This window comes from Ranitomeya imitator, chromosome 2, assembly GCF_032444005.1.
Source record: "Ranitomeya imitator isolate aRanImi1 chromosome 2, aRanImi1.pri, whole genome shotgun sequence".
NCBI classification, from domain to species: Eukaryota; Metazoa; Chordata; class Amphibia; order Anura; family Dendrobatidae; genus Ranitomeya; species Ranitomeya imitator.
The window spans coordinates 47894716-48038894 of NC_091283.1; the positions used below are offsets into that span (position 1 = coordinate 47894716).

General features: G+C 46.2%; 2 protein-coding genes across 2 annotated transcripts in view; both read left to right on the forward strand.

Moving 5' to 3' along the window:
* LOC138661756 (cytochrome P450 2H2-like) overlaps window positions 1–21335 on the forward strand; it is a 34310-nt gene extending 12975 nt beyond the window's left edge. The window contains exons 3-9 of the mRNA XM_069746653.1: window positions 1400–1549; window positions 1637–1797; window positions 15170–15346; window positions 16431–16572; window positions 17051–17238; window positions 17320–17461; window positions 19275–21335. Of these exons, the coding sequence (XP_069602754.1) occupies window positions 1400–1549; window positions 1637–1797; window positions 15170–15346; window positions 16431–16572; window positions 17051–17238; window positions 17320–17461; window positions 19275–19456 (1142 nt within the window). The 3' untranslated portion in view covers window positions 19457–21335. The remainder of the gene's footprint in view (window positions 1–1399; window positions 1550–1636; window positions 1798–15169; window positions 15347–16430; window positions 16573–17050; window positions 17239–17319; window positions 17462–19274) is intronic.
* Window positions 21336–38528: 17193 nt separating this feature from the next.
* Window positions 38529–93870, forward strand: LOC138661758 (cytochrome P450 2H2-like). Its single transcript, XM_069746654.1, has 9 exons — window positions 38529–38823; window positions 72368–72530; window positions 74619–74768; window positions 74854–75014; window positions 77349–77525; window positions 91192–91333; window positions 91799–91986; window positions 92068–92209; window positions 93457–93870. Exons 1-9 carry the CDS (start codon window positions 38644–38646, stop codon window positions 93636–93638), a joined length of 1485 nt encoding a protein of 494 aa, XP_069602755.1. The 5' UTR covers window positions 38529–38643; the 3' UTR covers window positions 93639–93870.
* Window positions 93871–144179: the final 50309 nt, after the last annotated feature.

The window sequence follows — 144179 nt, forward strand, 5'->3', positions numbered from 1 at the left end:
AGGAAATGTAAAAAAAAAACAAAAAAACCCATAGACTTACATTGGGTTTCGAGTTTCGGCCGATCCCCGACCCCGACTTTTCAATAGGATCGGCCGATTTCACTCGACCCGACTTTTGAGAAAGTCCGGTTTCGTGAAACCCGACTCGACCCTGAAAAACTAAAAGTCGCTCAACCCTACACACCACTTCAGTGACACCCCCCAAAGAATTATCCCCTCCAAAAAAATAAGACTATTCCATCCCTGCTAGTCTATAACTGTAATAACACTCACAGATGGCTCACATGCTGCTTCAGGCTTTTCTCAGTAAAACATAACAGAAAATATACACAAGCTGCACCATCTGACAATTCATGAAAATTGGCATTTGGTGTTCGGCCACAGGTATATGAATTTTGGATCCAATATTCTTTGATGAAAATCTATGCACAGATAACTGATCATGTACGGCTCTCTTTTTGTGGTCCATCCTGCATAACATACATATAAAAGAGGGAATGGGTAACAGGAGAAGCCAGCTCACCATTTGCAGTCTCTTACCAAGAATAAGTTCCACGCATGAAGCCGCCTGGGCTTGGGTGTGCAAGTTCCAAAGAATGAAGAAAAAAAGGTACTCTAGTGTAGAAAAAGAGTGTCGAAACGCGTCAGTTGGTTGCTCTCTGGGATCTATATGTTGTCCGCATTGTGCCTGTTTTTATGAAGTTTTATATTTTTCTAAGCTTTTTTTTCCTTCATACTGTATAACAGTTAGGAATTATTCAGGTATTGGACACAGAAGATGCCCTCTTAGAAATGTATGTTTAAATTGACAAAAAGGTGTTACAAATTGGGATGTGTCCCTACGCACTCTGAAAATGTTGGACGGTGATGACAGATAATGAAGGGGCAAGAAATGTTTTCATTTATTTGCAAATGTATAGAAGGAATAACAGCGAAAAGGCACAATGAAAAGGTCTAAGAAAATGTTATCGAAAGTACTTATTTCACCGAAAATTCATGTACCGGTAGTTATTTTCTAATACATACATGACAGAAGCAGAAACGTGATCCTTTTAGGATTCGGGGTAGGACAATTAGGTGCCATAAGTAGTGGTCCTTTGATAAAGACCCCTCTATTAGAAAAGAGACAATCAATGTTTGCCACTGCTGATAAAATTCTCCAGCAATAGATAACTGGAACATCTTATTACTACACCTTGTAGCATAATTGTAGATCGTAGCTTGGCCACTCAATATGTTCCTGTAATATTTTGGCATGCAGTTAGGACTCGAGATATTTGCTATTTTTTCGACAAAACAAAACATTTGTCTCCAAAATATAAAGCTAATTAGGAACTAGCCAAAAGCTAGTGCTGATTCTGTGAGTTCTGGGTCTTGATCTTTCTCTACCATCTTCTAGGGATTGTTATGAGCAATGGTGAGAGGTGGAAAGTGATGAGACGATTCTCTCTGATGACCTTGAGAAATTTAGGAATGGGCAAGAGGAGTGTTGAAACGAGGATCCAAGAGGAGGCCCAGTGTCTTACAGAAAGGATTATGCAAAACAATGGTGAGTAAAAACTAAAGTCATGTTTTTACATTCACAATCAACTTTTTGTGATACGCTGTAAGCTTTTGTTAATTACTTTAATTGCAGATACGTCATTTAACCCAACATATATTCTTGGACTTGCTGTTTCTAATGTTATATGTTCTATTGTGTTTGGTGAGCGATATGACTATGAGGACAAGAAATTTCTGAAGCTTTTATCTTATAACAGAGAAATCTTCAAACGGCTGAATTCTTTCGCTGGCCAGGTACATATTGTTTATGATTCTCAATGACCCACCTTTTTGGATAATATTGCAAGACATCTTCACCACCACAAAAAGAGCAAAACACTTAGTTTCTGTTGTCGGATTATTGCAGACTTAATTATTTTGCTATTTATTTTTAAGATAAAAAGACATTTGGACAGTACCCAAGGATCCTTTACCACAAGGGGTCCATAGGTTCTACACAATTTAGTGCACTCATGAAAGTTTCCACAAGGATGCCGTAAATTGTTGACCATTTAGAGCACTTGCAAAAGTTAAAGTGATGGACCTGCTAAAAAAAATAAAAAAAAATTAATGATGGTTTTAGGCCAATCATGGCTGTATTGGTTAGTAAGAGAATGATGATCTTTGTAATCCTGGGGATAAGATCACTTTCAGTCTCCACATTTTTTCTGAAAAGACAAACCAAATAGATAAGCAAAAACCAGACAGCTAAATGGGAGGAGCAGGATTCATGTAGAACAACCACAAAACACAATTTGGGTCTTGAACCAATATTTATATTGTTTGTCCAATCTTTCTATATAACCATCTTGGCAAAGATTAAAACCACATGTACCATAATCTAAAAAGGTTTTATTTTAAATATTTTTTCTATAAAATTGTTTTTATTGTGTAAAAGTGCCAAAACATAAAAAACAAATATAAATGAGGTATATCTGTAATCGTACTAACCTGACCAATAAAGCTGACTTATCATTTTTACTACTTGCAGAACGGCATAACAAAGAAAAAAACACAAAACATTATTCCTTAATTGCTTGTTTTTTTTTTTAATTCTGCGTATTGAAAATTGGAATAGAAATCGATCAAAAAATATGATATGCCAAAGTGGTACCTATAAAAACATCAACTCATTCCTCAAAATACAAGCCTCCACATGACTATGTCCGCAAAAATATGGAAAACATATAGCTCACATCAAAACAAAGTGATGTGTTAGGTGTCGAGGTCCTACCGCTGCACAGGGGGAATCTCAAACCATGTTCACTGTGGTCTCCCATTCTTCTCCAGCCACAGTGGAGCCTGCTCAGCAGAGACGTCAGTCCCAGCGTCTGGCTCAGGCAGATACTGTGCACTTGGTTACTGCTGCCCTTCCAGGTCCAGCCATTGTAACCAACACTGATCAGCGGCAAGCAGACACTCCTGGGACTAAGTCCTGCTTTTCCTCTACTGAGCATGCCTTTAAGGGATGACCTCTCACTAGAGGTCGAGGCTCACATGCTCAGGTCCTGTAGCAGCTCCTATTGGATCACTAAGAAGGTCCTGGAGAGCTTCTGCTATAAAAGGTTCACATGGCCGCACGGCCATGCGCTAGTATAAATCAGTAATTGTGTGTGTGGATGTATGCCTGTTCTGGTGAAAGCTCCGAATCATTCCCATCCCTAGAGTTGATGAATGTTCATGAATGTTGGAGCTGTCTAGCACCAGATAGTGCCATCCAGCACCAGGCACAATCTATACTGCGTCTAACCTGCAGTGACAGCCAGTGCTGTCTGTACGCACTCTGTGTGGCTATCTCTAACTTCTCCTGATTATCCGTCAGTGTAAGGTGGGAACTCCCGCTTAATCCCAGCATCTGACTCAGGGCTGCGAACGCACCTTTACTATCATCATATTTACTCGGTACATTTTGCCATCCCCAACAATGTCTTTTTGCAATAAAAAACGTCTTATAGTGTGTGACAGCAGCCAAACATAAAACAAGATATAAATCTGTTATCGCTGTAATCGCACCAACCCCAAGAATATAGCAATATAATCACTTATACCGCATGAGGAATGGCGTAAAAAAAAAACACAATTCTTTACTTGCTGTTGATTTGTTAATTCTGCCTCCCAAAGATCACAGTAAGGCTCGGCGAACAATTATCCTGTGCTCTGTTTTGAAAGCTTACCCCGGGTTTTACATGTAACTCTCTGAAACACATTATTCAGATACAACCCCCAAGGGAATATTTCCTATAATAAGGCAGATGGAGACACTGTGGATGACTTCTGGCCGCCTATGATACAGTGATGTCTGTCTTTTTAGGTTTGCATAAAAGCAGTCTACTATAGTTTTGTGCACCTCTGAAAAGAAGGCCATTGCTGATCAATGGCCAGATGGAGTCCAGAGTAACTGCTGCCCCATTATAGTGAATGGATCCCTTGGGGACTCATCTGAATCACGTCACTTTGAAATTTAAATATAAATGCCTATGTACTGTAAGTGCTCAGCGCAGAAAGCCGGATATATGTGGTCACAAATATTATGTAAAATGATCCATTCAAAAGCTTCAAATCAATCCACAAAAAAAGCAAGTCCCCACTCAGGTTCATCATCTGTTAATGGAAATATTGGGGGCTTCCATGTTACTGGTAGCAAAAAAGCTCTGGAAAAACACTATGACTCCTCGCCCCCAAAACAAAATTCACAAAATTCTGTGTTCCCACAAACAAATTCCCCTTCCTTCTGAGCCCCACGGTGTGCCTAAATCACATTTAGTGTTCACATGTTTGGCATTTCAGAAATGATGACAGCCCGAGTAATTTATGGGTGCATATCTCCAGAAGTATGAGCTGGGCACCACAAAGTACTGGGGACTACTACGTATGGGCATCTCAATGACAGTTTGCAATTTTCACTCAAAAACATGCACTGATGCTTTTTTCTGGAAAACACCCGCTGTTAGGGCTAGCGGAACGCACCTAATAATAAGACAGGTAGAGTATGGTGCGTTCGCAGCCCGGGGTCCACCGTGCAGAGATGGAACCTGCTGCCAAGTAATGACGGACTATATGGCGGTACTCATAAGTATACACACGTGGGTTAAACTTCACCCAGCGTGAAGGAAGCGATCCTGTTGCGTCACAGGATCGCGGTACCGCACATAGAGCGCGAGCAAGTAGTCAGTGAACTCAACCCCAACTAGGATTGAAGTCCGATTAGACCCTTGCTGGCACAACACCGCAACTGGGTGTGTAAGGAAGCCAAATAACAATATTAGGGCACAAGAGTGCATGCGGTGCCGCACTGACGAACGCCACTAACCACCCAGGCTTGGGTAAGGAAAGCACAGAGGAAGTGCACGGCGCCGTACTGGCGGTCACAGCAACTGGAAGCTGTAATGTGTGATTAGTGCTGTAGGATAAGTCGGGCGCTAAAGCAACCATACACCTTCCGCAAACAGACATTTAATAGGGAAGGGGTATCCAAGGACGACTTGCACTCACAACAAACACACGTAAGCAAATGTACACTAGCGCATGGCCGTGCGGTCATGCGCAGTTTATATAGTTGCAGCACAGGAACTGGCCACAGAAACTTTGCCCTTCCAAGACCTGCCAAGAGGACCAATGGAATGTGCTGCAGAGCCTGAGCACATGACACTCGATCTCCAACGGGAGATCTTGCCCTGGACATGCTCAGTGTGTGCAGACAAGGACTTAGTCCCAGAGAAGTCCGCTCGCTGCTGACCAGCACTGGCTTTAAAGGCAGAAGCTGAAGAAGCAGCAGTAACTCTCTGTACAGAGTGAGACTGAGCCATACGCTGGGACCGACGTCCCTGCTGAGCAGACTCCACTGCGGCTGGATAAGAATGGGAGACCGCAGCGGAGATGGCTCGAGATTCCCCCTGTGCAGAAGTGGGAACTCGAGACCTAACATTACCCCCCCTCCTAGGGCCCCCCCTCCTTGGGCCTCGCTACGCTCGAAGGCAGCAATGAGCTGTGGGGCCCGAATGTTTTCAGCAGGCTCCCATGACCTGTCTTCTGGGCTCTAACCCTTCCAATCCACCAGATAGAACTTTTTGCCGCGTACCACCTTGCACCCCAAAATAGCGTTCACCTCGTAATCGTCCGTAGACGAACCCGATGTCCTGGCAGATGACTCGGAAAACCGGGACATGTATACGGGTTTCAAGAGAGACACATGAAAGGTGTCGGTGATACCCAAGCGTGGAGGAAGAGCCAAACGGTAGACCACAGGATTAAGCTGTTCGAGAACCTTGAAGGGACCCAAGTAGCGAGGAGCAAACTTAGTGGACTCAACTCGCAGCCTGATGTTACGGGCGGAGAGCCACACCAAGTCGCCAGGAGCAAAGGTCGGAGCGGGGCGCCGATGAACATCGGCGGAGGACCTCATTCTCTCCTTGGATCCTGCGTGCGGTCCCAAATGTCCCGTGCCCCCACAGCCCAGTCTGCCACCCTGGAGTCAGCAGAAGACACAGGCATGGGCACAGGAACACGCGGATGCTGGCCGTAATTTAGGAGGAATGGAGTCTGACCGGTGGAGTCGGCTACCGCATTGTTAAGTGCAAACTCTGCCCACGGTAGCAAGGATGCCCAGTCCTCCTGCCTGGCAGTAACAAAATGTCGTAAATATGTGACCAAGGTCTGGTTGGCCCTCTCTACCAACCCATTCGTCTCGGGATGATATGCCGAAGAGAGATTCAACTCAATACTGAGTAGACGACAAAGCTCTCTCCAGAATCGAGACGCAAACTGGGGACCCCGGTCACTAACAATTTTGTCTGGCATACCGTGAAGGTGAAAGATATGCTTGACGAACAAGACAGCCAATGCCCGTGCAGAAGGTAGCCGTGGAAGAGGCACCAAGTGCACCATTTTGGAAAAATGGTCGGTGATCACCCAGATAATGGTGCAGTTACAAGACTTGGGTAAGCCCACCACAAAGTCCATCCCGACCATCTCCCAGGGCCTGTCCGCCACCGGCAGAGGATAAACCAAACCAGCTGGCCGTTGCCGAGGAGTCTTGTTCTTGGCGCAAGAGACACACGCCCGAACATACTCTGCGACATCACGAGCCATATGCGGCCACCAGTACGTCCTCGCCAGTAACTCAGATGTCCTTTTGGCACCAAAATGTCCACCCACCCTGGACGAGTGTGCCCAAGAGAGAACCTCCGGTCGCAAATTGGATGGAACAAAAGTCTTGCCCGGGGGCACAGACTCTAGCGAAACCGGGGCCACAGTTCTCAAGCTCTCGGTGGGGACAATAAGCCGAGGCTCCTCCTCCTCCTCCACAGATGACACAACGGAGCGAGAGAGAGCGTCGGCCCGAATGTTCTTCTCCCCAGAAAGAAAATGGAGGGTGAAATAAAACCGGGAGAAGAATAAGGACCATCTGGCCTGGCGAGAATTTAACCGCTGGGGTGTCTGCAGGTACACCAAATTTTTATGGTCTGTGAAGACTTGGAAGGGAAAACGTGCTCCCTCCAAGAAATGTCTCCACTCCGAGAAAGCCAACTTCATGGCTAGCAACTCCCTGTCCCCGATGGAATAATTCCTCTCTGCTGGTGAGAAGGTCTTGGAGAAAAAGAAACAAGGATGCTTCCGACCTTGAGCATCCTTTTGGAAGAGGACTGCTCCAGCACCCACAGAAGAGGCATCCACCTCCATGATAAATGGCTTATCAACATCGGGGCGATGTAGGATGGGAGCGCTAGCGAAGTGTGACTTTATAGAGTTAAAGGCCTTGGAGACCTCCTCAGACCACAATTTGGGATTCGCCCCCTTCTTGGTGAGGGCAACCAAGGGAGCTACCAAAGTTGAGAAGTGCGGAATGAACTGGCGATAATAATTAATGAACCCCAAAAAGCACTGCACCGCTTTAAGAGAATGGGGTTCCTGCCAGTCCATCACAGCCTGTAGTTTGGCAGGATCCATAGCCAATCCCTGGGCAGAGATGATGTAGCCTAGAAAAGGTAAGGACTCCTGCTCAAACATACACTTCTCCAACTTGGCATAGAGGGAGTTTGCCCGTAGGAGGTCGAAGACTTTGCAAACATCTCTCCGGTGGGAGTCAATATCTGGAGAGTAGATGAGAATATCATATATAATAATAATAATAATAATAATTTTATTTATATAGCGCCAACATATTCCGCAGCGCTTTACAAATTATAGAGGGGACTTGTACAGACAATAGACATTACAGCATAACAGAAATACAGTTCAAAACAGATACCAGGAGGAGTGAGGGCCCTGCTCGCAAGCTTACAAACTATGAGGAAAAGGGGAGACACGAGAGGTGGATGGTAACAATTGCTTTAGTTATTCGGACCAGCTATAGTGTAAGGCTCAGGTGTTCATGTAAAGCTGCATGAACCAGTTACCTGCCTAAGTATGTAGCAGTACAGACACAGAGGGCTAATACTGCATAAAGTGTATGAGAACATGATGCGAGGAACCTTTTTTTTTTTTTTTTTTTTTTTTATTATAAATAGGCCACACAGGGATCGTTAGGTTAATGCATTGAGGCGGTAGGCCAGTCTGAACAAATGAGTTTTTAGGGCACGCTTAAAACTGTGGGGATTGGGGATTAATCGTATTAACCTAGGTAGTGCATTCCAAAGAATCGGCGCAGCACGTGTAAAGTCTTGGAGACGGGAGTGGGAGGTTCTGATTATTGAGGATGCTAACCTGAGGTCATTAGCGGAGCGGAGGGCACGGGTAGGGTGGTAGACTGATAACAGGGAGGAGATGTAGGGTGGTGCTGAGCCATGGAGTGCTTTGTGGATGAGGGTAGTAGTTTTGTACTGGATTCTGGAGTGGATGGGTAGCCAGTGTAATGACTGGCACAGGGTAGAGGCATCGGTGTAACGGTTGGTGAGGAATATGATCCTGGCAGCAGCATTCAGGACAGATTGGAGCGGGGAGAGTTTTGCAAGAGGGAGACCGATTAGTAGAGAGTTACAATAGTCCAGACGAGAATGAATAAGTGAAACAGTCAGAGTTTTTGCAGAGTCGAAATTAAGAAAAGGGCGAATTCTAGAAATGTTTTTGAGATGCAGGTAAGAAGAGCGAGCCAGTGATCGGATGTAGGGGGTGAATGAAAGGTCAGAATCAAGGATGACCCCAAGGCAGCGGGCATGTTGCTTTGGAGTAATGGTGGAACCGCACACGGAGATGGCAATGTCAGGCAAAGGTAGGTTAGTAGAGGGAGAGAACACGAGGAGTTCAGTTTTTGACAGGTTTAGTTTCAGATAGAGGGAGGACATGATGTTAGAGACAGCGGTAAGACAATCACTGGTGTTTTCTAAAAAGGTCGGTGTGATATCGGGAGCAGAAGTGTATAATTGGGTGTCGTCAGCATAGAGATGGTACTGGAAACCAAATCTACTGATTGTTTGTCCAATAGGGGCAGTATACAACGAGAAGAGTAGGGGGCCTAGGACTGATCCTTGAGGAACCCCAACAGTAAGGGGAAGGTGAGAGGAGGAGGAACCAGCAAAACATACAGTGAAGGATCGGTCAGAGAGATAGGAGGAGAACCAGGAGAGAACGGTGTCCTTGAGGCCGATGGAGCGGAGCATAGTGAGGAGGAGCTGATGATCCACAGTGTCGAATGCTGCAGAGAGATCCAAGAGAATGAGCATGGAGTAGTGACCATTAGATTTAGCTGTTAGTAGGTCATTAGAGACTTTAATGAGGGCAGTTTCAGTAGAGTGTAAAGAGCGGAAGCCAGATTGAAGAGGGTCGAGAAGAGAATTATCTGAGAGATAGCGGGTAAGACGGGAGTGGACCAGGCGTTCGAGGAGTTTAGAGATGAAGGGAAGATTAGAGACAGGTCTATAATTAGCGGCACAGTTTTGATCGAGGGATGGTTTTTTAAGTAATGGATGTATGATGGCATGCTTAAATGAGGAGGGAAAAATACCGGAAGTGAGGGAAAGGTTGAATATTTTTGTTAGGTGAGAGGTGATAGCCGGGGAAAGGGACTGGAGGAGATGTGACGGAATGGGGTCACTGGTGCAAGTGGTCGGGCGAGAAGATGCAAGGAGCCTGCTTACTTCTTCTTCTGTAACTGCTTCAAAGTCATCCAGATAGACTACGACCGAGGTGGAAAGCATATCCCGGAAGATATCGTTCACAAAGTCTTGGAAAACGGCTGGGGCATTACAGAGCCCGAAGGGCATCACCAGATATTCATAGTGCCCATCCCTGGTGTTAAAAGCCGTCTTCCATTCGTCCCCCTCACGGATGCGAATCAGGTTGTAAGCACCCCGCAGATGTAGTTTAGTAAATACCCTTGCTCCCCGAAGCCTATCGAAGAGCTCAGATATCAAGGGCAAAGGATACTTATTCTTAACGGTGATGGCATTAAGACCCCTGTAGTCTATGCATGGACGCAATTCCACATTCTTCTTCTGCACGAAGAAGAACCCTGCCCCAGCAGGTGACACTGACTTCCTGATGAATCCTCTTGCCAGATTTTCCTGGATGTACTGTGACATTGCCTCCGTCTCCGGGAGAGATAGCGGATAGACTCGACCCCGGGGAGGCTCAGCACCAGGCAAGAGATCAATAGGACAGTCATAGGGGCGATGGGGCGGAAGGATCTCCGCCGCCTTTTTGGAGAACACGTCTGCATAAGACCAATACTGCTTGGGGAGAGAGGAAAGATCTGCGGGTACCTCTGTAGTAGCAACCTGAACGCACTCCCTCTGACACCTACCCCCACAAGATTCACCCCATCCCAGGATTCTGCCAGAGGACCACTCGATATGAGGAGAGTGGTACCGTAGCCAAGATATTCCCAATAGGACCTCATCAATTCCCTCAGGAATGATGAGCAGAGATATAATCTCCTGATGAGATGGCGACATGGACAGAGTAAAAGGGATGGTCTGGTGTGTTTTCTGTGAGGGCAGTGTCGACCCATTCACCACTCGTACCGTTACTGGTTGAGCTAGCATAACCAGGGGTATTGCGTGACGTGGGGCGAAGGCAGAAGACATAGAATTGCCCTCCGCCCCAGAATCCACGCAGAGCTCTACCGAGTGGGCGAATGAGCCTATAGTAATTGTCCCCTTAAAGGACAATTTAGAGGCAAACGTCGCCGTGTCTAGTGTATCTCCACCTACTACCACTAGACGCTGACGTTTCCTCGACCGCTGAGAACATCTGGTGGCTAGATGTCCTGACTACTGGCAAACATGACAGACCTTGAGTGCACAAGCGGTTCGGGACTTAGATCCCGCTTGTGACACTTCCCTGGCCTCATGTGACTCAGGAACCAGGACCGGAGATTCTAGAGGTTTGGCGAAGGTAGGAGCCAGCCGAAACCTCTGCCTACACTGGGCTCGCTCTAACCTGCGCTCGTTAAAATGGAGGTCAATTCGAGTGGAGACAGTTATTAACTCCTCCAGTGTGGCAGGAATCTCCCTAGTGGCCAGAGCGTCCTTAACGTGGTCAGCCAGGCCCCTCCAAAATATGGGGATAAGAGCTTTATCCGACCAATCCAGCTCAGAAGCTAAAGTGCGGAATTGGACGGCAAAATGACTGACCACGGACTCACCCTGAGTTAATGCCAGCAGTTGGAGCGCAGTATCATGGGTGACTTGAGGTCCTAAAAAGACCTGTTTCAGAGTGCTCAGAAACAGCGGAGCACTCTGCACCACATGATCACCACGCTCCCACAGCGGCGTAGCCCATTCCAACGCCCTGTCCGACAAGAGAGACACTATAAATCCCACCTTAGCCCGCTCTGTGGGAAAACGTGCAGCCAGGAGCTCGAGGTGAATAGAGCACTGACTCACAAATCCCCTACAAAACTTACTATCACCAGAAAATGTTTCTGGCAGCGGGAGGCGAGAAAATGTCGGAGCAGGGGTGGCAATGGACAGGGTTGCTGCAGCCACGCTAGCAGCCTGTACAGCAACTGCGGTAACATACACAGCTGAGGTTGCGCTCTCAAGAGCCGCCAACCTACCCTCCAGCTGCTGGATATACCGGAAGGATTGCTGTTTGTCCGTCATTACTAGCCAGACCCTGGCACTAGTGTAATGTTAGGGCTAGCGGAACGCACCTAATAATAAGACAGGTAGAGTATGATGCGTTCGCAGCCCGGGGTCCACCGTGCAGAGATGGAACCTGCTGCCAAGTAATGACGGACTATATGGCGGTACTCATAAGTATACACACGTGGGTTATACTTCACCCAGCGTGAAGGAAGCGATCCTGTTGCGTCACAGGATCGCGGTACCGCACATAGAGCGCGAGCAAGTAGTCAGCGAACTCAACTCCAACTAGGATTGAAGTCCGATTAGACCCTTGCTGGCACAACACCGCAACTGGGTGTGTAAGGAAGCCAAATAACAATATTAGGGCACAAGAGTGCATGCGGTGCCGCACTGACGAACGCCACTAACCACCCAGGCTTGGGTAAGGAAAGCACAGAGGAAGTGCACGGCGCCGTACTGGCGGTCACAGCAACTGGACGCTGTAATGTGTGATTAGTGCTGTAGGATAAGTCGGGCGCTAAAGCAACCATACACCTTCCGCGAACAGACATTCAATAGGGAAGGGGTATCCAAGGACGACTTGCACTCACAACAAACACACGTAAGCAAATGTACACTAGCGCATGGCCGTGCGGTCATGCGCAGTTTATATAGTTGCAGCACAGGAAGTGGCCACAGAAACTTTGCCCTTCCAAGACCTGCCAAGAGGACCAATGGAATGTGCTGCAGAGCCTGAGCACATGACCCTCGATCTCCAACGGGAGATCTTGCCCTGGGCATGCTCAGTGTGTGCAGACAAGGACTTAGTCCCAGAGAAGTCCGCTCGCTGCTGACCAGCACTGGCTTTAAAGGCAGAAGCTGAAGAAGCAGCAGTAACTCTCTGTACAGAGTGAGACTGAGCCAGACGCTGGGACCGACGTCCCTGCTGAGCAGACTCCACTGCGGCTGGATAAGAATGGGAGACTGCAGCGGAGATGGCTCGAGATTCCCCCTGTGCAGAAGCGGGAACTCGAGACCTAACACCCGCAGAGTCAAAATCGTCATCACTAAACGTGTAGATAAATTCCCAAGGGAGCATAATTTTCAAAATAAGGCCACTTGAGGAAAAATTCTCCTCTTCTAGAACTTAGGTACTCTGTATATGGAGTCTACAATCTATTCTAGCAAAATCTGTGCTCTGGGAGAAAAAATGACCTACGTTCCTTCTGAGTCTCACCATACAAATACGTAATACTGTACAGCCACATATAGTGAACTCAGGAGAAATTGCACAAGAAAGCTTTGGTTCCATTTTCCCCTGTTAACCGTGTGAAAATAAAAAAACAATTGGGGCTAAAATAATGTTTTTGTGGGAAAAAGTGTGATTTTTTTTTAAATTTTATTTTCATGGCTCAACATTATTAACTTCTGTGAAGCACATGAGGGTTCAAGGTGCTCACCACACATCTAAATAAATTACATAAGGGGTCTAGTTTCCAAAATGGGGTCAATTGTGGGAGTTTTCCACTGTTTAGGCACATCAGAGGTCCTCCAAAAGCAACATGACACCTGCAGAACATTCCATCAAAATCTGAGTTCTACTCCTTCTCTTCTGAGCCTTTCTGTGAACATAAAGTGTAGTTTTCCTCCACTTTTTGGGTATCTGCCAACTCAAAAAAAAAATTGCACAATAAATTGTATGGTGTATATTCTCCTGTTACCATTGTGAAAATTAAAAATTGGGGCTAAAAGAACATTTTTGTGGGAAAAATTTGATTTTTAATGCTCAACAATAAACTTCTGTAAAGCACATGGGGTTGAAAGTGCTCACCACACATCTAGACAAGTTACCCGAGGGGTTTATTGTCCAAAATGGGGTCACTTGTAAGGGTTTTACTGTTTAGGCACATCAGGGCTCTCCAAACGCGACATAGCATCTGCTAATGATTCCGGAAAATTTTTCAATCAAAAAGTCAAATATTGCTCCTTCCTTTCTGAGCCATGCTTTGTGCCAAAACAGTAGTTTTCCTCCACATATAGGGTATTGTCATACTCAGGAGAAATTTCACAGCAAATTGTATGTTGCAATTTCTACTGTTACCCTTGTGAAAGTGCAAATTTTTGAGATAAAAATATGTATGAAAAATGTGTTGTTTTTTTGTTTTTTTTAATTTTCATGGCTCAACGTTCTAAAATTCTGTGAAGCACGTGGGCTTCATGGTGCTCACCACACATCTAGATAAATTCCCTGAAGGGTCCAGTCTCTAAAACGGTGTCACTTCTGATTGGTTTCCCCTGTTTAGGCACATCTGGGGCTCTCCAAATGCAACATCGAGTCCACTAATTATTTCAGGATATTTTACTTTCAAAAAGTCAAATGGCACTCGTTACCGTCTGAGCCCTGCCATGCTCTAAAATAGTGGTTTTCCCCCACATATGGGGTATCGGCGCACTCAGGAACAATTTCACAACAAATTTTACAGTGCAATTTCTCCTGTTAGCCTTGTAAAAATGTTTGGGGTTAAAAATATTTTTCTGTGAAAAATATGATTTTTTTTTAGTTTCATGTCTCAACGTTATAAGCTTCTGTGAAGCAGTTGGGGGGTTGAGGGTGCTCACCACACATCTATATAAGTCCTCTGAGGGGTCTAATTTCTAAAATAATGTCACTTGTGAGCATTTTCCACTGTTAAAGCATATCAAGGGCTGTCCAAACGCGACATGGCATCCACTAATTATTCCAGCAAATTTAAGTTAAATGGCACTCATTTCCTTCTTAGCTTAGCTTAGCTCTGCCGTGTGTCCAAACAGTGGTTCTCTCCCACTTATGGTCTACCGGCATACTCATGAAAAATTGCATAACGAATTTTAGGGTAATTTTTTTCCTGTTATCCTTGCAAAAAAATGGTTCTAAATTTTTGTGAAAAAAGTTAAATGTTACTTTTTTCCTTCCACATTGCATTAATTCCTGTGCAGCACCTGAAGGGTTAATAAACTTCTTGCATGTGATTTTGAACACAGTGAGGGGTGCAGTTTTTAGAATGGTTTCACTTTTGTTTTTTTCTATCATATAGGCCCCTCAAAGTCACTTCAAATGTGATGTGGTCCTTAGAACATGTTTTTTTTTTATTTTGTTGAAAAAATGGGAAATTGCTGGTAAGTTTTGAATCCTTATAACTTCCTAACACAAAAATCATGCTTCAAAAATTGTGCTGATGAAAAAAACACATATGGGAAATGATATTTGCTATTTTTGTGACATTTCTCTCTTATTTAAGGGCATAAAAAAATTTAAAAATTGCAAAATTTTCCTAATTTTAGCCAATTTTCAGCTTTTTTCACAAATAAATGAAAGTCATATCGAACAAATTTTACCACTGCCATGAAGTACAATATGCTGCTTGAAAAAATTATCAATCAGTGAGATCTGTTAATTAATGCATTCTAGAGTTATAACCCATAAAGTGACACTAGTCAAAATTGAAAAAATTGGGCCAGGTCAGGAAGGTGAAAACAGGCTTTGGTGTGAAGGAGTTAAAGATATGTTTTTTTTTAAGAAGATGAAGATGTTTCTTTTCCATATTAAATCCATAATAGGAGATGATTAATATTTCATTTTACAGCTTCTTGGAATGTTTCCACGCTTGATGAAATGTCTTCCTGGGCCACACCAGAAGATCTTATCAAATAATATCAAGATGAAAAAGTTTGTCAAGGAAATGATAAAAGCACACAAAGACACCTTTGATGAGAGTTGCCCACGGGATCTCATTGACTTCTTCCTCCTGAAAATAGAAGAGGTAGGCTAGAACATGTTGACTATTTCTAGAGGGGTCTCCAAAAGAGAGAATGTGCCCTCAGTACTAAGTGAGGTCATCTGCTTGGCCAAAGTATAAAGTTTAGATGGCTTAGGTATAAGGTTCTGATACTTAAGCCATACAAAACTCTACTGGGAATTTTCTTCCTGGTCGATGGAAAACTAAGCCACAGATTTGCTTAACACAAGATGACTTGTCATACCACTGATGAATGATATATGGTTTAAACAGTTGTGCAACAAGAATCTGATAGTCATTTTGATTAGAAGTAGTCTAATCTTGGAATGTGAAGGCCAATAATGATCTCAACCAATTTATATTATCTAATCACATTGCATTTGAACAAAATATCTAAAATACGTGTCACTGTCACGCCGATTACGGCGATAAGGGCAGGACGGCGTTCTGGGACCCGCACCTGTCCCTGCCACTATAAGGGGCCCTGGCTTTCCCTTATCTCAGGGGTACCTATGATGGTTAGGAGGCCTGAGCCGCCAGCGTATCCCTGTCTCCTGTGCAGGCCCTATCAGTGGCCCCTTCTCCCCCCCAGGGAGGAGGACTGCACCAGTGTATAAATACAACAATAAACAGGGTATACAGACAAGGTAACAAAAAGTCTCAAACTCACCAAATGCTCACACAGCCACAGAGGAAACACAGAGAAGGGAAGAGAAGGAAAAAACTAGGAAGGAAAACAGGTTTAACATGCAACCAAAACAGCAGACACCAATCTCTGTAAATTAACCTCCAAGCTCCTAATATAATGCTCCTTCAACCTCCAAGCCAGGCAGCAGAACTGATCACTGACAATAGCTGTAGTCAAGGCTGGGTCTATATAGAGGAGGGGATTACAAAATCCACTTCAGCTGAGAGACCCAGCTCACAGCAACTCAGCAGCAAGGTTAACTCCTGCACTGCTGGCACAAAGCAGCCAGTTCAGAATACAGGAGAGCTTCTGTTCACTGTGTGTGAACGAGGCCCAGAGCGCTGCGGTTCTCTGGAACCTCTCTGTTGCGGTAGTCCCGTGACAGTCACATAATAATTTCTGTTCAAATTGTTTTTACAGGAAAAAAATAATCCAGAAACTGAGTTCTGTGATGATAACTTAGTGGGGACCGTAATTGATTTGTTTTTTGCTGGAACTGAGACTACAACTATGACATTGAGATACAGCTTCCTAATACTTCTTAAACATCCAGAGGTACAAGGTAAAATGTGTCTACTCTCTACTTAAATAACGTTTTTTATTAAACTACAGTATGTTTCTCTCATTATTCTTTTTCTGTAATGTAACAATTGTGGATGTGGACTCATTGGATCATTTATGGATTTTGCATAACACCAAGTCAAAGAGTGAATTTCCAGGGATTATTAGTTCTTCACCATAATCCCCTGTGTTGATTTTTGGATTTATTCAAAGGCAGGTCACCACCCCACAATAGACTCTTCAAATCTCTTCTACTCATAGTGCTGAGATCAACAAGCATATGGTGAATTCTAGCATGAGAACTTTAGACGTAAGAGCGTATGTGCTCTCACACCAATGCTACTTTAATGCAGTATTTAGAGAGTGAAATAAATGCACATACATTTAAGCACATGTAAATAATGTGAGGCTTCAGAAAACCTCTTGGATTTTCTCCAATTGGTGATTGCAATTTACCTTTGTTCATTTATACTCTACAGAGAAGATTCATGAAGAGATTGACCGCGTAGTTGGCCAAAACCGATGTCCATCAGCAGAGGACCGGGCACAAATGCCGTATACAGATGCGGTCATCCATGAAATTCAGCGATTTGCAGATATTTTTCCTATGGGGCTTATGCGTGCAGCACAGGAAGACACAACTTTAAAGGGATATCACATACCGAAGGTAAAATGCCAATACCAGAACAATATGACATACTTCCACGTCTTCTGTATTCAGCAACTGAATTGATATGTATTCCACAAGGGAATGATGATAGTTCCGATGATAACATCCGTTTTGAAGGACCCAAATCATTTTAAGAATCCGGAAGAGTTTGATCCTGGACACTTCCTTGATGAGAATGGTGGCTTCAAGAAGAGTGAAGCCTTTATGGTATTTTCTGCAGGTAAATATCCCTTCAAGGGTTTCTCAGCTTTTTAATAAAACATGATATCATAAATTTTAGTGAAGCCATTACTGTACATTATTTTCCACATCTGATCCACTTTTAAAAGGAATACTGCAGGAAATCATGTATTTTGTCTAATGCAAGGTCTGAAGAAGTGGAACATGACTTTTATCTCTTAAGCATACTCCAACCCCACAGGTTCTGTACTAAGCAATGGACCATATATCAGTTCTTCCTCTTGGTGTGCTTCTTTTTAAGTGGTTCTAATACTCATAAAAGATTTAAAATATTTAAATGTCTATCCACCATGTACATCCCAAGGGTATACATACTATAGAAGCAGGCAACAGGCTTGCTAATGGGACTTTGAAAACAGGGGCACAACAAGTTCGCACGTAATTTGCTATTGCACCTGGCAAGGTTGCTGACATGATTTTTTTTTTCCTGGGCAGCTTCTTGAAAAATAATGAACAGCCAATATTTTTTTTACGGACACATTATAAAACTACAATAAATCACTAACATTCAAAGTGACCTATAAATCACTAATATTCTAAGTGACCTATGTCTACAGCCAAATTTTTTTATATAAAGACATTTGCTGCTTCACTATGAACTGTAAAATTATATTACAGTCATAATAATCTGTGCAAGCTTCTCCAGTTTGAGGGCAAAAAAATCATGGACACATAAAAAATTTTCATGGACAGGGGAAAAAGTGCCTTATTTTTACTGACTGTAATTTCCTGACGATTGGCAACCCTGGTACTTGACCAGTTATCTTTCCATTGAGGAATCACATAAACCTGGCCAACCTATGGAAATTAGAAAATTTCATTTCGAAAAAAAAAAACACTTCCAAAATTGAATTCTGGTTTCTGATGCCTCCAGTTGATAACTAGGCAACAATAATTTGATAAATAGAAGATTTTCCTTCTCGGCGCTTCCGGAGGACCAGGATGGTTTGAAGTAAAGACAGTTTGCTCTGTAACGAATTTATTAGGACATTTAGATAAGAACAAAACAACGTGTTTCAGCCTGCAACGGCCTTCATCAGGTGTAATATGTGCTTTCCAAAATAATAATTATTATTATTTATATAGCACCATTGATTCCATGGTGCTGCATATGAGAAAGGGTTATATACAAATTACAGATATCACTTACAGTAAGCAAACTAACAATTACAGACTGATAAAGAGGGGTGAGGACCCAGTCCTTGCGGGCTTACATTCTACAGGATGGTGGGGAAGGAGACAATAGGTTGAGGGTTGCAGGAGCTCCGGTGTTGGTGAGGCGGTAGCTTCGGTAGTGGTGAGGAGGCAGCGGGGTCAGTGCAGGCTGTACGCTTTCCTGAAGAGGTGGGTTTTCAGGTTCCGTCTGAAGGATCCAAATGTGGTTGATAGTCGAATGTGTTGGTGCATAAATAGTGCCATCAAGTAAAAAATTAAACAGGGACTATAGGCAGTAGTGGTGCTTGTTGCAGTGATGCTTCATCTATATGAGTGTAATGCTCGTTAGACGAAGCAACCATGATAAGACCAGCATCACAGAGTAATACCAAGGAATTCACTTGCTCATGGTCTAGAAGACATATAATACAATCTTGCTTAGGTTCTCAAAATCAGTTCCCTCTCAGTTTATGGCAGCAGAATTCTGGAGAAGGTTCAAAACCAGGATGGTCATTTTTTCAAAATTGTTGGTCAAGAGTTTTGGAACAACTTCACTAGTAGATTATTTAGAAGCTGACACAGATGGTCCCCGAGGACCATTATACACCGTCTAACACATGATGTCTTTCTTCCTCCAGGCAAACGGATGTGCATGGGCATGACCCTGGCTCGCATGGAAATCTTCTTATTCATCACAAATTTACTGCAGAAGTTCACTTTGAAGCCTACTATGGACAGAGAACTCATTGACATCAGACCAGTACCCAACACCAATGGTTCTCAACCTCATGACTATGAGATGTTTGCTGTCCCTCGCTGAATACTCTTCACGTGCTGCTGTCAGTAACCATATATAGCACATATGATTATATAGTGGCAGATACAATGTAATGAACAGAGATGTGGAGGTCAATCTTTGATGATCACTTTGCCGAAATTTGAACAAAGCACTTTGCTTGTATTTCACTAGGAAATTTGGATTAGGAAATTTGCTCTATTTTGGCCCAAAAATTTATTTTTTATGCTAAAATTATCTAGCGTCTCTTAAGGCCCAGGGGTATAATAAACATAAAGAAAAATTAAAATAAATTATACTCACATTACCCTTACCAGTCCAGCCCCAATCCAGTTCAGTTGTCCTCTTCTGTCCAGTCACCGATGTGGTGCTCACTTGGTCATTTTCAGCATCTTTGCATCCTTGGCATCTCCTGTGCTGAGTAGTCTGCAACGTTATGACTAGTGATGAGCGAATTTTGTTCTAAATATTATCGCCAAACATAAATTCAGCACATATATGGTATATTTGGATTCATGATCAGAAAGATGAGAAAAATGTTATAAAATCATGAAAAATCAGAAACATTCAGTAAAAAGTGTTGGAAAATATTTGTGTTGCCAATAAAGTATTTTCAGCACGTTTGCTACAATAATGGTACTGTATGATGAGCGTAGGGCACGTGTTTGATGAGGGTAGGGTGCTTGCACAGCTCCAAGGCACAGCGTGTTTGTAAACTGCAATTTTTTTTTTTTACTTTATGTGTGAACATTGCGGCTGGCCAATCAGTGCGCAGGAAACACCCACAATGTCCTGAAAAAAATGGCTTGTGTCATTGGCTGCTGAAATCACATGTCCCTCTCCATATGAAGAGAGGACATCTTGTTTTAGCACCATTTTGATACTGTAACAGCGCACAGAGACTGCTCCTGATGCTGGCACTGTTAACAGCAAGATTTTACCTAGCTAGTTAGGTGGTTGTATATCAGTCAGATATTGTAACTAGATAGTGTCCAGTGGCTGCTAAATTTACCTTCCAGCATTTTTTTTTTGCCGTTACTGAGGTCCACAGACAAAGCCATCAGGGCACATGTCCTACAAGTGTGTTTTGCACTGCCTCTATTGTGCTCCATGCACGAGTATATCATTCTAAATAATATTTTTTCACTAGCTAAATGTGAAACAGCCCGCTGCATCCCACCTTGTCATTTAGTGCTGTTGTGATATGAACCTTTCTGCAGACTTAACGCGCATTAAAAAAAATATTGGTGAAGTGTGATATATTGGTTGTACGATCTGCAAGCTAAAAAAAAGTATAGCAGAACATATGTCTAACGTTAATAGCATGAATAGCTCCTATTCATGAGCATCTAAGCATTTTGTAAATGTTCATAAAGGTGACTTGACACATTTTGCATTTTTGACTTGAAAAAAGTTTCCTGCCCTGAACAAGGCGGAAACCAACATAAACACATCACTATTAGGGAAGCTTTTTGAATCCTGAAATTGGATACCAAATTCTCTAAAGGAATGAACTTTAGAAATGATTTATTTTACATTTATTAAGTTCATCATACATCTTTTTTTTTTCATTTTTCCTTTTTTTGTTGTTTCATTACATTTCTTTGTTTATGCTTTCTATTTCTTATTTTCTTATTCATTGGTTTCTATTCCTGCTTGCTTTTTTCACAGATTTCATTTTACATCAGTGTGTCTTAACACATGGTGCATAGAGAATGTTTTTATAATTTGTCCTTGTTGATTTGTCAGCATTTGCTATATATACTTGTCCATTTGCTTTCCTTGATATACCTATAACTAAGGGCGCAGTATCGCGCCAGAAACATATCAGGTTTTTTTAATTCACTGTCCTGTTTTTAGCTGTACTTTATGTCTGAATAAAAGAATAATTATTTTCACCAGCCTCGTTGGAGTACCTGAGAAATCCTTTCCTTCTCTAACTGTTCATGGCTGAGTTCACCTGCTAATGTTTTTGCTAATGTTTTTGCATTGACAACTGAACATTTTGGTGGTTGAAAGGCTATCACTGTGATGCAAACTGTGTGCCTCACTTCTGTGTTGGGGAAAACAGCAGGTTTTATTACTGCAGCATGGGCGCGTCCCTTTCCAGGGGGGAAAGCAACTGGCAAAATTTACTTTTAATGTTACGGGGTTAACTTCTGTTGACAAGGGATTGGTTTATGCTCGGACCCAACTTCGTCCGGCCATGGATCAAACTGAGAAAAATTTTGGTAATCGCTGCAGATGATTTCCTCCTCTTGACTCTGTAAATCTTTAGAGTACCCTTCCTACACCCATGGCATACAATGTGTGAAGAGATCTGCAGATTCAGCCATCTGTGGTTCACAACAGTCAGTTGGGCGCTTGGAGAGTTGTGATGTGGGGAAAAAAGGGTAATTGGGGTGCCACCGCTGATGACTGTACTGTGTGTGATGTTAAGGTGGAGGAAGAGGAGCAGAGGCCACTTGATGCAGCGCTTGCCATCCACTGGAGCACATGGTCTTTCTGGTCCTCATCTACAAAGCTTACCGCTGTATGGCTGCCAAAGAAAGGGAGCAGAGTTGCCCGTCCAGTAACAGAAGTTGTAAAAATGCTGCACAATTTCTCCCTGCAGCAAAACAAACCATCTTCTCATCTCTCATATCATACCTGTCTCACAACCCTAAACAGCTATTCAGTACTTTCAATTCTGTCCTGCATCCACCAACACCCCTTTTCTCTCCTCTCATCTGAAGACTTTGCCTCATCATCTGTGAACTTGACCCATTAACATCCCACCTTAATCCAAACGCTACCAGTCTTCATCACAAGGTGACTGAGCTACGTTGTTAGTTTTCCTTGCATGCTTGCTACTTGACAGGGTACCCAGGTTCACCTGTCTGCTTGTCAACCCTGTACCCATCTGCTCTTACCTGTGTGTGCACACCTGCTCGTACCTGTCTGTGCCTTTCTGTACATCCGCCAGTCCAGATCGCACCTGCCAGCACCCATCTGTCTAACACCCAGTCCATCCTGCACCTGCAAATGATTTTCTGTTCCTCAGCTGGTCCCATCAGCACCGGTGGTTCCCTACAGTGCCTGCCTGCATTTTTCATCCCCCCTTCGGGCCATAGCAGCTGTAGGTGGTCAGCTGCCACCTTCTGTAGGTGAGTCATGGAGTAGCACCTGGTGCCACCTTTTTGTCCCTCCTTGGGTCACAGTTTTCACCTGCTGCCAATTGTCCAAGTAGGGATTTGGTAGGTCACCTAGTTACGCCCCTTTCAGGCTTTCTGAGGGATAGGGAACAGTGATTCCATCACCTTGTCTGTTGCAGTCTCCATCTGCTGGGTTAGCTGTAGTGGAAGAGGTGTCGATCCCCACTATACTAGTTCTACTCTATTGCAATTGATGCCACTTTGTTGGTGTCTGTCACTAATTTTTGTTAATGTGTAGACTCCTGGTTGGATCTCGTCCATGTGTGTTGCCTGTAGCAGCAGGCCTTCAAGACCCTCAGGCTTCCACTTCCTTGGAGTCAGTATTCATGTTACTATCCTTAGATTTTTCTAATAGTAGTCTACAAAATTTTTATGATATTTGTGCCACCTGAGTGTGGCTGAGTATGAAAGCAGGATTGAGCTGTTGCATGTGGTATCAGGGCTCCCAGCACAGGAGGCCTACACCGATCCCTCACCCACCTTGTCTTACTGTGATGTTCAATTGAAAGCTGTAAATGCTGTTCCAGACCCCAATACCTCATGCCTGGCTGATTGCTGCAGTGCCATGCTACAATTTGCACTGTGGGAGAATTAAGGCCACTTCCCTGGTGTCTGTTCCTCACTTCATGTGTTTTGGCAGTATTTGGGGCCATTATAAGGTGTAGTGTAAGCGTTTATTTTTCCCTCCCATTGAAATGAAGGGCATTCGGCTATGTTCGGCGAATATTTGCCAAATGAATCGGTGAATATTGCAAATTTGGTGATCGTAATCTGAACGGAACATTGAAATATTCGCTCATCTCTAGTTACCAGTATAAAAGACACCTGTCCACAAAACTCAATCAATCACATTACAAGCTCTCCACCGTGGCCAAGACAAAAGAGCTGTCTAGGGATACCTGAGACAAAATTGATTGTAGGCTGGGATAGGCTACAAGAACAAAAGGCAAGCAGCTTGGTGAGAAGGCAACAACTGTTGGCACAGTTATTATGAAATGGAGAGTGCTGCTTTGTTTTCTTTTTCTATATAATGTAGCTTGTACCTGTTCACACTTAGGAGATACTGGTAATTTTCTATCTATCTATCTATCTATCTATCTATCTATCTATCTATCTATCTATCTATCATCATAGAATGGTGGATCTATAAATTACCGTATATACTCGAGTATAAGCCGAGATTTTCAGCCCAAATTTTTGGGCTGAAAGTGCCCCTCTCGGCTTATACTCGAGTCAATGTGGGTGGCAGGGTCGGCGGGTGAGGGGGTGAGGGCGCTGAGGTATACTTACCTAGTCCCAGCGATCCTCGCGCTGTCCCTGCCTTCCTCCCCGTCTTCTGTGCTGCAGCTTCTTCCCCTCTTCAGCAGTCACGTGGGACCGCTCATTAGAGATATGAATAAGCGGCTCCACCTCCCATAGGGGCGGAGCCGCCTATTCATTCCTCTAATCGGCGGTGCCGGTGACCGCTGACAGGAAGAGCTGCGGCACCGAAGACCAGGCAGAGGGACAGCGCGAGGATCGCCAGGACTAGGTGAGTATGTCATATTCACCTGTCCTCGTTCCAGCCGCCGGGCGTCGCTCCATCTTCCCGGCCGGCGCCTCCATCTTCCCGGCGTCTCTGCTCTCTGACTGTTCAGGCAGAGGGCGCGATGACGCATATAGTGTGCGCGGCGCCCTCTGCCTGATCAGTCAGAGCAGAGACGCCGGGAAGATGGAGGCGCCGGAACGAGACGCCGGGAGCTGCAATCAAGGGAGGTGAGTATGTGTTTTTTTTTTTATTGCAGCAGCGGCGGCGGTGGGAGAGATTTCTATGGGGCACAATGAACGGTGCAGGGAGCAGAGCTGTGTATATATGTGGGACATGCAGGGAGCAGAGCTGTGTATATATGTGGGACATGCAGGGAGCAGAGCTGTGTATATATGTGGGACATGCAGGGAGCAGAGCTGTGTATATATGTGGGACATGCAGGGAGCAGAGCTGTGTATATATGTGGGACATGCAGGGAGCAGAGCTGTGTATATATGTGGGACATGCAGGGAGCAGAGCTGTGTATATATGTGGGACATGCAGGGAGCAGAGCTGTGTATATATGAGGGACAGGCAGGCGGCAGAGCTGTGTATATATGTGAGACATGCAGGCGGCAGAGCTGTGTATATATGTGGGACATGCAGGGAGCATATGGCACCGTATATGGCACAGCAATGGGGCACAATGAACGGTGCAGAGCACCGTATATGGCACAGCAATGGGGCACAATGAACGGTGCAGAGCACCGTATATGGCACAGCAATGGGGCACAATGAACGGTGCAGAGCACCGTATATGGCACAGCAATGGGGCACAATGAACGGTGCAGAGCACCGTATATGGCACAGCAATGGGGCACAATGAACGGTGCAGAGCACTATATGGGGCACAGCTATGGGGAAATAATGAACGGTGCAGAGCACTATATGGCACAGCTATGGGGAAATAATGATCTATTTTTATTTTTGAAATTCACCGGTAAATGCTGCATTTCCACCCTAGGCTTATACTCGAGTCAATAAGTTTTCCCAGTTTTTTGTGGCAAAATTAGGGGGGTCGGCTTATACTCGGGTCGGCTTATACTCGAGTATATACGGTAATCCAGAAGTGAATCAGAAGGGAACTGAAGATAACTTGATAGTCACTGTAAACAATGTTTCTGTTTGTTTTCACTCTCACCCATATAATCCTTTGTGGTGCACTCTGTGCACATCTCCCCATCCATCCTCCAACTGGCTGTCATTTACCACCCCCCAGGGCCAGCCGCCACCTTCTTCGATCTTCCACCATCTTCACCCGCCTTTGCTCCCTATCTAACTGCTCCCTCTTTCTTACCACAACCTACTTACATTCTCTTCCCTCTTCTCTCCTTGTCCACAATCCCCACTCCACAAACTTGCACACCCTCGCAGAAATCTAAGACAAATCGATCCACACTCACTTTCTGACTCCCTCCTCCCTCTTACAGACATAAGTTCCTTACACAATGTAGATGCTGCTGCTTTACATAACACCACAACAGCTGTAGCTTTGGAATCAGTCCCCCTCTCACACATACCAAAGCTTGCAAAATCAACAGACAACTCTGGCACACCAGCCTGACCAAAGAACTGAGGTGGGTTTCTAGGGTTGCTGTGCAGAAATACATAGTAACATAGTAACATAGTTAGTAAGGCCGAAAAAAGACATTTGTCCATCCAGTTCAGCCTATATTCCATCATAATAAATCCCCAGATCTACGTCCTTCTACAGAACCTAATAATTGTATGATACAATATTGTTCTGCTCCAGGAAGACATCCAGGCCTCTCTTGAACCCCTCGACTGAGTTCGCCATCACCACCTCCTCAGGCAAGCAATTCCAGATTCTCACTGCCCTAACAGTAAAGAATCCTCTTCTATGTTGGTGGAAAAACCTTCTCTCCTCCAGACGCAAAGAATGCCCCCTTGCGCCCGTCACCTTCCTTGGTATAAACAGATCCTCAGCGAGATATTTGTATTGTCCCCTTATATACTTATACATGGTTATTAGATCGCCCCTCAGTCGTCTTTTTTCTAGACTAAATAATCCTAATTTCGCTAATCTATCTGGGTATTGTAGTTCTCCCATCCCCTTTATTAATTTTGTTGCCCTCCTTTGTACTCTCTCTAGTTCCATTATATCCTTCCTGAGCACCGGTGCCCAAAACTGGACACAGTACTCCATGTGCGGTCTAACTAGGGATTTGTACAGAGGCAGTATAATGCTCTCATCATGTGTATCCAGACCTCTTTTAATGCACCCCATGATCCTGTTTACCTTGGCAGCTGCTGCCTGGCACTGGCTGCTCCAGGTAAGTTTATCATTAACTAGGGTCCCCAAGTCCTTCTCCCTGTCAGATTTACCCAATGGTTTCCCGTTCAGTGTGTAATGGTGATATTGATTCATTCTTCCCATGTGTATAACCTTACATTTATCATTGTTAAACCTCATCTGCCACCTTTCAGCCCAAGTTTCCAACTTATCCAGATCCATCTGTAGCAGAATACTATCTTCTCTTGTATTAACTGCTTTACATAGTTTTGTATCATCTGCAAATATCGATATTTTACTGTGTAAACCTTCTACCAGATCATTAATGAATATGTTGAAGAGAACAGGTCCCAATACTTACCCCTGCGGTACCCCACTGGTCACAGCAACCCAGTTAGAGACTATACCATTTATAACCACCCTCTGCTTTCTATCACTAAGCCAGTTACTAACCCATTTACACACATTTTCATCCAGACCAAGCATTCTCATTTTGTGTACCAACCTCTTGTGCGGCACGGTATCAAACGCTTTGGAAAAATCGAGATATACCACGTCCAATGACTCACCGTGGTCCAGCCTATAGCTTACCTCTTCATAAAAACTGATTAGATTGGTTTGACAGGAGCGATTTCTCATAAACCCATGCTGATATGGAGTTAAGCAGTTATTCTCATTGAGATAATCCAGAATAACATCCCTCAGAAACCCTTCAAATATTTTACCAACAATAGAGGTTAGACTTACTGGCCTATAATTTCCAGGTTGACTTTTAGAGCCCTTTTTGAATATTGGCACCACATTTGCTATGCGCCAGTCCTGCGGAACAGACCCTGTCGCTATAGAGTCCCTAAAAATAAGAAATAATGGTTTATCTATTACATTACTTAGTTCTCTTAGTACTCGTGGGTGTATGCCATCCGGACCCGGAGATTTATCTATTTTAATCTTATTTAGCCGCTTCCGCACCTCTTCTTGGGTTAGATTGGTGACCCTTAATATAGGGTTTTCATTGTTTCTTGGGATTTCACCTAGCATTTCATTTTCCACCGTGAATACCGTGGAGAAGAAGGTGTTTACTATGTTAGCTTTTTCCTCGTCATCTACAACCATTCTTTCCTCACTATTTTTTAAGGGGCCTACATTTTCAGTTTTTATTCTTTTACTATTGATATAGTTGAAGAACAGTTTGGGATTAGTTTTACTCTCCTTAGCAATGTGCTTCTCTGTTTCCTTTTTGGCAGCTTTAATTAGTTTTTTAGATAAAGTATTTTTCTCCCTATAGTTTTTTAGAGCTTCAATGGTGCCATCCTGCTTTAGTAGTGCAAATGCTTTCTTTTTACTGTTAATTGCCTGTCTTACTTCTTTGTTTAGCCACATTGGGTTTTTCCTATTTCTAGTCCTTTTATTCCCACAAGGTATAAACCGCTTACACTGCCTATTTAGGATGTTCTTAAACATTTCCCATTTATTATCTGTATTCTTATTTCTGAGGATATTGTCCCAGTCTACCAGATTAAGGGCATCTCTAAGCTGGTCAAACTTTGCCTTCCTAAAGTTCAGTGTTTTTGTGACTCCCTGACAAGTCCCCCTAGTGAAAGACAGGTGAAACTGTACAATATTGTGGTCGCTATTTCCTAGATGCCCGACCACCTGCAGATTTGTTATTCTGTCAGGTCTATTAGATAGTATTAGGTCTAAAAGTGCTGCTCCTCTGGTTGGATTCTGCACCAATCGTGAAAGATAATTTTTCTTGGTTATTGGCAGAAACCTGTTGCCTTTATGGGTTTCACAGGTTTCTGTTTCCCAGTTAATATCCGGGTAGTCCCCCATAACCAAGACCTCATTATGGGTTGCAGCTTCATCTATCTGCTTTAGAAGTAGACTTTCCATGGTTTCTGTTATATTTGGAGGTTTGTAACAGACCCCAATGAGAATTTTGTTACCATTTTTCCCTCCATGAATTTCGACCCATATGGACTCGACATCCTCATTTCCTTCGCTAATATCCTCCCTTAAAGTGGACTTTAGACAAGACTTTACATAGAGACAAACCCCTCCTCCTCTCCGATTTTTACGATCCTTTCTAAACAGACTGTAACCCTGTAAGTTAACTGCCCAGTCATAGCTTTCATCTAACCATGTCTCGGTTATTCCCACTATGTCAAAGTTACCTGTAGATATTTCTGCTTCTAGTTCTTCCATCTTGTTTGTCAGGCTTCTGGCGTTTGCGAGCATGCAGTTTAGAGGATTCTGTTTGGTTCCAATCTCCTCGCTGTGGATTGTTTTAGAAATGTTCTTACCTCCCTTCTGAGTATGTTTTCCTGGGTCTTCTTTGTTCAAATCTAATGTTTTTCTTCCCGTCCCCTCTTCTTCTGGTTTAACGCCCTCCTGATGAGTGTAGCGAGTCTTCTGGCGAATGTGTGTTTCCCAGGTTTGTTGAGGTGTAGTCCGTCTCTGGCGAGGAGTCCATCGTACAAGTAATTCACACCGTGGTCCAGGAATTCGAATCCTTGTTGTCTGCACCATCGTCTTAGCCAGTTGTTTGCATCAAGGATCCTGTTCCGTCTCCTGGTGCCATGCCCGTCTACTGGAAGGATAGAAGAAAAAACTACCTGTGCATCCAGTTCCTTTACTTTCTTTCTGGGAACGATCCCACTCCGATGAGCACTTCATCGCATTCAAACAGTACCCTCACTACTATCAAGGTCACATTCGCTGCAGCCAAACAAACCTACTTCTCATCTCTCATATCCTCCCAGTCTCCCAACCCTAAACAGCTATTCAACACTTTCAATTCTCTCCTCCATCCCCAGCATCTCCTTCCTCTCCACTCATCTCAGCTGAAGACTTTGTCTCATTCTTCAAGCAGAAGATTGATAACATCAGCAAAAACTTTGTCCTACAACCTCCAGAGCCCCTCCTCCTAACCATTCAGCCCTCCTTCTCCAAAACCAACTTCTCCAACATTACAGAAGATCGAATTTCACTCTACTCTCAAGATCACTTCTCACCACCTGTGCACTTGACCTGATCCCATCTTACTTCATCCCAAACCTCACCACAGTCTTCAGCCCAACCCTAATCCATCTCTTGAACCTATCATTAAGAATTGGTGTTTTCCCCTCATGCTTCAAACATGCTTCAATCACATCCATCCTCAAAAAGCCCTTTAATGACCAATCCTCTGTATCTAGCCATCACCCCATATCACTTATCCCCTATGTCTCAAAACTACTGAGACATCAAGCCCATTTTAAACTGTCCTCCCATCTTTCTTCCTGCTCTCTCTTCGACTGCTTACAATCTGGCTTCTGACCGCATCACTCCACAGAAACTGCCCTAACTAAAGTCATCAATGACCTACTAGCCACTAAAGCCAAGCGACGCAACTCTGTTCTCCGACTCCTGTACCTGTCCTCTGCCTTTGACACAGTGGACCATTCCCTATTACTACATACCCTCTAATCTCTTGGCATCACAGACTTGGCCCTCATATCTGTCGGAGTCCCGCAAGGTTCAGTCCTAGGGCCCCTGCTCTTCTCAATTTACACCTTCGGTCTTGGACAGCTCATAGAATCTCACAGTTTTCAGTATCACCTCTATGCTGATTACACACAAATCTATCTCTTTGGACCATATATCACCTCCCTACTAACCAGAATCCCACAATGTCTGTCCACTATTTCATCCTTCTTCTCCACTGGATTTCTAAAACTTAACCCCTTCATGCTGCACAATTTTTTCATTTTTGAGGGTTTTTTTCACTCCCCTTTTCTTCCCAGTGCCATACATTTTTTATTTTTTCATTAACGTGGCTATATGAGGACTTGTTTTTTGTGGGACAAGTTGCACTTTTGAACGAAACCATTGGTTTTACCATATCGTGAACTCAAAAACAGGAAATAAACTCCAAGTGCTGTGAAATTGCAAAAAACTGCAATTCCACAAATGTTTTTTGGATTTTTTTACCACGTTCATCAAATGCTAAAACAGACCTGCCATTATGATTCTACAGATTATTACGAGTTTGTAGACGCTAAACGTGTAACATGTATAGCTTGTTTTTTTTTTTTAAATGGTAAAAATATTGGATAATTTTCCGAGACCCATAGTGTCTCCATTTTTCATGATCTGGAGCTGGATGAGGGTTTATTTTTTGCGTGCCAAGCTAATGTTTTTAATGTTACCAGTTTGGTGTTGATGTGATCTTTTGATCACCCGTTATTGCATTTTAATGCAATGTTGCGGTGACCAAAAAAACATAATTCTAGAACTTTGACTTTTTTTTGCTACACTGTTTACCGATCTGATTAGTTCTTTTTATTGCTTGATAGATCGGGCGATTCTGAACGCGGCTATCCCAAATATGTCTGACATCCGACATTTAATTGTTTTATTTTGAAAGGCGGGTGATTTGAACTTTTAAATTTTTTAATTTTTTTTATATTTTTATAAACATTGTTACTTTTTACATGCTTTAATAGTCTCCATGGGAGACTAGAAGCTGCAGTTGTCTGACCGCCTCTGCTACACACAGGCGATGATCAGATTGCCTGTATGTACTAGAAATGCCACTTGCTATGAGCGCTGACCACTGGGTGGTGCTCATAGCAATCCGGTAATGACAACCACAGGGATCTCCTGCAGACTTCGGGGTCATGCCAACCGATCGGCGACTCACGGTCATGTGACACAGGCGTCGATGGCAGGATTAGTGACACGCTTCTGGCACGATGACATTAAATGCTGCTATCAGAGAATGACTGCGGCATTTGATGGGCCAACAGCTGTGGGTGGATCGCAATTCCTCCCTCGGCTGTTAGGAGCACATGTCACTTGTTCAAAACATCTGACATGTGCTGGGGAAGATGTGGACTCAGTTCCAGAGCCCACATCAAATACCTGTACGGCGCATGTCATGAAGTGGTTAATATGGACAAAACAGAATTCTTCTTTCCCCCATCTCATTCACCCCCACAATGGATCTATCCATTAATGTAAATGGCTGCTCACTCTCCCCAGTCCCACAAGCTTGCTGCCTTGGGGTATTCCTTGACTCTGATCTCTCCTTCAAACCATATATCCAAGCCCTTTCCACCTCCTGCCGACTTCGACTCAAAAAATATTTCCTGGATCTGTACATTTCTCAACCAAGAATCTGCAAAAACCGTAGTCCACGCATTCATCATTTCCCGCCTTGACCACTGCAACCTCCTGCTCTGTGGCCTCCCCCTCTAACACTCTCACACCCCTCCAATCTATTCTAAACTCTGCTGCCAACTAATCCACCTGTTACCCCACTATTCTCCTGCTTCTCTCCTCTCTCAATCTCTGCACTGGTTCCCCTGTTGTGAATTCTGTGGTCAAGCTCCCTCCTGTGGTCATGAGTGGTACTTCGGCTGGTTCTGTCTATGAGCTTCCTCTGGTGGATGTGAGTGGGGCTGCGGCTTCTGAGTTTCCTTCCTCAGGTGACGAGGTTAAGTCGTTAGGTGCTGATCTATTTAACTCCACCTAGTTCTTTGTTTCTTGCCTCCAGTCAATGTTCCAGTATTGGTCTTGCTCTCTCCTGGATCGTCCTTGTGGCCTGACTTCACTGCATAAGCTAAGTTCTGCTTGTGTTTCTTGGTTTGCTATTTTTTCTGTCCAGCTTGCTATTTTGGTTTGTCTTGCTTGCTGGAAGCTCTGGGATGCAGAGGAAGCACCTCCGTACCGTTAGTCGGTGCGGAGGGTCTTTTTGCGCCCTCTGCGTGGTTGTTTGTAGGTTTTTGTGCTGACCGCAAAGCTATCTTCCCTATCCTCGGTCTATTCAGTAAGTTGGGCCTCACTTTGCTAAAATCTATTTCATCTCTGTGTTTGTATTTTCATCTTCACTCACAGTCATTATATGTGGGGGGCTGCCTTTTCCTTTGGGGAATTTCTCTGAGGCAAGGTAGGCTTATTTTTCTATCTTCAGGGCTATCTAGTTTCTCAGGCTGTGCCCGAGGTGCCTAGGTCTGGTCAGGAGCGCTCCACGGCTACCTCTAGTGTGGTGTGATAGGATTAGGGATTGCGGTCAGCAGAGTTCCCACGTCTCAGAGCTCGTCCTATGTTATTGGTAACTATCAGGTCACTTTGTGTGCTCTTAACCACCAGGTCCATTGTGTTTCTGAACCACCAGTTCATAACAGTACTGGAGGCCCAAAGTACTAATGCTTCTCAATAGAGGGAAAAGAGAAGTTCTGAGACCATTTTTTTTTCTCTGCACTGTGTTTTGTCTTTCTTTTCCCCTAGACATTTGGGTGGTTCAGGACACAGGTGTAGTGATGGACATTAAAGGTCTGTTTTCTTGTGTGGATCATCTCACTGCAAGAGTACAAAATATTCAAGACATTGTGGTTCAGAAATCTATGTTAGAACCTAGAATTCCTATTCCTGACTTATTTTCTGGAGATAGAGCTAAGTTTCTGAATTTCAAAAATAATTGTAAACTGTTTCTGGCTTTGAAACCCCGCTCCTCTGGTGACCCAGTTCAACAAGTTAAGATCATTATTTCTTTATTACGTGGCGACCCTCAAGACTGGGCATTTTCCCTTGCCCCTGGAGATCCTGCATTATGCGATATTGATGCGTTTTTTCTGGCGCTCGGATTGCTGTATGATGAACCTAATTCAGTGGATCAGGCAGAGAAAAATTTGCTGGCTCTGTGTCAGGGTCAGGATGAGGTAGAGATATATTGTCAGAAGTTTAGGAAGTGGTCTGTGCTCACTCAATGGAATGAATATGCGCTGGCAGCAATTTTCAGAAAGGGTCTCTCTGAAGCCCTTAAGGATGTCATGGTGGGATTTCCTATGCCTGCTGGTCTGAATGAGTCTATGTCTTTGGCCATTCAGATCGATCGACGCTTACGTGAGCGTAAAGATGTGCACCATTTGGCGGTATTATCTGAGCATAAACCTGAGCCTATGCAATGTGATAGGACTTTGACCAGAGCTGAACGGCAAGAACACAGACGTCGGAATGGGCTGTGTTTTTATTGTGGTGATTCCACTCATGCTATCTCCGATTGTCCTAAGCGCACTAAGCGGTTCGCTAGGTCTGCCACCATTGGTACGGTACAGACGAAATTTCTTTTGTCCGTTACTTTGATCTGCTCTTTGTCATCCTATTCTGTCATGGCATTTGTGGATTCAGGCGCTGCCCTGAATTTGATGGACTTGGACTTTGCTAGGCGCTGTGGGTTTTTCTTGGAGCCCTTGCAGTATCCTATTCCATTGAGAGGAATTGATGCTACGCCTTTGGCCAAGAATAAGCCCCAGTACTGGACCCAACTGACCATGTGCATGGCTCCTGCGCATCAGGAGGATATTCGCTTTTTGGTGTTGCATAATCTGCATGATGTGGTCGTGTTGGGGTTGCCATGGCTACAAGTCCATAACCCAGTATTGGATTGGAAATCTATGTCTGTGTCCAGCTGGGGTTGTCAGGGGGTACATGGTGATGTTCCAGTTCTGTCTATTTCATCATCCACCCCTTCTGAGGTCCCAGAGTTCTTGTCGGATTTCCGGGATGTATTTGATGAGCCCAAGTCCAGTGCCCTACCTCCGCATAGGGATTGTGATTGTGCTATCAATTTGATTCCTGGTAGTAAGTTTCCTAAGGGTCGACTGTTTAATTTGTCTGTGCCTGAGCACGCCGCTATGCGGAGTTACGTAAAGGAATCCTTGGTGAAGGGTCATATTCGCCCGTCGTCGTCGCCATTGGGAGCAGGGTTCTTTTTTGTGGCCAAGAAGGATGGTTCGTTGAGACCTTGTATTGATTACCGCCGTCTAAATAAAATCACTGTCAAATTTCTGTACCCCTTGCCGCTGCTGTCTGATTTGTTTGCTCGGATTAAGGGGGCTAGTTGGTTCACCAAGATAGATCTTCGTGGTGCGTATAATCTTGTGCGTATTAAACAGGGCGATGAATGGAAAACAGCATTTAATACGCCCGAGGGCCATTTTGAGTACCTGGTTATGCCATTCGGGCTTTCCAATGCTCCATCAGTATTTCAGTCCTTTATGCATGACATCTTCCGAGAGTACCTGGATAAATTCCTGATTGTATACTTGGATGATATTTTGGTCTTCTCGGATGATTGGGAGTTTCACGTGAAGCAGGTTAGAATGGTGTTCCAGGTCCTGCGTGCGAATTCTTTGTTTGTGAAGGGGTCAAAGGGTCTCTTTGGTGTTCAGAAGGTTTCATTTTTGGGTTTCATTTTTTCCCCTTCTACTATCGAGATGGACCCTGTTAAAGTTCAGGCCATTTATGATTGGACTCAGCCGACATCTCTGAAGAGTCTGCAAAAGTTCCTGGGCTTTGCAAATTTTTATCGTTGCTTCATCAATAATTTTTCTAGTATTGCTAAACCATTGACTGATTTGACCAAGAAGGGTGTTCATGTGGTCAATTGGTCTTCTGCTGCTGTAGAAGCTTTTCAGGAGTTGAAGCGTCGTTTTTCTTCTGCCCCTGTGTTGTGCCAGCCAGATGTTTCGCTCCCGTTCCAGGTCGAGGTTGATGCTTCAGAGATTGGAGCAGGGGCTGTTTTGTCGCAAAGAAGTTCTGATGGCTCGGTGATGAAACCATGTGCCTTCTTTTCCAGGAAGTTTTCGCCTGCTGAGCGTAATTATGATGTTGGCAATCGAGAGTTGTTGGCCATGAAGTGGGCATTCGAGGAGTGGCGTCATTGGCTTGAAGGAGCTAAGCATCGCGTGGTGGTCTTGACTGATCACAAGAACTTGACTTACCTCGAGTCTGCAAAGCGGTTGAGTCCTAGACAGGCTCGTTGGTCGCTGTTTTTCTCCCGATTTGACTTTGTGGTTTCGTACCTTCCGGGCTCTAAGAATGTGAAGGCGGATGCCCTGTCTAGGAGTTTTGTGCCTGAGCCGGCGGGTATTCTCAAAGAGGGGGTAATTTTGTCTGCCATCTCCCCTGATTTGCGGCGGGTGCTGCAAAAATTTCAGGCTAATAGACCTGACCGTTGCCCAGCGGAGAAACTGTTTGTCCCTGATAAATGGACGAGTAGAGTTATCTCTGAGGTTCATTGTTCGGTGTTGGCTGGTCATCCTGGAATCTTTGGTACCAGAGATTTGGTGGCTAGATCCTTTTGGTGGCCGTCTCTGTCGCGGGATGTGCGTTCGTTTGTGCAGTCCTGTGGGATTTGTGCTCGGGCTAAGCCCTGCTGTTCTCGTGCCAGTGGGTTGCTTTTGCCCTTGCTGGTCCCGAAGAGGCCCTGGACACATATCTCTATGGATTTTATTTCGGATCTCCCCGTTTCTCAAAAGATGTCGGTCATTTGGGTGGTTTGTGATCGCTTCTCTAAGATGGTCCATTTGGTACCCTTGTCTAAATTGCCTTCCTCCTCTGATTTGGTGCCATTGTTTTTCCAGCATGTGGTTCGTTTACATGGCATTCCGGAGAACATCGTTTCTGACAGAGGTTCCCAGTTTGTTTCGAGGTTTTGGCGAGCCTTTTGTGCTAGGATGGGCATTGATTTGTCTTTTTGCTCGGCTTTCCATCCTCAGACAAATGGCCAAACTGAACGAACCAATCAGACCTTGGAAACATATCTGAGATGTTTTGTTTCTGCTGATCAGGATGATTGGGTGTCCTTCTTGCCTTTGGCTGAGTTCGCCCTTAATAATCGGGCCAGCTCGGCTACTTTGGTTTCGCCGTTTTTCTGCAATTCTGGTTTCCATCCTCGTTTCTCTTCAGGGCAGGTTGAGTCTTCGGACTGTCCTGGTGTGGATACTGTGGTGGATAGGTTGCAGCAGATTTGGACTCATGTAGTGGACAATTTGACATTGTCCCAGGAGAAGGTTCAACGTTTCGCTAACCGCAGGCGCTGTGTGGGTCCCCGACTTCGTGTTGGGGATTTGGTTTGGTTGTCGTCTCGTTATATTCCTATGAAAGTTTCCTCTCCTAAGTTTAAGCCTCGTTTCATTGGTCCGTATAGGATTTCTGAGGTTCTTAATCCTGTGTCTTTTCGTTTGACCCTTCCAGCTTCTTTTTCCATCCATAATGTATTCCATAGGTCATTGTTGCGGAGATACGTGGCACCTGTGGTTCCATCCATTGATCCTCCTGCCCCGGTTTTGGTTGAGGGGGAGTTGGAGTATATAGTGGAGAAGATTTTGGATTCTCGTATTTCAAGACGGAAACTCCAGTACCTGGTTAAGTGGAAGGGTTATGGTCAGGAAGATAATTCCTGGGTCTTTGCCTCTGATGTTCATGCTGCCGATCTGGTTCGTGCCTTTCATTTGGCTCATCCTGGTCGGCCTGGGGGCTCTGGTGAGGGTTCGGTGACCCCTCCTCAAGGGGGGGTACTGTTGTGAATTCTGTGGTCAAGCTCTCTCCTGTGGTCGTGAGCGGTACTTCGGCTGGTTCTGTCTATGAGCTTCCTCTGGTGGATGTGAGTGGGGCTGCGGCTTCTGAGTTTCCTTCCTCAGGTGACGAGGTTAAGTCGTTAGGTGCTGCTCTATTTAACTCCACCTAGTTCTTTGTTCCTTGCCTCCAGTCAATGTTCCAGTATTGGTCTTGCTCTCTCCTGGATTGTCCTTGTGGCCTGACTTCACTGCATAAGCTAAGTTCTGCTTGTGTTTCTTGGTTTGCTATTTTTTCTGTCCAGCTTGCTATTTTGGTTTGTCTTGCTTGCTGGAAGCTCTGGGACGCAGAGGAAGCACCTCCGTACCGTTAGTCGGTGCGGAGGGTCTTTTTGCGCCCTCTGCGTGGTTGTTTGTAGGTTTTTGTGCTGACCGCAAAGCTATCTTCCCTATCCTCGGTCTATTCAGTAAGTCGGGCCTCACTTTGCTAAAATCTATTTCATCTCTGTGTTTGTATTTTCATCTTCACTCACAGTCATTATATGTGGGGGGCTGCCTTTTCCTTTGGGGAATTTCCCTGAGGCAAGGTAGGCTTATTTTTCTATCTTCAGGGCTAGCTAGTTTCTCAGGCTGTGCCCGAGGCGCCTAGGTCTGGTCAGGAGCGCTCCACGGCTACCTCTAGTGTGGTGTGATAGGATTAGGGATTGCGGTCAGCAGAGTTCCCACGTCTCAGAGCTCGTCCTATGTTATTGGTAACTATCAGGTCACTTTGTGTGCTCTTAACCACCAGGTCCATTGTGTTTCTGAACCACAAGTTCATAACATTCCCCATTACTCAGAGACTCTAGTTAAAAACCATAACCATGACATACAAAGCCATCCACAACCTTTCTCCTCCATACATTTGTGACCTAGTTTCCCGGTACTTACCTGCAGGCAACCTCCGATCCTCACAAGATCTCTTTTTCTACTCCCCTCTTATCTCCTCTTCCCACAATCGCATACAAGGTTTCTCCTGCACATCCCCCATCCTCTGGAACTCTCTACCCCAACATATCAAACTCTTGCCTACCATGGAAACCTTCAAAAGGAACCATAAGACCTCCCTCTTTCGACAAGACTATAACCTGCAGTAAACACCAAACCGCTGCACGACCAGCTCTATGCTCATCTACTATATCCTCCTTTGTATACTGTGAGCCATCGCGGGCAGGGTCCTCTCTCCTCCTGTACCAGTCGTGACTTGTATTGTTTAAGATTATTGTACTTGTTTTTTATTATGCATACCCCTTTTCAAATGTAAAGTGCCATGGAATAAATGGCGCTATAATAATGAATATTAATAATATCTATTATCGATCTGTGTAAAGAGAACTGGAACAGCACAAATGTACAAACACTTCGGGTGCATAGCCTTCCACGATTGGAATCCCTTACAGCAAAATATAACATGGAAAAAAAGAAGGCAGCACTCCAAATCCTATCTCTCATGTAACATATCTCTTTCTTCAGTTCTCAGTCCTCCTTTCTCCTCATTTTTACAGTCTCTATTTCTGCTTCTTTGTACTAATATACAGTTATCTATTATATACACTTGTGCTATTATTATTTGGCCTTTTGCATTCTCTCTGTCGTTTTTCTGAATGCAGCTCTTGTTGATGTTCGGAAGTCGCCCCTCTTTAGGAAAAAAAAGGCCCCTGGATGTTACATAACACTATTGTCCATGAAATTCAGAATCCTGAAACCAGACACCGAGCAAACAAAACACTGACATTATTTTCTCAGACTGTTCTCTCTCTGGAAGGGATCAGAATAGAGCCGAGCCCGAGACCACTGAAGCTGGGACCCTCAGGATGGGGATGAGCATAGGGGCAACGCTTCTCCTCACTACTGCTGTAACTTTCCTGATTTACCTTTTTAAAGTCTGGAAGAAGAATGAGCCAAAAAATCTTCCCCCGGGACCCCGACCTCTGCCGCTACTGGGGAATATCTTCCAGGTCAACCTCACAGAACTGCACAAGGATTTGGTGAAGGTAAAGTGGATTGTTGCTACTAGTAACGGCGAGACTGAAGGATTTGGGAAGAAATAGAAAATCATGGCTACTCTGTCAGAAACAGCGCCACATCTGTCCATTGACTTTGTCTAGTACTGCTGCTCCGGTCATGACATAATCTGTAGTAAATCAGGCTAGAAGCGCACTGGGGGCGGATTGTTGTTCTTGGACGGCTATTTTGACACAATCCCAGTGGAATTCCAGCCTGATTTGCACATAATTTCCATGCTTGATTTCTCATGACTGGAACATCAGATCTCTACATAAAAGGTCTCTTTTTTATTGGGGGACAAGTGACTAGCCAGCCAGACTGCTACTTCAGTATGTAAAAATGTGATGACAGCTTACCTTTAAGGCTCCTGTTCCAGGAGTGGGGACTAATGGTCACGTGAATTCATGGATGATGAAAGCTTCAAAATTGATGAAAGTGTCATTTAGGAGCTGCTTAAAATGTTTTGCAGTTTGTTTTAAAAAAACATCACTCACCCTCCCGGGGTCCAGTTCTGACAATCTGCTGCACCTGGTATTGTCTGTAGCGCTGATATCGCATTGACAGCACTGTAGCCAGTCAGTGAGCTTAGTGTCTTTGAGATGACATCATGAACTGCCCAGAGCCAATGAGCACTATGATTGGCTGCAGTGCTGTTGATGTGATGTCAGCGCTGCACACAATGTCACTGACAGCAGCAGCAGAGAATCAGCGCTGGACCTGGGGAGTTGGGGTAAATCTCAATTTGTTTGTTTGTAAACTGCAGCGGAAGGAACAGTGAGTTCCCAAAACCAGAAAACCTATTTAAGACATAGGAGTGTCACTATAATAGTTGCAGAGGTTGTAATCACACTGGGACCCCTGAGCTAAGAGGGCCCAAAAAGTCTAATTGAAATAATTTGAAAAGATTATTACTATTAAAAATCTTAGAAAAGAAAATTTCGAAGGCGCTTCTCTTTTCCGGTGGGGTTCCCAAACGAACGTCAGATGCAAAACACACCTCCGGGTAATGTTCAGATTAGTGATGATGACACTCTTTTGCTTATGGAATCGAAATTATTTAAAAATCCATATACAGAAATGCTTTTTAACGCTGGTTACAGAATAAAATAGCATGAAAACCTTGAAAAGTAATTAAAAACACAACATGTTTCTGCTCTAACAGAGCCTTCATCAGGTGCATACACCACGGCAGAGGCAACCTCGATCACACTGGGCGTCTGGACTGTGACGCTACGGAGAGAGTAGTTGGCAAAAAGCTCCCTGTGGTGAGTTATCCTCTGGGGAGACAACTTTTTTTTATTTAAAAAGTAAAAACCTCAATACTTTGTTGGCTGTTGATCTCTTCTAAATTTATGTGCTGTCTTTTCTACCAATTCTTCCTCATATTTACGTTATCTAGATGCAACCTCCGAATCGATTTAGTTGAAAATGGGTGAAGTTGAATATTTCTCTTGCTCAGTGACACATTGATCACATGTTGCTGTTGCAGCCTGTGCTAGTTCCATACGTTTCTCAACAAGAATTTGCATTAGAGAAAGTATCAAGATGCCTCTCCCACTTTTCAGTAAAAAAATGAATCATTAATTTCATGGGGCAATTCGAGTCCCTATCACCTTTAATCCCTTCCGGACCTTTGACACCACGTAGGCGTCATGAAAGTCGGTGCCAATCAGACCTGTGACGCCTATGTGGCGTCATGGAAAGATCGCGTCCCTGCAGATCGGGTCAAAGTGTTAACTCCAATTTCACCCGATCTGCAGGGACAGGGGGTGTGGTACTTCAGCCCAGGGGGGGGGGGTGGCTTCATCCCCCCGTGGCTACGATCGCTCTGATTGGCTGTTGAAAGTGAAACTGTCAATCAGAGCGATTTGTAATATTTCACCTATAAAAACTAGTGAAATATTACAATCCAGCCATGGCCGATGCTGCAATATCATCGGCCATGACTGGAAACCCTGATGTGCCCCCCCCCCCACCGCCACCGATCTCCTCCACAGTCCTCCGTCCTGTGCTCCGCTCCCCTCCGTCGTCCTGTCTGCTCCCCCATCCTCCTGCCTGCTCCCCCGTGCTCCGATGCCGCCCCCCGTCCTCCGATCCCCCCCCATGCTCAGATCTCCCCGCCCTCATACTTACCGAGCCTCCCGGTGTCCGTCCGTCTTCTTCATGGGTGCCGCCATCTTCCAAAATGGCGAGCACATGCGCAGTGCGCCTGCCGAATCTGCCGGCAGATTCGTTCAAGGTATATTTTGATCACTGTGATATAACCTATCACAGTGATCAAAATAAAAAAATAGTAAATGACCCCCCCTTTATTACCCCCATAGGTAGGGACAATAATAAAATAAAGAAAATATATTTTTTTTCTTTTTCCACTAGGGTTAGGATTAGAACTATGGTTAGAGTTAGGGCTAGGGTTAGGGCTATGGTTAAGGCTAGGGTTAGGGCTAGGGCTAGAGTTAGGGTTAGGGTATGTGCACATGGTGCGGATTTGGCTGCGGATCTGCAATGGATTGGCCGCGGATCGGCAGCGGATTGGCCACAGATCCGCAGTGGCTTGGCCGCTGCAAATTTGTAGCAGTTTTCCATCAGGTTTACAGTACCATGTAAACCTATGGAAAACCAAATCCGCTGTGCCCATGGTGCGGAAAATTCTGTGCGGAAACGCTGCGTTGTATTTTCCTCAATAGGAATCTGCAGGTGAAATCCGCACAAAAAAACACTGGAAATCTGCTGTAAATCTGCAGGTAAAACGCAGTGCCTTTTAGCTGCGGATTTTTCAAAAATCGTGCAGAAAAATCTCACATGAATCAGCAACGTGGGCACATAGCTTTATGGTTAGGGTTGGAATTAGAGTTAGGGTTGGAATTAGGGCTAGGGTTGGAGATAGGGTTAAGATTAGGCTTGTGGTTAGGGTTATGGTTAGGGGTGTGTTGGGGTTAAAGTTGTGGTTAGGGTTGGGATTAGGGTTAGGATTAGGGTTAGGGTTGGGATTAGGGTTACAGGTGTGTTGGGGTTAGGGTTGTGGTTAGGGGTGTGTTGGGGTTAGGGTTGTGATTAGGTTTATGGCTACAGTTGGGATAAGGGTTAGCGGTGTGTTGGGGTTAGTGTTGAAGTTAGAATTGAGGGGTTTCCACTGTTTAGGCACATCAGGGGTCTCCAAATGCAACATGGCGCCACCATTGATTCCAGCCAATCTTGCGTTCAAAAAGTCAAATGGTGCTCCCTCACTTCCAAGCTCCGACGTGTGCCCAAACAGTGGTTTACCTCCACATATAGGTTACCAGCTTACTCAGGTCAAACTGGGCAATAAATATTAAGGTTCAATTTCTCCTGTTATCCTTGTGAAAATAAAAAATTGCTTGCTAAAACATCTTTTTTGAGGAAAGAAAAATGATTTTTTATTTTCACGGCTCTGCGTTGTAAACTTCTGTGAAGCACTTGGGGGTTCAAAGTGCTCACCACATATCTAGATAAGTTCCTTGGGGGGTCTAGTTTCCAAAATGGGGTCACTTGTGTGGTGTTTCTACCGTTTAGGCACATCAGGGGCTCTGCAAACGCAACGTGACACCCCCAGACCATTCCATCAAAGTCTGCATTTCAAAAGTCACTACTTCCCTTCTGAGCCCCGACGTGTGCCCAAACAGTGAATCCCCCCCACATATGGGGCATCAGGGTACTCAGGACAACAACTCTTGGGGTCCAATTTCTCCTGTTACTCTTGTGAAAATAAAAAATTGCAGGCTAAAAAATCATTTTTAAGGAAAGAAAAATGATTTTTTATTTTTTTTTTATTTTCACGGCTCTGCGTTATAAACTTCTATGAAGCACTTGGGGGTTTAAAGTGGTCACCACACATCTAGATTAGTTCCATGGGAGGTCTAGTTTCCAAAATGGGATCACATGTGCGCGAGCTCCAATGTTTAGGCACACAGGGGCTCTCCAAACGCGACATGGTGTCCGCTAACGATTAGAGCTAATTTTTCATTCAAAAAGTCAAATGGCACTCCTTCCCTTTAGAGCCATGCCGTGTGCACAAACAGTGGTTTACCCCCACATGTGAGGTATCAGTGTACTCAGGAGAAATTTCCCAATAAATTTTAGGATCCATTTTATCCTGTTGCCCATGTGGAAATGAACAAATTGAGGCTAAATGAATTTTTTTTGTGAAAAAAAGTACTTTTTCATTTTTTCAGATCAATTTGTGAAACACCTGGGGGTTTAAAGTGTTCACTATGCATCGAGATAAGTTCCTTGGGGGGTCTAGTTTTGAAAATGGGGTCACATGTGGGGGAGCTCCAATGTTTAGGCACACAGGGGCTCACCAAAAGCGACATGGTATCCGCTAACGATTGGAGCTCATTTTTCATTCAAAAGTCAAATGGCGCTCCTTCCATTCCGAGCCTTGCCGTGTGCACAAACAGTGGTTTGTGACCATATATGAGGTATCGGTGTACTCGGGAGAAATTGTACAATAATGTTTTGGGTTCAGTTTCTCTTCTTACCCTTGGTAAAATTAAAAAATTGTTGCTAAAACATCATTTTTGTGACTAAAAAGTTAAATGTTCATTTTTTCCTTCCATGTTGCTTCTGCTGCTGTGAAGTACCTGAAGGGTTAATAAACTTCTTGAATGTGGTTTTGAGTACCTTGAGGGGTGAAGTTTTTAGAATGGTGTCACTTTTGGATATTTTCAGCCATACAGACCCCTCAAACTGACTTCAAATGTGAGGTGGTCCCCAAAAAAAATGGTTTTGTAAATTTCGTTGAAAAAATGAGAAATTGCTGGTCAAATTTTAGCCCTTATAACTTCCTAATAAAATTATGTAAAGTAAACATGTGGGAAATGTTATTTATTAACTATTTTGTGTCACATAACTATCTGGTTTAACAGAATAAAAATTAAAAATTTGAAAATTGCGAAATTTTCAAAATTTTAGCCAAATTTCCATTTTTTTCACAAATAAACGCAAAAATTATTGACCTAAGTTTACCACTAACATGAAGCCCATTATGTCACGAAATAAGAATCTCAGAACCGTTACGATCCGTTGAAGCGTTTCCGAGTTATTACCTCATAAAGGGACACTAGTCAGAATTGCAAAAAACGGCCAGGTCATTAAGGTCAAAATAGGCTGGGTCATGAAGGGGTTAACATCTCCAATAAGAAGGTATTGAAAAATTCAAACTCAAAAATTGAATCAAAATTTAAGAGGATTTCAATACAATGTGAGACATAGGGTACACATAAAGATTGAGGAATCCTCTAAAGAGTTCTTTCTCTGCAAATTAAATTTCTATGTGTATTTTGTACAGGGGAGTTTGTTGGATTTCCTTTCCAATTCCTCAGCCAAAATGTAGGGCTCCATTTGAACTTGCATGCTTTAATTTCAAGAAAGGAGAAACACCCACAAGCTTTCAGTGTTGAAACCGCACCCACAACTGATGGGAATGTCTATATAAAACTCCACACAGGTCATTTTATTTTATACACCTGAGGAGGTCTCTTTTAGAGGAAAAACAAGTTGTGTTTTTAATTACTTTTCAAGGTTTTTCATGATATTTTAATTTATAACCAGCATGAAAAACCATCTCCATATGTGTCATCATCACTAATCTGAACATTACCCGGAGGTACAGTTAGGTCCATATATACTTGGACAGAGACCACATTTTTCTAATTTTAGTTATAGACATTACCACAATGAATTTTAAACAAAACAATTCAGATGAAGTTGAAGTTCAGACTTTCAGCTTTCATTTGAGGGTATCCACATTAAAATTGAATGAAGGGTTTAGGAGTTGCAGCTCCTTAACATGTGCCACCCTCTTTTTAAAGGGACCAAAAGTAATTGGACAGATTCAATAATTTTAAATAAAATGTTCAGTTTTAGTACTTGGTTGAAAACCCTTTGTTGGCAATGACTGCCTGAAGTGTTGAACTCATGGACATCACCAGACGCTGTGTTTCCTCCTATTTGATGCTCTGCCAGGCCTTCACTGTGGTGGTTTTCAGTTGCTGTTTGTTTGTGGCCTTTCTGTCTGAAGTTTAGTCTTTAACAAGTGAAATGCTGCTCAATTGGGTTGAGATCAGTTGACTGACTTGGCCATTCAAGAATATTCCACTTCTTTGCTTTAATAAACTCCTGGGTTGCTTTGGCTTTATGTTTTGGATCATTGTCCATCTGTAATATGGAATTCATTCGGCTGCTTCTGTCCTGTGTCACATCATCAATAAACACTAGTGACCCAGTGCCACTGGCAGCCATGCATGCCCAAGCCATCACACTGCCTCCGCCGTGTTTTACAGATGATGTGGTATGCTTTGGATCATGAGTAGTGTTGAGCGATACCTTCCGATATCGGAAAGTATCGGTATCGGATAGGATCGGCCGATATTCAAAAAATATCGGATATCGCCGATACCGATACCCGATCCCAATGCAAGTCAATGGGACCAAAATATCGGAATTAAAATAAACCCTTTCTTGCCTTGTAGGTTCATTCTACATGAAGGAAAACAACTAAGAATAATGCCGGATGTATTTGGGGAGGTGGCGGAGACATTAAAGTCATAGAGGTTTATCCCAATCAAATAGAATAGCATGTTTTTTGTTTTTTTTTAAGACGTTCGGAGTGACAAAGATATTGACTATGTAAATTTTTTTTTTATTTTGTCAGATATTGATGTTTCACTATTCCACGCCCTTCCCCTTCTTTTTTTTCTTTTTTTTTTTTTCTTTTCCCACACTTTCATCTTCATCATCATCAGCATCTTTGACATCAACTTCTTCTTCACCTTATTCATCTTCTTCTTCATCCTTTACCTTTTTTTTTTTTTTTTGATTACATTCTTCATATTCATTTTATTCAACTATTATTATTCTTCCTATTCTACATATTCTTTTTATTCCACTGTTATTATTCTTCCTATTCTACTTTTTCATCATATTCTCATTTGTGACAGGCATTCCCGTAGTTGTTATCTATAAAAGTTGGAAGATTACACCTTCCGTTCTGCCAGTCACAAAAGTTACATTTGTCCGCGTTCAGTTTGGCCTGCAGCATCAGGCTTTATCCAGGGGCACCACGAGGAGGAACGGACTCACCCCCATACACTGCTTAGTCTTCTTCTGCATATAATTTAGATAATATCTTTTGCTCTGATATTAAGTCTTATGCTTAATGTTCTTCTGCTCTTTGTTCTGCAGCCTCTTGTTCTTCTGCTTCTCGGTCTTCCATGTCGTCGTCTCCAGGGTCGTCGTCTCCAGTGTCGTCATCTCCGCCGTCGTCGTCTCAGCCGTCATCGTCTCCGCCGTCGTCGTCTCCGCCGTCGTCGTCGTCATCGGGGTGGTCTTCCGGGTCGTCGTCGTCATCGGGGTGGTCTTCCGGGTCGTCGACTTTAGGGTCTTCAACTTGGAAATGTAGCAGAAGGTACAAGAAGGCTGAGAAAATGCCAAGAACCAGCTGATGGAACTGGAAATCGGATGGCTACCCGAAGGTTCAAGAGCCTATGGAACTACCGAGGACCAGCTGACGTTACTGGAACCCGGTTACTAAGCAGGAGGTACCCGTGCTAAAAAGCACTACCAAGGACCGCCTGATGTTGGCGGAACTCGGATACCCAGAAGGAGGCACCTAAGCCAAAGGCTCTGCCCGGAACCAGCTGACGGTACTGGAACCAGGATGGGGAGCAGAAGGTACAAGAGCAAAAGACACTGCCGAGAACCAGCTGACGGTACTGGAACCCGGATGGGTAGCCGAAGGTCCAAGAGCCAATGGAACTACCGAGGACCAGCTGACGTTACTGGAACCCGGTTACTAAGCAGGAGGTACCCGTGCCTGAAAGCACTACCAAGGACCACCTGACGTTGGTGGAACTTGGATACCCAGAAGGAGGCACCTAAGCCAAAGGCTCTGCCCGGAACCAGCTGACGGTACTGGAACCAGGATGGGGAGCAGAAGGTACAAGAGCAAAAGACACTGCCGAGAACCAGCTGACGGTGCTGGAACCAGGTGGTGGACCTGAAGGCCCACAGGAGAGGAGAGAACAGCTAGGCCGCGAGGCAGCCGCAGTTACCGAACCCCAACAGTCCTACAGGGGGAGCTGGGCCTACTGGCACTACAGAACCAGCCTTGACTACCAGTTCACGCAGCCCACATAGGAAGCTCCTAAACTGGAGGCACCCTGGAGTTGGCTAACCCGACCGCACCACGACGGGGCAAGCATAGGCGTCTCAGTGAGCTTGACACAACCCAGAAACAGCTGACGGTGCTGAAACCAGGCTTGGCACGAGGGAGTACCTGTGTCAAAAACACTGCCGAGAACCAGCTGGCGTTGCTGGAACCCAGATGCGTTGCCCCAGTGTGCAAGAGCCAATGGCACGACCGAGGACCAGCTGACGGTGCTGGAATCCGGTTACTAAGCTGTAGGTGCCCGCGCTTAAAAGCACTACCAAGGACCGCCTGACGTTGGCGGAACTCGGATACCCAGGAGGAGGCACCTAAGCCAAAGGCTCGGCCTGGAACCAGCTGACGGTGCTGGAACCAGGAGGTGGACCCGAAGGTCCACAGGAGAGGAGAGAACAGCTAGGCCGCGAGGCAGCCGCAGTTACCGAACCCAACAGTCCTACAGGGGGAGCTGGGCCTACTGGCACTACAGAACCAGCCTTAACTACCAGTTCACGCAGCCCACATAGGAAGCTCCTAAACTGCAGGCACCCTGGAGTTGGCTAACCCGACCGCACCACGACGGGGCAAGCATAGGCGTCTCAGTGAACTTGACACAACCCGGAAACTGCTGACGGTGCTGAAACCAGGCTTGGCACGAGGGAGTACCTGTGACAAGAACACTGCTGAGAACCAGCTGGCGGTGCTGGAACCCGGATGCGTTGCCCCAGTGTGCAAGAGCCAATGGCACCGAGGACCAGCTGACGGTGCTGGAACCCAGTTACTAAGCTGTAGGTGCCCGCGCTTAAAAGCACTACCAAGGACCGCCTGGCGTTGGCGGAACTCAGATACCCAGGAGGAGGCACCTAAGCCAAAGGCTCGGCCCGGAACCAGCTGACAGTGCTGGAACCAGGTGGTGGACCCAAAGGTCCACAGGAGAGGAGAGAACAGCTAGGCCGCGAGGCAGCCGCAGTTACCGAACCCCAACAGTCCTACAGGGGGAGCTGGGCCTACTGGCACTACAGAACCAGCCTTGACTACCAGTTCACGCAGCCCACATAGGAAGCTCCTAAACTGGAGGCACCCTGGAGTTGGCTAACCCGACCGCACCACGACGGGGCAAGCATAGGCGTCTCAGTGAACTTGACACAACCCGGAAACAGCTGACGGTGCTGAAACCAGGCTTGGCACGAGGGAGTACCTGTGACAAGAACACTGCCGAGAACCAGCTGGCGGTGCTGGAACCCAGATGCGTTGCCCCAGTGTGCAAGAGCCAATGGCACCGAGGACCAGCTGGCGGTGCTGGAACCCGGTTACTAAGCTGTAGGTGCCCGCGCTTAAAAGCACTACCAAGGACCGCCTGGCGTTGGCGGAACTCGGATACCCAGGAGGAGGCACCTAAGCCAAAGGCTCGGCCTGAAACCAGCTGACGGTGCTGGAACCAGGAGGTGGACCCGAAGGCCCACAGGAGAGGAGAGAACAGCTAGGCCGCGAGGCAGCCGCAGTTACCGAACCCCAACAGTCCTACAGGGGGAGCTGGGCCTACTGGCACTACAGAACCAGCCTTGACTACCAGTTCACGCAGCCCACATAGGAAGCTCCTAAACTGTAGGCACCCTGGAGTTGGCTAACCCGACCGCACCACGACGGGGCAAGCATAGGCGTCTCAGTGAGCTTGACACAACCCAGAAACAGCTGACGGTGCTGAAACCAGGCTTGGCACGAGGGAGTACCTGTGACAAGAACACTGCCGAGAACCAGCTGGCGGTGCTGGAACCCAGATGCGTTGCCCCAGTGTGCAAGAGCCAATGGCACCGAGGACCAGCTGGCGGTGCTGGAACCCGGTTACTAAGCTGTAGGTGCCCGTGCTTAAAAGCACTACCAAGGACCGCCTGGCGTTGGCGGAACTCGGATACCCAGGAGGAGGCACCTAAGCCAAAGGCTCGGCCTGGAACCAGCTGATGGTGCTGGAACCAGGAGGTGGACCCGAAGGCCCACAGGAGAGAAGAGAACAGCTAGGCCGCGAGGCAGCCGCAGTTACCGAACCCCAACAGTCCTACAGGGGGAGCTGGGCCTACTGGCACTACAGAACCAGCCTTGACTACCAGTTCACGCAGCCCACATAGGAAGCTCCTAAACTGGAGGCACCCTGGAGTTGGCTAACCCGACCGCACCACGACGGGGCAAGCATAGGCGTCTCAGTGAGCTTGACACAACCCGGAAACTGCTGACGGTGCTGAAACCAGGCTTGGCACGAGGGAGTACCTGTGACAAGAACACTGCCGAGAACCATCTGGCGGAGCTGGAACCCAGATGCGTTGCCTATCAAAGATTGGCTTCCTACAGCCCCAACTAGCGATGTTGGAGCAAAGGGTAAGCAGGGGGAGCAGAGTGTAGGCCGAAGCCTGCACTGGAGTCAGCTTTGTGTCTGCATTGCGTTTGCAGGACACTTTGCCGGCTACACAGTGGGGGAACAGCAGGCGGTGCTGAACCCCACTAACACATTGGCTGGTGTTTTTCTCTGTGCAGCTAGCACTTCCGGGCAAAAACTAGCGTTGTTAGAGCCCAGGGTCAGCAGGAGGAGGAGAGGAGCAGAGTGTAGGCCGAAGCCTAGTTGAACCAATTTCAAAGGTAACCTTTAACCCCCCTCAGGTGTTGCAAGGTACAAGAGCCACACCTCGTGCAGCATTAATGCTGCATAAGTAAAAGGTTGCTCTATTAATTTGTCTACTTGCACACGCTGAATGCAACACGTACACAATTTAGCCCATTCTACAGTCAAACTGTAGTTGAGGCGTGACTTGTATTTTTAAGGAGACGCAGCACAGGTGTCCCAAATAACGCCTTGGTGCTTGGCGCAGCTTCCTGAGCGTTGTTTTTTGCTGTACAGGAGTCTGCGCTATTGTGTTATCCCTTGGCAATGCCCTGTTAGCGATGCCCGTCTTATGACCTCATTTTATGTTGGCCGCTGCGGTTAACGATGGCCATAAATCCCAGACCCACAGTGCCTTTTCATAAAGTCACACTGCGGTGCTGGGATTCGTGGCCTTGAGCAGTAAATATTTTCGCCGCTCACACACGTCCTTACACCTGCTTCAGACTGGGCGGCCTCTGCTGATCCCTTCTCGCATGCCGCGGCCATGAGGCTGCACAGTCTGAAGAAGGCGGAAGGAGATGAGTGACGACAGGCGAACATATGCACTGCTCGTGCCCATAAACCACACCCTCGCTGACAAAATAAATATGACAACGAGGGGCGTTGTTTCTAGCAGGGCGGATGCACAGGCGCAGCCAGCTAACCATGATGTCAAAAGACGGGAAACGCTACCAAGGGGGGTGCTGCGTATCATTAGAAAGGAAAGTCACACCTCAGGGACAGTGGAAAGGTCTCAATGAGACACATTTTGTACGTGTTGAGTTCCACGTGGGAAAGTAGAAAAAGTCAGCCACCTTGTACAAATGCAGCAGTACTGCTGTACAAGGTGGCTATTATACATAGAAACACCTGGGGGTGGGGGGCAGGCTCCCTTCAATTTCAGTTCATGTGCCTGCATGGCGTTTGCAGGTCACGTTGCAAGCTACACAGCAGGGGAACAGCTGGCGTTGCTGAACCCCACTGACACATTGACTGGTGTTTTTCTCTGTGCAGATCGCATTTCCGGGCAAAAACTAGCATTGTTAGAGCCCAGGGTCAGCAGGAGGAGGAGAGGAGCAGAGTGTAGGCCGAAGCCTGCACTGGTGGCAGCTTTTGGTCGGTTGTGCCAGCGTGGCTTGTGCTGGACACGATGCAAGCTACACAGCAGGGAAACAGCTGGCGTTGCTGAACCCCACTGACACATTGACTGGTGTTTTTCTCTGCAGATCGCATTTCCGGGCAAAAACTAGCGTTGTTAGAGCCCAGGGTCAGCAGGAGGAGGAGAGGAGCAGAGTGTAGGCCGAAGCCTAGTTGAACCAATTTCAAAGGTTACCTTTAACCCCCCTCAGGTGTTGCAAGGTACAAGAGCCACACCTTGTGCAGCATTAATGCTGCACAAGTAAAAGGTTGCTCTATTTAATTTGCTCCTTGCACACGCTGAATAAAACACGTACACTATTTAGCCCATTATACTGTCAAACAGTAGTGGAGGCGTGACTTGTCTTTTGAAGGAGATGCAGCACAGGTGTCAAAATTTACACCTAGGTGCTGGGCGCAGCTTCCTGAGCGTTGTTATTTGCTGTACGGGAGTCTGCGCTATTGTGATCCCTTGGCCATGCGCTGTGAGCGCTTCCTGTCTTCTGACCTCATTTCATGTCGGCCGTTGCGGTTAGCGATGGACATGAATCCCAGACCCACAGTGTGTTTTCAAGAAATCACACTGCGTGGCTGGGATTCGTGGCCTTGTGCAGTAAATATGTTTGACGCTCACACATGTCCTTACACCTGCTTCAGACTGGGCGGCCTCATCTGATCCCTTATCGCCTGCCGCGGCCATGAGGACACCCAGTCTGAAGAAGGCGGAAGGAGATGAGTGAACACAGGCAAACATATGCACTCCACATGCCCATCAATCACACCCTCGCTGTCCAAAAAAATAAGACACCGAGGGGCGTTGTTTCGAGCAGGGCAGACGCACAGGCGCAGCCAGCTAACCAATGATGTCAAAAGACGGGCAGCGCTAACAAGGGTGGTGCTGCGTATCATTAGAAAGGAAAGTCACACCTCAGGGACAGTGGAATGGTCTCAATGAGACACATTTAGTACGTGTTTAATTAAACGTGGGCAAGGAGAAAAAGTCATCCACCTTGTACAAATGCAGCAGTACTGCTGTACAAGGTGGCTGTTATACATAGAAACACCTGGGGGTGGGGGGCAGGCTCCCTTCAATTTCAGTTCAGGTGCCTGCGTGGCGTTTGCAGGTCACGATGCAAGCTACACAGCAGGGGAACAGCTGGCGTTGCTGAACCCCACTGACACATTGACTGGTGTTTTTCTCTGTGCAGATCGCATGTCCGGGCAAAAACTGGCGGTGTTAGATGTTGTGAATTCCGTGGCTGAATTCACTCCTGTGGTCACAAGTGGTACTGCAGCTTCTGAGCTTCCTCCCTCAGGTGTTCTGGTGAGCTCGTTGGCTGCTTTGTTATTTAACTCCACCTGATTCTGTCTTCCTTGCTCCTTGTCAATGTTCCAGTGTTGGATCTGAGCTTCTGGATCTTTCCTGTGGCCTGCTGCTCTGCTTAGATAAGTGCTTCTTTGCTTTTGTTGCTACTTTTTCTGTCCAGCTTGTCATTTCGTTTTGCTGGAAGCTCTGAGACGCAAAGGGTGTACCGCCGTGCCGTTAGTTCGGCACGGTGGGTCTTTTTGCCCCCTTTGCGTGGTTTTTTGCTTTAGGGTTTTTTGTAGACTGCAAAGTTCTCTTTGCTATCCTCGCTCTATCTAGAATTTCGGGCCTCACTTTGCTGAATCTATTTCATCCCTACGTTTGTCTTTTCATCTTGCTAACAGTCATTATATGTGGGGGGCTGCCTTTTCCTTTGGGGTATTTCTCTGAGGCAAGTCAGGCTTGTTTTTCTATCTTCAGGCTAGTCAGCTCCTCAGGCTGTGCCGAGTTGCATAGGTAGTGTCAGGCGCAATCCACAGCTGCCTTTAGTTGTGTTTAGGTTAGGTTCAGGTATTGCGGTCTACAGAGATTCCACGTCTCAGAGCTCGTTCTATTGATTTTTGGGTTTGTCAGATCACTGTATGAGCTCTGATTGCTGGCACACTGTGTCACTGGATTGCCTACATAACAGTACAAGGAGCCAACCTAATGATTCTCAATAGAGGGAAAAAAGAAGTTCTGACATCATTTTTTTTTCTCAGCTCTGTGTTCAGTCTTTTTTTTCCCCTAGACATTTGGGTGTTTCAGGACACAGGTGTGGACATGGATATTCAGGGTCTGTGCTCTTCAATGGATAATCTCGTTACACATGTACAAAGGATTCAAGATACTATTGATCAGAAATCTATGTTAGAACCAAGAATTCCTATTCCTGATTTGTTTTTTGGTGATAGAACTAAGTTTCTTAATTTCAAAAATAATTGTAAGCTATTTCTGGCCTTGAAGCCTCATTCTTCTGGTAATCCTATTCAACAGGTTTTGATTATTATTTCTTTTTTGCGCGGCGATCCTCAGGACTGGGCATTTTCTCTTGCGCCAGGAGACCCTGCATTGAGTAATGTCAATGCGTTTTTCCTGGCGCTCGGATTACTTTACGATGAGCCTAATTCAGTGGATCAGGCTGAGAAAAATTTGCTGGCTTTGTGCCAGGGTCAGGATGATATAGAAGTATATTGTCAGAAATTTAGGAAGTGGTCAGTACTCACTCTGTGGAATGAATCTGCGCTGGCAGCTTTGTTCAGAAAGGGTCTCTCTGAGGCTCTTAAGGATGTCATGGTGGGTTTTCCTATGCCTGCTGGTTTGAATGAGTCTATGTCTTTGGCCATTCAGATCGGTCGACGCTTGCGCGAGCGTAAATCTGTGCACCATTTGGCGGTATTGTCTAAGATTAGACCTGAGCCTATGCAGTGTGATAGGACTATGACCAGAGTTGAACGGCAAGAACACAGACGTCTGAATGGTCTGTGTTTCTACTGTGGTGATTCCACTCATGCTATTTCTGATTGTCCTAAGCGCACTAAGCGGTTCGATAGGTCTGCCGTCATTGGTACTGTACAATCCAAATTCCTTCTGTCCATTACCTTGATATGCTCGTATTCTGTCATGGCGTTTGTGGATTCAGGCGCTGCTCTGAATCTGATGGATTTGGATTATGCTAAACGTTGTGGGTTTTTCTTGGAGCCTTTGCGGTGTCCTATTCCGTTGAGAGGAATTGATGCTACACCTTTGGCCAAGAATAAACCTCAGTACTGGACCCAGCTGACCATGTGCATGGCTCCTGCACATCAGGAAGTTATTCGCTTTCTGGTGCTACATAATCTGCATGATGTGGTCGTGTTGGGGTTGCCATGGCTGCAAACCCATAATCCAGTATTAGATTGGAACTCTATGTCGGTATCCAGCTGGGGTTGTCAGGGGGTACATGGTGATGTTCCATTTTTGTCTATTTCGTCATCCACTCCTTCTGAGGTTCCAGAGTTCTTGTCTGATTATCAGGATGTATTTGAAGAGCCCAAGTCCGATGCCCTACCTCCGCATAGGGATTGTGATTGTGCTATCAATTTGATTCCTGGTAGTAAATTCCCTAAAGGTCGATTATTTAATTTATCCGTGCCTGAACACGCCGCTATGCGCAGTTATGTGAAGGAATCCCTGGAGAAGGGACATATTCGCCCATCGTCATCACCACTGGGAGCAGGGTTCTTTTTTGTAGCCAAGAAGGATGGTTCGCTGAGACCGTGTATTGATTACCGCCTTCTTAATAAGATCACTGTTAAATTTCAGTATCCCTTGCCATTGTTATCTGACTTGTTTGCTCGGATTAAGGGGGCTAGTTGGTTCACTAAGATAGATCTTCGTGGTGCGTATAATCTGGTGAGAATCAGGCAAGGAGATGAATGGAAAACTGCATTTAATATGCCCGAGGGTCATTTTGAGTATCTAGTGATGCCGTTCGGACTTGCCAATGCTCCATCTGTGTTTCAGTCTTTTATGCATGACATCTTCCGTGAGTATCTGGATAAATTCCTGATTGTTTACTTGGATGACATTTTGATCTTCTCAAATGATTGGGACTCTCATGTGAAGCAGGTCAGAATGGTTTTCCAGGTCCTGCGTGCTAATTCTTTGTTTGTGAAGGGATCAAAGTGTCTCTTCGGTGTGCAGAAAGTTTCATTTTTGGGGTTCATCTTTTCCCCTTCTACTATCGAGATGGATCCGGTTAAGGTCCAAGCCATCCAGAATTGGACTCAGCCGACATCTCTGAAAAGTCTGCAGAAATTCCTGGGCTTTGCTAATTTTTATCGTCGCTTCATCTGTAATTTTTCTAGCATTGCCAAACCATTGACCGATTTGACCAAGAAGGGTGCAGATTTGGTTAATTGGTCTTCTGCTGCTGTGGAAGCTTTTCAGGAGTTGAAGCATCGTTTTTGTTCTGCCCCTGTGTTGTGTCAACCAGATGTTTCTCTTCCGTTCCAGGTCGAGGTTGATGCTTCTGAGATTGGAGCAGGGGCGGTTTTGTCACAGAGAGGTTCTGGTTGCTCAGTGTTGAAACCATGTGCTTTCTTTTCCAGGAAGTTTTCGGCTGCTGAGCATAATTATGATGTGGGGAACCGAGAGTTGCTGGCCATGAAGTGGGCATTCGAGGAATGGCGTCATTGGCTTGAAGGAGCTAAGCATCGCGTGGTGGTATTGACTGATCATAAGAACCTTACTTATCTCGAGTCTGCCAAGCGCTTGAATCCTAGACAGGCCCGTTGGTCGTTATTTTTTGCCCGCTTCGATTTTGTGATTTCGTACCTTCCGGGCTCTAAAAATGTGAAGGCGGATGCTCTGTCTAGGAGTTTTGTGCCCGACTCTCCGGGTTCATCTGAGCCGGCGAGTATCCTCAAGGAAGGAGTCATTGTGTCTGCCATCTCCCCTGATTTGCGGCGAGTGTTGCAAAAATTTCAGGCGAATAAACCTGATCGTTGTCCGGCGGAGAAACTGTTCGTCCCTGATAGGTGGACTAGTAAAGTTATCTCTGAACTTCATTGTTCGGTGTTGGCTGGTCATCCTGGAATCTTTGGTACCAGAGAGTTAGTGGCTAGATCCTTCTGGTGGCCATCTCTGTCACGGGATGTACGTACTTTTGTGCAGTCCTGTGGGATTTGTGCTAGGGCTAAGCCCTGCTGTTCACGTGCCAGTGGGTTGCTTTTGCCCTTGCCGGTCCCAAAGAGGCCTTGGACACATATTTCGATGGATTTCATTTCTGACCTTCCCATTTCTCAAAAGATGTCAGTCATTTGGGTGGTCTGTGATCGCTTTTCTAAAATGGTCCATCTGGTGCCCTTGGTTAAATTGCCTTCCTCCTCTGATTTGGTGCCTTTGTTCTTCCAGCATGTGGTTCGTTTGCATGGCATTCCTGAGAATATTGTTTCTGACAGAGGTTCCCAGTTTGTTTCAAGGTTTTGGCGAGCCTTTTGTGGTAGGATGGGCATTGACCTATCTTTTTCCTCGGCTTTCCATCCTCAGACTAATGGCCAGACCGAACGAACCAATCAGACCTTGGAGACATATCTGAGATGTTTTGTTTCTGCAGACCAGGATGATTGGGTGTCCTTTTTGCCGTTGGCTGAGTTCGCCCTTAATAATCGGGCCAGCTCGGCTACCTTGGTCTCTCCATTTTTCTGCAATTCTGGGTTCCATCCTCGTTTCTCTTCAGGACAGGTTGAGTCTTCGGACTGTCCTGGTGTGGATTCTGTGGTGGACAGGTTGCAGCAGATCTGGACTCAGGTAGTGGACAATTTGACCTTGTCCCAGGAGAAGGCTCAACTTTTCGCTAATCGCAAACGCCGTGTGGGTCCCCGACTTCGTGTTGGGGATCTGGTTTGGTTATATTCTCTTCTCGTCATATTCCTATGAAGGTTTCCTCTCCTAAATTTAAACCTCATTTTATTGGTCCGTATAGGATTTCTGAGATTCTCAATCCTGTGTCTTTTCGTCTGACCCTCCCAGACTCCTTTCCCATACATAATGTATTCCATAGGTCGTTGTTGCGGAGATACGTGGCACCTATGGTTCCATCTGTTGAGCCTCCTGCCCCAGTTTTGGTGGAGGGGGAATTAGAGTATATTGTGGAGAAAATTTTGGATTCTCGTGTTTCTAGACGGAAACTCCAGTATCTGGTTAAATGGAAGGGTTATGCTCAGGAAGATAATTCCTGGGTTTTCGCCTCTGATGTCCATGCTCCAGATCTTGTTCGTGCCTTTCATGTGGCTCATCCTGGTCGGCCTGGGGGCTCTGGTGAGGGTTCGGTGACCCCTTCTCAAGGGGGGGGTACTGTTGTGAATTCCGTGGCTGAATTCACTCCTGTGGTCACAAGTGGTACTGCAGCTTCTGAGCTTCCTCCCTCAGGTGTTCTGGTGAGCTCGTTGGCTGCTTTGTTATTTAACTCCACCTGATTCTGTCTTCCTTGCTCCTTGTCAATGTTCCAGTGTTGGATCTGAGCTTCTGGATCTTTCCTGTGGCCTGCTGCTCTGCTTAGATAAGTGCTTCTTTGCTTTTGTTGCTACTTTTTCTGTCCAGCTTGTCATTTCGTTTTGCTGGAAGCTCTGAGACGCAAAGGGTGTACCGCCGTGCCGTTAGTTCGGCACGGTGGGTCTTTTTGCCCCCTTTGCGTGGTTTTTTGCTTTAGGGTTTTTTGTAGACTGCAAAGTTCTCTTTGCTATCCTCGCTCTATCTAGAATTTCGGGCCTCACTTTGCTGAATCTATTTCATCCCTACGTTTGTCTTTTCATCTTGCTAACAGTCATTATATGTGGGGGGCTGCCTTTTCCTTTGGGGTATTTCTCTGAGGCAAGTCAGGCTTGTTTTTCTATCTTCAGGCTAGTCAGCTCCTCAGGCTGTGCCGAGTTGCATAGGTAGTGTCAGGCGCAATCCACAGCTGCCTTTAGTTGTGTTTAGGTTAGGTTCAGGTATTGCGGTCTACAGAGATTCCACGTCTCAGAGCTCGTTCTATTGTTTTTTGGGTTTGTCAGATCACTGTATGAGCTCTGATTGCTGGCACACTGTGTCACTGGATTGCCTACATAACAGTTAGAGCCCAGGGTCAGCAGGAGGAGGAGAGGAGCAAAGTGTAGGCCGATGCCTGCACTGGTGGCAGCTTTTGGTCGGTTGTGCCAGCGTGGCTTGTGCTGGACACGATGCAAGCTACACAGCAGGGGAACAGCTGGCGTTGCTGAACCCCACTGACACATTGACTGGTGTTTTTCTCTGTGCAGATCGCATGTGCGGGCAAAAACTGGCGGTGTTAGAGCCCAGGGTAAGCAGGAGGAGGAGAGGAGCAGAGTGTAGGCCGAAGCCTAGTTGAACCAATTTCAAAGGTTACCTTTAACCCCCCCTCAGGTGTTGCAAGGTACAAGAGCCACACCTTGTGCAGCATTAATGCTGCACAAGTAAAAGGTTGCTCTATTTAGTTTGCTCCTTGCACACGCTGAATAAAACACGTACACTATTTAGCCCATTATACTGTCAAACAGTTGTGGAGGCGTGACTTGTCTTTTTAAGGAGACGCAGCACAGGTGTCAAAATTTGCACCTAGGTACTGGGCGCAGATTCATGAGCGTTGTTATTAGCTGTACAGGAGTCTGCGCTATTGTGATCCCTTGGCCATGCGCTGTGAGCGCTGCCCGTCTTCTCACCTCATTTCATGTTGGCCGTTGCGGTTAGCAATGAATATGAATCCCAGACCCGCAGTGTGTTTTCCAAAAACTGGGATTCGTGGCCTTTTGCAGTAAATAGGTTTGCCGCTCACACATGTCCTTACACCTGCTTCAGACTGGGCGGCCTCAGCTGATCCCTTATCGCCTACCACGGCCAGGAGGCTGCACAGTCTGAAGAAGGCGGAAGGAGATGAGTTAAGACAGGCGAACATATGCACTACTCGTGCCCATAAACCACACCCTCGCTGACAAAATAAATATGCCAACGAGGGGCGTTGTTTCTAGCAGGGCGGATGCACAGGCGCAGCCAGCTAACCATGATGTCAAAAGACGGGAAACGCTACCAAGGGGGGTGCTGCGTATCATTAGAAAGGAAAGTCACACCTCAGGGACAGTGGAATGGTCTCAATGAGACACATTTTGTACGTGTTGAGTTCCACGTGGGCAAGGATAAAAAGTCAGCCACCTTGTACAAATGCAGCAGTACTGCTGTACTAGGTGGCTGTTATACATAGAAACACCTGGGGGGTGGGGCCAGGTTCCCTTTAATTTCAGTTCATGTGCCTGCGTTGCGTTTGCAGGTCACATTGCCGGCTACACAGCAGAGGAACAGCTGGCGTTGCTGAACCCCACTAACACATTGGCTGGTGTTTTTCTCTGTGCAGCTAGCACTTCCGGGCAAAAACTAGCGGTGTTTGAGCCCAGGGTCAGCAGGAGGAGGAGAGGAGCAGAGTGTAGGCCGAAGCCTGCACTGGTGGCAGCTTTTGTTCTGTTGTGCCAGCGTGGCTTGTGCTGGACACGTTGCCGGCTACACAGCAGGGGAACAGCTGGCGTTGCTGAACCCCACTAACACATTGGCTGGTGTTTTTCTCTGTGCAGCTAGCACTTCCGGGCAAAAACTAGCGGTGTTTGAGCCCAGGGTCAGCAGGAGGAGGAGAGGAGCAGAGTGTAGGCCGAAGCCTACACTGGAGGCAGCTTTTGTTCTGTTGTGCCAGCGTGGCTTGTGCTGGACACGTTGCCGACTACACAGCAGGGGAACAGCTGGCGGTGCTGAACCCCACTGACACATCACCTAGTGTTTTTTCTGTGTAGACAACACTTCCAGGTGGCAACTGACAGTGTTGAAACCCAGGGAATCAAAGAGGAGCAGAGTGTAGGCCGAAGCCTGCAGTGGAGCAAGTTGAAAGGGAACCTTTAACCCCCCCCCCCCAGGCATTTGTTGCTGAAAGAGCCATCTTGTACAGCAGTAATACTGCACATGGAAAATGGTGGCTCCGAAAATTATGCTCCTTGCAAACGCTGAAGTACACACTCATATAATGTGTCCCCTCACACCGTCAAACCATCCCGGAAGTGGGACTTTCCTTTGTAATGTGACACAGCACAGCCGTCATTCCAACCCCCTTGGTGCCGGGCGCCACCTCCTCAACGTTGTTTGGTTCTGTCACGGAGCCCGCGCTGTAATGTTATCCCGTGGCCATGCACAGTTAGCGGTGCCCGTCTTCTGACATCATGTAGGTGTCAGGCTGGCAGTGCCTGTGCGTCCAAGCTGCCCGAGATCCAACCTTGCAGTGTAATCTAATGTAGTCCCACTGCGGGCCAGGGATCCATGGGCATGCGCAGTGCATATCATCGCCTCTCACTCACCTCCTTCCTGCTTCTTCAGACTGTGCGGCGTCACGGCCGTGGCATGCTATTAGGGATCAGCTGACGCCGCCTAGTCTGAAGAAGCGTGAAGAAGGGGAGTGAGAGGCTAGTATATGAACTGCGCATGGCCATGAATACCAGGCCCACTGTGGGATCACATTAGACGACACTGCGAGGTATGATTTCGGGCAGCGTGGACGCACAGGCGCAGCCAGGACGACAACAAATGATGTCAGAGGACGGGCAGCACAAACTGTGCATGGCCAAGGGATAACATAACAGCGCAGGGTCCATGATGGAATCAAACAACGCTAAGGAGGCAGCGCACGGTGCCAAGGGGGTAGCAATGACGGCTGTGCTGCGTCACATTACAAAGGAAAGTCCCACCTCCGGGACGGTTGGACGGTGTGAGGGGACACATTACATGAGTGTGTAGTTCAGCGTTTGCCAGGAGCATAATTTCAAGAGTGACCTTTCCCTTGTGCAGTATTAGTGCTGCACATGGTGGCTCTTTCAGTAACAAACGCCTGGGGGGGGGGGGACAGGTCCCCTTACATTTTAGTTGTGCCAGCGTGGCGGTCGCATGACACGTTGCCGGATACACAGCTGGGCATCAGCTGACGTTACTGAACCCCAATAACACTGGAGCGACTGTTGACTGTGCAGACAGCACTTCCAGGCACCAACTGGCGGTGTTAGAGTCCAGGGACAGCTGGAGGAGCAGATTGGAGGTATTGCCGCACACACAGCTGGGGATCAGCTGACGTTACTGAACCCCAATAACAGAGGAGCGACTGTTGACTGTGCACACAGCACTTCCAGGCACCAACTGGCGGTGTTAGAGCCCAGGGACAGCAGGAGGAGCAGATTGGAGGTATTGCCGCACACACAGCTGGGGATCAGCTGACGTTACTGAACCCCAATAACAGAGGAGCGACTGTTGACTGTGCACACAGCACTTCCAGGCACCAACTGGCGGTGTTAGAGCCCAGGGACAGCAGGAGGAGCAGAGGAACAGAGTGTAGGCCGAAGCCTGATTGGAGCAAGTTGAAAGGGAACCTTTAACCCCCCCCCAAGACGTTTGTAGCTGAAAGAGCCATCTTGTGCAGCACTAAGGATGCAAAAGGAAAAGGTGGTTCTTTTAATTATGCTCCTTGCAAACACCGAAGTAAACACTAAAAATGTGTCCCCTTATACCGTTAAACCGTCCCGGAGGTGCGAATTTCCTTCGTAATGGGACACAACACAGCTGTCATTTCTATCCCCTTGGTGCCGTGCGCTGCCTCCTCAGCGTTGTTTTAAGCTGTCACGGAGCCTGCGCTGTTCTGTTAGCCCTTGGCCATGCCCAATTAGCGCTGCCTGTCTTCTGACATAATTTGGTGTCAGGCTGTCAGTGCCTGTGCGTCCACGCTGCTCCAGATCCCACCTCGCAGTCTCGTCTAACGTAATCCCACTGTGGGCCTTGGAACCATGGGCATGCACAGTGCATATCCTCGACTCTCACTCCCCTCCTTCCCTCTTCTTCAGACTGTGCGGTGTCACGGCCGTGGCATGCTATTAGGGATCAGCTGACGGCACACAGTCTAAAGAAGGCGGAGGGAAATGAGCGAGAGCCCGAGGGGAAGATATGCACTGCGCATGCCCATGGATCCCAGGCCCGCAGTGTGACTCAATCAGAAGACACTGTGAGGCGGGATCTCGGGCAGCGCGGCCGCACAGGCGCAGCCAGCCTGACACCAAATTATGTCAGAAGACAGGCAGCGCAAATAGGGCATGCCCAAGGGATAACAGAACAGCGCAGGCTCCGTGACAGCTTAAAACAACGCTGAGGAGGCAGCGCATGGCACCAAGGGGGTAGGAATGACGGCTGTGCTGCGTCACATTACGAAGGAAAGTCCCAGCTCCGGGACAGTATAACGGTATCAGTGAACACATTTTATAAGTGTTAAGTTCTGCGTGTGCATGGAGCTAAAAAAAAAGAGCTACCTTTTCCTTGTGCAGCATTACTGCTGCACAAGATGGCTCTTTCAGTAACAAACGACGGGGGGGGGGGACAGGTTCCCTTCCACTTAGGTTGTTGTGCCAGCGTGGCGGTCGCAGGACACATTGCCGGCTACACAGCTGGGGATCAGCTGACGTTACTGAAACCCAATAACACTGGGTCGTATGTTTTTACTGTGCAGCCTGCACTTCTGAGCCGCAACTGGCGGTGTTGGAGCCCAGGAATAGCAGTTCAGGTGGTAGAAAGATGAACACAGCAGGAGACCTGGATGACACCCAATTACTTAATCAGGCAGAGGAGTGGCAAATTCCTGCGAGATCCAGGCCTGGTTCATTTTCAGGAAAGTAAGCCGGTCAACGTTATCGGAGGATAGTCGCATGCGACGGTCTGTTAGTACACCACCTGCGGCACTAAAGACACGTTCCGATAAGACACTAGCCGCAGGGCAAGCCAGCACCTCCAATGCATACTGGCTTAGCTCTGGCCATGTATCCAGCTTAGAGACCCAAAACTTGAAAGGGGAAGAGCCGTCTGGGAGTACAGTAAGAGGGCAAGCCATGTAGTCTGTCACCATCTGACGGAACCGTTGCCTCCTGCTGACTGGAGCCGCCGGTGATGGTGTAGACATTTGGGGCGGGCACACAAAAGTGTGCCAGAGTTGTGCCATACTGGGCTTGCCTTGGGCAGAGGCACTGCTTCTGCTCCCTCTTTGGGCAGAGCCTCCCCCACTGCCTCGACGCACTGAGCTGCTTTGTAAAGCACTAGCAGCACTCCTCTCAGTTGGACAGGAGAAGATGATGGAATTCACCAGTGTGTCGTGGTACTCCCGCAATTTACGCTCCCGGGTCAACGCAGGGATGAGGTTTTGGACGTTGTCCCGGTAGCGAGGATCGAGGAGGGTGAACACCCAATAATCAGGCATGTTGAGAATGTGGTCGATGCGGCGGTCGTTTCTCAGGCACTGCAGCATGAAATCCACCATGTGCTGCAGAGTGCCAACTGGCCCAGAAACGCTGTCCCCTGCTTGAGACATGATCTCTGCCCGCTCGTCATCACCCCACCCTCGCTGTACACACTGACCACTGGACAATTGTGTCGCTCCCTCCTCTGGACGGAGCTCTTCCTCCTCCATTGACTCCTCCTCATCCTCCTCACAAATTGGCCCCTGCGTACCTCTTTGTGAGGAACCACGTGGCGCTGACTCTCCAGAAGCTGATGGAAAAGGTGACTCCTCATCCTCCACCTCTTCCACAACATCATCCCTTAACCCTTGCAAAGTTTGCTGAAGCAGGCAGATAAGGGGGACAGTCATGCTGACTAGTGCATCATCTGCACTTGCCATCCGCGTGGAATAATAAAAAGGACGGAAAACCTGGCAGACGTCCTTCATAGTGGCCCACTCTGTGGTTGTGAAGTCTGATCGGCGCTGACTGCGACTTCTTTGCGCCTGATGCAGCTGGTACTCCATAACTGCTTGCTGCTCCTCACACAACCGCTCCAACATATGTAACGTGGAATTCCACCGGGTAGGTAGGTCACATATGATGCGGTGTTCCGGAAGGCGGAATCGGCGCTGCAGAGCAGCAATGCGGGATCTGGCCAAGCTGGAACGCCGCAAGTGAGCACACTCTAGGCGGACCTTGTGCAGCAGGGCATCAAGATCCGGATAGTCCCTCAGAAAACTCTGCACAACCAAATTGAGCACATGTGCCAGACATGGGTTGTGAGTGAGGTTGCCAAGGGCCAAAGCTGCCACCAGATTTCGGCCATTGTCACACACTGCCATGCCTGGCTGGAGATTCGCTGTCAGTAACCACACATCGCTCTCCTGCTTGATGGCATTCCAGAGCTCCTGCGCTGTGTGGCTTCGATGCCCCAATGAAACTAGTTTCAAGACGGCCTGCTGACGTTTGGCCACGGCTGTGCTCTTGTCGGTCATAGGTAAACGTTCACGGGTCCATGTGGAGGTGGACTGTGACGGATCCTGCAGAGAGGAATCTGAGGAACTGGTGTAAGAGGAGGAGTCGATGCGTACAGACTGGATTCCTGCAATCCTTGGAGTGGGCAGGACACGTCCTGCGCCACTCGCACGATCTGTACCTGGCTCAACAACATTAACCCAATGGGCAGTGAGGGAAACATATCGCCCCTGTCCATGCTGACTGGTCCACGCATCGGTGGTGAGGTGGACCTTGCTACTGACGGCGTTCAGTAGCGCATGTTTTATGTTTGCCTCAACATGCCTGTGCAGGGCAGGGACAGCCTGCCTGCTGAAGTAAAAGCGGCTGGGCACCTTGTACTGTGGGACTGCCAATGCCATCAAGTCACGGAAGCTGTCAGTCTCCACCAGCCTGAACGAGAGCATTTCCAGGGACAACAGTTTGGCAATGCCTGCATTCAGAGCCTGTGCTCGGGGGTGGTTGGCCGAGAATACCCGCCTTTTCTCCCATGCCTGTACTACCGATGGCTGTAGAGTAGACTGGGAGTGTGAGGATGACTGGGAAGGTGGTGCTGTGGGTGGAATTACACAAGGTCTCTGGACAACAGTGCCAGAGGTTCTTCCATGGCGATCCTGGGAGGAAGCCAAACCAGCTGTGCGTGAGCTGGAGGAAGAGGCAACACGAGCTGAAGAGGTGGTAGCTGCCGCTGTTGGTTGGCCTACAGCTTCAGTCTGTTTCTGTAACTCCACCGCGTGCCTGGTCCGCACATGTTTCCACATATTTGTGGTATTGAGGTTGCTGACATTTTTCCCTCTTTTTACTTTCTGATGACACAGCTTGCATTTGACAAAACAAATGTCATCTGCAACTGTGTCAAAAAAGGACCAGGCACTGCAAATCTTGGGAGCGCCCTTTTTGGCTTTGGAAAGAGACAGGCTCCTATCGGGTGCCAAAGTGGAGGCTACAGGCTCCGCAGTCTTCCCCCTCCCTCTCCCTCTTTGGCCCGTAAGGGGAAGCTCTTCCTCAGAGCTGCTCCCACCACCTTCCTGTTCCTCACGCCACAATGGGTCAAGGACCTCATCATCTCCACTACCCTCTGCCACCAACTGCTCCTCCTGGGTAGTCTCGGCAGCACAGTACGCATCAGAAAGCGGCACCTGAGTTTCATCATCAGATGCGTACTGCGCAGTGGTCACCGGAGGCACTGGCCCACCTGCCTCTTCAGAGTCAGAGAGAAAAAGCTGTTGGGCATCACTGCACACTGCCTCTTCTTCCATTTCTCCAATGCTGCTTGGCTGGCCCCCTGTTTCCAAGCCAAGAGATTCAGAGAACAGAAGTAGAGACGGCTCCTGTCCTGGGCTCTCTGACTGCCTGGCCAATTTGGCAGGTGGTGAAGAGACAGATGGCTGCTCTCCAGTGCTCTGTGCCTGAGAGGATGTGGCACTAACTGAAGTCGATGCCGAGGCGTTAGCTGCCATCCACCCGACAACGGCTTCAATTTGGTCTTCACGCAGCAGCGGTGCACGGCGCTCTCCGACAAAGCTGCACATGAAGGACTGTTCCCTGCTGAAACTGAGTGACGACGAGTCACCGGCGCCCGCAGCAGGCACAGAATCACCACGTCCTCTCCCTGCTCCTCTCCCTGCTCCGTGCCCACGCCCACGTGCCTTACTCCCTGCCCTCTTCATCTTGGTTGACAGATAAAGATAAGCAGAAAAGTACTAAGGCCTTAGTGTGCTTATTCCTGAAATGCTCCTCCTAACAGGTGTAAGAAACACTAATGTTGTAAAGTGTGGACTAAACTTTATTATTTTTCAAATGTGGCCTACACAAGTGTTAAGTTGTGTTTGGTGAACTTTACTTTTTTTTTGTGCAGATCGGGCTACAGAGCTAGTTTAAATCACACGGAGACCGTGCAGACAGCCGTAAACGGCGCTGCAAGGCCAAAAAACCCTCCTCTAGGTTATCCTATGTAGTGTTTTTCCACAATTTAGCTGGAGACAGGTGGAAAAACACTAATAGGAATTTTTTTTTTTAAGTTTTAAACAGGCTGCACTATTTGAAAAAAAGGAAATTGTTTTTCAAGGTATGAGGCAGTAACGCACCCTGAGCTGAATCCAACCGGCTATAGCTGCACACAGACTACAGGGCGAGCTGGGCTCACACGGAGACCGTGCAGACAGCCGTAAACAGCGCTGCAAGGCCCAAAAACCCCCCTCTAGGTTATCCTATGTAGTGTTTTTCCACAATTTAGCTGGAGACGGGTGGAAAAACACTAATAGGGAATTTTTTTTAAAATTTTTAAACAGGCTGCACTATTTGAAAAAAAGGAAAATTTTTCTCAAGGTATGAGCCAGTAACGAACCCTGAGCTGAATCCAACCGGCTATGGCTGCACACAGACTACAGGGCGAGCTGGGCTCACACGGAGACCGTGCAGACAGCCGTAAACGGCGCTGCAAGGCTCAAAAAAAACCCTCTAGGTTATCCTATGTAGTGTTTTTCCACAATTTAGCTGGAGACAGGTGGAAAAACACTAATAGGGAATTTTTTTTTTAATTTTTAAACAGGCTGCACTATTTGAAAAAAAGGAAAATTTTTCTCAAGGTATGAGCCAGTAACGAACCCTGAGCTGAATCCAACCGGCTATGGCTGCACACAGACTACAGGGCGAGCTGGGCTCACACGGAGACCGTGCAGACAGCCGTAAACGGCGCTGCAAGGCCCAAAAACCCCCCTCTAGGTTATCCTATGTAGTGTTTTTCCACAATTTAGCTGGAGACGGGTGGAAAAACACTAATAGGAAATTTGAGAAAAAATGTGCAGCAGGCTGCACTATGAGCAAAAAAGGACGACTGTGTGAGGCAGTGTGAACCCCCCCTGAGCTGAATACAACCGGGTATATGGCTGCACACAGACTACAGAGTGAGCTGCACACACACACACACACAGAGACCTTGCAGAACGCTGTTAAAACAGCGCTGCAAGGCAAGAGCAAGGTGAACAGTGAAGAACACACAGCGTTTTGCTAAATTAGCCTTTGGAAAGGAAAATAAAGCAATTAGCTAGCTCAACTGGCCCTCAGTTAGAACACAGCGTCCTGTCCCTAACTGAAATCACAGCAGAGTGAGCGCAAAATGGCGGCAGCGTTTTTTATAGTGCAGAGTGACATCATTTCAGCAGCCAATCACAGCCTTGCCAGTACTTACATGCCCACCATGCTAAACAGGATGTGCCCACACTTCCAATCATTCCTCATTGGCTGCTGCGTTCAGTTTGAATTCTGGGAACTTCCGATTCCGGTATCCGATACGCGGGAAGTATCGGAATTCGGTATCGGAATTCCGATACCGCAAATATCGGCCGATACCCGATACTTGCGGTATCGGAATGCTCAACACTAATCATGAGCTGTACCACGCCTTCACCATACTTTTCTCTTTCCATCATTCTGGTAGAGGTTGATCTTGGTTTCATCTGTCCAAAGAATGTTCTTCCAGAACTGTGCTGGCTTTTTTTTAGCAAAGTCCAGTCTAGCATTTTTATTCTTGATGCATACGAGTGGCTTGCACCGTGCTGTGAACCCTCTGCATTTACTTTCATGCAGTCTTCTCTTCATGGTAGATTTGGATATTGATACGCCGACCTCCTGGAGAGTGTTGGTCACTTGGTTGGCTGTTGTGAAGGGGTTTCTCTTCACCATGGAGATTATTCTGCGATCATCCACCACTCTTGTTTTCCTTGAGCGCCCAGGTCTTTTTGCATTGATGAGTTCACCAGTGCTTTCTTTCTCAGGATGTACCAAACTGTAGATTTTGCCACTCCTAGTATTGTAGCAATTTCTCGGATAGGTTTTTTCTGTTCTCACAGGTTAAGGATGGCTTGTTTCGCCTGCACGGAGAGCTCCTTTGACCACATGTTTACTTCACAGCAAAACCTTCCAAATGCAAGCACCACACCTAGGGCCGTATTTAGAGTTTCTGCTGCCCTAGGCACTTTTAGCGCTGCCTCCCCCATTGGTGAGTATGACACTATCGGCAGTGACTTTGGCAAGAATCACTGATGTGAAAGTCGCCTTTTGCAGCAGATCGGGCAGTTTTTCTGCATCTGCCGTGTAACAGATCATTTACGGCAACACTGCGTTCGGCCTCATTCATTCCCCATGGGATTTGTGGCACTTGCTGTGATCTGGCAAATGCGATACCATATTTTAGGCCATGCCTCTGACCACACCCATTTCACAACTAGTCACACCCATATCCAACCACACCCATTTAGCACTGCTGATCACACTGTTTCATACACAATAATTATAAACAAAAATAAATATGGCCACACAGTGCTCCATACTGTACAATGGCCACACATGATGCTCCATACTGTATAATGGCCACACATGATGCTCCATACTGTATAATGGCTGTTGTGAATTCCGCTCTTGGGCTCCCTCCGGTGGTTGTAAGTGGCACTTTTGTGAGTTCTGCTCTTGGGCTCCCTCTTGTGGTTTCTAGTGGTATGGCTGCTCCTTGGAGTTAGCTGTCATCAGCTGCCTCCACTTATCGTCTCTTCTGCTCGGCTATTTAGGCCTGGCTCTTCCTTCAGCCAGTGCCACTTGTAAATGGTTCCTGGTTGGATTCACATCTCTTTGGAGTTCCCTGTTATCCTGACCAGTTCAGCAAAGCTAAGTTTTTGCTTGCTCTTTTCTGTCCATAGATTGTGGACTTATCCATTCTGTGCTTTCTGTTTGTCCAGCTTATCAGTGTGAATTTATTCTGTCTTGCTGGAAGCTCTGGGAACAAGATTTGCCCTCCACACCTTTAGTCAGGTGTGGAGATTTTTTTTGTAAACTCTGCATGGATTTTTGTAGTGTTTTATACTGACTGCACAGTATTCCATCCTGTCCTATCTATTTAGCTAGACTGGCCTCCTGTGCTCATCCTGGTTTCATTCTGTGTATGTCTTTTCCCTCTCCACTCACAGTCATTATTTGTGGGGGGCTAATCTATCCTTTGGGGATTTTCTCTGAGGCAAGATAGCTTTCCTGCTTCTTTCTTTAGGGGTAGTTAGCTCTTAGGCTATGACGAGATGCCTAGGGAGAGTTAGGAGCATTCCACGGCTACTTCTAGTGTTGTGTTGAGCTTAGGGACTGCGGTCAGTACAGTTACCACTTCCTTCAGAGCTCGTTCCATGTTGCTCCTAGACCACCGTATCATAACAAATGGCCCCACATGATGCTCCATACTGTATAATGGCCCCACATGATGCTCCATACTGTATAATGGCCCCACATGATGCTCCATACTGTATAATGGCCCCACATGATGCTCCATACTGTATAATGGCCCCACATGATGCTCAATACTGTATAATGGCCCCACATGATGCTCCATACTGTATAATGGCCACACATGATGCTTCATACTGTATAATGGCCACACATGATGCTCCATACTGTATAATGGCCACACATGATGCTCCATACTGTATATTGGCCCCACATGATGCTCAATACTGTATAATGGCCCCACATGATGCTCCATACTGTATAATGGCCACACATGATGCTCCATACTGTATAATGGCCACACATGATGCTCCATACTGTATAATGGCCACACATGATGCTCCATACTGTATAATGGCCACACATGATGCTCCATACTGTATAATGGCCACACATGATGCTTCATATTGTATAATGGCCACATATGATGCTCCATACTGTATAATGGCCACACATGATGCTCTATACTGTATAATGGCCACACATGATGCTCCATACTGTATAATGGCCACACATGATGCTCCATACTGTATAATGGCCACACATGATGCTCCATACTGTATAATGACCCCACATGATGCTCAATACTGAATAATGCCCCCCTCCCATCTTGTATGCATGGCTCATATTCCCCCCCTCCTCCTGTATGCATAGCTCATATTCCCCCCCTCCTGTATGATGGCACATATCCCCCCTCCTGTATGCATGGCTCATATCCCCCCTCCTGTATGCATGGCTCATAATCCCCCCCTCCTGTATGCATGGCTCATAATCCCCCCCTCCTGTATGCATGGCTCATAATCCCCCCCTGTATGCATGGCTCATAATTCCCCCACACCTCCCGTATGCATGGCTCATATTCCACCCCCCCTCCTGTATGCATGGCTCATAATCCCCCCTCCTGTATGCATGGCTCATAATCCCCCCCTCCTGTATGCATGGCTCATAATCCCCCCCTTCCCACCTCCTGTATGCATGGCTCATATTCCACCCCCACCTGTATGCATGGCTCATATTCCACCACCACCCCCTCCAGTATGCATGGCTCATATTCCACCACCGTCCCCATCCTGTATGCATGTCTCATAATCCCCCCCTCCTGTATGCATGGCTCATAATCCCCCCTTTATGCATGGCTCATAATCCCCCCCACCTCCTGTATGCATGGCTCATATTCCACCCCCCCCCTTGTATGCATGGCTCATAATCCCCCCTCCTGTATGCATGGCTCATAATCCCCCCCACCTCCTGTATGCATGGCTCATATTCCACCCCCACCTGTATGCATGGCTCATATTCCACCACCACCCCCTCCTGTATGCATGGCTCATATTCCACCACCACCCCCTCCTGTATGCATGGCTCATAATTCCCCCCCTGTATGCATAGCTCATATCCCCCCTCCTGTAGGCATGGCTCATATTCCCCCTCCTCCTGTATGCATGGCTCATAATTCCCCCCCACCTCTTGTATGCATGGTTCATATTCCCCCTTCTATACATGGCTCATCTCTCCACCCTCCTGCTCCTTCTACCATCTTGCATGGCTCGGCTTAACGTCCTCTTTCGATCCCCCGTCCCCTGTCCCTCATACTCACCTGTCCGTCCCACACCACGCAGCCATCCCTTTGGCTCTGTCCCGACTCCCGATGCAGCACTTTCTTCCTGAGTGAGCGGTCAGGTGGTACCGCTCATTAAGGTCATGAATATGCGCATATTTATGACCTTAATGAGCGGTACCACCTGACCGCTCACTCAGGACGCTACAGACGCTGAGACCAGGCATCGCTGGAGCAGGGTGAGTATTGTCTTCAAGGAGGGGGGGGGTGGGAGGCAGGCAGGCGGGCGGGGCGGTCGGTCGGGAAGTGACCCAGGACTTTATGTAAAAAATAACAAAAAAGGAAACCTTGCTCAGGTGCCACCCCCCGCATCGTCCCCGCCCTAGGCATGTGCCCTCAAGAGCCTAGTGGCAAATACGGCCCTGACCACACCTCAAATCAACTCCAGGCCTTTTATCTGCTTAATTGAGAATGACATAACAAAGGGATTGCCCACACCTGTCCATGAAATAGCCTTGGAGTCAATTGTCCAATTATTTTTTGGTCCCTTTAAAAACAGGGTGGCACATGTTAAGGAGCTGAAACTCCTAAACCCTTCATCCAATTTTAATGTGGATACCCTCAAATGAAAGCTGAAAGTCTGAACTTCAACTGCATCTGAATTGTTTTGTTTAAAATTCATTGTGGTAATGTCTATAACCAAAATTAGAAAAATGTTCTCTGTCCAAATATATGGACCTAACTGTATGTTTTACAGCTGTTCCATTGGGATCCCCACCGGAAGAGGGAAGCACCTCCAAATGTTCTTTTCTCACATTTCCCTTTGGAGTCGTGAATAGAATAGGACTACCTCAACTCCACATGAATCTGAAGGGCAGCAAGCCACAAGGTTGGATCCCAACATGCTACTTAGATTCAGCACAGCTTTATGCCTATCCTGCACAACCTCTACAGTTGAGCACATATATTTATATGTCATTTATTGCACTTAGGTAGGGCTCTCTTGTTTTCTCTCCCCTTACCTCAGGCTCCTGCCAAAACCCCAATATACTATTAAAAATCTACAATAATTGATGGTCCTTTTGGAGCTTTTGCATTGGGGCCCACAAGCTTTTAGTTACACCACTGTTAATACACATGGGTTATTTGTAGTCTTTAACTGAAGACACATAATTAGGAAATTGACATTATCATAAATAACTCAATTCTTTCCTAATTTTAGCACAAATATTTGCCATTTTTCTTTAATAAATCATCACTAATTTGATTCAGTGACACTAAGGCTTTGAAGACTTTTTAGGAACTCTGATTATGGCTTCATATTGTGTACTTTTGGCTTTTTTTGGTCAAGAGAAAGACCAGCAAACTGATAGCTGGATACAATCAAGATAATGGTGGAGAAGACCCTGGTGGACCTATCTACACGTGCACAAGATTCATCTTCCTGCAAATTGTACATCCTTTAAGTTGCCATGGCTAAAGATTGAGCCAAAGGCCATTAAATAATAATAATAATAATTACTTTGGCATTTTTACTCAGTTTATTCATTTTTTAGTTTTTCGTCTTCTCATCTTGATTTATTTTCTTTGCTTTTGCAGCTGAGTGAGAAATATGGCCCTGTGTACACATTCCAAGTTGCTAACCTCAACTCAGTTGTAATAGTAGGATATGACACAGTAAAGGAAGCTCTCATCGACTGTGGCGACGCATTTAATGACAGGGGAATAATTGAGATTATCTCTGTCCTGTTTGGTGACCATGGTGAGTAGGACATATGTTATCTTTGAACTGTATGTAAATGTATGTACGTATTTTGAACAATTTTAGCCAGTTTTTACGATGTAGATTGTTTAGTATAATTTTTACTACTGTTCTAATATTTTTAGATTGGCTGAGGAACACTGTGAGCCCCACCGCCTCCATGAGCTTCAGGCATTCGGCTTTGGCATAGGTCTGAAGGCCAAATGCTTCATGCCTGGACAACTTCTGCCTGCGTTCCTCAGGGGTGTGCCTGAAGAAACCTCACACAATCCGTGCTAGAAGTCTGAGTGCCTGTAAGGTCGTGGTAAAGGTTGTTAGGTTTCTTTTTAAAGAAACAGTTGCATACTGTAAGGTTTATGATTGATAGTAGCAGCTGAACCTCAGGGGTGGTGGCAGTGATGGCACTTTCTGGTCACAATTTGTATTAGTAACGCGTAAACATTCTAGAACTTTGCACCACAAACCTTCACACAAACAAACCATTTGGCTTCAGTCTTACGAATGTTAACTTTACAGAGTCCTGTAAGTTATTGTGACTTTCTTACAGACTGTAAAGTTTTAAAAGGTTTTATGGTTTTGGAAAACTCCTAACTCCTGGCTGACGTTAGCTTTTTTTTTAAAAAAAGTATCCTCTCCAGGTGAAGCAGAGATTTTTCAGAGCTAACATCATCCAAGGTTAACATCATTCACAGTCCACATGACTTCAGTGACAGCCAACTAGAAGCTGTCCCTTCCAAAAAAATATGACTATTCCAGCCACACTGGATCATGTATGGTTCTTTTTGTGGTGCATCCTGTAAAACAGGAATTAGAGAGCTATGGGACACTGAAGATGCTCTACTAGAAATCTATGTTTAAATTGACAAAAAGGGTGTTACTAATTTGGGTGTGTCCTTACACACTCTAAAACTGTCTAGCCAGTGATGACAGATTATGTAGGGGTAATAAAATAATTTAAATTATTTCCAAATTTATAGGAGAAATAACATAGAAATGGCACAATGGAGAGGTGTAAGAAAACATTATCCAAAGTAGTTATTTCACCAAAAATTTATGTAGTTTAATACAGACATGTCAGAAGCAGAAATGTGTTCCTTTTTTGGTTTGGGGTAGGATGTTTAGATGCCATAAGGAGTGGTCCTTTGATAAAGACCCCTCTATTAGACAAGAGACAATCAATATTTGCCACTGCTGATAAAACTCTCCAGCAATAGATAATTGGTTGGTCAGCAAAATAATTGAGGCTGACCAAATGGGTCCTTCTCTGAAAGGGACATCACATTAATATAGCTTTATTATTATTATTATTATTATTTATTGTTATAGCGCCATTTATTCCATGACGCTTTACATGTGAGGAGGGGTATACATAATAAAAACAAGTACAATAATCTTAAACAATACAAGTCATAACTGGTACAGGAGGAGTGAGGACCCTGCCCGTGAGGGCGCACAATCTACAAGGGATGGGTGAGAATACAGTAGGTGAGGATAGAGCTGGTCATGCAGCGGTTTGGTCGATCGGTGGTTACTGCAGGTTGTAGGCTTGTCGGAAGAGGTGAGTCTTCAGGTTTTTTTGGAAGGTTTCGATGGTAGCTGAGAGTCTGATGTGTTGTGATAGAGGGTTCCAGAGTAGGGGTGATATGCCAGAGAAATCTTGTATACGATTGTGGGAAGAGGAGATAAGAAAGGAGTAGAGAAAGAGGTCTTGTGAGGATCGGAGGTTGCGTGTAGGTAAGTACTGGGAGACGAGGTCACAGATGTATGGAGGAGACAGGTTGTGGATGGCTTTGTACGTCATGGTTAGGGTTTTGTACTGGAGTCTCTGGGCAATGGGGAGCCAGTGAAGGGATTGACAGAGGGGAGAGGCCGGGGAATAGCGGGGGGACAGGTGGATTAGTCGGGCAGCATCTTGTATCATAACTTTAGAGCATAGCCTGGCGACTCAACATGTTCCTGTAATATTTTGACAGGTAGCTTAAAGATATTTGTAATTTTTCGACAAAACAAAATATTTGTCTCCAAAATATGAAACTAATCAGGAGCTAGCCTGAAACTGGTGCTGATTCTTTCTCTACCATGTTCTAGGGATTGTTATGAGCAATGGTGAGAGGTGGAAAGCGATGAGACGATTCTCTCTGATGACCTTGAGAAATTTAGGAATGGGCAAGAGGAGTGTTGAAACGAGGATCCAAGAGGAGGCCCAGTGTCTTACAGAAAGGATTATGCAAAACATTGGTGAGTAAAAACTAAAGTCATGTTTTTGCATTCACAATCAACTTATTGATACCCTGTAAGCTTTTATAAATTACTTTAATTTCAGATGCATCATTTAACCCAACATATATTCTTGGACTTGCTGTTTCTAATGTTATATGTTCTATTGTGTTTGGTGAGCGATATGACTACGAGGACAAGAAATTTCTGAAGCTTTTATCTTATAACAGAGAAATCTTCAAACGGCTGAATTCTTTCGCTGGCCAGGTACATATATTTTATGATTCACAACCACCCACCTTCTTGGGTAATATTGCAATATGCCTTTGTCACCACAAAAATAGCAATATAATTAGTGACACTTGTCAAAATATTGAGGGCTCGATTCATTATTTGCATTTATTTTTAAGTTAAAAAATTAAAAACGATATTTATTTTTGTCTTTTACCCTTTATGTGACTTTTAGAGCAAAATGTCTCATATCACGCTAAGATTTTGCAAAATGTGCACAAAATTTTCAGGAGTACAAAAAATCACTCCATGGGGACTGGGATACATTTGTTCAAAAATTGTTAAAAAGAGACAGTTGATGAATTATTTGGAAACTTCTGTAAAACACAAACTACAATCACAATGGCAAACATAATGAAGAAGGCAAATATGTATAAAATAAATTTATAACAAAAAGAAAATTAAAAGATTTTGGCGCAAATCAAAAACAGGCTAAAAACCACAAAAAAAGGATAAAAATGGTGCACTGGCAATATTAATTTGGGACATGTGAGATTAAAACGTTATTCTTGAGCTGCCCTTTCTATAAAAGCTGGCAAGATTAGATTGGTATTTGAGCACTTGGACAGTCCACAAGGGCCCTTTACCACAACGGGTCCATAGGTTCCAGATAATTTAGTGCACTCATGAAAGTGCAGCGCCCCAGGGTCCTGGTCATTGCAGTAATATCGTTCTCCTCTAGGGGGGAGTGATGTTACATTTGAAGGCAATAAAGGAGATCTCTTTACCAGGTAACACCAACACACAACATATTTCACACTTCAGTCCACCAGGGGGAGCTATGCTCCTATTTCTTAGGGCACTCTTCACAATTAGGTAAAACTGGTGGTCTGGAAAGGAAGTTAGGCAGAAACTGGCTGGGTTTCACCCAGTTAGCTGCTATCTGAGCTCAGGTAGTTGGTCCCTGACAGGGATGGGATCCTGTCAGAGGCCTGGACAGAAGGCCACGGAGCTGCGCCTGCCCCACGTGTGGCAGTTCCTAAGAAAGAGACACGAACAGAGAACTGTATTGTAGAGAGTGAGAAGAAGTCATAGCAAAAGGAGAGGAAACTAGAAGCAGTTCTGCCCTACACAGGCTGCCTCCTTCTCATGTGCAGGGTCCGGTAGCCGGAACACCGAGGGAGCAACAGTTCTCTATGCCTTGCTCCAGAGACTGGCAGGACAGCTAATTTCATGTTACCTGCCTGCCCTATACCCAGGAGGCACGGTGGCAACTTTTGGGGGCTGGGGCATGCTAGATTCCCTCTAAAAAAGCCTCAGGCCAACAGTCATACGGGTTTGTCCTATCCATCCAGGGGACAGAGAGAGACACAACATCTAGAACATCTACAATAGTTGTGTGGACCTTATGAGAGGCTCAGCAATGAGGTACTACAACACTCAGGCGCTAGAGGAAGGCTACTGATTTCCACCTGGATAGGGGGACTCTGGATTTGCCTTCAAACTGTCCGGACTCTGCCTGCCCTGTGATCTGGTGCTCTGGACTGTGGATGCTGAAGTCTTCAGTAAAAAGGTAAAGAGACTGCAATCTTGTGTCCTCGTTCTTCACTGCGCCTCTCACCATCCACCATCTACACACTGGGAACCCCTGGGGACATACTTCACCTGTGGGAAGGTATACCATCTAGCTGCCATAACATCACCCCAGCGGACCCCTAAGCAGCGTCAGTCATCCTGACCGAATACTACAGGTGGCATCACGAACATTTCCCCTTTAAAGACCTTTCCCTTTTTACAATGGACCTCCCGAGGGCCACGGACCGGGTCAGCCACCGTGACATCCCCCTTGAGAACCGAAGGACCCGGTACCGAGTACCCCACTGCCCTATGGGGGTGCTCCAAAAGTTTCCACAAGGATGCCATAAATCTTTGACCATTTACAGCACTTGCAAAAGTTTAAGTGATAGAACTGATAAGAATGTAACAAAGAATAATGAGGGTTTTAGACCAATCATGGTTGTACTGGTTAGTAAGGGGATGATGATCTTTGTTATTCTGGGGATAAGATCACTTTCATTCTCCATAGTTCTGGTGAAAAGACAAACCAAGCAGTTGATGATAAGCAAAACCAGACAGCTAAATGGGAAGAGCTGGATTCTTAGAGAACAACAACAAAACATAATTTGGGTCTAAAACCAATATTGATATTGTTTGTCCAATCTTTCTGTAGAACCGTCTTGGCAGAGATTAAAATTACATATAATTTAAAAAGGGATTATTTAAAAATATGTGTTTTTAAAAAGTTGAAGATGTTCCTTTTTCCATTTTATAAACCACATTAGGAGATGAATAAAGTTAATTATTTTACAGCTTCTTGGAATGTTTCCACGTTTGATGAAATGTCTTCCTGGGCCACACCAGAAGATCTTATCAAATAATATCAAGTTGAAAAAGTTTGTCAAGGAAATGATAAAAGCACATAAAGACACCTTTGATGAGAGTTGCCCACGAGATCTCATTGACTTCTTCCTCCTAAAAATAGAAGAGGTAGGCTAGAACATGTTGACTATGTCTAGAGGGGTTTACAAAAGGCAGAATGTGCCCTCGGTACTAAGTCAGGTCAATCTACTTGGCCAGAGTATATGGTTTAGATGGCTTAGATAGACGGTTCAGATACGTAAGCCATGTAAACTCTTCTCTACCAGGATTCTTCCTCTAGGTTGATGGAAAACTAATTTACGGATCTGCTTAACACAAGATGACTTGTCAAATCACTGATAAAAGATAAATGGTTTGGAAATGTGTGCAGCAAGTACCTGATAGTCATTTTTAGGGTTGAGCGAAACGGGTCGAACATTTTCAAAAGTCGCCGACTTTTGGCGAAGTCGAGTTTCATAAAACCCGATCCGACCCCTGTGCGTGGTCGGCCATGCGGTACGCGACTTTCGCGCCAAAGTCGCGTTTCAATGACGCGAAAAGCGCCATTTCTCAGCCAATGAAGGTAAACGCAGAGTGTGGGCAGCGTGATGACATAGGTCCTGGTCCCCACCATCTTAGAGAAGGGCATTGCAGTGATTGGCTTGCTGTCTGCGGCGTCACAGGGGCTATAAAGGGGAGTTCCCGCCGACCGCCATGTTACTGCTGCTGATCTGAGCTTAGGGAGAGGTTGCTGCCGCTTCGTCAGAAGCAGGGATAGCGTTAGGCAGGGTCCATTAACCACAAAACCGCTTGTGCTGTAGCGATTTCCACTGCCCAACACCACCTTCGGTGTGCAGGGACAGTGGAAGCTCCTTTTTTTTTTTTTTTCCTCAGCGCTGTAGCTCATTGGGCTGCCCTAGAAGGCTCCCTGATAGCTGCATTGCTGTGTGTACGCCGCTGTGCAAACCAACTGCTTTTTTAAAAGCACAAATCCTCTTGTTCCTTCCTTTCTGCACAGCTATCTTGTTTGTTTGTCCACACTTTTTATTTAATTTGTGCATCAGTCCACTCCTTATTGCTGCCTGCCATACCTGGCTGAGATTACTGCAGGGAGATAGTAATTGAAGGACAGTTCCTTTTTTTTTTTTTTTGTGGGAGATTAAGATTGACATTTCTGCTAGAGTGCCATCTCTGTCTGTGTCATCTCTCACTCAGTGGGCCATAGAAAGCCTATTTATTTTTTTGCTTGATTTGGGTTCCAAAATCTACCAGAAAAAATCACAACATCAATCAGGGGGAGAAAAATATTGGCCTCAGGGCTTGTGTGCCACTCCTTACTCCTGTGTGTGCCATCTCTCACTCAGTGGGCCATAGAAAGCCTATTAATTTTTTTGCTTGATTTGGGTTCTAAATTCTACCTGAAAAAATCAATAAATCAATCAGTGGGAGATTAATATTGGCCTTTGGGCTTGTGTGCCAGTCCTAAGCGTGCCATCTCTCTCTCTCTCAGATAGTGGGCCATAGAAAGCCTATTTTTTTATTATTTTATTGGGTTTATAAATTTTCCCTGGAAAAAAAAAAAAGTGGGAGATTAATATTGGCCTCTGGGCTTGTGTGCCAGTCCTGAGCGTGCCATCTCTCTCACAAATAGTGGGCCATAGAAAGCCTATTTATTTTTTTGGTTGATTTGGGTTCATAATTCTACCTGAAAAAATCAATCAATCAATCAGTGGGAGATTAATATTGGCCTTTGTGCTTGTGTGCCAGTCCTAAGCGTGCCATTTCTCTCTCTCAGATAGTGGGCCATAGAAAGCCTATTTATTATTATTTTTTTTATTGGGTTTATAAATTTTCCCTGGAAAAAAAAAATGGGAGATTAATATTGGCCTCTGGGCTTGTGTGCCAGTCCTGAGCGTGCCATCTCTCTCACAAATAGTGGGCCATAGAAAGCCTATTAATTTTTTTGCTTGATTTGGGTTCCAAAATCTACCAAAAAAAATCACTAAATCAATCAGTGGGAGATTAATATTGGCCTCTGGGCTTGTGTGCCACTCCTGACTCCTGTGAGCGTCATCTGTCACTCAGTGGGCCCTAGAAAGCCTATTTTTTGTTTTATTTGTTTTCTAAATTCTCCCTGAAACAATCATTTTATTTTCTTTGGTTTCTAAATTATTCCTGAAAAAAATCATTTTTTTTGTATTTTTTTTTCTCTCAAGTCTCCCTGAAAAAAAAAAAAAAAAAAAAATCTGTGGGAGATTCATATTGCCCCTTCTGCTTGTGTGCCAGTCTTGACTCCTGGGTGTGCCATCTCTCTCTCTCTCCCCAATTATGGGCCATAGAAAGCCTATTAATTTTTTTGCTTGATTTGGGTTCCAAAATCTACCAAAAAAAATAACTAAATCAATCGGTGGGAGATTAATATTGGCCTCTGGGCTTGTGTGCCACTCCTGACTCCTGTGTGCGTCCTCTCTCACTCAGTGGGCCCTACAAAGCCTTTTTTTTTTCCTAAATTCTCCCTGAAACAATCATTTCATTTTATTTGTTTTATAAATTCTTCTGTAAAAAATAATTTTTTTTTTATTTTTTTTTTTCTGAAGTCTCCCTTTTAAAAAAAACAAACACAAATCAGTGGGAGATAAATATTTACATTTGCGCTTCAGTGACAGTCCTGCGTGTGTGCCATCTCATTTGTTGCCAACAACAACAGAGTGTGTAACATTGTGGCTGATTTTCGTTGTGGTCTCACCCACCTGTAAAGGGGTAGCTAAATCATACTGAAGTTATAGCTCACCGTGTAAGTTGTGTGACAGCAACAAATACCGTTCGTTTGGTAACGTTTTTAAAACAATGAGGAAGTCTGGTGGAAGAGGTCGTGGCCGGGGGCGTTCATTGTCAGCTGGTAATGAGGGTAGTGGTAGTGGTGGAGCATCAGGTGGTCGTGGGAAAAAAAATATTGCACCTAAGTCTGGAGCTGTGGAGCCAGGTTCGTCGTCTGGCTACACAAGGCCTCGAACCCTCCCTTTTCTGGGAGTAGGAAAACCGCTTTTAAAGCCGGAGCATCAAGAGCAAGTTTTGGCTTATCTTGCTGACTCAGCCTCTAGCTCTTTTGCCTCCTCTCGTGAAACTGGTAAAAGTAAAAGCAGCGCGTCGTTAGTGTATGTTCACGGTCAGGGACAAGTCGCTTCCTTGTCCTCTTCAGCAACAACAACAACAGAGAAGAATGCAGCAGGCGACACAACGGGTTACTCCATGGAGCTCTTTACACATACCGTCCCTGGCTTAGAAAGTGAAGCAGTTAACAGTCCATGCCCATTACAAGTTGAATCTGACATGGAGTGCACTGATGCACAGCCACAGCCAGACTACTATGCTGGTCCTTTGACTCAGACCACAACATTGCCCTCGCAGGGTGCTGATCAAGAATCAGACCCTGATGAGACTATGTTGCCCCATCACGAACGCTATACCACCGACCGACACGGTGACACAGACGAAGTTGCACACGAGCTACAAGAAGAGGTAATAGATGACCCAGTTCTTGACCCCGATTGGCAGCCATTGGGGGAACAGGGTGCAGGCGGCAGCAGTTCTGAAGCGGAGGAGGAGGGGCCGCAGCAGGCATCAACATCGCAACAGGTTCCATCTGCCGGGCCCGTATCTTGGCCAAAACGCGTGGCAAAGTCAAAACCTGTTGGAGGACAGCGTGGCCATCCGGTTAAAGCTCAGTCTGCAATGCCTGAAAAGGTATCCGATGCTAGAAAGAGTGCAGTCTGGCATTTTTTTAAACAACATCCAATTGATCAGCACAAAGTAATCTGTCAAAAATGTTCAACTACCTTAAGCAGAGGGCAGAATCTGAAAAGTCTCAATACAAGTTGCATGCATAGACATTTAACCACCATGCATTTGCAAGCTTGGACTAACTACCAAACGTCCCTTAAGGTTGTAGCACCCTCGGCCAATGAAGCTACTCATCAACACAACATCCCTTCCGGCAGTGTAGGGCCACCATTTTCTGCACCACCTGCAGTATCTGTGCAGGTTTCTTTGCCAGGCCAAAGCAGTCAGGGTCAGGGAATCTCCAGTTTCGTAGTAGGAAACACTGCATCTAGGGCACCGGCGGCAACAATACCATCTCCCACCGTCTCTCAGTCTGCCATGTCCACCGGCACCCCCGCTAGTTCCACGATCTCCAGCTCTCCAGTCCAGCTCACCCTACATGAGACTATGGTTAGAAAAAGGAAGTACTTAGCCTCGCATCCGCGTACACAGGGTTTGAACGCCCACATAGCTAGACTAATCTCGTTAGAGATGATGCCCTACCGGTTAGTTGAAAGCGAAGCTTTCAAAGACCTGATGGACTACGCTGTACCACGCTACGAGCTACCCAGTTGACACTTTTTTTCCAGAAAAGCCATCCCAGCCCTCCACCAGCATGTTAAAGAGCGCATCGTCCATGCACTCAGGCAATCTGTGAGCACAAAGGTGCACCTGACAACAGATGCATGGACCAGTAGACATGGCCAGGGACGTTACGTGTCCATCACGGCACACTGGGTAAATGTGGTGGATTCAGGGTCCACAGGGGACAGCAAGTTTGGGACAGTTCTGCCTAGCCCACGGTCTAGGAAACAGATGGCTGTAGCCGTTCGCACCCCCTCCTCCTCCTCCTCCTCCTCGTCCTCCTGCAGAAGCGAGAGCTCATCCACAGACCGCAGTCGCACAACCACTCCATCCGCAGCTGCCACTGTTGCACACCAGGTCTCCCATTATGGGGCAGCTACTGGCAAACGTCAGCAGGCTGTATTGGCTATGAAGTGCTTGGGCGACAACAGACACACCGCGGAAGTTCTGTCCGAGTTCTTGCAGCAAGAAACGCAGTCGTGGCTGGGCACTGTAGATCTTGAGGCAGGCAAGGTAGTGAGTGATAACGGAAGGAATTTCATGGCTGCCATCTCCCTTTCCCAACTGAAACACATTCCTTGCCTGGCTCACACCTTAAACCTGGTGGTGCAGTGCTTCCTGAAAAGTTATCCGGGGTTATCCGACCTGCTCCTCAAAGTGCGTGGACTTTGCGCACATATCCGCCGTTCGCCTGTACACTCCAGCCGTATGCAGACCTATCAGCGTTCTTTGAACCTTCCCCAGCATCGCCTAATCATAGACGTTGTTACAAGGTGGAACTCAACACTGCACATGTGCGAACAGAGGCGGGCTGTTATGTTTTTGTGGGAGGATACACATACACGGCCAGGCAGTAGGATGGCAGACATGGAGTTGTCAGGTGTGCAGTGGTCGAAGATTCAAGACATGTGTCAAGTCCTTCAGTGTTTTGAGGAATGCACACGGCTGGTTAGTGCAGACAACGCCATAATAAGCATGAGCATCCCCCTAATGTGTCTGCTGATGCAAAGTTTGACGCACATAAAGGATCAGGCGTCTGCACCAGAGGAAGAGGAAAGCATTGATGACAGTCAGCCATTGTCTGGTCAGGGCAGTGTACAGGACGAGGTAGCGGGCGAAGAGGAGGTGGAGGATGAGGAGGATGATGGGGATGAGTATATTTTTAATGAGGAAGCTTTCCCGGGGTCATTGGAAATTGGTGGCGTGGCAAGGGCGGGTTCTGGTTTTTTGAGGGACACAAGTGACGTAGATTTGCCTGCAACTGCCCCTCAACCAAGCACAACCGCAGATTTGACAACTGGAACTTTGGCCCACATGGCGGATTATGCCTTGCGTATCCTCAAAAGGGACACACGCATTACAAAAATGATGAACGATGACGATTACTGGTTGGCCTGCCTCCTTGATCCTCGCTATAAAGGCAAATTGCAAAATATTATGCCACATGAGAACTTGGAACTAATATTAGCAACAAAACAATCAACTCTTGTTGACCGTTTGCTTCTGGCATTCCCTGCACACAGCGCCCGTGATCGTTCTCACACGAGCTCCAGGGACCAGCAGACCAGAGGTGTTAGAGGGGCAGAAATCAGAAGTGGCGTTGGCCAGAGGGGTTTTCTGACCAGGTTGTGGAGTGATTTTGCTATGACCGCAGACAGGACAGGTACTGCAGCATCAATTCAAAGTGACAGGAGACAACATTTGTCCAGTATGGTTACAAACTATTTTTCATCCCTTATCGACGTTCTCCCTCAACCGTCATTCCCATTTGATTACTGGGCATCCAAATTAGACACCTGGCCAGAATTGGCAGAATATGCATTGCAGGAGCTTGCTTGCCCGGCAGCTAGTGTCCTATCAGAAAGAGTATTCAGTGCTGCAGGTTCAATACTAACTGAAAAAAGGACTCGTCTGGCTACCCAAAATGTAGATGATCTAACCTTCATTAAAATGAACCACAACTGGATTTCAAAATCTTTTGCCCCACCTTGCCCGGCTGACACCTAACTTTCCTATGAAAAGGTCTTGCCTGTGGACTCTTCTGAATGACTTTTCCAATCTCGTAATTTTCTGCACCTGATTGTCCAGCATACGACATGTTTACTCCTAACAAAATGGCCAAACTCCCCACACGGGGCCGTGGTATCGCCACTTTGCGCCAGCACCCGTGAGAGTGCTGTTTGTCTGAAGAGGTGGGTGTGCCCGCTTTTGGTCGACGGCACTGCCACTGGGTCCCTCATAGTACAATAAAGTGTCTCTGGCGGTGGTGGTGCGCACCCAACGTCAGACACACCATTGTAATATGAGGGGCCCTGGGCCTGTACCGCCGGCCACAAGACAGTTCCCCCCCCCCAGCTCAAACAGTGCTCTACCACTAGCAAAATTATCTCTCACAGCTTCACCAATGTTTAGTCTATGCGCTGACATCCTTCAATGCCTGGCACTGACAATACCATTGTTTTGACATTTTTGTTATGTTAGGCCTTCGAAGCCTGTCTGCGGTCCGTTCTTTCTACAACTACTACACTGACCAAGCCACTGCTGGCCGTGTTCCCCTGGAACCAATTTAAACTTGCCTACAGCCAGCCCAATTTTGTTATGTTAGGCCTTCTTAGCCTGTCTGCCGTCACTCCTTCCACTAGACTTCCACTGACCAGACCACTGTTGCCCGTGTACCCCTGGAACCAATTTTAAATTGCCAACAGCCAAATGTTATTATGTTAGGCCTTTGATGCCTGTCTGCCGTCACTCCTTCCACTAGACTTCCACTGACCAGACCACTGTTGCCCGTGTACCCCTGGAACCAATTTTAAATTGCCAACAGCCCAATGTTATGATGTTGGGCCTTTGATGCCTGTCTGCCGTCACTCCTTCCACTAGGCCTCCACTGACCTGTCTACTGCTGCCCGTGTTCCCATGGAACCAATTGTAAATTGCCTACAGCCAGCCCATTTTATTACGTTAGGCCTTCGAAGCCTGTCTGCGGTCCCTCCTTCCACTAGGCCTCCACTTACCTGTCTACTGCTGCCCGTGTTCCCCTGGAACCAATTTTAAATTGCCTACAGGCAGCCCAATTTATTATGTTAGGCCTTCGAAGCCTGTCTGCGGTCCCTCCTTCCACTAGGCCTCCACTTACCTGTCTACTGCTGCCCGTGTTCCCCTGGAACCAATTTTAAATTGCCTACAGCCAGCCCATTTTATTATGTTAGGCCTTCGAAGCCTGTCTGCGGTCCCTCCTTCCACTAGGCCTCCACTTACCTGTCTACTGCTGCCCGTGTTCCCCTGGAACCAATTTTAAATTGCCTACAGGCAGCCCAATTTATTATGTTAGGGCTTCGAAGCCTGTCTGCGGTCCCTCCTTCCACTAGGCCTCCACTGACCTGTCTACTGCTGCCCGTGTTCCCCTGGAACCAATTTTAAACTGCCTACAGGCAGCCCAATTTATTATGTTAGGGCTTCGAAGCCTGTCTGCGGTCCCTCCTTCCACTAGGCCTACACTGACCTGTCTACTGCTGCCAGTGTACCCCTTGAACCAACATCATAAAATAAAAAAAAAAGTATTTTGCTTATAAAAAAGAAAATACTGGTGAGATATCAAATGCAGACATTTTAACATTAAAAACAAACACACAACTAAAATCTGGTACAGTACTAAAAATGGCCACCAGCTACAATTACTTTATCCTGCAAGTATTTAACTGAAAGGTTTTTTAAATTGAAAACACAGATATGGCATCCACCGAGTGTTGTCCTGTCGCGTCTTCTTTATATTATTGCCGAGAAGATGCAAAACAATGAAAATAATAAAATCATTAATTACCAAAATAATAGAGAAAGTCAACACCACATTGCAAATAAACATTCATTCCAAATAAAGAAGCAGGGCGCGTCCGAGGGTGAGTATATACCTAATAAGAATATAATCACCCTCGGACGCGCAATGCTTATTTCCAACAGCCTTCCTTCCTAAGAATCAGCCCTTCCGTGGTGTAGAGAGACGTTGTGTTACACTTCAAGGTGTTCCCCAGGTTGTCTTTCCTGAGCTTCGATCTTCCGGCTCTCGTTTAGTAGTTCTTGGAAACTACACTGCATTAGGCCTTCAAATTGGGTATGGGGTGTAGAGAGAGGGTGTGTTACACTCCAAGGTGTTCCCCAGGTTGCCTTTCCTGAGCTTCGATCTTCCGGCTCTCGTTTAGTAGTTGTTGGAAACTACGCTGCATTAGGCCTTCAAATTGGGTATGGGGTGTAGAGAGAGGGTGTGTTACACTCCAAGGTGTTCCCCAGGTTGCCTTTCCTGAGCTTCGATCTTCCGGCTCTCGTTTAGTAGTTCTTGGAAACTACACTGCATTAGGCCTTCAAATTGGGTATGGGGTGTAGAGAGAGGGTGTGTTACACTCCAAGGTGTTCCCCAGGTTGCCTTTCCTGAGCTTCGATTTTCATGCTCTCGTTTAGTAGTTGTCGGAAACTACGCTGCATTAGGCCTACAAATTGGGTATGGGGTGTAGAGAGAGGGTTTGTTACACTCCAAGGTGTTCCCCAGGTTGCCTTTCCTGAGCTTCGATCTTCCGGCTCTCGTTTAGTAGTTGTTGGAAACTACGCTGCATTAGGCCTTCAAATTGGGTATGGGGTGTAGAGAGAGGGTGTGTTACACTCCAAGGTGTTCCCCAGGTTGCCTTTCCTGAGCTTCGATCTTCCGGCTCTCGTTTAGTAGTTCTTGGAAACTACACTGCATTAGGCCTTCAAATTGGGTATGGGGTGTAGAGAGAGGGTGTGTTACACTCCAAGGTGTTCCCCAGGTTGCCTTTCCTGAGCTTCGATATTCCGGCTCTCGTTTAGTAGTTGTTGGAAACTACACTGCATTAGGCCTACAAATTTGGTATGGGGGAAACATTGGCGCATCTGCGGTCCCTCCTTCCTCTAGGCCTCCACTGACCTGTCTACTGCTGCCCGTGTTCCCCTGGAACCAATTTTAAATTGCCTACAGGCAGCCCAATTTATTATGTTAGGGCTTCGAAGCCTGTCTGCGGTCCCTCCTTCCACTAGGCCTCCACTGACCTGTCTACTGCTGCCCGTGTACCCCTTGAACCAACATCATAAAATAAAAAAAAAAGTATTTTGCTTATAAAAAAGAAAATACTGGTGAGATATCAAATGCAGACATTTTAACATTAAAAACAAACACACAACTAAAATCTGGTACAGTACTAAAAATGGCCACCAGCTACAATTACTTTCTCCTGCAAGTAGTTAACTGAAAGGTTTTTTAAATTGAAAACACAGATATGGCATCCACCGAGTGTTGTCCTGTCGCGTCTTCTTTATATTATTGCCGAGAAGATGCAAAACAATGAAAATAATAAAATCATTAATTACCAAAATAATAGAGAAAGTCAACACCACATTGCAAATAAACATTCATTCCAAATAAAGAAGCAGGGCGCGTCCGAGGGTGAGTATATACCTAATAAGAATATAATCACCCTCGGACGCGCAATGCTTATTTCCAACAGCCTTCCTTCCTAAGAATCAGCCCTTCCGTGGTGTAGAGAGACGTTGTGTTACACTTCAAGGTGTTCCCCAGGTTGTCTTTCCTGAGCTTCGATCTTCCGGCTCTCGTTTAGTAGTTCTTGGAAACTACACTGCATTAGGCCTTCAAATTGGGTATGGGGTGTAGAGAGAGGGTGTGTTACACTCCAAGGTGTTCCCCAGGTTGCCTTTCCTGAGCTTCGATCTTCCGGCTCTCGTTTAGTAGTTGTTGGAAACTACGCTGCATTAGGCCTTCAAATTGGGTATGGGGTGTAGAGAGAGGGTGTGTTACACTCCAAGGTGTTCCCCAGGTTGCCTTTCCTGAGCTTCGATCTTCCGGCTCTCGTTTAGTAGTTCTTGGAAACTACACTGCATTAGGCCTTCAAATTGGGTATGGGGTGTAGAGAGAGGGTGTGTTACACTCCAAGGTGTTCCCCAGGTTGCCTTTCCTGAGCTTCGATTTTCATGCTCTCGTTTAGTAGTTGTCGGAAACTACGCTGCATTAGGCCTACAAATTGGGTATGGGGTGTAGAGAGAGGGTTTGTTACACTCCAAGGTGTTCCCCAGGTTGCCTTTCCTGAGCTTCGATCTTCCGGCTCTCGTTTAGTAGTTGTTGGAAACTACGCTGCATTAGGCCTTCAAATTGGGTATGGGGTGTAGAGAGAGGGTGTGTTACACTCCAAGGTGTTCCCCAGGTTGCCTTTCCTGAGCTTCGATCTTCCGGCTCTCGTTTAGTAGTTCTTGGAAACTACACTGCATTAGGCCTTCAAATTGGGTATGGGGTGTAGAGAGAGGGTGTGTTACACTCCAAGGTGTTCCCCAGGTTGCCTTTCCTGAGCTTCGATATTCCGGCTCTCGTTTAGTAGTTGTTGGAAACTACACTGCATTAGGCCTACAAATTTGGTATGGGGGAAACATTGGCGCATCTGCGGTCCCTCCTTCCTCTAGGCCTCCACTGACCTGTCTACTGCTGCCCGTGTTCCCCTGGAACCAATTTTAAATTGCCTACAGGCAGCCCAATTTATTATGTTAGGGCTTCGAAGCCTGTCTGCGGTCCCTCCTTCCACTAGGCCTCCACTGACCTGTCTACTGCTGCCCGTGTACCCCTTGAACCAACATCATAAAATAAAAAAAAAAGTATTTTGCTTATAAAAAAGAAAATACTGGTGAGATATCAAATGCAGACATTTTAACATTAAAAACAAACACACAACTAAAATCTGGTACAGTACTAAAAATGGCCACCAGCTACAATTACTTTCTCCTGCAAGTAGTTAACTGAAAGGTTTTTTAAATTGAAAACACAGATATGGCATCCACCGAGTGTTGTCCTGTCGCGTCTTCTTTATATTATTGCCGAGAAGATGCAAAACAATGAAAATAATAAAATCATTAATTACCAAAATAATAGAGAAAGTCAACACCACATTGCAAATAAACATTCATTCCAAATAAAGAAGCAGGGCGCGTCCGAGGGTGAGTATATACCTAATAAGAATATAATCACCCTCGGACGCGCAATGCTTATTTCCAACAGCCTTCCTTCCTAAGAATCAGCCCTTCCGTGGTGTAGAGAGACGTTGTGTTACACTCCAAGGTGTTCCCCAGGTTGCCTTTCCTGAGCTTCGATCTTCCGGCTCTCGTTTAGTAGTTGTTGGAAACTACGCTGCATTAGGCCTTCAAATTGGGTATGGGGTGTAGAGAGATGGTGTGTTCCACTCCAAGGTGTTCCCCAGGTTGCCTTTCCTGAGCTTCGATCTTCCGGCTCTCGTTTAGTAGTTCTTGGAAACTACACTGCATTAGGCCTTCAAATTGGGTATGGGGTGTAGAGAGAGGGTGTGTTACACTCCAAGGTGTTCCCCAGGTTGCCTTTCCTGAGCTTCGATCTTCATGCTCTCGTTTAGTAGTTGTCGGAAACTACGCTGCATTAGGCCTACAAATTGGGTATGGGGTGTAGAGAGAGGGTTTGTTACACTCCAAGGTGTTCCCCAGGTTGCCTTTCCTGAGCTTCGATCTTCCGGCTCTCGTTTAGTAGTTGTTGGAAACTACGCTGCATTAGGCCTTCAAATTGGGTATGGGGTGTAGAGAGAGGGTGTGTTACACTCCAAGGTGTTCCCCAGGTTGCCTTTCCTGAGCTTCGATCTTCCGGCTCTCGTTTAGTAGTTCTTGGAAACTACACTGCATTAGGCCTTCAAATTGGGTATGGGGTGTAGAGAGAGGGTGTGTTACACTCCAAGGTGTTCCCCAGGTTGCCTTTCCTGAGCTTCGATATTCCGGCTCTCGTTTAGTAGTTCTTGGAAACTACACTGCATTAGGCCTACAAATTGGGTATGGGGTGGAGAGAGATGGTGTGTTACACTCCAAGGTGTTCCCCAGGTTTCCTTGCCATTGCTTCGGTCTTCCGACTCTCGTTTAGTAGTTGTAGAAAAGTACACTGCATTAGGCCTACAAAATGGGTATGGGGTGGAGAGAGATGGTGTGTTACACTCCAAGGTGTTCCCCAGGTTGCCTTTCCTGAGCTTCTATCTTCAGGCTCTCATTAAATTGTGGTTAAATGGAACAACTGCATTTGGCGTACTAGTTGGTTTGGGGCCTACTATCGGTGTCTGCCACTCCTTGCTGTTCTCCTGGTTTCCTGTCCTGAAATTCCATTTTCAGGCTCTCGTTAAATAGTTGTTAATGTTAGACTGCATTTGGCCTACTAGTTGGGTTGGGGCCTACTATCGGTGTCTGCCACTCCTTGCTGTTCTCCTCCACTGAACAAAGCTGTGCCGCCTGTTTACTACGGTTGCCAATTTTGAACTGCATTTCGACTACTTACTGATTTGGCCCTACTCTCTGTGTCAGCCTCTCATTCCAGTTGTCCTCCACTGCAATGCCCCCTGGTTATTCCTGTGTTACCAATTTTGAACTGCATTTAGTCCACTTTATTCTTTGGGCCTATATCTGTGTTTCCACTTCATCGTGCCCATTGCCCAGCCAGTGATAGATGAGTCTGCTGGTACATTGACCCATAACGCAACATTCCCCGTGCATGCTACACAACAACATTGTGACCCTGCTGAAAGTCAGGTTGCTCTTCCCGCATACCATACCACCTTACACGGGGACAAAGAGGAAGGTGCAGATGAAAGTGCAGTTTCCTTCATCAGGTGGGGGGAGGAATACTAGTTGGCGACGTCACTGGCACAGGGCCTCTCATAGTACGCAAAAGTGTTGCTGCCGGTGGGAGACGCCCCCGCCGTGCAAACACACCGCTGTACTTTGAGGGGCCCTGTGCCAGTGCCAATGCCAACAAGTGGGCCCCCCCTGCTTGCTCAGGATCACAGCACTTGCAAAGTTGAAATACTTACCTCTCCCTGCTCCACTGCCGTGACGTGGTCCAGATTTCCTGGGCCCACTAATTACTTGAACCAGCCCTACCCCACACAACTTTAGCCAAATGACCCCCAATTTCAAATGCCTTCCAATTATTATAAGGTAAATTACGCTTGACAAGCTTCATTAAGAAGAATGGATGGTTTTGACATTAAAATGGGCACTCTAGGTGTTTTCCTGGCCCCCACTCACTGCCGACTATGCTGCCCCATTGACTTGCATTGGGTTTCGTGTTTCGGTCGATCCCGACTTTTCGCCATAATCGGCCGATTTCACTCGACCCGACTTTTGAGATAGTTGGGTTTCGCGAAACCCGGCTCGACTCTAAAAAGGTCAAGGTCGCTCAACTCTAGTCATTTTGATTAGAAGTAATCCAATGTTGGATTGCCTTGGCCATCAATGATTCCAATTTCAACCAATTTATATTATATAATCATATTGGATTTTACATGTCACATAATGATTTCTTTTACAATTATATTTACAGGAGAAAAATGATCCTGAAACTGAGTTCTGTGAGGATAACTTAGTGGGGACCGTAATTGATTTGTTTTTTGCTGGAACTGAGTCTACAGCTATGACATTGAGATACAGCTTCCTAATACTTCTTAAACACCCAGAGGTACAAGGTAAGATGTGTCTCCACTTAAAGAACTTTTTTTTTATTAAACTACAGTATGTTTTTCACATTATTCTTTTTCTGTAATGTAACAATGGTGGATGTGAGCTCATTGGATCACTTATGGATTTTGCATACCACAAAGTCAAAGAGTGAATTTCCAGGGATTCTTAGTTCTTCACCATAATCCCCCGTGTTGACTTTTGGATTTATTCAAAGGCAGATCACCACCCCAGAATACTCTTATAATCTCTTCTATCCACAGAGCTTAACAAGCATATGATGAATTCTAGCATCAGAACTGCAGACGTAAGAACGTATGTGCTCTCACACCAATGCTACTTTATTGCAGTATTTGGAAAGTGCAAGTAAATGCACATGAGTATAAGTATGTGTAAATAATGTGAGGCTTCCGAAAACTTTTGGGATTTTCTCCAATTGGTGATTGCAATTTAACTTTGTCTCCATTCTATAGAAAAGATTCATGAGGAGATTGACCGCGTAATTGGCCAAAACCGATGTCCATCAGCAGAAGACCGGTCTCAAATGCCCTATACAGATGCGGTCATCCATGAAATTCAGCGATTTGCTGACATATTCCCTATAGGACTAACCCGTGCAGCACAGCAAGACACAACTTTAAAGGGATATCACATACCAAAGGTAAATTGTCAATAACAGAACAATATAATATACTGCCACGTCTTCTGTATTCAGCAACTGAATTGATATGTATTCCACAAGGGAATGATGATGGTTCCGATGATAACATCCGTTCTGAAGGACCCAAATCATTTTAAGAATCCGGAAGAGTTTGATCCTGGACACTTCCTTGATGAGAATGGTGGCTTCAAGAAGAGTGAAGCCTTTATGGTATTTTCTGCAGGTACTATCTCTTCAAAAGTTTCTCAGCTTCTTAACAAAACAAGATTAAATGCTATTATAAAATTTAGTGAAGCCATGACTGTACATTATTTTCCACATCTGATCCACTTTTCAAAGGAATACTCCAGGAAATGCTGTTTTATATATCTAATGCAAGGCCTGAAGAAGTGGAGCATGACTTTTATCTTTTAAGCATACACCACCCCTTCAGGTCCTTCACTATGCATGGCACTATCTATCAAATTCTTCCTCCTGGTGTGTTTCTTTTTTTCTGATATTCAATTGAGATTTTCATGCATGTCCACCATGTACAACCCAAGGGTATACATAACATAGAAGTAGAGTATGAACTTGCTAATGGGACTTCGAGGAAAGGGGCACAGTACTTTTAATGTGCACCTACTTTTCTATTGTACCTGGCAGTGTTTGCTAACTTGATTTGTCTTCCTGGGCAACTTCTCAAAAAATAATGGACAGCCAACATTTTTCACGGACATGTTAGAAAACTATAGTAAATCATTATGATTCTAAGTGACCTATGTCTACACCCAACATTTCTGATAAAGACATAGACATTAGCTGCTTGCATCAACTGTGAACTGTAAAATTACACCACATTCATAATAATCCGTGTAAGCTTTATCAGCTTCAGGAAAAATCATGGACAAATCAAATTTTAAGGAAGGGGGGAAGTGCAATATGCTTACTGACTGTCCAGGAATTTCTAGACAGTTGGCAACCCTGGTACTTGACCAGTAATCTTTTCCACTGAGGAATCACAAAAACATGGCCAACCTATGGAAATTAGAAAAAAGAATATCAGAAACAAAAACCACTTCCAAAATTGAATTCTGGTTTCTGATGCCCCCAGTCAATAAACAGGCCATAGTAATGTTGCATGATTAGTGCCATCAAGTTAAGCCTTATACAAGGGCAATAGGCAGTGGTGGTGCTCAGTGGACGAAGTAGCCGTGATAAGACCAGCATCACAGAGTAATATCAAGGAATTCACTTACTCATGCTCTACAAGACTCATAATAAAATCTTGCTTAGGTTTTCAAAACCAGTTCCATGTCAGTTCATGGCAGCAAGTATTCTGGAGAAAGTTCAAACCTAGGATAGTAATTTTTAAAATTCTTGGTCAAGAATTTTTTAACTACGTCACGTGCAGATTATTTAGAAGTTGACACAGATGGTCCTCAATGACCATTATACACCATTTAACACATGATGTGTTCCTCCCTCCAGGCAAACGGATGTGTATGGGCATGACTCTGGCTCGCATGGAAATCTTCTTATTCATCACAACTTTACTGCAGAAGTTCACTTTGAAGCCTACTGTTGACAGAGATCTCATTGACATCAGACCAGTACCCAACACCAATGGTTCTCAACCTCATGACTATGAGATGTTTGCTGTCCCTCGCTGAATACTCTTTGTGGGCTACTGTCATAAGACATATATGACACACATGATTAAATGGTGGCAGATACAATGTAATGAACACAGATGTGGACATGAATCCAAAATAGTGATGATCACTTTGACGAAATTGGATCAAAACAGTTGGCTTGTACTTAGCTAGGAAATCTGAATTTGGAAATGTATCCTACTTTAGCCAGGAAATTGATTTAATGCAAATAAAATGTACATTACTATGCTCCGAGCTCTCTCAAGACTTAAAGGTATGATAAACGAACAAAAAATATGAACAATTATAGTCACCAAGCCCTCACCTGTCTAACTGTGCAGCCCTGATCCTATCCAGTTGTCTTCTTCGGTCCAGTCACTGACATCTTTGCCATTTTCTACACTGACTAGAAGTTATGAATGCACAATGCAAGAGGTTGTGGCCTAGTCAGCGTAGGAGACATCCAAAGATGCAGGGTGACTAAAGGACTGAAGATGGCCAAGTGAAGACAATACCGGTGACTGGACCAAAAGCAGGTGATTAGATGGGTAATTATTAATTATGTTCTTACGTTTTTATCACCTTCTTCGAATTTTTCAATCCAGCATCAACTGCACAATATCCCCGCTAGTGCTAACACTGCTTGAACTGTGTCGGCAAAGAAGGTGAGTATAAGTTTTTTTTATTTTATCGGGGCCAAACGTTTAGATCAAGAAGGGGTTGTCCAAGTAGTGAACAAACCCTTTTGGCCAAGGTGTGAAGATATCTGCAGCCTCACTTCTAACTTTTGCTACATCATCAATAGTGTGTGTAAAGGGTGCTGGCTTACTATATCACTTCTATACCTAAGTAATCCCCCTTCTTTTATAACAACCATTGCTGCTGTTGCTATTAAAAAGAGAGTCTACCAGCCCAAGAAAATGTGAAAAGCAAACCTCACAACCTAATCTTATCCCAACCTAACCTTAGCAATCTCCTCATAAATCAAGGGGCCATACCCAATTTAGAAAGGATATTTTCAATGGTTTTTGGGGCTCATGCAGATGTCCATACATGGATTGTCTGTAGGTCTCCGTCCTGACCCAAGGTATATATCAGGTAGTCGAGTTCAGATTGGGAGTGGACAATCGATGCGTTATGCTCCGGGCTCGGAATAAGTTTCACTGACGTCTGCATGAGCCCTTATTGTGCATAGAGCTATATTAGAGAGTCAGGTGATGTTTGTAATGGCCTAAAAATATTCTTATCTCAAAAATCCTATCCCAATATGTAGTAGGTTTAATAATAAATATATTAGCAAATAACAGCAATTAGAAATGTAGCATGGTTCTTCTTCTTAATAGCTATGTCGCTTACTCCATGTGAAGGTCATTGCAGTAGCTTAGGTAGCCATAGAGATATTTGCTAATATTATTATTATTACACTTATTACATAATGTGATTGGATTTTGGAAGTGAGAATATTTCTTTAAATCGAAAGGTTTTCTTTTGGTGATCTGTTTGGCTATTACAAGCTAAGTTGACATCCACGCTCCAATTGAAGAAACTACGTGAAACGGCGCTTGTCGGATGCGGGAGAGCAGAAACGGCACTCCACATACAGCGCACGGCATTCTTAGATTTACATCTGCACCGCAGGTAATTAACCCATTACATGGAACTTTTTCCTTTCTCTGGCACCCCCTTTTTTTTGGCGTATGTAGTGGTTTCGCTTACCAGTTCATTAACAACTGGATGTTGTTTTGCTGGGCATATACTCCATACTTGCCTCCCCTCTTGGGAAGAAAAAATGAATGGGATTTTTTAGACTTATACTCTGCATGTGCATATACATAGATGCTGTGCCTTTGATTGACTTTTTCTTATATTGCAGCATCATAACTTCGAACTCTTTATGGTATAAATACAATCTGGTTAATTATACTCTATTAGCCTGGTGGATTTGTGCTGTGCTATCTCCCTCCTTAGTCTGATTTCTATTTTAATTACTTATATATTAAAATATATATATATATATATATATATATATATATATAAAACTAAATACACGATTTTAACATAATTTCTGTTTGACTTCCTTTCTTATATGGTGTTCCATATCTGACTAAGTATTTGTTGTATTGTTGAAGTGACTTCAGCCGCAATTAATTAGGACTATGGGAATAATAATTGCCATTTCTGTGTAGTTGTATATTTGGACTACTAATGATTAAATGTTTTAAAAAACAAGAGACACACTGGCGCTAAAAAGAATTCTGAAGCTGCTGATTCCACGACAAGCACTGTGCCAGCTATGTCAGGATGAAAAAACGTGTGTGAAAGGTGGTATGGATATCACGCTACAATTATGGCCTAAGACAATTATTATACCAAAGAACTTAACTTATATATCTCAATAATGCCATTGCCTCATAGTATAATGGGCCATCCAATAGAAACTATGGCTCTAGACACTGATGATGTGCAGTGAGCGGGTACTAATCCCACTATACACACTTGAGACTGTAAATACCAGGCACTATTGCTCTAAGTGGGTAGCAATCTCACTGTATAGTGCTATAATCGTTCTAAATAAGCTAACAAATTGTGTGCACTTAATTGCACTAACAGTATATCTTAAATCAGTCAGCCAGGTATTCAAATCAAGGCTGAATTCTTACCTAATTGGCGTTAGTTAGGTGTTCGGACACCGAACAGTTGTGGGTGTGGAATCTAAGCGGAAACTCTGGAAATGCCCTTTAAAAACTAAAAAAAATCTTCAAAAACCTGGTGTTTCTACTTGAAAAACTCAACAAAAACATAGTGTGCACATACCCTTAGGTTTTATTTACACTGATGTCATTTTCAGGAGCTGTTTGAACATAAATCGTGCTAAAAAAACTGCTTAAAAAAACTCTTGAAAAACAATTCTAATTAATTTACATGGAAAAATCGATTTTGCTGTTCATTTGGGTTTTGTCAAACTTTTTTTCTGACGAAATTCTGAAAGATTCCTGGAGGTAAAAAAAAGTGCATGCCACTACTCCGAAGTAGATCCTAAAGAAAACTTCTTCAAAATTAGGCCTATTCAAAGGCTGTAAAAAAAATCTTTTTAGGAAAAAAAAACGCATCAAAACTTCTTCAAAATAACTTCAGAAAAAAAATCTCCCCAAAAATAAGAGTTTCCTAAAGCGGTTTCAGCTTGAAAACTTGAGATTTTTTAACTCCCCCCCAAAAAAAAAATTCAGTGTGAGCAAAGCCTTATACAGTACAGACTAAAAGTTTGGACACACCTTCTCATTTAAAGATTTTTCTGTAAAATACAGAAAAATCTTTAAATGAGATGGTGTGTCCAAACCTTTGGTCTGTACTATATATATGGATGATAGTCTGTGTTACAACTCTGCCGGCATCACTGCATGGCCTCCCATCCCTCACTCACCAACTTACTCACTGCTCCAGGTCATGTTGTGGTTTATGTCTGCTGCCGGCTTCATGTTCTGTGCCTCTTGCTTTCTGTCTGCTCTCTGCATGCTTCCTGGCTGTGTGCATAGGGGGGAGGCACCAGAACACTCTGGTTCTTATGGAATCAGGGTGCACCTGTTTAATGTTTCCCTGACCAATTATCAAGAGGCCTCTAGTATTTAGGGCAGCTCCACCCTGTGGAACTGGCCTGTGTAATGTCTTAACTCAGTTTTTTGCTACTGAGCTGCCAGGCCTTGCTCTGTGTTCCTCCTTCTCTGGAGGATATATTCCCTGCTCTGCCTTGTACTTGTCTGTCTGCCCTCCAGGAGGCAGAATATCCTGGTCCTTGTGTCTTTGTTCCTGTACCTTGTCTTGTATCATTATTACCTTGTCTGAACTCTGTCCTACCTCTGTCTCCTTGTCTGTAGCTTCTTTCCCTGCTGTGGCTCTCTGCTCTGCTCTCGGCTCCGCACTGTGCGATCTTGCTTTGCTCCTTGCTCTGCAACCTGTAGCTTTGCTCTGCACTCTGTGCCTTCGCTCTGCAACCTGTGGCTTTGCTCTGCACTCTGTGCCTTCGCTCTGCTCTCGGCTCTGCACACTGTGCCTTCGCTCTGCTCTGGGCTCTGCACTCTGTGCCTTCGCTCTGCTATGGGCTCTGCACACTGTGCCTTCGCTCTGCTCTGGGCTCTGCACACTGTGCCTTCGCTCTGCTCTGGGCTCTGCACACTGTGCCTTCGCTCTGCTCTGGGCTCTGCACTCTGTGCCTTCGCTCTGCTCTGGGCTCTGTACTCTGTGCCTTCGCTCTGTTCTGGGCTCTGCACTCTGTGCCTTCGCTCTGCTCTGGGCTCTGTACTCTGTGCCTTCGCTCTGTTCTGGGCTCTGCACTCTGTGCCTTCGCTCTGCTCTCGGCTCTGCACACTGTGCCTTTGCTCTGCTCTGGGCTCTGCACTCTGTGCCTTCGCTCTGCTCTAGGCTCTGCACACTGTGCCTTCGCTCTGTTCTGGGCTCTGCACTCTGTGCCTTCGCTCTGTTCTGGGCTCTGCACTCTGTGCCTTCGCTCTGCTCTGGGCTCTGCACTCTGTGCCTTCGCTCTGCTCTGGGCTCTGCACTCTGTGCCTTCGCTCTGCTCTGGGCTCTGCACACTGTTCCTTTGCTCTGCTCTGGGCTCTGCACTCTGTGCCTTCGCTCTGCTCTGGGCTCTGCACTCTGTGCCTTCGCTCTGCTCTGGGCTCTGCACTCTGTGCCTTCGCTCTGCTCTGGGCTCTGCACTCTGTGCCTTCGCTCTGCTCTGGGCTCTGCACTCTGTGCCTTCGCTCTGCTCTGGGCTCTGCACTCTGTGCCTTCGCTCTGCTCTCAGCTCTGTACTCTGTGCCTTCGCTCTGTTCTGGGCTCTGCACTCTGTGCCTTCGCTCTGCTCTCGGCTCTGCACACTGTGCCTTTGCTCTGCTCTGGGCTCTGCATTTTGTGCCTTCGATCTGCTCTGGGCTCTGCACTCTGTGCCTTCGCTCTGCTCTGGGCTCTGCACACTGTTCCTTTGCTCTGCTCTGGGCTCTGCACTCTGTGCCTTCGCTCTGCTCTGGGCTCTGGACTCTGTGCCTTCGCTCTGCTCTGGGCTCTGCACTCTGTGCCTTCGCTCTGCTCTGGGCTCTGCACTCTGAGCCTTCGCTCTGTTCTGGGCTCTGCACTCTGTGCCTTCGCTCTGCTCTCGGCTCTGCACTCTGTGCCTTCGCTCTGTTCTGGGCTCTGGACTCTGTGCCTTCGCTCTGCTCTGTGCTCTGCACTCTGTGCCTTTGCTCTGTTCTGGGCTCTGCACTCTGTGCCTTCGCTCTGTTCTGGGCTCTGCACTCTGTGCCTTCGCTCTGTTCTGGGCTCTGCACTCGGTGCCTTCGCTCTGTTCTGGGCTCTGCACTCTGTGCCTTCGCTCTGCTCTCGGCTCTGCACTCTGTGCCTTTGCTCTGTTCTGGGCTCTGCACTCTGTGCCTTTGCTCTGTTCTGGGCTCTCCACTCTGTGCCTTCGCTCTGTTCTGGGCTCTGGACTCTGTGCCTTCGCTCTGCTCTGTGCTCTGCACTCTGTGCCTTTGCTCTGTTCTGGGCTCTGCACTCTGTGCCTTCGCTCTGTTCTGGGCTCTGCACTCTGTGCCTTCGCTCTGCTCTGTGCTCTGCACTCTGTGCCTTTGCTCTGTTCTGGGCTCTGCACTCTGTGCCTTCGCTCTGTTCTGGGCTCTGCACTCTGTGCCTTCGCTCTGTTCTGGGCTCTGCACTCTGTGCCTTCGCTCTGTTCTGGGCTCTGCACTCTGTGCCTTCGCTCTGCTCTCGGCTCTGCACTCTGTGCCTTTGCTCTGTTCTGGGCTCTGCACTCTGTGCCTTTGCTCTGTTCTGGGCTCTGCACTCTGTGCCTTCGCTCTGTTCTGGGCTCTGGACTCTGTGCCTTCGCTCTGCTCTGTGCTCTGCACTCTGTGCCTTTGCTCTGTTCTGGGCTCTGCACTCTGTGCCTTCGCTCTGTTCTGGGCTCTGGACTCTGTGCCTTCGCTCTGCTCTGTGCTCTGCACTCTGTGCCTTTGCTCTGTTCTGGGCTCTGCACTCTGTGCCTTCGCTCTGTTCTGGGCTCAGCACTCTGTGCCTTCGCTCTGCTCTGGGCTCTGCACTCTGTGCCTTCGCTCTGCTCTGGGCTCTGCACTCTGTGCCTTCGCTCTGCTCTCAGCTCTGCACACTGTGCCTTCGCTCTGCTCTCAGCTCTGCACTCTGTGCCTTCGCTCTGCTCTGGGCTCTGCACACTGTGCCTTCGCTCTGCTCTCGGCTCTGCACTCTGTGCCTTCGCTCTGCTCTCGGCTCTGCACTCTGTGCCTTCGCTCTGTTCTGGGCTCTGCACTCTGTGCCTTCGCTCTGTTCTGGGCTCTGGACTCTGTGCCTTCGCTCTGCTCTGTGCTCTGCACTCTGTGCCTTTGCTCTGTTCTGGGCTCTGCACTCTGTGCCTTCGCTCTGTTCTGGGCTCTGCACTCTGTGCCATCGCTCTGTTCTGGGCTCTGCACTCTGTGCCTTCGCTCTGCTCTCAGCTCTGCACTCTGTGCCTTCGCTCTGCTCTCAGCTCTGCACACTGTGCCTTCGCTCTGCTCTCAGCTCTGCACTCTGTGCCTTCGCTCTGCTCTGGGCTCTGCACACTGTGCCTTTGCTGTGTTCTGGGCTCTGCACTCTGTGCCTTCGCTCTGCTCTGGGCTCTGCACTCTGTGCCTTCGCTCTGCTCTGGGCTCTGCACTCTGTGCCTTCGCTCTGCTCTGGGCTTTGCACTCTGTGCCTTCGCTCTGCTCTGGGCTCTGCACTCTGTGCCTTCGCTCTGCTCTGGGCTCTGCACTCTGTGCCTTTGCTCTGCTCTGGGCTCTGCACTCTGTGCCTTCGCTCTGCTCTCGGCTCTGCACTCTGTGCCTTCGCTCTGTTCTGGGCTCTGGACTCTGTGCCTTCGCTCTGCTCTGTGCTTTGCACTCTGTGCCTTTGCTCTGTTCTGGGCTCTGCACTCTGTGCCTTCGCTCTGTTTTGGGCTCTGCACTCTGTGCCTTCGCTCTGCTCTGGGCTCTGCACTCTGTACCTTCGCTCTGCTCTGGGCTCTGCACTCTGTGCCTTCGCTCTGTTCTGGGCTCTGGACTCTGTGCCTTCGCTCTGCTCTGTGCTCTGCACTCTGTGCCTTTGCTCTGTTCTGGGCTCTGGACTCTGTGCCTTCGCTCTGCTCTGGGCTCTGCACTCTGTGCCTTCGCTCTGCTCTGGGCTCTGCACTCTGTGCCTTCGCTCTGTTCTGGGCTCTGCACTCTGTGCCTTCGCTCTGTTCTGGGCTCTGCACTCTGTGCCTTCGCTCTGCTCTGTGCTCTGCACTCTGTGCCTTCGCTCTATTCTGGGCTCTGGACTCTGTGCCTTCGCTCTGCTCTGTGCTCTGCACTCTGTGCCTTCGCTCTGTTCTGGGCTCTGCACTCTGTGCCTTCGCTCTGCTCTGTGCTCTGCACTCTGTGTATTCGCTCTGCTCTCGGCTCTGCACTCTGTGCCTTCGCTCTGTTCTGGGCTCTGCACTCTGTGCCTTCGCTCTGCTCTGGGCTCTGCACTCTGTGCCTTCGCTCTGCTCTGGGCTCTGCACTCTGTGCCTTCGCTCTGTTCTGGGCTCTGCACTCTGTGCCTTCGCTCTGTTCTGGGCTCTGCACTCTGTGCCTTCGCTCTGTTCTGGGCTCTGGACTCTGTGTATTCGCTCTGCTCTGGGCTCTGCACTCTGTGCCTTCACTCTGCTCTCGGCTCTGCACACTGTGCCTTTGCTCTGCTCTCGGCTCTGCACTCTGTGCCTTCGCTCTGTTCTGGGCTCTGCACTCTGTGCCTTCGCTCTGCTCTGGGCTCTGCACTCTGTGCCTTCGCTCTGCTCTGGGCTCTGCACTCTGTGCCTTCGCTCTGTTCTGGGCTCTGCACTCTGTGCCTTCGCTCTGCTCTGGGCTCTGCACTCTGTGCCTTCGCTCTGCTCTCAGCTCTGCACACTGTGCCTTCGCTCTGCTCTGGGCTCTGCACTCTGTGCCTTCGCTCTGTTCTGGGCTCTGCACTCTGTGCCTTCGCTCTGCTCTGGGCTCTGCACTCTGTGCCTTCGCTCTGTTCTGGGCTCTGCACTCTGTGCCTTCGCTCTGCTCTGGGCTCTGGACTCTGTGCCTTCGCTCTGCTCTGGGCTCTGCACTCTGTGCCTTCGCTCTGCTCTCAGCTCTGCACACTGTGCCTTCGCTCTGCTCTGGGCTCTGCACTCTGTGCCTTCGCTCTGCTCTCAGCTCTGCACTCTGTGCCTTCGCTCTGCTCTGGGCTCTGCACACTGTGCCTTCGCTCTGCTCTGGGCTCTGCACTCTGTGCCTTCGCTCTGCTCTGGGCTCTGCACTCTGTGCCTTCGCTCTGCTCTGTGCTCTGCACTCTGTGCCTTCGCTCTGCTCTCAGCTCTGCACTCTGTGCCTTCGCTCTGCTCTGGGCTCTGCACTCTGTGCCTTCGCTCTGCTCTGGGCTCTGCACACTGTGCCTTCGCTCTGCTCTGGGCTCTGCACTCTGTGCCTTCGCTCTGCTCTGGGCTCTGCACTCTGTGCCTTCGCTCTGCTCTGGGCTCTGCACTCTGTGCCTTCGCTCTGCTCTGTGCTCTGCACTCTGTGCCTTCGCTCTGCTCTCAGCTCTGCACTCTGTGCCTTCGCTCTGCTCTGGGCTCTGCACTCTGTGCCTTCGCTCTGCTCTGGGCTCTGCACACTGTGCCTTCGCTCTGCTCTGGGCTCTGCACTCTGTGCCTTCGCTCTGCTCTGGGCTCTGCACTCTGTGCCTTCGCTCTGCTCTGTGCTCTGCACTCTGTGCCTTCGCTCTGCTCTGTGCTCTGCACACTGTGCCTTTGCTCTGTTCTGGGCTTTGCACTCTGTGCCTTCGCTCTGCTCTGTGCTCTGCACTCTGTGCCTTCGCTCTGCTCTGTGCTCTGCACTCTGTGCCTTCGCTCTGCTCTCAGCTCTGCACTCTGTGCCTTCGCTCTGCTCTGGGCTCTGCACTCTGTGCCTTCGCTCTGCTCTCAGCTCTGCACTCTGTGCCTTCGCTCTGCTCTGGGCTCTGCACTCTGTGCCTTTGCTCTGTTCTGGGCTCTGCACTCTGTGCCTTCGCTCTGCTCTGGGCTCTGCACTCTGTGCCTTCGCTCTGCTCTGGGCTCTGCACTCTGTGCCTTCGCTCTGCTCTGGGCTCTGCACTCTGTGCCTTCGCTCTGCTCTGGGCTCTGCACTCTGTGCCTTCGCTCTGTTCTGGGCTCTGCACTCTGTGCCTTCGCTCTGTTCTGGGCTTTGCACTCTGTGCCTTCGCTCTGCTCTGTGCTCTGCACTCTGTGCCTTCGCTCTGCTCTGTGCTCTGCACTCTGTGCCTTCGCTCTGCTCTCAGCTCTGCACTCTGTGCCTTCGCTCTGCTCTGGGCTCTGCACTCTGTGCCTTCGCTCTGCTCTCAGCTCTGCACTCTGTGCCTTCGCTCTGCTCTGGGCTCTGCACTCTGTGCCTTTGCTCTGTTCTGGGCTCTGCACTCTGTGCCTTCGCTCTGCTCTGGGCTCTGCACTCTGTGCCTTCGCTCTGCTCTGGGCTCTGCACTCTGTGCCTTCGCTCTGCTCTGGGCTCTGCACTCTGTGCCTTCGCTCTGCTCTGGGCTCTGCACTCTGTGCCTTCGCTCTGTTCTGGGCTCTGCACTCTGTGCCTTCGCTCTGTTCTGGGCTTTGCACTCTGTGCCTTCGCTCTGCTCTGTGCTCTGCACTCTGTGCCTTCGCTCTGCTCTGTGCTCTGCACTCTGTGCCTTCGCTCTGCTCTCAGCTCTGCACTCTGTGCCTTCGCTCTGCTCTGGGCTCTGCACTCTGTGCCTTCGCTCTGCTCTGGGCTCTGCACTCTGTGCCTTCGCTCTGCTCTGTGCTCTGCACTCTGTGCCTTCGCTCTGCTCTCAGCTCTGCACTCTGTGCCTTCGCTCTGCTCTGGGCTCTGCACTCTGTGCCTTTGCTCTGTTCTGGGCTTTGCACTCTGTGCCTTCGCTCTGCTCTGTGCTCTGCACTCTGTGCCTTCGCTCTGCTCTGTGCTCTGCACTCTGTGCCTTCGCTCTGCTCTCAGCTCTGCACTCTGTGCCTTCGCTCTGCTCTGGGCTCTGCACTCTGTGCCTTCGCTCTGCTCTGGGCTCTGCACTCTGTGCCTTCGCTCTGCTCTCAGCTCTGCACTCTGTGCCTTCGCTCTGCTCTGGGCTCTGCACTCTGTGCCTTCGCTCTGCTCTCAGCTCTGCACTCTGTGCCTTCGCTCTGCTCTGGGCTCTGCACTCTGTGCCTTCGCTCTGTTCTGGGCTCTGCACTCTGTGCCTTCGCTCTGCTCTGGGCTCTGCACTCTGTGCCTTCGCTCTGCTCTGGGCTCTGCACTCTGTGCCTTCGCTCTGCTCTCAGCTCTGCACTCTGTGCCTTCGCTCTGCTCTGGGCTCTGCACTCTGTGCCTTCGCTCTGCTCTGGGCTCTGCACTCTGTGCCTTCGCTTTGTTCTGGGCTCTGCACTCTGTGCCTTCGCTCTGCTATGGGCTCTGCACTCTGTGCCTTCGCTCTGCTCTGGGCTCTGCACTCTGTGCCTTCGCTCTGCTCTCAGCTCTGCACTCTGTGCCTTCGCTCTGCTCTCAGCTCTGCACACTGTGCCTTCGCTCTGCTCTGGGCTCTGCACTCTGTGCCTTCGCTCTGCTCTCAGCTCTGCACTCTGTGCCTTCGCTCTGCTCTGGGCTCTGCACTCTGTGCCTTCGCTCTGCTCTCAGCTCTGCACTCTGTGCCTTCGCTCTGCTCTCAGCTCTGCACACTGTGCCTTCGCTCTGCTCTGGGCTCTGCACTCTGTGCCTTCGCTCTGCTCTCAGCTCTGCACTCTGTGCCTTCGCTCTGCTCTCAGCTCTGCACTCTGTGCCTTCGCTCTGCTCTGGGCTCTGCACTCTGTGCCTTCGCTCTGCTCTGGGCTCTGCACTCTGTGCCTTCGCTCTGCTCTGGGCTCTGCACTCTGTGCCTTCGCTCTGCTCTGGGCTCTTCACTCTGTGCCTTCGCTCTGCTCTGGGCTCTGCACTCTGTGCCTTCGCTCTGCTCTGGGCTCTGCACTCTGTAGCTTTACTCTGCAGTCTGCGGCTCCGTTCTACCCTGCTCAGCTTCTTGCCGTTGTACCCTACTCTCTACCCTTGTCTCTCTGCGTCTCTGCCTGTGCTCTGTACTCCTGCGGTTCTGCTTCATGCTGGTTCCGCTGCTGCAGAATCTCTTGCTGCTCTACAGCTCTTATCTGCAGCCTTTAGGTTCTCCTCCTGTGTGAACACGTCCCTACCTCGTGTTCCTTCGTACTTCATTCCTTCCTGCTTGTATCCTTACCTACACCTCCTGTGTGAACAGGTCTCAACCTGTTCCTTCATACACCACACCAGCCTGCCCTGTGTCTCAGCCGTGACCACCTGCCAGAGTACTAGCCGTGCTCACCAGGCCCTCTGCTACTCATACCTATCCTAAATTACATGATCTCATTTTGTTCACACATTAGCTCTACAAAGCTTAAGATTTCCATATCTTCCATTTTCTGGAGTATTTGTTAATGCCATTGTTGTTAATGGTGAATCTCCATTCCATGGTGCTGTGTTGATGAATTTTATCTAAGATGTCAGTGAATTTCGGTGCTTCAGGTTTTTTCCACCAAAATGCTAAAGAGTTCTTTACTACTAAGAAAATGTGTATAATAATAGATTTGATTGAGGGGTTGTAGGAAGGCAGAGAGGCCAGGGAGGTAGTCATGGTATCCCTGTATCACCCTCTGGCCTTCCCCCTCCATACAAACATGTGTTCCTTTCTGAGTACCTCGGTGCTGCTTCTCAGTGCAGGGATGTATTCTTCACAGACGGTTCAACAAACATCGTCCGGTTCCAAGTTTTCAACATTAACTCTTTTACCCAGCACATCATTCAGGGCATATACAATACACACGCAGGAATTCTTATCAAGCAATGCTTCCACTTTCCCTTGCCTTTTCTCATTTATACTAAGCTTGTCCCCAGGACGAACCGCATCCTTCTGTCCCTTAAATCGCGGCGGCCATTTTCCTGAAGCCGAGATGCGAACTCGGCATCAGGAAAATGGCCGCCGCGATGTCCATCTGCGCACGCGCGGCAACCCGCGGCCATTTTCCTGAAGCCCCGGGCAGCAGAGGACTCCATATGCGCACGCGCGGCCTCAGGAAGATGGCCACCCCCACAGATCACCAGGGAAATAGCGCCGACGCACGTTTTTTCTTCTCCTGCCCAGTGGATTCAGAAGATGGGCATGCGCAAACCACTATGCCACCAACGGAAATATATGCAAGATCTGGGGGAAGTTATTTCGGCAGCATAGGTGGGGAATCAGGGTACACAAAATACACTATAGTAACGCACAGCTCAGGCCCTATTTAACAGTATTTTAATCTCGTACTGAAAAAATGGGGTGACAGGTTCCCTTTAACGTACTCACTGTCCTGTATCCTAGCCTCCTGTTGGGGGGGTTCTCCACCGTTTTGCCTCGGATCTGAAAACCGATGCCCATGGAAAGATCTGCCACATTTCACGTGACCTAGTCCTGTGCTGCTTAGCTTTTCCTTCTGATGACCACTGCAGACTCACTAATTCTGCACCGTCAATGCTGCTGCTATGTGTGTTATAACTCTCCGGCCCCTGGATCCTGTAGGCTGGGCTCACACTTCTGGGGAATGTTGCGGGGCATGATGTACCCTGGGCTAGCCAGCCTTGTGTGGGCTGCACGGGCGCCCAGGCCCCAACTGAACCAAAGCAGGAAGCTCTTACTAACTTATTCCCATCGTGCCCCTCCTATTCTAACTATTTTCTATAATGCCCCCATCTAGTGGCCAACTAGGGATACTGTTCCTCTAACACTAAACTGGCCCTGGAGTGCTTACTTTCCCTATCAACAGTGTGCATATAATGGCATAACATTCAGACAGATATACAGTATATAACAAGACTAATACGCTTTATGCGTAGCAGTACTGATTATAAGACACAATGACAATACAGTAAATATGTAGCAGTATCACTTGACAAGTGGAGAGTGGGTTGAGGGGGAGGGGAACAAGGCATCAAACTATCACATCCCCTACATTCCCCCTTTCTTTCAATATGGTTGTCCCCAACCATTGCAAACTTTAATATATATGCATAACTGTTCTTAGCAAAGTGAGATGCTTCCCCCCCCTTTCTTTGAATGTGGTACTCCTGTACCTTAAAACACAGTACTTTTAGTACAAGTCCTGCTTTTCAGCAGAAGGGGCACAATGGGTGCAACAGAAGCAAATAAGAGTCCATGAGCTCTATAAAAGAACATCCAGATTGCAGTCCTCTGGATCAAGACAGACAAACAATAAACATACACAGGTCCTTATGACCTCTCTTGGTCATGGAACTCCCCTATCTACTTGGAAAAACAGCATGGGCTTCTCTTTTACCCCGACAGGACGCGGAACAGTCCTTTTTCTCCTGTAAATGCAACAACACAAACACAACTGTCCAGTCTCTCTTTAATGACATGCACCACGTACAGCTCCAGCAGTGGCGGTATCCCATCCTCGGCCTCGGGACTGGGGTGACTCTGCAGCCGCAGAAGTCACAGGTTGCCTCGAAGAGGCAGCCGCGGTAGGGGACTGGGGGGAAGATACTTCACGGGCACCTGACCGTGCCAAGCTCGGGCCCGCATACAGTTCCTCCTCCACTGGTGTACACAGGGTTACAGCCACCACATAGCAGCACCATGGGCAATGCTCTTTATAAAAGGAGACCCAGTCCCCATCTTCCAAGGCTCTCCCAAATTTAACAGAGGCCGCATTCACATACACCTTCTGACAGGTGTCAATTTCACAAATAAAGCCGTAGCCTCAACCCGACTCCACATATGTTAACTGGCCATGGGTGTGGCAACCAGCAATAGCGCCACCTCCTGGCTGGCACAACTCAGCCCAGACTTCCCTCTCCATTTTCTTCTTTTGTTCCACCACATTGGCGATCCAGGCCAGCTTGTCCGTAGATGGAAATGGACCCGCTCTCTCTCCTCTCGCCATTGCCACTCGAGGTGGCTCACTCCTCCGCTGCCACAGGACCGCTGTATTGCTGCTGATGCCGGATCACATAATGGCGCCGCGCAACAGCACCCATGATGTTCTTCTGAACCCCACCCATTCCAGGGCGGGGTCGCTTCCTGCCGCTCCTCCAATTCTCTCTCCAGCAGTCTCAGTAGGTGTGGGGCTAGTTGCCTTTTATGCATTCTCTGGAGGCGCCGCCTGGAGGTTCTTTGCACCATTTTAGCACGGTCATGCCCACAAAGGGTACAGACACAGTCGTAGTCGTTTTTTTTGGTGCCACTCACCGCCATCTTGGTCATCATCTTTGTCACATCAGTCTTTGATAGAGTAGTAGTCATTTCCAGTGTTCTTGTTTCCTCCAGGGCATCCGTTCCTTCCAAAGTTTCAGCATTAGTTTCAGCATTAGTCACATTAATCACAGTCTTTCCTTCTTCTCCGCATTGGCTTCACTGCCATATGAGTCAGTGAGATCCTGCCGAGTACGCCAAGTGTAGGAAGGCAGAGAGGCCTTAACTCCTCCATACACAGGAGCACTCACTCTACCAAGTGATCCCATGTCCTCTACGATAGAGCCACCACCATTCTCTTCTTGTGTCAGCTTGTGTTGCCAAAAACAATAGACTCTTGGCTCACATGTGTGGGGGGGCCGCTACTCAATATTGATGAGTATTAATAATTTGGTAACCATGCTGTCTTACAAATGGATGTTCCTAATCTCATGATAAACTGACTCATCTGTTACAGAGAACCCTACTGCTGATATATGCTGTCGATCCACGGGCAGCATGTATCAGGCACTGGCTGTGCGATTTCAGCCATATATGTTGGACTCTGAAACACTGATTAAAAAAAACCAATGAAGTAGGCAGCGCAGAAAGATATATCTAGTAATGATGGAAGTACACCGGGTGCAACTAATGCGCTAGAAGATATAAGAGAAAAGAAGAAGAGTATAGCGCAAATAAAAGTGCACATACAGAGAATTTGAATAATACGGCTTTATTGAAAAAAAGTGCCAGAAGATGCTGACAAAGTAAAAGCACTTAAAAAGTGATAGGCAGGCACAAGAATGAAAAATATCCCATATATCAAATATATAAATGTTATTAAATGATACACAGAACCAAATATGGCATGAAGATGGCAAATTGTATGATAACTATCACATTAGAATTGGAGAACTCAAACAGAAATCCATACGTAAGCGCCCACTCCTCCATACTACCCTTGGAATAGGTGTAAGAAAGATCTGCTGAGAGACCATGCTCTCCGAATACTTACAGCACAGATTGAGCAGCTATTAACCCCTTCCGATGTTGGACATAATAGTACGCCATGCCAGACTCCCTTCCTTAAGTTCCTTTGATGTGGGCTCCAGCGGTGAGCCCACATCTTTCCCAACACATGTCAGCTGTTTTGAACAGCTGACATGTGGCCGGAACAGCTGCGGGTGGAATCGTGATCCACCCACAGCTATAAACTCGTTAAATGCCAATGTCTAACCCAGACAGCGACATTTACTATGCATTTCTTGCAATCACTCCAGAAATCCGGCCATCGGTGACCCCCGTCACATGATCGTGGGTAACCGATGAGTTTGCATGACAACCAGAAGTCTCCTGGAGACCTGTATGATTGTCTCTACCGGATTGCTATGAGGGTGGTCGGCGCTCATAGCAAAGGAGGTATTCTGCTACATGCAGGCGATCTGATCATCGCCTGTATGTAGCAGAGCCGATCGGGTTGTGGCAGCTTCTAGTCTCCCATAGATATACACAAATGACAACGAAGCATGGTAAAATACAAATAATACTAACATTAGTCACCATGCAAACGACAGGACACTGCTAGCCTATCATCAACTACTACATAGAACTCCCCACAAAAAGATGATTATAAGGCAGTATTTCTTAATCAAAAGTGAATATTTATTTATTAAAGAAATACTAAGTTTAAAACCATATTGACAGATTTAGGGGAATAGGACAATATCCCTCTCCAATATCCAATGTTGACGCGCAGCACTAAGTAACAGACGAGTATATCCAATATCAAATATAATGGTGGGGAATACAAATGCCACTAATAATTAAATCCATATATAGCATTAACGTGTAGCATAACTACGGCAGATAACAATAATACGCACTGCGTAATTGCATACTACGTGGCAATTACCAATCACACCCCACCAATATACAGCCTACACCACTGCCAAGTATTACCCATACCACTATACCAGATATTACTGGTGAAGCATCAAGCGGTCAGTGGACCGGTATAATTACCTATTAAGAGGCCGAGATATGGACTCCCCAATATCACCCGGGCCCGCACGTCCACCCCGACGCGCGTTTCGGACTCCTTTTTCAAGGGGACCGGGTGACAGCGGGGAGTCCATATCTCGGCCTCTTAATAGGTAATTATACCGGTCCGCAAAAAAAAAACCCTTACCCGACCCGATATCATGAAAAATGGAGACGCTACGGGTATCGGAAAATGGTGCAATTTATTTATTTTTTAACAAAGTTTGGATTTTTTTTTCACCATTTAGATAAAAAAGAACCTAGACATGTTTGGGGTCTATGAACTCGTCATGATCTGGAGAATCATAGCGGTAGGTCAATTTTATCATTTAGTGAACCTAGTAAAAATGCAAAACAAAAAAACACCGTGGGATTGCACTTTTTTTTGCAATTTCACCTCACTTTGAATTTTTTCCCATTTTCCAGTACAAGATATGTTAACATCAATGGTGTCGTTCATAAGTACAACTCGTCTCTCAAATAAAACAAGCCCTCACATGGCCATACTGACAGAAAAATAAAAACGTTATGGCTCTGGGAAGGAGGGGAGAAAAAACAAACAAAAATGCAACGACTGAAAGTATCATTCATATCAAAGCATAAATATGTAGAAGAAGAAGAGTCTTATCAGATTGCAGAAAGCCAATTCCCAGGTTTCAAAGCAGCAGGAGATCTCTTGATCAACATGCTGCAGATAACCAGAAATTTGCTTTGCGGGACGATCCTTTTACCCAATTGATATTCAGACTTAGTGGCAGCCCCGCTTCAGTAAACACTTTGGCTTCTCATAGTCTATTTTGAATGCATTCTTTAAATTCTCACATCCCTCTTGGCAGCCTTAGTAGGTCACGAGTAGTCAGGACAGGAAGTCTGCTTTCTACACTCACACAATGGCATGCAGCGCTGCTCTCGACTAGAAAGCTTACGTAATTCAGCACCACACTTTATTGTGTAAAGTTTTTTTGGGTTTAACCCTGCTGTTCTGTTGGTCAAAAATGACCGACTTTGAACTTCAATATTCTTTAAAATATTCAAGATGCGGCTCTGAAACCCGTGGCCGACCGACCCATCCTCATTTAAGTCAATCAACCACAAGTTTCAGAACCGCATCTTGAACACCCCAAAAAATACCAAAGTTCAAAATAGGTCTCCCCAGACCGAACAGAACAGCAGGGTTAACTAAATCATTATTTCACATTCGGGAAGGTGCAGGTGGGCATTTGAGTGCGATCCGACAAAACATGGGATCGCACTAAGATCAATGGTAATTTATGGGGCCATGCATATCTCCAATATTTTCCTCGTACTGTCTCTGTAGCTGCATGCTAGTTTGATCTGATATTTGGGGCACGCCCGCCGTGCAAGTCAATGAGTCCATGGAAAACATCAGTCTGCACTTGGATGACACATGAGGGCAGTCTGATTTCTGTGCACCGATAGAATGGAGAGGATGGGGACATTTTTTTCTCCATCTTCTCATCCAAGAGAATCAGAGCACACTATGATCACACTCTTATCAAACTCTGATCAGAGTGCCATTTGCATAATCGTCCCAATTCTCTCGGATGAGGAGGACCTACAGTTGTCTGCACCTTCCCTTGGAGTTTAATAAAGGGTTAGGACTTCAGTGATTTTTCATCAGTATTTGTATGCCAAAACTAGGAGTGTTGAAGACACAGAGCAGGTGTCAATTTTTAAAATATAGTTTTTGTCTATGTGTCCCACTCCTTATTTGGAAAAATCACTGATGTCCTAATGAGCCCTTATGGCCAAGGTCTTTAATGAATAAAATACAAAGTTTATCATGTCATGTCAGCAGCACAAGTATGAGATTTGTATACCTCTGGCCACATTCTGACTAGACCTATCTGGCCTCACTCTATTCGTTTTCAAAGAGGTAGGCCAATCATGTTTAGTCAGCATGTGACGACATGTATGCAAATTGCCAGCTTGAGAGAATCTTGACAGTGTTCAGTGCACACTGTGAGAATTCAGAAGTCTGCAGTCACATAGAATGACTGCAGACTCATCACAAACTTGGACAACCCCTATAATGCTCCTAACATATATAAATATATGAGAATTAGTCAGTATCACAAAAAAACATTTACACCGGGTTATTTTTTAGTTGCCCGTCTTATGGTATAAGCTCTACATACTGCCCTTTCCTTTCAATAGTGGGGCTCCTCTTCATTCTGTACGCACTCACACTTTTCTCCTCCATACTGTTTCCTCATATTATTCCCCTTAATAGTCTCCTCTCACTTTTCTCCTCCCTTCTCATGCTGTCTTCTCTCACATTCCCCTGCTAAACATACTGTCTCCCCACAAATCCCTCTGACTCCCCACACTGTGTCTGCACCAATCACACTCCATACTGTGTTCGCATCCATACTCCCCATTCTGTTCCTGCACAAATCTCCCCACTCACCATAATGTGTCTGCACCCATCTCTCCCATCCCTCCATACTGTGTCCTCATACATGCCCCCCATCTCCCCACTTGCCAATCATATTGTGGTTTCAAATCTTTCCCACTCTCTATATTGTGCCTGCAACTGGTCCTCCTTTGCTCCCCAAACTTGTGTCGTCAAAACTCGCCCACACATAGTAAATCTCCCCTCACAGAATAAATCTCCCCACAGAATAAATATTTCCCTCACAGAGTAAATCTCCCCCCCACAGAATAAATCCCCACCAAAGTTACGTATATTTAACCTTCTTTGGTGTCTTCATCTCCAGTGTGGAGCACTTACCACCGATGGTCTTTGCACTTTGCACATAACCTGATCACGGTACTCAATTGTACTCGTGTCTGTAAGACGAGAGTATAATTGTTCACTGGGAGCTGGCACACTGCAACTTCTGTGCCATCTGTCAGCTTGACAGCCGTCCCAGAGAATGGCTGACTCTCAGTCTGGGGGTGGCAGAATACAGCTGCCAGGGAATACACCTCGGACCGCCCTCGCATCGATCTGTCTCTTTTGGATCTCCTTCTCTCCTCCATACTTATTCGTTCCTCACACTTTCCCCTCCAAGACTTCTCCCAAATATCCCCCATCTTCTGGAATTCTGTGCCCCAACATGTCTGACTAACAACTGCATTTGTCTCCTTCAAACGGAACTTGAAAACCCATCTCTTCAAAAAAGCTTACAGCCTGCAATGACCCCGCTGCCGCTGCACCACTACCAGAGCTACAGCCTCACCAACACCGGTGCTCCTGCAACCCTCAACCTACTGTCTCCTTCCCCACCATCCTGTAGAATGTAAGCCCGCAAGGGCAGGGTCCTCGCCCCTCTGTATCAGTCTGCCATTGTTAGTTTGCTTACTGTAAGTGATATCTGTATTTTGTATGTAACCCCTTCTCATGTTCAGCACCATGGAATCAATGAGCTATATAAATAAATAATAAATAATAATAATTAGGCGGCCCGACTGCACCCCCCTGCTGTCTGCACCCATGGCACATGCTCCAGCTGCTCCCCACCAGACAGACCTCTAGGGGCAGATGCACCATTGGTGCAACCTTTGCAGCTATACGTGGGTCAAGAGGTAAGGGGTCCCAGGACCATATCCAAAGCAGGTGGCATTGCACAGTATGATGACCTCTTGCACTGTAAACGGCCCATATATTGTCCTTGCACAGTGGCCTCTTCTGTGTTTACACCTGAATAAATGAGACACTGGTTACTACTACACGTAGGAGCTGAGGCTGCCTGGTCTCATGCAATGCAAGCGTAATCTGATCCCAGACTCGACCGGTTTACAATAACTACATGTTAAAGCAGATTGCTTCTTGTTGCAAAGATCATTCATTGTCTATCACTCTCTGTCATGTGCAACTGGACGGAAATGACTCCATGACCTTCCAACATTTGTATTTTCTAATATCAATGTGCTGAACATTGCATCTACCTTGGTCCTGAACACTGTGGTCACCCTGATTATTTAACTGCTAAAATGGTGGAAAAGAGTAAATGTGAAGAACCTGCCCCCTGGTCCCATGCCTATACCTGCCCAGGGGAATGCCTTACAGATCAGCACCACAGAAATGCCAAAGTGCTTCATTAAGGTAAATTTCAATATTTTTATTATTTTATGCCTAGTTAATGCAGGAAAGCCATTAGCTATGACAAGTTCCTTGTTGAGTACTATAAGTGTTATATTCCCAATTCTCTCTGTCGTTCCAATGCCCCGTATGACATGTATGCTCTTTGGATCAATATCTCACTCTGACTCGTTAATATCATAGGAATTGTTTAAATTTGGCGCTATTAACTACATTGTCATAAAGTGACCACTAGAGGACGCTAGAGGTTCATACAGTAACGCAACAAGATGGATTTATGAGCACTTGCTAAAATAACCATAATATGATGCCCCAGTAGACGCTTTTGACCAAAGGGCAATAATTGGTTCAGATCCCAGCTTCAAGGGCCCAGTTGTCCTCTCAGACTCTCCAGTCAGGTTGCGAGAATGATAAAACGGATTATCTCAAAACTCTCTGACAAGAGACAGTTTGTGATGTTGTTGTTGCGCCGTCTTTCTCCAACTAATTGTTGTTACATTTAATTGACGCTTCCTCTGTGTTTATGTTTCTTATAATGGGCAAACCAACCTCTGTGCGTACTTATTACATTTGACTTGTTGCATTTATGATGTGTGTCAGTGGGCAGAAGAGCTGACTAATACCTTTTGTGCTTCTCTAATCGACCCTGTATCACAGGAGTTCTTCACTTCTGCATCCTATGACATTTACTAGACCACACGATGTCAAAACATTGTCCCGTATGTGCATTGTCATAGCAGCTTGTAGATGACGGAGGCAGCAGGACACCTGGTCCAGGATATTGGCCAAAGAAGTGAAGACTCCCTTGGTTCGGCTGCCACCGAAGACCAGGATGGATTCCAGACTTAGGGAATCCTTTTGCTCAACACTAGTGGATTCCAATTGCGAAGTGTGCAGGGATGATACTCAGCCATGTGGCTCCAGACTGCATTCCCATGAACACCCATACATGGCTCTGTGAGCTTCTCAATCAGTGGTTGTAGTAACACGTTGACTGTATGTTGTGGGTAAATGCTGATTGGTAGAGTTGAGCAACTTTTACTTTTTTCAGATCGAGTCCGGTTTCGCGAAACCCGACTTTGTCAAAAGTCGAGTCGGCTGAAATCGGCCGATTATTGCGAAAAGTCGGGGGCCGACTGAAACACGAAACCCAATGCAAGTCAATCGGGAATCAAAGTCGGCAGTAAATGGAGGACAGGAAAACACCTACAGTGTCCTTTTTCATGCCAAAAACATAAATTCTTATTACTTAAGGTTGTCAATCTTAATTTACTTTATAATAATAGTTAGGCATTGAAAACTGAGGGTCATTTGGCTAAAGTTGTGGGGGTTAAGGGCTGTCTCAAGATTTCCTTGGGCCCAGGAAACACGGAATATGCCACGGCGGGGGAGCAGGGAGAGGTAAGTATTTCAACTTTGCAAGTCCTGTGATCCTGAGCAAGCAGGGGGGGGGCACTCGTTGGCACTGGTACAAGGCCCCTCATAGTACGGCGGTGTGTTTGACGGCGGGTGGTGCCTCCCACTGCCAGGGACACTTTTGCGTACTATGTGGGGCCCTGTGCTAGTGACGTCGCCAACGAGTATGCCCCCCCACCTAATGAAGGAACCTGCACTTTCATCTGCAACTTCCTTTTTGTTCCGTGTAAGGTGGTATAGTATGCGGGAAGGGGAACCTGACTTTCAGCAGGGTCACAATCTTGCTGTGTAGCGTGCACGGGGAATGTTGCGTTATGGGTCAATGTACCAGCAGACTCATCTATCACTGGCTGGGCAATGGGCAGGATGAGGAGGAAACACAGATATAGGCCCAATGAATAAAGTGGGCTAAATGCAGTTCAAAATTGGTAACAGGACTAACCAGGGGGCATTGCTTTGTTCAGTGGAGGACAACTGGAATGAGAGGCTGACACAGAGAGTAGGCCCAAATCAGTAAGTAGAGGCTGTGTAGAGTGCAAGGGGAATGTAGTGGTCTGGGTTAATGTACCAGCAGACTCATCTAGCAGTGGCTGGGCAATGGGCAGGATGAGGAGGAAACACAGATATAGGCCCAAATAATAAAATAGGCTAAATGCAGTTCAAAATTGGTAACAGGACTAAACAGGCGGCATTGCTTTGTTCAGTGGAGAGGACAACTGTAATGAGTGGCAGACACAGTTAGTAGGCCCAAATGATAAAGTAGGCTAAATGCAGTTCAAAATTGGTAACAGGACTACACAGGCGGCATTTTTTGTTCAGTGGAGGACAACTGTAATGAGTGGCAGACACAGTTAGTAGGCCCAAATGATAAAGTAGGCTAAATGCAGTTCAAAATTGGTAACAGGACTAAACAGGCGGCATTGCTTTGTTCAGTGGAGGACAACTGTAATGAGTGGCAGACACAGTTAGTAGGCCCAAATGATAAAGTAGGCTAAATGCAGTTCAAAATTGGTAACAGGACTACACAGGCGGCATTGTTTTGTTCAGTGGAGGACAACTGTAATGAGTGGCAGACACAGTTAGTAGGCCCAAATGATAAAGTAGGCTACATGCAGTTCAAAATTGGTAACAGGACTACACAGACGGCATTGCTTTGTTCAGTGGAGGACAACTGTAATGAGTGGCAGACACAGTTAGTAGGCCCAAATGACAAAGTAGGCTAAATGCAGTTCAAAATTGGTAACAGGACTACACAGGCGGCATTGCTTTGTTCAGTGGAGGACAACTGTAATGAGTGGCAGACACAGTTAGTAGGCCCAAATGATAAAGTAGGCTAAATGCAGTTCAAAATTGGGAACAGGACTAAACAGGCGGCATTGCTTTGTTCAGTGGAGGACAACTGTAATGAGTGGCAGACACAGTTAGTAGGCCCAAATGATAAAGTAGGCTAAATGCAGTTCAAAATTGGTAACAGGACTACACAGGCGGCATTGCTTTGTTCAGTGGTGGAGAACTGTAATGAGTGGCAGACACAGTTAGTAGGCCCAAATGGTAAAGTAGGCTAAATGCAGTTCAAAATTGGTAACAGGACTACACATGTGGCATTACTTTGTTCAGTGGAGGACAACTGTAAAGAGTGGCAGACACAGTTAGTAGGCCCAAATAATAAAGTAGGCTAAATGCAGTTCAAAATTGGTAACAGGACTACACAGGCGGCATTGCTTTGTTCAGTGGAGGACAACTGTAATGAGTGGCAGACACAGTTAGTAGGCCCAAATGATAAAGTAGGCTAAATGCAGTTCAAAATTGTTAACAGGACTACACAGGTGGCATTACTTTGTTCAGTGGAGGACAACTGTAAAGAGTGGCAGACACAGTTAGTAGGCCCAAATAATAAAGTGGGATAAATGTCTGCCAAAAAATAGTACATAAATTAGTAGGCGCAAAGTATTAACTGGTCTAAATGGAGCCAGGGCCCCTGTATATTATTAGGCGCAATGTATTAACTGGTCTAAATGGAGGTCAGGGGCCCTGTATATTTTAACTATCATCTATCATTTCAACAAATTTGTATTGGCAGTGCCATTGAAGGATTTAAAAGCACAGACTACACAGTGGTGGAGCAGGGAGAGGTAACTATTGCAGGTGGTAGAGCACTGCTCGACCTGGGGGGGAACATTCTCTCGTGGGCGGCGGTACTGGCACAGGGCCCCTCATATTACTATGGTGTGTCTGACGTTGGTTGTGCACCACCACCGTCAGAGACACTTCATTGTATTATGAGGGACCTTGTGCCAGTGCCGTCACCCAAGAGTGGGCGCACCCACCTGTCCAGGCAAACGGCACTCGCACGGGTGCTTGCGCCAGGTGGTGACCACGGCCCTGTGGGGGAAGTCAGCCCATTTAGGGAAGTATAAAAATGGCCTATGGTGGACATTCAGCAGCTGCAAATGGAGGAATTGGACAAGTCAGTAAGAGGAGGCCAAAAGCAAGACATTTTTCAGGCAAGCTACGTGTCAGCAGGAGAAGGTGGGGCAAAATAATTTGAAATCCATGATTGGTTCATTTTAATGAAGGTTAGATCATCAACATTCTGGGTAGCCAGACATGTCCTTTTTTTGGTCAGTATTTAACCAGCAGCACAAAAGACTCTTTCTAATAGCACACTAGAAGCAGGGCAAGCGAGCTCCTGTAATGCATATTCTGCCAATTCAGGCCAGGTGTCTATTTTAGATGCTCAGTAATCAAAGGGGAATGACCTGTGAGGGAGAACATTGATAAGGAAGGAAAAGTAGTTCGTAACCATACTGGACAAATGCTGTCTCCTGTCACTTTGAATCGATGCAGCAGTACCTGTCGTGTCAGCGGTCATTGCGAAATCACTCCACAACCTGGTCACAAAACCCCTCTGTCCAACGCCACTTCGGATTTGTGCACCTCTAACACCTCTGCCATGTTGCCCCCTATGGCTCGTGTGAGAACCATCACCGCCGCTGTGTGCTGGGAAGGCCGGAACCAAATGGTCTACAAGAGTTGCTTATTTGGTAGCCACTATTTGCTCAAGGTTCTCACGTGGCATGATATTTTGTAATTTTCCTTTATATCGTGGATCCAGGAGGCAGGCCAACCAGTAATTGTCATCGGTCATCATTTTGATAATGCGGGTGTCCCATTTTAGGATATGCAAGGCTTACTCAGCCATGTGGGCCAATTTTCCAGGTGTCAATTCACTGCTTGTGCTGGGTTGAGGAGCACTTTCTTGCAAATCAACATCACTTGTGTCCCGCAAAAACCCTGTACCTGACCTTGCAATGCCACCAGTTTCTATTGCCCCCTGAGAAGCATCCTCCTCCCATAAATATTCATCCCCATCATCATCCTCGTCCAGGAGAGTTCCCTGACCAGACAGTGGCTGACTGTCATCAAGGCTTCCCCCCTCCTCGGCTGCAGACACCAGCTCCTTAATGTGCATCAAACTTTGCATCAGCAGACGCATTAGTGGGATGATCATGCTTATGATGGCGTCATCTGCACTTACCAGCCGTGTGCATTCCTCAAAACACTGAAAGACTTGAGAGAGGTCTTGGAGCTTCGACCACTACACACCAGACAACTCCATGTCTGCCATCCAACTGCCTGCCCGTGTATGTGTATCCTCCAACAAATTTGTTACAGCACGCCTCTGTTCGCACAGCCTCTGAAGCATGTGCAGTGTGGAGTTCCACCTTGTTGCAACGTCGATTATTAGGTGGTGCTGGGGAAGATTCAGCAATCACTGATGGTTCAGCATACGGCTGGAGTGTACGGGCGACCACCAGATGTGCGAGCAAAGTCTTCGCACCTTCAGGAGCAGGGCTGGTAACTCTGGATAATTTTTGAGGAAGCACTGCACCACCAGGTTCAAGGTGTGAGCCAGGCAAGGCATGTGTTTAAGTTCTGAAAGAGCTATGGCAGCCATAAAATTCCTTCCGTTATCACTGACTACCTTGCCTGCCTCAAGATGTACACTGCCCAGCCATGACTGAGTTTGTTGCTGCAAGTACTCGGCCAGTTCTTCCGCGGTGTGTCTGTTGTCGCCCAAACACTTCATTGCCAATACAGCCTGCTGACGCTTGCCACTAGCTGTCCCATAATGGGACATCTCGTGTGCAACAGTGGCAGCTGCGAATGGAGTCGTCATGTGACTGCGCTCTGTGGATGAGCTTTCGCTTTTGGAGGAGGAGCAGGAGGAGGAGGGGTGGCGAATGCCTACAGCCAACTGTTTCCTAGACCGTGGGCTAGGCAGAACTGTCCCACTATGGCTGTCCCCTGTGGACCTTGCATCCACCACATTAACCCAGTGTGCCATGATGGACATGTAACGTCCCTGGCCATGCCTACTGGTCCATGCATCTGTTGTGAGGTGCACCTTTCTACTGAATGAATGCCTCAGTGCATGGGCAATGCGGTCTTTGACAAGCTGGTGGAGGGCTGGGATGGCTTTTCTTGCAAAGAAGTGCCAACTGGGTAGGTCATAGCGTGGTACTGCGTAGGCCATCAGGTCTTTGAAAGCTTCACTTTCAACCAACCGGTAGGGCATCATCTCTAACGAGATTAGTATAGCAATGCGGGCATTCAAACCCTGTGTACGCGGATGAGAGGATGAGCACTTTCTTTTCCTAATGAGAGTCTCTTGAAGGGTGAGCTGGACTGGAGAGGTGTTGTGAATTCCGTTCTTGGGCTCCCTCCGGTGGTTGTAAAAGGCACTTTTGTGAATTCGGCCCTTGGGCTCCCTCTGGTGGTTTTGAGTGGAACTGCCGCTCCTTGGGTTTAGCTTTAGCAGCTGCTTTCACTAATCGTCTCTCCTGGCTATGCTATTTAACCTGGCTCTAGTCTTCAGCCTATGCCACTTGTCAATGTTCTCTGGCTGGATTCATATCTCTGCTTGGATTCTCCTGGTTTCCTGACCAGTTCTGCAAAGATAAGTTCTGGCTTTGCTCATTTCAGTCCACATGTTGTGGACTTATTGTTCTGTGCATTCTATTTTTGTCCAGCTTGTCATTATGGATTTTTTCTGTTAGCTGGAAGCTCTGGGAAGCAGATTTACCCCCCACACCTTTAGTCAGGTGTGGAGATTTTGTAAACTCTGTGTGGATTGTTTTGTAGTTTTTATACTGACCGCACAGTATCCTTTCCTGTCCTATCTATCAAGCTAGACTGGCCTCCTATGCTAAAATCTGATTTCATCTCTGCGTATGTTATTTTTCCCTCCTCTCACCGTCAATATTTGTGGGGGGCTATCTTTCCTTTGGCTATTTTCTCTGAGGCAAGATAGGTTTCCTGTTTCCATCTTTAGGGGAAGTTAGATCTTAGGCTGTGCCGAGGGGTATAGGGAGCGTCAGGTACCCCCCACGGCTATTTCTAGTTGTGCTGCTAGGTTCAGGGTCTGCGGTCAGTACAGATACCACCTCCTTCAGAGCTTGTCTCATGTTGTTCCTAAACCACCAGATCATAACAGAGAGGTGCATATGGTGGAACTAGCGGGGGTGGTGGTGGTGGACATGGCAGATTAAGAGATGGTTGGTGATGGTATTCTTGATGTTGGCCTACATACAGTGTTTCCTACCAATAACCTTGTGATTCCCTGACTGCTTTGGCCTTGCGACGATACCTCCACATTTGCTGCTGGTGGTGTCCTAACCGGTGGGCTTACAGTGAGGGAAGCAATGTAGCGTTGCTGACTACCTTCATTCTGAGCAGGTGCACCAATGGTACGGGACGTTTGGTAGTTAGTCCAGGCTTGCAAGTGCATGCTGGTTAAATGTCTAAGCATGCACGTTGTATTTAAATTTTGAAGATTCTTCCCTCTGCTAAAGGTCTTTGAGTATTTCTTACAGATAACTTTTGACTGATCATTCGGATCTTGGTTAAAAAATTGCCACACTAAACTCTTCCTACTATGGAATACCTTTTCAGGCATTGCCCGCTGTGCTACTTTCACCGGATGGCCATGCTGTCCTGCAACTGTTTTTGACAAACGTTTTTGGCTTGATACAGGCCTGCCAGATGAAAGCTGTTGCGATGTAGATGGCTGCTGCGGATCATCCTTCTCCGCTTCCGAGCTACTGGCAGCGGCATCCTCTTCCCCCAATGGCTGCCAATCTGGATCAGCAACTGGGTCATCTATCACCTCCTCTTCAATATCATGTGCACCTTCCTCTGTGTCACCGTGTAAGGTGCTACAGCTTTCGGGATGGGGCACCATAGTCTCATCAGGGTCAGATTCTGGCTCAGTACACTGCGAGGGCAATGTAGTGATCTGAGTCAAATGAACAGCATAATAATATAGCTGTGGCTGTGCATCAGTGCACTCCATGTCCGATTCATCTTGTAATAGGCAGTTAACAATATACCTTTCTAACCCAGGCACGGTATGTGTAAAGAGCTCCATGGAGTAACCTGAAGTGTCGCCTGACGCATCCTTCACTTTTGGTTTGGGTGAAGGACACAAGGAAACGTCTTGTTCCTGACCGGGAGCATCCACTGACAACTCGCTGCTTTTATATTTGGAACTTTCTGAAGAGGAGGCCAAAGAGCTAGAGGCTGAGTCAGCAAGGAAAGCCAAAACTTTTTCATGCTGCTCCGGCTTTAAAAAGCTGTTTTCCTACTCTCAGAAAAGGGAGCCTTCGAGGCCTTGTGTAGCCAGACGATTGCGATGGCTGAACACCTCCAGCCTTAGGTCCTATTGTGCTTTTGCCTCTACCACCAGATGCACCACCACCATCAGTACCAGCTGGCAACCACCGCCCACGGCCTCTTCCACGAGACTTCCTCATTTTTTGGAAAATCTAACCAAAATAACAACCGTTATATAGTACTGTAAAACAAGATAGAAGGTGTATATAAACTTGTTGAGAATTTAAATCTCCCTTTTTTTTGGGAGACTGAACCAAAACTCAGGCCCAGTGTATAAAACAACACAATCTAAGCGGCAGAAAGTGGCTGGCTGATATACGACAAACTAACAGGACAGAAGTATATCCACTTTGTGCTAATTTGATTCTCACTTTTTCTTTTGGGAGACTGAACCAAAACTCAGGCCCAGTGTGTATAACAACGCAATCTAAGTGGCAGAAATTGGCTGGCTGACATACGACAAACTAACAGGACTGAAGTATATCCACTTTGTGAGAATTTGAATCTCACCTTTTTTGGGGGGGAGACTGAACCAAAACTCAGGCCCAGTGTATAAAACAACACAATGTAAGTGGCAGAAACTGGCGACAAATAAACAAGATAACTGTGCAGAAAGGAGCAACAGGATTTTTGCTTTTAAAAAAGCAGTTGGTTTGCACAGCAGCATGCAAACAGCAATGTAGCTATCATGGAGCCTTATAAGGCAGCCTATTAAGCTACAGCGCTGATGCACAAAAATATAGCCTCCACTGTCCCTGCAAACAAATGGTGGTGCTGGACAGTGGAAATCGCTACAGCACAAGCAGTTTCGGGGGTTAATCTTCCCTCCCTAACTATATCCCTTCTTCTGATGAAGCTGCAGCAACCTCTCCCTATGCTAAGATTGGCAGAAGTAAGATGGTGGTCAGCGTGCACGCCCCTTTATAGCCCCTGTGACGCCGCAGAAAGCAAGCCAATCACTGTCATACTCTTCTCTAAGATGGTGGGGACCGAGACCTATGTCATCACGCTGCCCACACTCTGCGTCCTCCTTCATTGGCTGAAAAATGGCACTGAAAGCGTCATATGAAACGTGACATTTGAACACAGTTCGGTGACCTCATGGCCGATCCCACACTAGGATCGACTTTGCCGAAAGTTGGCGATTTTTGAATTTGTCCGATCCATTTCGCTCAACCTTAATCACAACATATCTGATAGGTTATTCAGAAATAATATGGCTTGGTGTATTTTGGATCGTCTGGAGAAAGCAATAACCAAATGTTTACAACTTCAAGGAAAAAAATAATCAAGGGACAGAGTTTCATGAGGACAACTTTCAGGGAACGGTTATTGACCTGTTTTTTGCCGGAACGGAGACTACAAGTATGACCATGACGTATGCTTTCTTGATCCTCCTCAAGTACCCTGAAATACAAGGTAAACTACCAGTTCATATACAGTGAATCCTGTTTTAGATGAACACACAAAAGCATTGGGACATTTCTCAAAAAAATTAGGTCAATATACTTTACATGAGATGTAGATGGATTGAGTTGAGCAACTGGAATTTTGGAATGTAATGATAATTCTCAAGACAAGTGAACTGAAATCCTCATCATTTATGGTACTGGTTAACAAAAAATTGGCCCTCAAATATACTCCAAAAAGATATTGTATAATGATGATGATGACCCGTTTTACCATAAGTCAAGTCTAACTTGACGATTACCCTTGTCTAGTCATACATTCTTCTACAGTGCCAGGTTCACCATAGGGGCTATGTAATCTGGCACATAAAGGGAGGTTACAAGGTGAGTACTTAAGGGCATAATGACAGGATAAAACTCCATAGCTAACTCCTTTACCAGTTGACTACCAGTTGTTTTGCGTTCCTGTTATATTCACTGCCATTTTAGTGCAGTCTTCCTATAATTTACTAACTTAACTTGCAGAGAAGGTCCAAAGAGAGATCGACCATGTCATTGGCCAAGAACGTCTTCCGTCGACAGAAGACAGAGCCAAGATGCCGTATACAGATGCTGTTTGCCATGAAATCCACAGATTTGCTGATATAACACCACTAGGATTATTACACGCTGCCAGCAGAGATGCAACATTCAGAGGATATCACATTCCAAAGGTCAGCCAAAATCGCTGGAAAATATAGTTTTTTTCTATAAGTTGCAGGGTCATCTAATACATTTTTGAAACTCTTAGTAGATCAGATGGAAATTAAAAAAAATGTCGAAATACCGTAATCTAAAGTTTAAATATAGATTTTTTTTCATATAAAGTGAAGAAATTGACATATTGCTTAAATTAGTCCTTTGAGGGTTAAATGCATTTTCTGGCAATTTTTTATTTTTCTATGCCACAACTTGTATTGAAAATAAAAATTAGAAATCTTGAAAGTTTAACACTGGCCTCTTAGGACTTTTTTAAACTTTAACTTAGTGTGATTTCAGGAAATTCACATAACTATTAGCAGCAACAGACATACCCAGACTATGCCTTTTGTATTAAAGCATCTAATGATCATGTGCAAAGATCATTGTGAAGGGAGGAGATGTGACATTGTCTGTTGTGATTGATGGATCCATCCTATGTTATAAGCCTTGTATGGCGGTGTGGCCCTTTATTGTAATTCTGCCGGTGATGATGAGCATGCTGAAAACTCTTCAGCAGGAAGTATGAGTCTAAAAAAGCCCCAGTGGCCAGTGTGAACATTGCAAAATGTGTAATCTTGCATTTTTTTAAATAATACATGTGACACAAAAAACTAATTGAAACAACCGGTTATTTCTTGATGTTAACTTCATTTTACGCTATATTGTAACAAGATACTAATTCTGGATCAATCCCCTTGAAGGTGTTGTAGGCTTAAAATTACCCCTTTAGAAACTGATCTCAGCAGAGTTTTTCTGCTGTGACCTTTGGTTAGCACCTACAGTAAGTGTTTGATTTCCCAGCAGTGCCCCCACAGGAGAGAAGGAGTATTACACAGATTTTTTTGTGAAATAAGTGTGCAGCCTATGTAATATAGTGTACTACTAAGTTCTCCAAAACACTTGTTTCGGTCATTTTCTGGCAGATCTGTTAGAGTCTTGGAGGAGGCACTGTTCCTCCTATAAATCTTACAATTCCGTAAAGGGGTGTTTAAAATGTAAATACATTCAGTTTAACTTAGTATTTTATCGAGCATTTTTCCTTTATTGCCAGCTGTTATATTGGTCGTGAATGGCTCTTTTGGTGACCTGAGTTGCCTGGAGCCTTAGTCATGCAACTTTCTCGCTGTCAACAAGGTTTACAGGAGGAATCGGCAGAGTATATAATGTAGAACTTTGAGTCCTGATGATGATTTATAACAATCTAAAAGAATGATCACAATATTATTATATCCAGCAGTTTAGCAGATTCAGCTTTAGCAAATGTTTGTTTCAGCTGCCGATGGTTGACCGGGCCACCCGAGGAGAATAGGCGGTGCTATCTGCAGTGGAGCTCTGCCAGCACCAATATAGTTTACATGAAGTTTATGTGGACTTAATAAAGTAATTTGTTGTTTTGCGACAGTTTACAATACAAGGTTTACATTATTACTGGTTGTTAACACTACAGCTATTAATAAAGAAAACATGTTCAATTAAAAAGTTTAGTTAAAAGAGATGTATATAAAATTTTAATTTATGGAATTGAGACATTTAGAGGGGCACGGTACTCCTCCAGCATTTTGACAAACAAGCCAGAAAAGTTAATAAAATCATGCATTTAACAAGATATTAAAAAATAGTGTCCCCAAAGATGTCCATATTAGAGATGAGCCACTATTACTTTTTTAGGATCGAGTCGGTGGCATTGATTTGTTCAGTGGAGGACAACTGTAATGAGTGGCACAGACACAGTTTGTATGCCCACAATAAAAAAGTAGGCTAAATGCAGTTCAAAATTGGTAACAGGACTAAACAGGCGGCATTGCTTTGTTCAGTGGAGGACAACTGTAATGAGTGGCGCAGACACAGTTAGTAGGCCCAAAATAAAAAAGTAGGCTAAATGCAGTTTAAAATTGGTATCAGGACTAAACAGGCGGCCTAGCTTTGTTCAGTGGAGGACAACTGTAATGAGTGGCGCAGACACACTTAGTAGGCCCGAAATAAGAAAGTAGGCTAAATGCAGTTCCAAATTGGTAACAGGACTAAACAGGCGGCATTGCTTTGTTTAGTGGAGGACAACTGTAATGAGTGGCGCAGACACATTTGGTAGGCCAACAATAAAAAAGTAGGCTAAATGCAGTTCAAAATAGGTAACAGGACTAAACAGGCGGCATAGCTTTGTTCAGTGGAGGACAACTGTATTGAGTGGCGCAGGCACAGTTAGTAGGCCCAGAATAAAAAAGTAGGCTAAATGCAGTTCAAAATTGGTAACAGGACTAAACAGGCGGCCTTGCTTTGTTCAGTGGAGGACAAATGTAATAAGTGGCGCAGACACAGTTTGTAGGCCCACAATAAAATAGTAGGCTAAATGCAGTTCAAAATTGGTAACAGGACTAAACAGGTGGCATAGCTTTGTTCAATGGAGGACAACTGTAATGAGTGGCGCAGACACAGTTAGTAGGCCTAAAATAAAAAAGTAGGCTAAATGCAGTTCAAAATTGGTACAGGACTAAACAGGCGGCATTGCTGTGTTCAGTGGATGACAACTGTAATGAGTTGCGCAGACACAGTTAGTAGGCCCCAAATAAAAAAGTAGGCTAAATGCAGTTCAAAATTGGTAACAGGACTAAACAGGCGGCTTTGCTTTGTTCAGTGGAGGACAAATGTAATGAGTGGCGCAGACACAGTTTGTAGGCCCACAATAAAAAAGTAGGCTAAATGCAGTTCAAAATTGGTAACAGGACTAAACAGGCGGCATAGCTTTGATCAGTGGAGGACAACTGTAATGAGTGGCGCAGACACAGTTAGTAGACCCAAAATAAAAAAGTAGGCTAAATGCAGTTCAAAATTGGTACAGGACTAAACAGGCAGCATTGCTTTGTTCAGTGGAGGACAACTGTAGTGAGTGGCGCAGACACAGTTAGTAGGCCCAAATACAAAAGTAGGCTAAAAGCAGTTCAAAATTGGTAACAGGACTAAACAGGCGGCATAGATAGGTACTGAAGTGGGCTCCTCTGCTGAGTAGCAGACAGTGGTAGTAGGCGCAAAGTATTAACTGGTCAAAATGGAGGCCAGGGCGCCTGTATATTTTAACTATCATCTATCATTTCAACAAATTTGTATTGGCAGTGCCATTGAAGGATTTAACAGCACAGACTACACAGTGGTGGAGCAGGGAGAGGTAAGTATTGCAAGTGGTAGAGCACTGTTCAAGCTGGGCGCAAACACTCTCTCGTGGGTGGTGGTACTGGTACAGGGCCCCTCATATTACGACGATGTGTCTGACGTTGGATGTGCACCACCACCGTCAGAGACACTTCATTGTACTGTGAAGGACTCTGTGCCAGTGCCATAGCCCAAGAGTGGCCGCAACTGTTGTGAATTCCGCTCTTGGGCTCCCTCCGGTGGTTGTAAGTGGCACTTTTGTGAGTTCTGCTCTTGGGCTCCCTCTTGTGGTTTCTAGTGGTATGGCTGCTCCTTGGAGTTAGCTGTCATCAGCTGCCTCCACTTATCGTCTCTTCTGCTCAGCTATTTAAGTCTAGCTCTATCTTCAGCCAGTGCCACTTGTAAATGGTTCCTGGTTGGATTCACATCTCTTTGGAGTTCCCTGTTATCCTGACCAGTTCAGCTAAGCTAAGTTTTTGCTTGCCCTTTTCTGTCCATAGATTGTGGACTTATCCATTCTGTGCTTTTTATGTTTGTCCAGCTTATCAGTGTGAAATAATTCTGTCTTGCTGGAAGCTCTGGGAGGCAGATTTGCCCTCCACACCTTTAGTCAGGTGTGGAGATTTTTTGTAAACTCTGCGTGGATTTTTGTAGTATTTTATACTGACCGCACAGTATTCCATCCTGTCCTATCTATTTAGTTAGACTGGCCTCCTGTGGTCATCCTGGTTTCATTCTGTGTATGTATTTTCCCTCTCCACTCACAGTCATTATTTGTGGGGGGCTAATCTATCCTTTGGGGATTTTCTCTGAGGCAAGATAGCTTTCCTGCTTCTATCTTTAGGAGTAGTTAGCTCTTAGGCTGTGACGAGATGCCTAGGGAGAGTTAGGAGTATTCCACGGCTACTTCTAGTGTTGTGTTGAGCTTAGGGACTGCGGTCAGTACAGTTACCACTTCCTTCAGAGCTCATTCCATGTTGCTCCTAGACCACCGTATCATAACACGCAACCCCCTGTCCAGGCAAACGGCACTCGCATGGGTGCTTGCGCCAAGTGGTGACCACGGCCCTGTGGGGGGAGTCAGCCCATTTAGGGAGGTATAAAAATGGCCTATGGTGGACGTTCAGCAGCTGTAAATGGTGGAATTGGAGAAGTCAGTAAGAGGAGGCCAAAAGCAAGACATTTTTCAGGCAAGATATGTGTCAGCAGGAGAAGGTGGGGCAAAATAATTTGAAATCCATGATTGGTTCATTTTAATGAAGGTTAGATCATCAACATTCTGGGTAGCTAGACGTGTCCTTTTTTCGGTCAGTATTGAAGCAGCAGCACTAAAGACTCTTTCTGATAGCACACTAGAGCAGGGCAAGCGAGCTCCTGTAATGCATATTCTGCCAATTCAGGCCAGGTGTCTATTTTTGATGTCCAGTAAAGAAAGGGGAATGACCTGTGAGGGAGAGCATCGATAAGGGAGGAAAAGTAGTTCGTAACCATACTGGACAAATGCTGTCTCTTGTCACTTTAAATTGATGCAGCACTACCTGTCATGTCAGCGGTCATTGTGAAATCACTCCACAACCTGGTCATAAAACCCTTCTGTCCAACGCCACTTCGGATTTGTGCACCTCTAACACCTCTGCCAGGTTGCCCCCTACAGCTCGTGTAAGAACCATCATGGCCGCTGTGTGCTGGGAATGCCTGAACCAAATGGTCTACAAGAGTTGCTTTTTTGGTAGCCAATATTTGCTCAAGGTTCTCATGTGGCATGATATTTTGTAATTTTCCTTTACATCGTGGATCCAGGAGGCAGGCCAACCAGTAATCGTCATCTGTCATCATTTTGATAATGCGGGGGTCCCTTTTTAGGATACGTAAGGCATACTCAGCCATGTGGGCCAATGTTCCAGGTGTCAATTCACTGCTTGTGCTGGGTTGAGGAGAACTTTCTTGCAAATCAACATCACTTGTGTCCCGCAAAAACCCTGTACCTGACCTTTCAACGACACAAGTTTCTATTGCCCCCTGTGAAGCATCCTCCTCCCATAAAGGAAGGACTTGACAGAGGTCTTGGAGCTTTGACCACTGCACACCAGACAACTCCATGTCTGCCATCCAACTGCCTGCCAATGTATGTGTATCCTCCCACAAATTTAATTACAGCACGCCTCTGTTCGCACAGCCTCTGAACCATGTGCAGTGTGGAGTTCCACCTTGTTGCAACGTCGATTATTAGGCAGTGCTGGGTAAGATTCAGCGATCGCTGATGGTTCAGCATACGGCTGGAGTGTACGGGCGACCGGCGGATGTGCGATCAAAGTCTTCGCACATTTAGGAGCAGGGCTGGTAACTCCGGATAATTTTTGAGGAAGCACTGCACCAGCAGGTTCAAGGTGTGAGCCAGGCAAGGTATGTGTTTAAGTTCTGAAAGGCTTATGGCAGCCATAAAATTCCTTCCGTTATCACTGACTACCTTGCCTGCCTCAAGATATACACTGCCCAACCATGACTGAGTTTGTTGCTGCAAGTACTCGGCCAGTATTTCCACGGTGTGTCTGTTGTCACCGAAACACTTCACTTATAACACAGCCTGCTGATGCTTCCCACTAGCTGTTCGATAATGGGACACCTCGTGTGCAACACTGGCAGCTGCGGATGGAGTGGTTGTGATAATGAGCTCTGTGGATGAGCTTTCGCTTCTGGAGGAGGTGGAGGAGGGGTGGCGAACACCTACAGCCAACTGTTTCCTAGACCATGGGCTAGGCAGAACTGTCCCACTATGGCTGTCCCCTGTGGACCCTGCATCAACCACATTAACCCAGTGTGCCGTGATGGACACGTAACGTTCCTGGCCATGCCTACTGGTCCATGCATCTGTTGTGAGGTGCACCTTTCTACTGACTGATTGCCTCAGTGTATGGACAATGCGGTCTTTGACATGCTGGTGTAGGGCTTGGATAGCTTTTCTCGCAAAGAAGTGTTGACTGGGTAGGTCATAGCGTGGTACTGCGTAGGCCATCAGGGCTTTGAAAGCTTCACTTTCAACCAACTGGTAGGGCATCATCTCTAATGAGATTAGTCTAGCAATGTGGGCGTTCAAACCCTGTGGGCCAATGTTCCAGGTGTCAATTCACTGCTTGTGCTGGGTTGAGGAGAACTTTCTTGCAAATCAACATCACTTGTGTCCCGCAAAAACCCTGTACCTGACCTTTCAACGACACAAGTTTCTATTTCCCCCTGTGAAGCATCCTCCTCCCATAAAGGAAGGACTTGACAGAGGTCTTGGAGCTTTGACCACTGCACACCAGACAACTCCATGTCTGCCATCCAACTGCCTGCCAATGTATGTGTATCCTCCCACAAATTTAATTACAGCACGCCTCTGTTCGCACAGCCTCTGAACCATGTGCAGTGTGAAGTTCCACCTTGTTGCAACGTCGATTATTAGGCAGTGCTGGGTAAGATTCAGCGATCGCTGATGGTTCAGCATACGGCTGGAGTGTACGGGCGACCGGCGGATGTGCGCTCAAAGTCTTCGCACATTTAGGAGCAGGGCTGGTAACTCCGGATAATTTTTGAGGAAGCACTGCACCAGCAGGTTCAAGGTGTGAGCCAGGCAAGGTATGTGTTTAAGTTCTGAAAGGCTTATGGCAGCCATAAAATTCCTTCCGTTATCACTGACTACCTTGCCTGCCTCAAGATATACACTGCCCAACCATGAATGAGTTTGTTGCTGCAAGTACTCGGCCAGTATTTCCACGGTGTGTCTGTTGTCACCGAAACACTTCACTTATAACACAGCCTGCTGATGCTTCCCACTAGCTGTTCGATAATGGGACACCTCGTGTGCAACACTGGCAGCTGCGGATGGAGTGGTTGTGATACTGAGCTCTGTGGATGAGCTTTCGCTTCTGGAGGAGGTGGAGGAGGGGTGGCGAACACCTACAGCCAACTGTTTCCTAGACCGTGGGCTAGGCAGAACTGTCCCACTATGGCTGTCCCCTGTGGACCCTGCATCAACCACATTAACCCAGTGTGCCGTGATGGACACGTAACGTTCCTGGCCATGCCTACTGGTCCATGCATCTGTTGTGAGGTGCACCTTTCTACTGACTGATTGCCTCAGTGTATGGACAATGCGGTCTTTGACATGTTGGTGTAGGGCTTGGATAGCTTTTCTCGCAAAGAAGTGTTGACTGGGTAGGTCATAGCGTGGTACTGCGTAGGCCATCAGGGCTTTGAAAGCTTCACTTTCAACCAACTGGTAGGGCATCATCTCTAATGAGATTAGTCTAGCAATGTGGGCGTTCAAACCCTGTGTATGCAGATGAGAGGGTGAGTACTTTCTTTTCCTAATGAGAGTCTCTTGTAGGGTGAGCTGGACTGGAGAGGTGCATATGGTGGAACTAGCGGTGGTGGTGGACATGGCAGATTGAGAGAGGGTTGGTGATGGTATTCTTGATGTAGGCCTACATACAGTGTTTCCTACCAAGAACCTTGTGATTCCCTGACAGCTTTGGCCTTGCGACGAAACCTCCACATTTGCTGCTGGTGGTGTCCTAACCGGTGGGCTTACAGTGAGGGAAGCAATGTAGCGTTGCTGACTGCCTTCATTCTGAGCAGGTGCACCAACGGTACAGGACGTTTGGTAGTTAGTCCAGGCTTGCAAGTGCATGCTGGTTAAATGTCTAAGCATGCACTTGTATTTAAATTTTGGAGATTCTTCCCTCTGCTGAAGGTCTTTAAGCATTTCTTACAGATAACTTTGCACTGATCATTCAGATCTTGGTTAAAAAATTGCCACACTACACTCTTCCTACTATGGAATACCTTTTCAGGAATTGCATGCATTGCTACTTTCACCGGATGGCCACGCTGTCCTAAAACTGGTTTTGTTTTTGACAAACGTTTTTGGCCGAATATGGGCCTGCCAGGTGAAAGCTGTTGCGAGGTTGATGGCTGCTGCGGATCATCCTCCTCCGCTTCTGAGCTACTGGCAGCAGCACCCTCTTCCCCCAATGGCTGCCAATCTGGGTCAACAACTGGGTCATCTATCACCTCTTCTTCAATGTTATGTGCACCTTCCTCAGTGTGTCGCCATGTAAGGTGCTATAGCGTTGGGGACAGGGCAACATAGTCTCATCAGGGTCAGATTCTGGCTCTGTACACTGCGAGGGCCATGTAGTAATCTGACTCAATGGAACAGCATAATAATCTAGCTGTGGCTGTGCATCAGTGCACTCCATGTCTGATTCATCTTGTAATGGGCTGTTAACAATATCCCTTTCTAACCCAGGCATGGTATGTGTAAAGAGCTCCATGGAGTGTCGCCTGCCGCATCCTTCATTTTGCTTTGGGTGAAGGACACAAGGAAGCGACTTGTTCCTGACCGGGAGCATCCACTGATGACTCGCTGCTTTCATATTTCGAACTTTCTGAAGAGGAGGCGAAAGAGCTAGAGGCTGAGTCAGCAAGGAAAGCCAAAACTTTTTCCTGCTGCTCCGGCTTTAAAAGCAGTTTTCCTACTCCCAGATAAGGGAGTCTTCGAGGCCTTGTGTAGCCAGACGTTGACGCTGGCTCAACACCTTGAGCCTTAGGTCCTATTTTGCTTTTCCCACTGCCACCAGATGCTCCACCACCACCACCACCATCAGTACCAGCTGTCAACGACCGCCCACGGCCTCTTCCACCAGACTTCCTCATTTTTAGGAAAATGTAACGGTGTATATAAACTTGTTGAGAATTTAAATCTCCCTTTTTTTTCGGAGACTGAACCAAAACTCAGGCCCTGTATATAACACTACACAATGTAAGTGGCAGAACGTGGCTGGATGATATAAGGAAAACTAACAAAACTGACGTAGATCCACTTTGTGACAATTTGAATCTCCCCTTTTTTTTGGGGGGGGGAGACAGCACCAAAACTCAGGCCCAGTGTACAACACTACACAATGTAAGTGGCATAACGTTGCTGGAAGATATACGACAAACTAACAGAACAGACGTAGATCCACTTTGTGACAATTTGAATTTCCCTTTTTTTGGGGGGAGACTGCACCAAAATTCAGGCCCAGTGTATAACACTACACAATGTAACTGGCAGAACGTGGCTGGAAGATATACGCCACACTGACAGAACTGACATAGATCCACTTTGTGACAATTTGAATCTCCCTTTTTTTTTTGGGGGGGGGGGAGACTGCACCCAAACTCAGGCCCAGTGTATAAGACTACACAATGTAAGTGGCAGAACGTGGCTGGCTGATATATACGCCAAACTGACAGAACTGACGTAGATCCACTTTGTGACAATTTGAATCTCCCTTTTTTGGTGGGGAGACTGCACCACAACTCAGGCCCAGTGTATAACACCACACAATGTAAGTGGCAGAACGTGGCTGGCTGATATACGCCAAACTAACAGAACTGATGTAGATCCAATTTGTGACAATTTGAATCTCCCTTTTTTGGGGGGGAGACAGCACCAAAACTCAGGCCCAGTGTGTAACACTACACAATGTAAGTGGTAGAACGTGGATGGAAGATATACGATAAACTAAGAGAACTGACGTAGATCCACTTGTGACAATATGAATCTCCCTTTTTTTTGGGGGGGGGGGGGGGAGACTGCACCAAAACTCTGGCCCAGTGTATAACACTACACAATGTAAGTGGCAGAGCGTGGCTGGAAGATATACGCCAAACTAACAGAACTGACGTACATCCACTTTGTGACAATTTGAATCTATCTTTTATGGGGGGGAGACTGCACCAGAACTCAGGCCCAGTGTATAACCCTACATAATGTAAGTGGCAGAACTTGTCTGGCTGTTATACGCCAAACTAACAGAACTGACATAGATCCACTTTGTGACAATATGAATCTCCCTTTTTTGGGGGGGTGGGGAGACTGCACCAAAACTCAGGCACAGTGTATAACACTACACAATGTAAGTGGCAGAACGTGGCTGGCTGATATACGCCAAACTAACAGAACTGACGTAGATCCACTTTGTGACAATTTGAATCTCCTTTTTTGGGGGGGAGACTGCACCAGAACTCAGGCCCAGTGTAAAACACTACACAATGTAAGTGGCAGAACGTGGCTGGAAGATATACGCCAAACTGACAGAACTGACATAGATCCACTTTGTGACAATATGAATCTCCCTTTTTTTTTGTGGTGGGGAGACTGCACCAAAACTCAGGCCCAGTGTATAACACTACACAATGTATTGTAAGTGGCAGAAAGTGGCTGAAAGATATATGAAAAAATACAAGGGCTGTAGTACAATTTCAATCTGCCTTCAATGAGCTCAGGACAAGTATGGCTGCAATAAAAAGGACTGCTGCACACAAAAGTGTGGACAAATAAACAAGATAACTGTGCAGAAAGGAGCAACAGGATTTTTGCTTTTAAAAAAGCAGTTGGTTTGCACAGCGGTGTACAAACAGCAATGCAGCTATCATGGAGCCTTATAAGGCAGCCTAATAAGCTACAGCGCTGATGCACAAAATCTAGCCTCCACTGTCCCTGCAAAGAAAAGGTAGTGTTGGACAGTGGAAATCGCTACAGCACAAGTGGTTTGGGGGTTAATCTTCCCTCCCTAACTATATCCCTTCTTCTGATGAAGCTGCAGCAACCTCTCCCTATGCTAAGATCGGCAGAAGTAAGATGGCGGTCGGCGTGCACGCCCCTTTATAGTCCCTGTGACACCGCAGAAAGCTAGCCAATCACTGTCATGCCCTTCTCTAAGATGGTGGGGACCGAGACCTATGTCATCACGCTGCCCACACTCTGCGTCCTCATTCATTGGCTGAGAAATGGCGCTGAACGTGTCATACGAAACGTGACTTTGGCGCGAAGATCGCCAACCTTACGGCCGATCCCACACTAGGATCGGGTCGGGTTTCATGAAACCCGACTTTGCCGAATGTCGTTGATTTTTTAATTTGTCTGATCCGTTTCTCTCAACCTTACTCATCTCTCGTTGCTGGGGCAGAGGTGCCGGTGTCCTGAGCAGGCGGGGACACCGGCGTGCTATGGGGGCCAGGTGCCGGAGTCTCTGCTGACTCAGGCCCCTGGCACTTGCAATATTCACCTGTCGAAGTTCCACTGCCGCCCGCCGTTGTGTCTTCCGAGTCTTTTCAGTGACTGTTCAGGCAGAGGGCGTGCACTAAACACGTCATTACACCCTCTCACCTGAATGTCACAGCCAGAGGACGCGGAAGACACAGCCCGGCGGTGGAACGGGGACAGTTGAATATCGCATGGCTTACCCTCCCCCTCATTCTCACCCCATCCTGGTGCAGTCTCTGCTTCTCAGATGCTCTCTGGTGCCTGCAGCTCTTCCTGTGTTCAGTGGTCACATGGTGCCGCTCATTAAAGTAATGACTATATACTCAACGCCTATGGGAGTGGAGTCGCGTCAATACTCATTACTTTAATGAGCGGTACTACGTGACCACTGAACACGGGAAGAGCTGCCGGCACCAGAGGCTATCTGAGAAGCATGGGCGTGCAGAGACCGCGTCAGGAGGGAGTGAGTATGATGTGACAGCCGCCACTCCTGCCGCACCCCCTCCCCCACTGACCACCAGGGACAATGACTCAAGTATAAGCCGAAAGGGGCACTTTCAGCCTGAAAAAATGGGCTGAAAATCTCAGCTTATACTCGAGTATTTACGGTACATATATAAAGGAGTAACAACAATAAGTATTGAGAACCATTTGACTACTGGTAAGGATGTGGACAACAAGGGGTAAATAAGATATAGAAAACCTACAAGCTCAAAGCTTACAAAATGAGACGGCTGCTCTAACGTTGGAAGGATATCAAGTGATAAAATACTACAGTGACTTTTTTGTACAAAAAATCATATATATTTCTTAATTGTATTTTTAGTACTTTCCTGCCACAATAATATTCTACATGATGTAATATAAATGTCCATATCCATAATCATGTCAATGAAAATATTGGACTGTATCATGTCTATTTTACTGCATGCTGTGAATATTTTTTGTTAAATAAATAAATAAATGAAAACATTCCTGAATAATCCCTTTAACATTTTATCTGATCTGAAAAGGTTTGTCTTCTTTTAGAAAACTCCTTTCCAAAGCCACAGTTTGTTTAGAAAAAAAAGCGTTCTTTACCCTCCCCTTCCCATGTGTGGTGCTGAGTCTCCGTGACTCCACTACTTCTCCTGGTGCTTATTACTGTTTGCAGTGCTGACATCATATTGACCCTGCTGCAGCCAATCAGTGAGCTCAGAAGCTCTGAGTGGCTACGTGGGTACAACTGCTGAGCTCACTGATTGACTGCAGCACAATCAATATGATGTCAGCAATGAGGACAATAACAGACTTCGAGAGCAGCTGCTGAAGCACAGCACTGGACTCGGGAAGGTTGGGTAAAAAATTAATGATTTATCAAACTGTGGCTTTCGAAATGGGGTTTTCTGAAAGCAGGGAATCCCGGTATTCTAACAAGTGTGGCCTGGTTTCAAGGAGTTTGCACCTGTAGAATGCATGTTGAGAAAGGGTTGAATCACAACAATTCTTCCCCTAATATTTAGGCAGATTAAAATGATCTCATCTTGGACCAACCTTGTCAAATAAATGGAAGTCCTTTTCATACCATAATATTCCTCCAATGATCATAGCCATGGTAGTTGTTGGGTCATCAAATAAACCAAAAAAATTGAGATCCATTTAACATCTTCATTCCCAGAAAGGCAGCCAGAAAGTATGTAAAAGTACATGAAGTGGAGCTGTCAGGCACACAGAAAAATAACCTATGTCTCCATCACTGCCAGCATTTTCATAGATTACATTTCGAAGGGTTGAAATATTTTTTTCAAAAGGGTTTCTGTCGAAACATAATGACATTGCCTCCACAATGTTTCACTGTTGGCACTTTTCATTTTTCTAAATTAACTGTTTTGAAAACATGGGGCCTGCAGTAAAGCATGGTGGAGGCAGTGTCCTTATGTGGGCAGGCATGATCGCTGCTGGTATTGAGAGTTACATTTCTTTGATGATATCATTAATTTACAGATGTACTGCTTTATAGTGAAAGAGAAGTTGCAACCATCACTCTGTGCCCTTGGTAGATGTGCCTTTTACCAACATGAGAATGAACACAGAACTGTTACATCTCTGAGGAAGAACAGTGCAAAAGTGATTCAGTGGCTAAGTGTCTCCTGAGCTGAACCTAACCGAACACCTATGAGGAATTGTGAAGAGACAAGTTGCCATCACTCTCCATTCAGAATTCAGGCTGTAAAGGAGATTGTTCTTGATGAATCGAAAAAGATAGATGTCGCAAAATGTCGTCAACTTGTTCATTCCATGTCTACAAGACTTGGTGCTGTCCTTAAAAATCATGGAGGTCACACAAAATACTAGATGTAGTAATTTTTAATATGGCGTTTACTCATTTTTCCATGCACTACTTTCAACTGAAGATTTTATAATGAAAGTTATATTATTAACTTTATTTTCATGTTGTGGGTTAAACAATGTTCTATGAAACCCAGTCTTGTCAAAATGTTAGTAATTGTTCTTGTTGTCAGCCAGATATTAATTAAGTTGTACTTTTCAAAGGGGACATTCTCATTCATGATGAATAGGGTTGAGCGACTTTTAGTTTTTTAGGGTCGAGTCGGGTTTCGCGAAACCCGACTATCTCAAAAGTCGAGTCAAGTGGAATCGGCCGATTATCGCGAAAAGTCGGGGATCGACCGAAACACGAAACCCAATGCAAGTCAATGGGGGAGCATAGTCGGCAGTGAGTGGAGGCCAGGAAAACATGTACAGTGCCCATTTTAATGGCAAAAACATACATTCTTGTTACTGAAGCTTGTCAATCTTAATTTACCTTATAATAATAGTAAGGCATTGGAAATTGGGGGTCATTTGGCTAAAGTTGTGGGGGTAGGGCTGGTTCAAGTATTTAGTGGGCCCAGGAAATCTGGACCATGTCACGGCAGTGGAGTCGGGAGAGGTAAGTATTTCAACTTTGCAAGTGCTGTGATCGTGAGCAAGCAGGGGGGGACCACTCATTGGCATTGGCACTGGCACAGGGCCCCTCAAAGTACGGCGGTGTGTTTGCACGGCGGGGGCGCCTCCCACTGGCAGCGACACTTTTGCGTACTATGAGGGGCCCTGTGCCAGTGACGTCGCCAACGAGTATTCCTCCCCCCACCTGATGAAGGAACCTGCACTTTCATCTGCACCTTCCTCTTTGTTCCCGTGTAAGGTGGTATGGTATGCGGGAAGGGGAACCTGACTTTCAGCAGGGTCACAATCTTGCTGTGTAGCGTGCACGAGGAATGTTGCGTTATGGGTCAATGCACCAGCAGACTCATCTATCACTGGCTGGGCAATGGGCAGGATGAGGAGGAAACACAGATATAGGCCCAAAGAATAAAGTGGGCTAAATGCAGTTCAAAATTGGTAACAGGACTAAACAGGGGGCATTGCTTTGTTCAGTGGAGGACAACTGTAATGAGAGGCTGACACAGAGAGTAGGCCCAAATCAGTAAGTAGTCTAAATGCAGTTCAAAACTGGCAACAGTAGTAAACAGGCGGCACAGCTTTGTTCAGTGGAGGAGAACAGCAAGGAGCGGCAGACACCGATAGTAGGCCCCAACCAAACTAGTAGGCTAAATGCAGTCTAACATTAACAACTACTTAACGAGAGCCTGAAAATGGAATTTCAGGACAGGAAACCAGGAAAACAGCAAGGAGCAGCAGACACTGTTAGTAGGCCCCAACCCAACTAGTAGGCCAAATGTAGTTGGATGCACAGGTAGTTTTTTCTTCTATCCTTCCAGTAGACGGGCATGGCACCAGGAGATGGAACAGGATCCTTGATGCAAACAACTGGCTAAGACGATGGTGCAGACAACAAGGATTCGGATTCCTGGACCACGGTGGGAATTACTTGTACGATGGACTCCTCGCCAGAGACGGACTACACCTCAACAAACCTGGGAAACACACATTCGCCAGAAGACTCGCTACACTCATCAGGAGGGCGTTAAACTAGAAGAAGAGGGGACGGGAAGAAAAACATTAGACTTGAACAAAGAAGACCCAGGAAAACATACTCAGATGGGAGGTAAGAACATTTCTAAAACAATCCACAGCAAGGAGATTGGAACAAAACAAAATCCTCTAAACTGCATGCTCGCAAACGCCAGAAGCCTGACAAACAAGATGGAAGAACTAGAAGCAGAAATATCTACAGGTAACTTTGACATAGTGGGAATAACCGAGACATGGTTAGATGAAAGCTATGACTGGGCAGTTAACTTACAGGGTTACAGTCTGTTTAGAAAGGATCGTAAAAATCGGAGAGGAGGAGGGGTTTGTCTCTATGTAAAGTCTTGTCTAAAGTCCACTTTAAGGGAGGATATTAGCGAAGGAAATGAGGATGTCGAGTCCATATGGGTTGAAATTCATGGAGGGAAAAATGGTAACAAAATTCTCATTGGGGTCTGTTACAAACCCCCAAATATAACAGAAACCATGGAAAGTCTACTTCTAAAGCAGATAGATGAAGCTGCAACCCATAATGAGGTCCTGGTTATGAGGGACTTTAACTACCCGGATATTAACTGGGAAACAGAAACCTGTGATACCCATAAAGGCAACAGGTTTCTGCTAATAACCAAGAAAAATTATCTTTCACAATTGGTGCAGAATTCAACCAGAGGAGCAGCACTTTTAGACCTAATACTATCTAATAGACCTGACAGAATAACAAATCTGCAGGTGGTTGGGCATCTAGGAAATAGCGACCACAATATTGTGCAGTTTCACCTGTCTTTCACTAGGGGGACTTGTCAGGGAGTCACAAAAACACTGAACTTTAGGAAGGCAAAGTTTGACCAGCTTAGAGATGCCCTTAATCTGGTAGACTGGGACAATATCCTCAGAAATAAGAATACAGATAATAAATGGGAAATGTTTAAGAACATCCTAAATAGGCAGTGTAAGCGGTTTATACCTTGTGGGAATAAAAGGACTAGAAATAGGAAAAACCCAATGTGGCTAAACAAAGAAGTAAGACAGGCAATTAACAGTAAAAAGAAAGCATTTGCACTACTAAAGCAGGATGGCACCATTGAAGCTCTAAAAAACTATAGGGAGAAAAATACTTTATCTAAAAAACTAATTAAAGCTGCCAAAAAGGAAACAGAGAAGCACATTGCTAAGGAGAGTAAAACTAATCCCAAACTGTTCTTCAACTATATCAATAGTAAAAGAATAAAAACTGAAAATGTAGGCCCCTTAAAAAATAGTGAGGAAAGAATGGTTGTAGATGACGAGGAAAAAGCTAACATATTAAACACCTTCTTCTCCACGGTATTCACGGTGGAAAATGAAATGCTAGGTGAAATCCCAAGAAACAATGAAAACCCGATATTAAGGGTCACCAATCTAACCCAAGAAGAGGTGCGAAACCGGCTAAATAAGATCAAAATAGATAAATCTCCGGGTCCGGATGGCATACACCCACGAGTACTACGAGAACTAAGTAATGTAATAGATAAACCATTATTTCTTATTTTTAGGGACTCTATAGTGACGGGGTCTGTTCCGCAGGACTGGCGCATAGCAAATGTGGTGCCAATATTCAAAAAGGGCTCTAAAAGTGAACCTGGAAATTATAGGCCAGTAAGTCTAACCTCTATTGTTGGTAAAATATTTGAAGGGTTTCTGAAGGATGTTATTCTGGATTATCTCAATGAGAATAACTGTTTAACTCCATATCAGCATGGGTTTATGAGAAATCGCTCCTGTCAAACCAATCTAATCAGTTTTATGAAGAGGTAAGCTATAGGCTGGACCACGGTGAGTCATTGGACGTGGTATATCTCGATTTTTCCAAAGCATTTGATACCGTGCTGCACAAGAGGTTGGTACACAAAATGAGAATGCTTGGTCTGGGGGAAAATGTGTGTAAATGGGTTAGTAACTGGCTTAGTGATAGAAAGCAGAGGGTGGTTATAAATGGTATAGTCTCTAACTGGGTCGCTGTGACCAGTGGGGTACCGCAGGGGTCAGTATTGGGACCTGTTCTCTTCAACATATTCATTAATGATCTGGTAGAAGGTTTACACAGTAAAATATCGATATTTGCAGATGATACAAAACTATGTAAAGCAGTTAATACAAGAGAAGATAGTATTCTGCTACAGATGGATCTGGATAAGTTGGAAACTTGGGCTGAAAGGTGGCAGATGAGGTTTAACAATGATAAATATAAGGTTATACACATGGGAAGAAGGAATCAATATCACCATTACACACTGAATGGGAAACCACTGGGTAAATCTGACATGGAGAAGGACTTGGGGATCCTAGTTAATGATAAACTTACCTGGAGCAGCCAGTGCCAGGCAGCAGCTGCCAAGGCAAACAGGATCATGGGGTGCATTAAAAGAGGTCTGGATACACATGATGAGAGCATTATACTGCCTCTGTACAAATCCCTAGTTAGACCGCACATGGAGTACTGTGTCCAGTTTTGGGCACCGGTGCTCAGGAAGGATATAATGGAACTAGAGAGAGTACAAAGGAGGGCAACAAAATTAATAAAGGGGATGGGAGAACTACAATACCCAGATAGATTAGCGAAATTAGGATTATTTAGTCTAGAAAAAAGACGACTGAGGGGCGATGTAATAACCATGTATAAGTATATAAGGGGACAATACAAATATCTCGCTGAGGATCTGTTTATACCAAGGAAGGTGACGGGCACAAGGGGGCATTCTTTGCGTCTGGAGGAGAGAAGGTTTTTCCACCAACATAGAAGAGGATTCTTTACTGTTAGGGCAGTGAGAATCTGGAATTGCTTGCCTGAGGAGGTGGTGATGGCGAACTCAGTCGAGGGGTTCAAGAGAGGCCTGGATGTCTTCCTGGAGCAGAACAATATTGTATCATACAATTATTAGGTTCTGTAGAAGGACGTAGATCTGGGGATTTATTATGATGGAATATAGGCTGAACTGGATGGACAAATGTCTTTTTTCGGCCTTACTAACTATGTTACTATGTTACTATGTTAGTTGTTCCATTTAACAACTATTTAACAAGAGCCTGAAGATAGATGCTCAGGAAAGGCAACCGGGAGAACACCTTGGAGCGGCAGACACTGTTAGTAGGCCCCAACCAAACTAGTAGGCCCACTGCAGTTTTAAAATTCCGATAGGCTGAAAACCTGATAATTGCAGGTCATTTTTTTTAAAGAGGACAGCTGTATTGAGTGGCGCAGCCAGACACTGCAAGTAGGCCTTACACCACAAAGTTGGCTCGACGCAGGTTTAAAAAAGGTTACATGGGTACACGGTCTGCATTGGTGTGCTCAGTGGAGGACAATTGGAAGGAGGGACCGCAGAAAGACTTAGTAGGACTAAAATAACAAAATAGGCTCTATGCAGCTTCGATTATGTGGCAACCTGGAGAACATCTTGGAGCGAGAGACACCGTCTCTACAACCCAGACCCAACTTGTAGGCCTAATGCAGTGTTGTTTCAACAACTACTTAACGAGAGCTAGAAGATAGAAGCTATGGAGAGGCAACCTAGAGAACACCTTGGAGCGGCAGACACCGTCTCTACAACCCAGACCCAACTTGTAGGCCTGATGCAGTGTTGTTTCAACTACTACTTAACAAGAGCTTCAAGATAGAAGCGAGGGAGAGGCAACAGAGAGAACACCTTGGAGCGGAAGACTCAGTTTGTAGACCACAACGAAACTTGTGGCCCCAATGCAGTTTTATAATTCTGACAAGCTGAAAATCGCCTTTTTTTTTTTTTTTTTTTTTAGAGGAGGACAGCTGTATTAAGTGGCGCAGACAGACACTGCTAGTAGGCCTTACACCACAAAGTAGGGTCACTGCAGGATGACAAAAAGTTACATGGGTACACGGTCGGCATTGGTGTGCTCAGCGGAGGACAAATGGAAGGAGGGACCGCAGACAGACTTAGTAGGCCTAAAATAAAAAAATTAGGCTCAAAGGAGTTTCAATTATCTTGCAGGGGTACACAGGCAGCATTGGTGTGGTCAGCGGAGGACAATTGGAAGGAGGCACCGCAGACAGACTTAGTAGGCCTAAAATAAAAAAATTAGGCTCAAAGCTGTTTGAATTATCTTGCAGAGGTACACAGGTAGCATTGGTGTGGTCAGCGGAGGAGGATTGGAAGGAAGGACCGCAGACAGACTTAGTAGGCCTAAAATAAAAAAAATTAGGCTCAAAGCAGTTTGAATTATCTTGCAGAGGTACACAGGCAGCATTGGTGTGGTCATCGGTGGACAATTGGAAGAAGGGACCGCAGACACTTAGTAGGCCTAAAATGAAAAAAAAATTAGGCTAAAAACAGTTTGAATTATCTTGCAGAGGTACACAGGCAGCATTGGTGTGGTCAGCGGTGGACAATTGGAAGGAGGGACCGCAGACACTTAGTAGGCCTAAAATAAATAAAAAAATTAGGCTCAAAGCTGTTTGAATTATCTTGCAGAGGTACACAGGCAGCATTGGTGTGGTCAGCGGTGGACAATTGGAAGGAGGGACCGCAGACACTTAGTAGGCCTAAAATAAAAAAATTAGGCTCAAAGCAGTTTCAATTATCTTGCAGGGGTACACAGGCAGCATTGGTGTGGTCAGCGAACGACGATTGGAAGGAGGGACCGCAGACAGACTTAGTAGGCCTAAAATAAAAAAATTAGGC

Excerpts from the sequence above, each read along its gene's own strand:
- LOC138661758 (XM_069746654.1), top strand. The coding sequence starts at position 38,644 with ATGGGGATGAGCATAGGGGCAACGCTTCTCCTCACTACTGCTGTAACT. Across the intron at positions 38,824-72,367 it reads TGCACAAGGATTTGGTGAAG|CTGAGTGAGAAATATGGCCC; the intron begins GTAAAGTGGATT and ends TTGCTTTTGCAG. Across the intron at positions 74,769-74,853 it reads AAGGATTATGCAAAACATTG|ATGCATCATTTAACCCAACA; the intron begins GTGAGTAAAAAC and ends CTTTAATTTCAG.